This window comes from Notolepis coatsorum (assembly GCF_963971535.1).
Source record: "Notolepis coatsorum genome assembly, chromosome: 6".
Taxonomy (NCBI): Eukaryota; Metazoa; Chordata; class Actinopteri; order Aulopiformes; family Paralepididae; genus Notolepis; species Notolepis coatsorum.
In genome coordinates this window covers 64305130-64427025 of record NC_140170.1, presented here as the reverse complement: position 1 = coordinate 64427025, position 121896 = coordinate 64305130, and the positions used below count along the sequence as shown (strand labels likewise).

Here is a 121896-nt window from a genome sequence, read left to right as displayed (position 1 = left end):
TCACCTCAAGCCTGCACTGTGCAGTGGGATGAAATATAGGATAATGTTAACAGTATACTCTAATTATCTCCACCAAGCGGAAGCTTCACTCAGGTATAAATAAAAACAGTGGGGCACGTCTTACATAAAATAGAAGCAAGAAGCAGCTAGAGATTGTAATCTGTTCATAAATCTCAAGTATCCTAGACGGTGACTCACACCCCGTTCCTCCAGTTTGAGACGTTGACCTCTGGGAGGTGCTATAAGATGCCAAAGGCTACAAACGATGTCTGTAAGAATGACTAATGTGATTTAACAATCGTTGATTAACGACAGGGACAGAGCAGGGCAAGAGAGCAGGGCAAAAAAACGTCAAAAAAGAAACGTTGTTCATTTCAAAATTGGTGTAGACTATAGGCAACTGGCAAGTCTAAACGCACCTCATCAACAGAAGTGTGGGGCTTGTTTGTCATTGCTCTTGCTTGATTGATTGATTGAAAACTTTATTAACAGATTGCAGAATGGGTACAATACAGTACAGCTCAATACACAGGGGATGCAGACCAGAGAAAGACTTTCGTCTTGTTTACATCGAGGGGCCCCCATTTTCAATTCATCATGACATTTATGACATACACGACAAACAGATATACAGAACTGTGTAGTAAAAAGAGATCATAAAAAAGATATACATCCGAAGGGGAAGAAACTACATGGGGGGGGGGGGGGGGGGATTTGGACATTTACAGGGGCCAGTTTTAATTGCGGTTTTGAAGGAGGGTAGGGATTCACATTCCTTCACGGTTTTGGGTAGGGCGTTCCACATTATTGTTCCACATTACTACTTTGCTGTCAAGTTCATGGAATGTACTCCCTGTGAATCTTGTGGAAACGTTTAGATATTTTATTAGATATGTTACAGGCTACTATATATTTTCGAGCATGATACTTTAAGATATATGGGCTGCAATGCAATGCAACGTGTTGGATATCAGTCATTCTAGGGCTAGTTTTGATAGAGGCTGTTGGAAAATAATTCTACCTGGGGGAGCATGCCTGCAGACCACCCAACCCTCCCAAACCAAACGTACACCAATGACTACAGGCTACACAAAAATGACACAACTGTGCATGTGTCTGCATTTGTAAGATTGAGATGGGGGGCCAGGGGGGGGAAACATTCTGTGGGTCCACAAAATCAGTCTCTGCTTCATTTGTCAATGGAGCAGCTCCAGACTAAACCCCGATGACATCAAACGTTTGAATCGTAGGCCTACTTTGGTTTCTGGCTTTGGGGGAGAGCAGCTCATGTTCACAAATATTGATTGAACTTTCCTGGCCTTTTTCCCTTTTTATCTTTTTACATTTTCTTTTTTTTTTACTTTTATTTGTATATGTATGTGGGGACGAGTAGGGATGGATATTGGATGTATACTATGGATGGATGGATAGGTTTACCAGTCCAGGATCAGTAACATCTATACTATACTCACCCTTTTGTCTATGTGTTTTTGTTTTTGTTTTTGTATGGGTGATGGGTAAAAAAAAAAATGTCAAGATTTACAATATATACGTATGTACATTTGTGTGTGTGTATGTACAGGTATGTATGCATACTGTGACTATGTATATGTATGTGTACTCTAAATGTAGAGTGATTTATTGACACAATAAAGTATAAAAAAAAAACTTTCCTGGGCCATGGAAATAACCTAGTTCAAGTTCTTTAATAGTTGTCATACAGAAGTACAGAATACTTTCATACAAAATGCTTCTTACTGTTACGCTCCAGAGACTGTGCTAGACAAGATAGTATCAAATAACATAATAACATAATATAGCATGAATTTAGAAGAAGAAAATGAGGTCACAGTTGTTCGGTATAGACATATGTACAATGTTCTGAGTTACCATATAATATACAATACACAATACTATGCAGTGTACTAATGTACAGTACTATCTAGTGCAAAGCAGAAATGGGATGAGGTACAATTTTAGGTACAATTTACAGTAAGGTGTACGAGTTGTAGTGCAATCCTTCATCCATAAATATAAAGTGTGGGGAGTGGGTGCTACAGTGTGTTTGTTTAAAGTGGGTGTGTGCTATAAAGTGTGTGTAGTGGGTGCTACAGTGTGTTTGTTTAAAGTGAGTGTGTGCGTGTGGATGTGTGTGCTATGTGTGTTTGGTGGTTGTTGTTGTGTAGTGTTCATTCATTGTTCGTTTAGCAGCCTGATGGCCTGGGGATAGAAGCTACTTCTGAGTCTTTCTGTGCTCGCCTTGAGACTCCTGTATCGCTTGCCTGACGGCAGCAGTCAGGCAAACCTATTGGACTTTGTACTTTAGGTTGTACTTTAGTTTGACAGTTTGTATATTGTATATATTGGATAGTGTTTGGCCTTGTTCTTTTGACTTTTTACTGTATGGAGCACAATCTCAGGGAGCTCATACAGAACCAAGCATTTCACTGTAATGTACTACATGCACCTTATGTGACAAATAAAACAAAACTTGACAACTTGAACTTGAAACTTGGAATCCCCACCAAAAGAGAGTGATTTGTCTCAAGTTGAATGAATGAATGAATGAATGAATGAATGAATGAATGAATGAATGAATGAATGAATGAATGAATGAATGAAAACTTTATTAACAGATTGCAGAATGGGTACAATACAGTACGGCTCAATACACACAATTGTTAAGGGGATGCAGACCAGAGAAAGACGTTTGTCTTGTTTACATCAGGGTCCCCTATTTCCAATTCATAGTGACATTTATGACATACACAACATACATGACATCATGACATTTATAGCATAGGGACATACAGGTATATAGTACTGTTACATCTGTGACATATATGATAAATTGATGTAAACAAGTTCCCCTTTAACCCTTTCACTGCCGCACGACCAAAACGGTTAACCCTTTCAGTCTTTCACACTGCCACACGACAGCCGGTTAACCCTTTCACACTGCCACACGACTACAGAAGGTTAACCCTTTACTATCACACAACCGGCAGTGAAAGGGTTAAAGATCAGCAACTCCTCTCCCATGTTTCAACCCCAACACCGTACGATCTGATTGGTCAAAACGGGGCAGGAGGACTTCCGGGTTCGCATCTTAGCTAGTGGTGCCACAACAACAAGGCAAAGCCACTGATGCTAGTAGAAGAAATCAAAGGCAGACAGCAGCTCCAGCTCGGCAACAACGTCCTAGAGAGGTTTTTGTAAAAAGAAGGGACGAATGTGGCACCGAGAAGAAGCATTTAGTAGTGTGTGGGTAACTAACGTCGCGGCTGTCGTCTGTGTTTATTATTATTGTTGGTCATGGAGTCATAATAATAATAATAATAATAATAATAATAATAATAATAATAATAAGCGCCAGCGAGATAGTAGTAATTATTGTGTAACGTTATGGCTAGTCAGTTGAGCTAGCTAAGGATATACTGTTTGTGTTAATCATGTTGGAAATGTGATGACACGTTTCGCGAGTTCCTAGAACTGGTAATAAATGACCAACTGATCTTATTCAGGTCAGTCGGGAAAGTTAGCAGCGAGATCCGAAGGAGCAACTATAATAATAACTGCTTGTTGTTGCATGTGTTAACGTTATTGGTATCTTTTTTGTTGTAATTAAGTCGTGCATAGATACAGAGTATGTTGACACTTATGATGAATTGAAAATGGGCGACCCTGATGTAAACAAGACGAAAGTCTTTCTCTGGTCTGCATCCCCTTAACAATTGTGTGTATTGAGCTGTACTGTACTGTACCCATTCTGCAATCTGTTAATAACGTTTTCAATCAATCAATCAAAACGACAGTTGTCACGTCACATTCAAAGCATACATCGAAACGTTTAAAGGCATCAGACGAATCTGTAGTGCCGTCAAACAGCGACCTCTAGGCGAGAGAGCCCTGCGTTGTTTACGTTTTGTTGTTTCTGTCTGGCAGGGACGTGCACAGGACTTTAGAGGGGCAGGTGCTCAAAGGCTGAAATGGGCACTATTGATTGATTGATTGAAAAGTTTATTAACAGATTGCAGAATGGGTACAGTACAGTACAGCTCAATACATACAATTGTTAAGAGGATGCAGACCTGAGAAAGACTTTCATCTTGTTTCCATCAGGGTCCCCCATTTTCGATTAATCATATGACACACACGACATACAGATAGACAGTACTGCTACATCTATACATTTGTGACGTACCGTACTATACCTGTGTGAGTTTTAACCGAGCGCGCGTAGAGCGTGAACCCGATTTTTAAGGGCCCTTTTTGGGTCGGGGGGCCCCCTTTTTATGCTTTTTGGGGGGTTTTGGTGATCAAATATTGAATATTGAACTATAATAATCAGTGCAGGAGCTCACTTATCCTTGAAAGACACTTTTATCACTGACTTAAAAGGCCCATACATCTCCATAAATGTTCAGGGGGGAGGGAATATAAGTGCTTACCCTACAGACCCCAAGAAGTGCTGTATATTCTGTATTGTTTAATATAAATGCATTTTTTATTCCAATCCCAATTTTTATTTGAGATTTCCAAATCCCATCGGACTTGACTTCTTCATGTCCCTCAGTGAGTGTAATACCAGCATTCAACTGTATGCGCCACAGTGGTTTCTATCATCATCATCACCACCCACGCTATGCATAAAATATATAGGTCCGCGGAGAGGCACGCTGAGGAGGCCGTGCAAACTGCAATGGAATACGGGGCATCTCTCTCTCTTTACCTAATATTTTGATTCTATCCTGACATTTTCCAGTTTTTTTTTTAAAGGGCACTTTTTTTATGAGGCTCAAAAAGGCAGGTGCTCAAGCACCCCTTGGGCTCTATGTGTGCACATGTCTGGTGTGTGGGTTGGAGGCTCTGCCAAGAGAGGTGTAGAGAAATCCACAATATAATTGATTGGTTGATTGATTGAAAATGTTATTAACAGATTGCAGAATGGGTACAGTACAGCACAGCTCAATACACACAATTGTTAAGGGGATGCAGACCAGAGAAAGACTTTCGTCTTGTTTACATCAGGGTCCCCCATTTTCAATTCATCATAACATATATGACATACATGACATACGGACAGTACTGCTACATCTATACATTTATGACATACCAGATTTACAAATACAGTACTGTTTGTGATACAAAAAGAGTAAAAAAAAAAAAAAAATAGTATATACATTTGACGAAGAAACTGTACATTGGAGGAGGTGGTTTGTAGCCTATGCACAAAGGTTTTAGCCAGGGTTCACAAACATTAACAAATGTGTTAATAACACTTTACAGCCTCAAAATGCATTACAAACTCAGATTGAGTTGGTGCACAGTGTCTCCTTACGTGCCAAGAGCTTGTCCCGATCTGAGTGAATGGGTGAATGTCGGGGGTAACTGTTTCCAATGTCTCTGTCTCTTAGATTGTAACAACAGGAGGAGATGGACGACATCAACCTTCACTATCGCTTCTTGAACTGGAGGAGGCGGATACGAGACATCCGCGAGGTGCGAGCCGCCCGGCAGCGGGAGCGCTTCAAAAGAGTGTTGAGGGACGGAGACGTGCTCAGGTAAAAAAAAATACTGAATAAACCACTGTCTCGGTTTCTCTGACGGTGACACTGCGGTGGATAGACATGCGTGTGTTTATTACTTGTGTGTGCAGTAGGGTTGCCACAGTGATGTGACGTTTCCCCATGGCTTATAAATACTGGTATTACCGGTGACACCCGACATTTCACAAAATCAATATCTGTTGAGTGCTTACTTTGATCTTTAACGTTATGTGGCTACATTGATCCACTGTGTCTGTCCGTCTAAGTCTGTTTTTAATTCATTTTCAATGACTAGTATCCATCTGTTGGACAGACAGAGTTGATGTTGTGTTCTAATTTAAAATAGACCAACGGACAGTAATACCCTCCGGTGTGCTAAATAAGGCTGCATCGTCATTGATTGGTCATTGATTGGTCATTGATTCCTAAATGAACAGATAGAAAATTGGCGGAAGGTATTACTGTCTGTTGGTTTATTTTTTAAATTAGAATGTGATGCCAACTCTGTCTGTTCAGCAAATGGATACTAGTAATTGAAAATGAATTAAAAACAGACGTAGATGGATCAAAATGAGTGCTCTACAGAAAATAAATAAAATATTTAAGCATAATTTAGTAAAATGTCCGGTGTCACCAGTAATGCATCACCACGCCAACCCTATTGTGAAAGAGACTCATGGAACATGATGCCAGTTGAAATTAGTACCCTTGCTAGGAAACGTTGAATATTGATTGATTTGTTAAAAGTATTTAGCTATATCAGATAATAATTTTTTTTAATTTTAAAGTTTTGTAAGGAAGACATACATCTAATTTTAAAGTAAAATATTCTTCAAAATAAAGTTGCCTATCTGGCCATTTAGTCAAAATTTCACATCTCATCTCACATTTTGGCATTAAGCTATTGCAATTATTATTTTGAGTGCATAGAAATGTATTTGTTAATATTTATTTTGTAGGTATCAAGGGAACTCTGATGAAGTCGGCTGCTACGTGGCCCCCAGTCCATTATCAAAAGAAAACAACTATTTTGAGGTAAGGGTTTGTTATGATGTCATCAAATTTTTTGGGTCTGCCAATAGAGTGTAGTTTTCTTTCTTCCAACATGGCTGCCTGAACCATTGGTAACCACTTTGGAAAGAAAACGTGTAACTTCCGTGCAGCTGTAGAGTAGCATGCTATTACTGTTCTACTGTGACTCGTACACAGGAGTTATGAGACACCAATGTTGGAAATAAGTAATTTCATGCTTTTTCCAAAGTTTCACCTACTCTACCACTGCACAGACATTCGTTTTTTTATTTAAAAGGTGGTTACCAATGGTTACAGGCAGCCATGTTGGAAAAAAGTTAACGACATAAACATTCTATGATGGGCTTCTATTCACAGAAGGGTAGACAACCAGATGACAAACGTACCTGGCCAGGGAAGACTCATAATTGACATAATTGTTTCTCCATGGATCTTTATTTCTATCTGATTTTTAAATGTGGTGGCCTGTGGGCTCGGCAGGTGACCATCCTTGACACAGGAGTAAGGGGGATGGTTGCTGTTGGCTTGGTACCTTGGTTCTACAAGCTGGACCATCAGCCAGGCTGGCTTCCACATTCTGTGGCTTATCATGCCGATGATGGCAAGTATGTGACATGTCTTGAAATACTCTTATTTTCTATTTTTCTCATATTCTTTAATTCTTCAAAATCCATCCATACCTTTTATGATATCTGTTGTGCTTGCTACCAGAGTTACCCAATGATACTAGATATGTTGTGCTTGCTACCAGAGTTACCCAATGATACTAGATATGTTGTGCTAGCTACCAGGGTTACCCAATGATACCAGATATTAGGGCTGGGCGATAAAACGATAACGATAATTATCGCGATATATTTTAATACTCGATATCGATCGATAATAAAACAAAAAAGGAATTATAATAGACAGTGGACAGACTTGTCTTTCTTGCCTGCAACTTAAAGGGGACATGCATTATAAATGGCTTTTTTTCTGTGTTTAGCATGGTTTTATAGTAATAGGGGTTAGTATCAATGGGTCTGTGTCTCTAATTACCATATTGACTCATCAGTTTAGTCTCGAGTTCACGAGATCTTCCCTCACTCAACTAAGCTGTTCTGATTTGACTGTTTTGCTGACGTTAATATAGCACTGATTTGCATAACTAACGCCCCCTCTATGGTTGACCGCGACAGCAGAGCGAGTGGAAAATCTTCACTTCCTCAAACAGAGCGAGGCAGATAGTGTAACCCGATACTTCCTCAAACGAGAAAGTGCTCGACTGCGACTCTGCGAGGGAGAGATAGAGAGGGAGAGATAGAGAGGGGGACCCGTCTTCTCTCACACACGCAGCATTTACACAGTGCTCCGTGTGTCCCTCTCTCTCTCCCTCTCCCTCTCTCTCTCTCTCTCTCTATCTCCCTCGCAGTCGAGCACCAGCATATCACTGTAATATCTTTGCGCATGCTCCCACACGCACGCCCGTATTCCGATCCGTACAATAATAATCACAGGGGTATATATTGTCATTTGAAACAAGTTACCAATGCATTGTCCCGTGGGATTATGCCCCCCTGCGGCTAAATTAATTGGTATCCCCCTCAGTCTCTCTCTCTATCTCTCTCTGTGCCAGTCGCAGACTGTGTGGATGACTGTCACTCAAAGTGCTTATGGGCGGAGCCAGGCCAACACAGCCTGAAATCCAAAGTGAGAAAAATGTGGCTTTTGAGTACTTGATTAGAAATATAAAACAATGAATTTCTTTGAATAAAAGCTTACAGATGTGTTCAATAGACTCACAGGAATTGTGTAAAGTTGCCCAAATAGTGCTAGGAATAGCAATGCATGTCCCCTTTAAAGTAATGGCTTTGCTTGTCCAAATGACAATACTGACCAAATTGAGATTTCTTTTTCTCTTGTATATATTTTTTTGCTTTCTAATTTAAAATACAGTTTGAAACCCTCTGTACACGTAGGCTATGTGTGCTAGCAGAGCTAGTCCAGTCGCGAGTAGGGTTGGGCACCGAAAACCGGTTCTAATAGGAACCGGTTCCTAACTTCCGGTTCTGGAAATAAAAAAAAAAATAAAAAATCTCCTTCGAAATAAGCTGTGACCTGTTTTGACCTGCACCTCAAAGAATCGGAATCGAGAATCGTTTAGAACAGGAATCGATATGGAGAATCGGAATCGGAACCGGAATCGTTCAAATCCAAACGATGCCCAACCCGCGAGTCACGGTGCACATGTGCGGTGGTTTGTCCACCAAAAAAGCGCCAAAAGATAGAAAAGAGTAGCGCCGGGTAGCGCAGCGGACTAAGCGTCTGCCTACCACCACAGAGACAGTGGGATCGAATCCAGCTGTGGTGCCGCTTGGTCGACCGTCCATACTAACACAATTGGCAGTGTTAGTGGGTGGGAAACCCGGCGAGGGTGGGTCCTGGTCGTTGTAAACAGCGACTCCTACAGTTCGGTCGGGGCACCTGCACAGCGAGGGAAGGATCTAGGAGAGTTAGTGTGACCTTCCACACGTTACACTCTCCCAGTGAGAGTCCGCGCTGCCAGGTGAAAAGAAGCGGTGGGCTGGCTACACATATGTCGGAGGAAGCATGTGATAGTCTCCGCCCTCCCGGACAGACAGTAGGGGGTAGAGTGCGCAACGACCAGGAAGGGGGATTGGGAATTGGCATAACGACTAACATTTGGATAAAAAAATTAAAAATAAAAATAAAAAGATAGAGAATAAACTAGCAGAGCCAGAACTATTCAACTCCCCTGGAGCCACAGCCAGCAGATAAGCCTGTTTACTTTCGCTTTCAAACCAGCTGCAGCCGGAGTGTGAGGGGCTGTAACACTAAAGATGGCGGCAACAACAAAGAATTGCTGCAAAATAAACATACATCTGTTGTTTTAAAAAAAAATTTAAATAATTTTTTTTTATACTTAACATTATCATATCGTTATCGTGATATCATTTTTGGCCATTTCGCCCAGCCCTACCAGATATGTTGTGCTAGCTACCAGGGTTACCCAATGATACCAGATATGTTGTGCTTGCTACTACCAGGGTTACCCAATGATACCAGATATGTTGTGCTTGCTACCAGGGTTACCCAATGAGGCTTGTCGCTAACAAACATTATATGCTTAGTGGGCTAGTACAGAGAAACTAGTATTATTCCTATACTTTCATGTGATGACATGTCCGGGAATTCATTGCCTGATGAGACCTCAATACACACAGAATCAAATCCTTCCAGATATCAGGTCCCACCCGTCTATCCTGTTTCACGTCACGTTAAGCAAACGTTGATGCCATTTAATTGTCACTAAGTAGCAACTGCCAACAACACCATTCCTTATAGCAATGATTTGACAGCTCAGCAGGTGATTAACAACATCCAACAAGGGTTCAATGCAAGGTCATGCACTGTCGACGCAAACAAAATATTTGCACTGAACGTCAATAATCTGTCTTTCATCAGGCTGTACAATGGCAATATGGTTGGACAGCAGTTTGGGCCTAAATGTAATCGAGGTGACAGAATTGGCTGTGGGATATACCTCGACTCTTTTGATGAAGAACAGATCACGGTGTTTTTTACCAAGAACGGCAAGGAAGTGAGTCCTCCTTTCACCTCTTCTTATTATTCTACAGCTAGTCCTTCATTACAAGTGAATTCATTCATTGAAAGCTAGCTAATAATATGGAATCATGCATTTGAATTTATGTCCAGGTGGGAAACATCGCTCTCCCAGGATCCCCTCCTCTCTACCCTGCTGTGGGGATGCACTCTTTGGGGGAGGAAGTGCAGCTGGACCTGCAGGCAGACTGGGGGATGGAGGAGGACGATGGACTGATGATAGTGGACAGCCACGAAGACGACTGGGGCCGCCTCCATGACGTGAAGGTGACTGGCATGGTAAGACGACTGGGGCTGCCTCCATGACGTGAAGGTGACTGGCATGGTAAGACGACTGGGGCCGCCTCCATGACGTGACGGTGACTGGCATGGTAAGACGACTGGGGCCGCCTCCATGACGTGAAGGTGACTGGCATGGTAAGACGACTGGGGCCGCCTCCATGACGTGAAGGTGACTGGCATGGTAAGACGACTGGGGCCGCCTCCATGACGTGAAGGTGACTGGCATGGTAAGGCCTACAGGATATATGGAAAGTCTACACGAATGGACATGCAATTGACCTATCTCAGACTCGAACCCTGCCCTCTTTTCTTGATCCTCCAATCACAACGGTTGTGTCCGAGGGAAGAAAAGAGGTCGGGCTTTGAGATCAATTGATTTCCCCCTTGATTCTACTATTAAAGACACACTAGAATTGGGATTTAGGTCATAAATATCCTGTGAAGATAATACATTAAAAAGGTGGTGCACTACCTTCAGTCGCCATCCTGCTTGCTCCAGCTAGACTGCTATGCTTTTTATATACATAGTTATTATACTCGTACTTGGGAGGCATGGTGGCGCAGTCATTTGCACTGTTGCCTCACAGCAAGAAGGTCCTGGGTTCAAACCCCAGCAGGGGGCCTTTCTGTGTTCATGTTCTCCCCGTGTTTGCGTGGGTTTCCTCCAGGTACACCAAAAGACATGTTAGGTTTTCTGCCTTTGCCCTTGATCAAGGTACTGGCATTACAACTCCAGTTGGTCCCCGGCGCTGCACTGTGTGTGGCTGGCCACTGCTCTTAACACATTGAGCGCCACAAGCTTCCCCCATCCTTCACTGTCTAGAGCCAGCTTTTCATGACCATTTACACGATATTTTACGATCTTTGCGGAGCTATTGTATATTCTATATTATAGCTATGGAGACAATAGTATGGCTCATTTGACACACTATTTCTAGTCCAACATGTAAAAAATAGTTTGTTTCTACACACTGTAGTTTGTAGTTTATTACACGCTAAACATCGCCCATTTCCAAGATAATCCAGTCTTTTTCCATAGATCGCGAGGTAAAACACGTTATATGCAATAAGCTCAAACCGTTCTGGTTGATCCCCTGAAACCCCAAATACTCCCAAATAAAAGGTATATACCATGTACACATGTGCCTTTGCCTTCACAAAATTATTTAAAAAAGGAGGGGGGGGGGGGGGTAGTCTTACCCCGAAAATGCGATCGTTACAAAACGCTTGGTTTATGTCCGGTAAAGTAAGCCACTGTGATTGTTACAGAAACATGTTTCAGGTTTGGTAAAATAGACATAGGGGGTCCTTACCTTAGCCAGAAGGTAATCCAAAAAGAATAATTCCAATGATCCCATCGGCGATCGCGATTACTCGTTTATATGTAATTACACGTGTTTACGGGACACTATAGGTTTTGAGGCGAGCAGATCTGCTAGTGATTGCTTTGCAGGAGCTCCTCCCCCTCAGAGCGAGTCTTGATAGTCCAGTTCATTCATTGTCTCTCCTGATCCCTTTCTATCAGAGTTCAAAAGGTAGGCGATACTGCCACCTGGTGAGATTCGATCGGCATTGCAATTCCAACGTAGGCAAACGAGCCAGGGACGGCTAGAGTGATCCGGATGATCGTTTAGAACGGGGATCAAAGGAAAAAGATCAAAGGGTCTAAAAATGTATTATTACATGTTTGGCGCTCAAGTGTTGGCGGTGAAGCACGTAATATTACGTGTTTGGCCCCCAATGAGTTAAATAGTTAGGATGGCCCCCATGGGGATTAATAATTGTTCAATTCAACAACTTAACTTAACTTTTACATGCACCACTCTGGCATATGACCGCCAAACACACTAAACGTACAGTTTTTCTGACCTTTCCGACCATCTCAAGGACACACACTGATTCTCCGGATTGACGACATCAATAACGATAACCATAACAATAGTCCTCCCTCAAGGCACAAGAAGCAGAGAAAGAAACACAGCGGTATACGGAACGGGCTGAGGCCCAGAGCATGCTGTCCATCTCCTCCCAGTATCCTGCTAACCGACGTGGACTTGGAGAACAAGTTGGACCACAACAGGGTCAGGATTAAGTGTCAATGGGATGTCTTGTAGATGTTGTTGTCTACACGAGACATGGCTGAATGTCTCTGTACCGGACCAAGCAATCTAATCAACAGAGTCTTTCTCCATTCACCTGGCAACCGTTCTTTCGGTTAATCTCGGTCGTCATCACTGTCATCACCCCCCGTAGCGGACGCCAACAGTGCTCTCTCTGAAGAGATACAGACCACACACCTGGACGCTGCTGCCCACATCATTGCCAGGGACCTTTAACAGGGTGAACCTCAAAAAGGTAATGCCCAACTTCTATCAACACACCATGTGCCTTACCATAGGAGAAAGGACACTGGTTCGATGTTACTCCCAATTTTAAGGACTCGCAATTGGGGGGCGACAGTGGCTCAGGAGGTAGAGTGGTCGTCTAGTAATCGTGAAGGTTCCCAGTTCGATTCCAGCTCCTTCCAGCAGCGTGTTGAAGTGTCCTTGAGCAAGACACTTAACCCCTGAATGCTCCCGATGAGCATGTTGGCACCTTGCACGGTTGCCTCCGGCGTCGATGTGTGAATGGATGAATGTGAGGCATAAGTAGCGCTATATAAGTCACAAGCTCAATTCCCCCCCCCCCCCTTTGTCAAATCAGACCATTCATGCCATATATTTCTTGTTGTGCATATAATATAAACAGAGACTCGAAACGGGAAACTCCGGTGAGGATGAGGGAGATCACACGCCGGTCTGCCCAATCGGAAGCGACGCAACAAGATGCGCTATAAAAAAAAAGCGACGGACTGACGACATCAATGTGTTCATGGAAGCAGTGTTGTGTCTCATTGCAGTTCTGGTGGAGGAGATTGTCCCGAATGAGACCATCAGGTCTCAAAACGTCATGCCTCTATGGAGAGCAGTGGAGGAGGCCAAGAGGAGGTAGTGCAAGGTCACAGTAGAATCTCAATTCCAACAGTCTGACACCAGATGCAAGTGGCCAGGACTGAGGATTATAACAGACTATAAACCTCCTACCACAATGAGGCCTGATGCCTCTCTGGCGAGGAACTGAACTGACTCTTAATTACTAAACACTGCACAGACTCTGGGTCAGTGTGCTACTACAATATATACCATGTGTATACTATTATTATTATTATTATTATTGATAGAATATACTACTGCCATTATTTCTATGATCCTTTTCCCTGCCTGTACCTCCCCTCCCCCATGCTGCTATGACACCTGCATTTCCCCAAGGGGATCATTAAAGGAACACTTGACGTGACTTGACTTGACTTTAAGGCTAACGCTGCTAGCTTTGGCCTGCGGGCTAATGCATCTGAGGTGAGGGCCCCACATCAGAGAGGAGTGGGTGTTCAGGATGACAGAAAGCGGCAGGACCGGACGGCATTCCCTGGGCGACATCCCCGGGGCGTCGCCATAAAACCTGCATGAGCAGCTAGCGCCAGAGTTTACAACAATATGAAATCTATCCCTGCCCCAGTTTGTCATACTAACACATTAAGGAGTCTGCTATTGTCCCTGTGCCCAGGAGAACAAAAGCACCCTGCCTGAATGACTACCGCCCCCGTAGCACCCACCTCCTGTCGCTAAGGCGTGTTTTTAGAGGCTCGTCTCTAGGACTATAATATCCCTCTCACTTCCCAGAACCATAGATCAACTGCGGTTTACCTATCGCCCCAATAGATCATGGGATGATGCCATAGCTTATGCTCCGCACACAGCGCCTTGTCCTATCCGGAGGATTTATCTCAGAATGCTGTTCATTGACTACAGCTCAGTGTTCAGTACCATAAACCCCCTCCGTTCTTGTCGCCAGGCTTTAGTGGGCTGAAATCCACCCTCTCGTCGGTGGGTCCTCGACTCGGCTGACGGGCAGACCACAGGTGGCGAGGGTGGGCAACTGCATCTCTTCGACCGTTCACCCCCAACGCGGGGATTCACTGGGATTACGTTCTGAGCCCCCGCTGCTGTGCTTCTTGTACACACTATACACACATGACTGCGTGGCCCAAGCACGGCTCCCACACCCCCATGTACTGAGGAACTGTAACGCCATAGAGTCTTCTGGCCGCCTCAGACCTACTCCTATCCGAGCTCCGGGAGGGTCATCAAAGAGAAGTCACCTTTTCTCAGTCCTTGCCCCACAATGGTGGAATGAACTACCCACCCCAGTTAGGACAGTCGAAACCCGTCCAATCTTTTGCCGTCGACTAAAGACGCACTTCTTCAACCATTACCTGAATTAAAAAAGAAAAGAAAAAAATATATCTAACCCTAACTAACCTTACTGTCATGCACTTGTGCCTAATAAACTAACCTACACTGTAGCACTCGACACTTTGATGAACATTGTTACTCAGATGATAGAGTTGTGCCCTTCCTGATGACTTGTCGTACTTGTCTGGAAGTATCGCTGGCCGGTAGGGGATCAGCACCACACTGCAGGACTGCAAGGCGCCGTAGAGACTAGAGTGATAATGGTTTGCCGAACTCCCCAACCTGTAGGACATGTATACCATCTAGGCCATCAGGACAATGGACTCTTCTCTCTGCGGAGGCCGGCTCAGACCCACTCCTATCCGAGCTTCGGGTGGGTCATCAAAGCGAAGCAGGCTGTTCACAATGGTGGAACGAACTTCCCATCACAGTCTATTTACGTTTTTTACTATTATGCACTTTGCTACCAAGGAATCTACCTTGCCTCTAATATACTACCTACTATGTCATTACTACTATGCACTCAAGACTGTAGCACTTGGGCGCCCCAGTAGCGAACCACATAACGCGCTGAGTCGTGGCACGGCCGACCTGGGTTCGATTCCCGGACCCGTCGTTATTTGCCGAATGTCTTCCCCCCACTCTGTCTCCCGTTCCTCCTCTCTCTCTCTCTACTGGACTGCCCAGTAGTAAAAAGCGATAAACGCTAAAAAAATAAATCTTTAAAAAAAGACTGTAGTGCTCAAGTTCAACACTGTTTGACGAACAATGTTACTCACCCTTAGCTGCCAGAGTTGTACCCTTCCTGCTGACTTGTTGTACAGAACTTGTAAGTTGCTTTGGATACAACTAAAGCGTTAGCTAAATGACTAAATGTAAATGTCTACGGAGGTCGGATGAACACTACCCACAAGCCACCCAGATCCTAAATAAGGACTCTGTCTAATAGCTGCACACTACTCATCGACTGCATCATATACACCATATTCCTTTGCAAAATCAACTCATCTGCACATATCTATTTCATTGTAAATTGCATTACTGTTCTTGGTTTTAGATTATGTTACTTAAAACATGTACTGCCCCCCACACTACACACACATGCACACGCACACACCCTCCCTTTGTACTTCTGACGGTCTCTGATGGAGATTTATGACGACCGGGACGGGGGACGGGGGGGCTCTCTTGTTTGGCAATATCCATTTCAGCGCTGTGAGGCATGTGTCTGACTCAGGAGGCAGAGGGGGTGGGTACTGCAGCTGTGTGGCCTGGGGGCAGCCACAGCTCATGCATGCTTATCCCCTGCTCCTTTACTGTAATTAGCCGCACGGAGTGGCCCCTCGTCTCGAGTTATTGCAGCCCCCAAAGAAGACCCCTTCAGCCCTGAATCCCAGTGCCTTCGCCGTCCGCTCAGACACGTGGGCGTGGCCTTCGACGCCGTACGGAACTTGTCGAGACATCGTCCTCGGGGGGCCAACGATAACATTCGAATTTCAGGCTTTCGCTCGATGCGGATTCTTTTCGTCATATCAAAATATCCCATTACGGGTGCTTTAAGTGGTGTTAGCGTCTTGGCTAACTGCCTGTCAAAAACTAGGCATTGCCGAGTTAAGATCCAGCGATTGCGTATCCTGTTTGTCAGAAACATATTTTTAGCGAACCGTTTAGGTAGAAAAAGAGAGTTTATGGGCACAAGTGAAGTCGCCCTGTACCACGCTGCAGTTGGTGCACCTGGCTCACTAAATTCAGATCAAACTGTCAAACTAGGGAGGCGCAGCTCAAATATGAATTGAGATCCAGCAATTGCATATCCTATTTCTTGCCTAAAATGTTGTCAGAAACGTTTTAGAGTTTACGAGCAAGCAGTCATGTTGAGTTCTCTCTCCTGATAAGATAAAAAACCTTTATTTTGTGTTTACTGCAGAGCGGAGGGACTGGGAGACCCATGTTACTAACCAAACACTATATCAGTGATATAGCTGTCAGAATGTAGAGTTTGATTGTCTTACACTTAGGAGTGCCTGACTAGAGTTTGTACTGAACTTGATCCAGTGATTGTCTTACAGTTAGAGTGCCTACAGTTAGAGTGCCTAGAGTTTGTACTGAACTTGATCCAGTGATTCTCTTACAGTTAGAGTGCCTACAGTTAGAGTGCCTAGAGTTTGTACTGAACTTGATCCAGTGATTCTCTTACAGTTAGAGTGCCTACAGTTAGAGTGCCTACAGTTAGTACTGAACTTGGTAGATCTGCTTTTGGCTTCTCTGCCTCTACCTCATGGAATACCCTGCAGGAAACTCTAAAACTAGACACTCTAGTCTAGTGCAATGCTTCCCAATCCTCTCCTCGAAGCACCCCAGCAGTTCCATGTATTTGTTAAATTCCACCACCAGCACACCTGATTCAACTTAACAAGCCCTTTATTAGTTGAATCAGGTGTGCTGGTGGTGGAATTTAACAAATACATGGAACGGAGGGCGGCTACGTGGCGTAGTGGGCAAGGCGCTCACCATGAAATCTGGAGACGCTGGGCTTGCCTGTTCGAGCCCAGCGCTCCACATTTGCTTTCAGTTTAGCTGGTCGTCCGTACTAATACACATTGGCCGTATTAGGGGGTGGGAAACTGATGGGTGGGGATCGGGCGTTGTGGACAGCGACTCCTACAGGTCGGTTGGTGCGCCTGCGCAGTGGAATCAGGAAGTGTCGGGGGCAGCGTGAGCCTCCCACGCGTTACTCCTCGCCACTGAGAGATCGAGCTGCGCAGGTGAAAAGATGCGACTGCTGTTTCCTCATGTACCGGAGGGGACTTGTGCTATGTATGACTTAGTCCACATTGCAGCCGGCTTGTGGGAGGCAAGAAACAGCGTTCGTGACAGGGGAGGGTTGAATTGGATGATACGAAATTGGGATGGGAGAAAATATAGAAAATGGGAGAAAAAGTGGATAAAAATAAAACCAAAAAAAAAATCAAAATACATGGAACGGCTGGGGTGCCTCGAGGAGAGGTTTGGGAACCACTGCTCTAGTGTCTATGGGTCGGTCTAGAACCTCAATGACCAATCAGGTCACTGCAGTATGTAATTGTTTTTAAATTGGTACCTCTGTTTTATTTTTAATTTTAATTTTTTTTGCTCTTAATTGTTCCGATTGTCTGACATTTCACTTTATGACACTTGTGAATGGAACATCTCGACGACACTAGATTATTTAACCACTCGAGTATAAATAGAGATTGAATGAAAGTCGAGCAGTGACACAATTTTCTGTTGTTTGTCGTCCCTTGCCTGGGGTGGGGAAGGGGGTGGAGCGGTTGCCTGGTAATCGGAAGGTTCCCGGTTAGATTCCTGCTCCAGTGTGTGGAAGTGTCCTTGAGCAAGACACTTAACCCCTAATTGCTCCAGATGAGCAGGTCGGCCCATTGCATGGTCACCTCCGCCGTCTGTGTGTGAATGAATGGGTGAATGTGAGGAACAAAGATTGTAAAGTGCTTTGGATCAGTGTTACATCTACTGTATGGCTGCTTGTTTCTTTTCCCTCATTATATACTGTTAATATGTTATTCTCCTCTCCTTTGCCCTCTTGTACAAAAAAATTAAATAAAATGTTTTCTTGTTGTTATTGATTCGTGTCAATCTTCCATGTTTTCGCTATAGTGTCTGCCTTATGTCTCTGATCCTGTTTTGTAGTTTATTTTCTAGACCATGTTTACATTATTTTGTTCATATTGTTTATGGACAATGAGATGGGAGGGGTCCTACTAATCACCACAAAGTACCAGAAAATACCCCAAAGTATACCCCAAAGTACCCCAAAATACCCAAAGGTACCACAAAATACCACAAAGTATCAATAAATACCCCCAAAGAACCTCAAAGTTCCCCAAAGTATACCAATACCTCAATGTACCACAAAATACTGGCTCAGAGGTAGAGCAGGTCAACTAATGATCATATGGTCAATGGTTTGGTCAGTGGTTTGAATCCCAGCTCCTTCTGTTCACATGCCGAAGTGTCCTTGGGCAAGACACTGAACCCCAAATTGCTCCCAATTAAGTCTGGCTGCCATTGCTCTGTGAGTGCATGTGTGAATTGGTGAAGGAGAGGCAATTATAAAGCTCTTTGTGCAGTTAGGAAAGCGCTATATACGTGCAGTCCATTTCCCATTCCCAAAGTACCACATCTTTTAAAAAACAAATGTTTATTTTAATATATTATAATCTCCAAATGTACTAACATCTGTATTGAACACTGAACAAACGGTATACAAAACAACAATAATAACAGAACAGTATAATTTTTTTTAACAAATTCCAGTAATGACGGAAGAAAAGAGACAACAGTACATGACAACATAACAGGACATTCTAACTGTGTCATTACATTACATTCTGTCATCTTAAAAAAAAATTAAACATAGAAAAAACTAAATCAAATCTCTTATGAGCATGCATGAACATACCTTCACTATTCAGTGAAGAAGACTTTCCAAGGCTTCCAACCAGAAAACGTGCAAACACTGAAGACAACCATGACCCAACTAAGACTAAGAATTAAAGTCAATGACAAAAGGAAGTGTGACCCTGACCTCCAAGACAACATGGTTAACGTAAACAATTTCAGACAAGATGATGACAACAACTATGATTCACTATTCTCTGAAGACTTTCCCAGGCTTCCAAATGGAAATTATTGTTGAAAATTGAAAATAAAAAAGATTTGTTCGGTGTTCAATACAGATGTTATTACATTTGGAGATTATAATATATTAAAATAAACATTTGTTTTGAAAAGATGTGGTACTTTGGGAATGGGAAATGGACTGCACGTATATAGCACTTTCCTACCTGCACAAAGAGCTTTATAATTGCCTCTCCTTCACCAATTCACACATGCACTCACAGAGCAATGGCAGCCAGACTCATTGGGAGCAATTTGGGGTTCAATGTCTTGACCAAGGACACTTCGGCATGTGAACAGAAGTTTCAAGTTTTCAAGTTTCTTTAATAGTTGTCATACAAAAGTACAGAATACTTTTGTACAAAATGCTTCTTACTGTTACGCTCCAGAGACTGTGCAAGACAAGATAAGTATGGAATAAAATAACATAGTATAGCATGTAAATTAGAAGTAAAAAATGAGGTCACAGTGTTCAGTATAGACATATGTTCAATGTTCGATGCAGAATAGACGTAACTGAGTTACCATATAATATACAATACTATGCAGTGTACTAATATACAATACTATATAGTGCAAGGCAGAAATGGGATGAGGTGCAATTTAGGTACAATTTACAGTAGGTGTACGAGTTGTAGTGCAAATCCTTTATCAATAAATATAAAGTGTGTTTGTGTGATCTAAAGTGTGGAGAGTGGGTGCTGCAGTGTGTTGTTTGTTTAAGTGAGTGTGTGCGTGTGTGTGCTGTGTGCATTTGATGGTTGTTGCATAGTGATTATTGTTCGTTTAGCAGCCTGATGGCCTGGGGATAGAAGCTTCTTCTGAGTCTTTCTGTGCTCGCCTTAAGACTCTGGTATCGCTTGCCTGACCGCAGCAGTTCAAAGAGGCAGTTGTTCGGGTGGCTCGAGTCCTTAATAATTCTCTTAGCCTTCCCCCTGCACCGCTTGTTGTAAATGTTCTGGAGGGTGGGAAGCCCCCCTCCAATTGTGCGTTCGGCTGAACGTGTCACTCTTTGTAGTCTGCTACGGTCTTGTGCAGTGCTATTCCCAAACCAGGAGGTGATGTTGCCAGTCAGGATGCTCTCTATTGTACATGAGTAGAAGTTCCTAAGGATCTTCTGACTGACTTGGAACTTCCTTAGGCGCCTGAGGAAGTAGAGGCGTTGTCGTGCCTTCTTCACAACACTGTCAATGTGTGTGGTCCATGTCAAATCCTCGGATATGTGGGCTCCGAGGTACTTGAAACTGTTCACTCTCTCAACCGGTGCCCCGTCGATGCTGAGGGGGCTGTAGTCCTTGACCCCCGACCTCCTGAAGTCCACAATCATCTCTTTTGTTTTGCTGACGTTCAGGGAGAGGCAGTTCTCCTGACACCACTGTGACAGATTCTCTACCTCTTCCAGGTAGGCCCTCTCGTCGTTGGCAGAGATCAGGCCCACCACTACTGTGTCATCAGCAAATTTGATGATTGTGTTGTTCCGCTGTGCTACGTCATGGATGTACAGGGAGTAGAGGAGGGGGCTCAGAACACAGCCCTGGGGGGCCCCTATGTTGAGCGTGATGGATGAGGAGGTGCAGTTGCCTGCTCTTACCACCTGGGGTCTGCCCGTCAGGAAGTCCAAGACCCACTGGAAGGAGCTGGGCTTCAAACCACTGACCAAACCATTGACCATATGATCATTAGTTGACCTGCTCTACCTCTGAGCCAGTATTTTGTGGTACATTGAGGTATACTTTGGGGAACTTTGAGGTTCTTTGGGGTATTTCGTGATACTTTGTGGTATTTTAAGGTATACTTTGGCGTATTTTGGGGTATACTTTGGCGTATTTTTGGGTACTTTGGGGTATTTTCTGGTACTTTGTGGTGATTAGTAGGACCCGATGGGAGTGGAACTTTGTACAAGCCCTTTGGGCTTCGTTCCCTCCTTGCACTGTTCCTTTAATTTAAATTTAAATTTTTTTTAATAATGTGCTAAATAAATAAACTAAACTAACTATAAAAGCTGCTATATAAATACAGTCCATTTACCATTGTTTTACCATTTCCCCCCAGTTGCTGGAGTACGTGGGCAAAGGGAAGAGCATCGTGGACGTGGGCTTGGCTCAGGCCCGCAGGCCCCTCAGCACCCGCTGCCACTACTACGAGCTGGAGATCACGGACGCAGGAGAGAAGTGTTACATCGCCCTGGGCTTGGCTCGCAGGGTGAGTCCAAAGTCTGTCCGGGAGAGTCCTTGGACTCGGCTGTCATACTGATAACGCCTGTTTGAATGGGGAGATATCTGTACTTAAAGGGATAGTTAAAGCTGCTATAAGTGTTATTTTGTTGTTGAAATAAGTGGTTTACATGTTAAAATGATAGCTCTACATTCTGACGGCCATCACTGATACGGAGTGTTATGGTCAGTAACATTGGTCTCTCAGTCCCAAGTATTTCATACAACTGAATGTCATACAACTTGATGTAAGTGGTATTCTTTTGTTAAAGTAAGTCTTAGATAGCTCTACATTCCTGACAGCCATCACTGATACAGAGTGTTTTGGTCAGTAACATGGGTCTCTCAGTCCCTCCGCTTTGCTGTAAACAGAAAAAATTAATCTGGAATCCAGTTCCCACTTGATCCAATCAGGAGAGAGAACTCCACAAAAAATGGTCTTGACAAAAATAAGAAATGCAAACTAGTTTTAAGCAAATGTTGTCCTTGAAACAAGTCAAATAATAATAACAGTGCAGTAAGCAAATCTGGCTTGGCAAGATTTCTTGAAATATGTAAAAATATCTAGGATTCTCTCTCCTGATTGGATCAAGTGGGAACGGGATACCAGAACATTTATTTTATGTTTACTGCAGAGCGGAGGGACTGGGAGACCCATGTTACTGACCAAACACTGTGTATCAGTGATGGCTGTCAGAATGTAGAGCTACTTAACACTTATTCTAACAAAAGAATACCACTTACAGCACCTTTAAATTGTATGACATTAAGTTGTATGAAATACTTGCCAGTAGTGTAGTCAATGCAAAGTTATTGGCCTACTTACAGAGTCCCAAACTATCCCTTTAATGTTCTGTCATACTATGGCCATTTAGTTCCACATTTCCTCATCCAAAAAACAGGTATTTCCATCCTAAAGAAATGATAAATCAGATTCAGATTATTTTATTGTCACAGCTTTTTTAAATTGACATACATTCAGAAAAACGTGAGATGCTTGTTTTTCCCCGGCTCCTCAACCGTAGTAGATTTGTAAACACAATACACAACTATCTATACAAACTATACAATACTATTTACTACAATTTACTACTACAATTTAAACTATACTACACAATTCCTGAATGAACCTCTAAATCGTCGCTCATTGATTCCACCTTTCATATGTAAGATCGCTGAATTACAGAATATACAATACAAAGAGGTTTATTTCGTATTGTATTCTGATGGAATACTTGGTACAGCTTCTATGCTTGTAACCTTCAGTGCTTTTTCTCTATTGCGACATGGTGGTTTACGACCCACACTCACTCACGACGCTCTTCTCCCCTGCATACGTGAGATGCTGTAAAAGAACAGACCTTTCAAGCTCTGGTTTGGCAGAGATGTGCCTATAAAGAAGAGTTGGGTGGTTCGTTTGAACTGAGAGCATGTCTCATGATGCCGTCGGTCGCGCCATCTGTAGTGCGTTAGGGATTCTTCCATTTCAAAACCATATGACCGCCAGGTGAACCGTCTCCTTCATGATATCAGCTCTGAAGAGTCTCCTCGTCACTGTTTACTATCGTCCTCTTAACACCAGGTTGTCATCAATATCTTTATCATTCTCCATCATATGCTTTACTCTCTGTGGTCACCTGTCTGGAGATGGAAGTCCTATTCTCCTAGTCTGCACTCGCATCTCCTTAAACTCCCTCCCTGCCACCAGTGTGTCCTACACATAAACGTGACTTGGGCAGCCAGGTACATTTTCACCCACACAGGTACATTTTCACCCACACAGGTACATTTTCACCCACACAGGTAGATATTCACTCACACGGGTAGATATTCACCCACACAGGTAGATATTCACCCACACGGGGGGGCAGGTGGCGCACAGAGATTACGTTCGTCACCAACACCGGGAGACACTAGGATTCGCCTGTTCGAATCCAGCTCCCGGCGTTGCTATCAGCTTGGCTGGCCCCTCGCACTGATACAATTGGCCGTATCAGAGGGTGGGAAAGCTGAAGGGTGGGTCCTGGGCATTGTGGACAGCGACCCCTACAGTTCGGTCGGGGCGCCTGCTCAGCGAGGGTTGGATCTGAGGAGAGATAGTGTGGCCTCCCACACGCTACACTCTCCCCGGTGAGAACCTGCGCGGCCAGGTTGGCCTGCCCCAGGCTGCACATGCGTCGGAGGAAAGCATGTGACAGTCTCCGGTCTCCCGGACCAACAGTAGGGGAAAGTACGCAACAACCAGGAAGGGTGGGATGGGAGAAAAATCGGGAAAAAGGAGGGGAAGAAAGATAATAAAAAAAAAAAAAAAGATATTCACCCACACAGGTAAAAGAAAATGTTCAGACTGGACTTGTAATCTCTACAGAAATACTGACACTACTCTGTCACCTCGCCTGCTTGATTCCCTCATTACTTATCCACATACAGACAGCAGTAGTCCACACACAGACAGCAGTAGTCCACACACAGACAGGAGTAGTCCACACACAGACAGCAGTAGTCCACACACAGACGGCAGTAGTCCACACACAGACAGCAGTAGTCCACACACAGACAGGAGTAGTCCACACACAGACAGGAGTAGTCCACACACAGACAGCAGTGTCCACACACAGACAGGAGTAGTCCACACACAGACAGGAGTAGTCCACACACAGACAGCAGTAGTCCACACACAGACAGCAGTAGTCGGCAGTAGTCCACACACAGACAGCAGTAGTCCACACACAGACAGCAGTAGTCCACACTAGTGTTGTCACGATACTGGAATTTCGACTTCGATACGATACCTTGAAAAGTATCGATACGTCGATACCATTTCGATACCAAAAAAAAATATATATATATATATATTTTTTAAACAAATTTAGCTTTTGTTGCTGGTTGATTCTCCTCAGCTTCTCTCTGGTACTATAAGAGAAGATAAATATAACACTTTTAAAACCCTTTGTTTATCTTTAGATCACACATTTAAAAATAACTGTTCATCTCACTTCAATCATTTTTATTGCAAATGCAGAACATGGTATTTTCTCAAGCAGACAGATGTAAACACTGTAATCTGTGTTGCATGTACCTGACAAACTGAACTGTTTGTATTACAGTTAGTAACAGTTTCGATTTTTATTTAGAGAGAGAGAGAGAGAGAGAGAGAGAGAGAGAGAGAGAGAGAGAGAGAGAGAGAGAGAGAGAGAGAGAGAGAGAGAGAGCATTTTAGTAACGTTACATTTTCAACAAGATTGCTGCTATTTAAACACTTCATGGAAACGGGGTAACGTTAACCTTATGTCGACTGTAGTATTGTATGACCTCGACATAACGTTTAAACGTTAACGTTACTCCGTTTCCATGCAGTAATTATAAATGTGGCCAGCTAAGCTAAGCTAACGGAGCTAACGGCTAGCAGTAGCTAACGTTAGCTGATAGCTGTAGCTGTAACGTTACAACGAATCAGCTGTTGATATTATGCGCCATCAGTAGACAACGTATCATGTATTAAACTAGAGTTAATGGTTTAATGCTTCAGTCACAGTGACGTTGAAAGAGCAGCTGTCACGAACCTCTTTCATTTCTTTATGGAGATCCGCGCTGGCACTGCTCTGTAACACCGCTTGCAAATAGCATTGGGGCATTTTTAGCTTGTCCTTCGTTGTTTACTTCAAACCCGAAGTACCTCCAAACAGCACTTCTGCTGTTTTCTTTATCCACAAGCACAAGTTGCGGAGGCTCTGCATTTGCCATCTTCAGCTAAAATGTCTGAAGACGGCTCTGTGAGGGGGAGGGCTGGACTCGGAGGAGGCGGAGGGGCAAGCATGCTCTGAACAGCGTGTCAACAACTTGCTGTAGAACACTCGCCAGCTGGTACCGATACTGCAGAAAGTATCGGTATTTCGGGAAATTAGTATCGAAGCCGTTTTAAATATTCAGTATCGATATGTATCGATACTTCGATATTTTTGACAACACTAGTCCACACACAGACAGCAGTAGTCCACACACAGACAGCAGTAGTCGGCAGTAGTCCACACACAGACAGCAGTAGTCCACACACAGACAGCAGTAGTCCACAGACAGCAGTAGTCCACACACAGACAGCAGTAGTCGGCAGTAGTCCACACACAGACAGCAGTAGTCCACACACAGACAGCAGTAGTCCACACACAGATGGCAGTAGTCCACACACAGACAGCAGTAGTCCACACACAGACAGCAGTAGTCCACACACAGACAGCAGTAGTCGGCAGTAGTCCACACACAGACAGCAGTAGTCGGCAGTAGTCCACACACAGACAGCAGTAGTCCACACACAGACAGCAGTAGTCCACTCACAGGCAGCAGTAGTCCACACACAGACAGCAGTAGTCCACACACAGACAGCTGTAGTCCACACACAGACAGCAGTAGTCGGCAGTAGTCCACACACAGACAGCAGTAGTCCACACACAGACAGCAGTAGTCCACTCACAGGCAGCAGTAGTCCACACACAGACAGCAGTAGTCCACACACAGACAGCAGTAGTCCACACACAGACGGCAGTAGTCCACACACAGACGGCAGTAGTCCCACTCCTGCTCCTGGCCCTGGGACCCCCATCCCCCAAACCCCCACGTCCAGTGGTGACTAGGGCTGTCAGAATTTCACCATAGGTTTCAACATAACCGCGGTTAGAAAATGTCATGGTTTCACCATAACCACGGTTAGAAAACGTCACGGTTTCACCATAACCACGGTTAGAAAACGTCACGGTTTCACCATAACCATGGTTAGAAAACGTCACGGTTTCACCATAACCACGGTTAGAAAATGTCACGGTTTCACCATAACCACGGTTAGAAAATGTCACAGTTTCCAAATACCACTTTTTCCAAACTACAAGTATTTTCAGAAGCTACAATATCTAGCTACGGTATTCAGCCCTGTATTTTGCCCCTTGAAAACTCTTGCGCAAGTCACTTTTTCTGTGGGGGTTGGTGAAAACAAACCAGCAGTAACCCGTTGTTGGTGTTGGAGTCTGAGTGAGTTCCAGTGCTGCTGACGAGACTTGCTGTGGCAGAGGGACCTTAACCCTTTCACTACCACACTACGGAAGGTTAACCTTTCACTGCCACACTACATAAGGTTAACCTTTCACTGCCACACTACATAACGTTAACCTTTCACTACCACACTACATAAGGTTAACCTTTCACTACCACACTACAGAAGGTTAACCTTTCACTACCACACTACAGAAGGTTAACCTTTCACTGCCGGGGGCGGCTAGGTGGTGTAGTGGGCAAGGCGCTCGCCATCAACGGTGGAGACGCTGGGTTCGAATCCAGCTCTCGGCGTTGCTATCAGCTTGGCTGGTCGTTCATACTAACACAATTGGCAGTGTTAGGGGTGGGAAAGCTGATGGGTGGGTCCTGGGCGTTGTGGACAGCGACCCCTACAGTTCGGTCGGGGCGCCTGTACAGCGAGGGTAGGATCTGGAGGGAGGTAGTGTGACCTTCCAGGCTGGCTGCTGGCTGGCTGCACATGTGTCGGAGGAAAGCATGTGACAGTCTCCGGCCTCCCGGACCAACAGTAGGGGGGAGTGCGCAACAACCAGGAAGGGGGTTGGGAATTGGCATAACGACTAACAGTGGGATGGGAGAAAAATCGGAAAAAGGAGGGGGAAAAAAGATTTTTATTTGTTAAAACTTTCACTGCCACACTACAGAAGCTTAACCTTTCACTACCACACTACGGAAGGTTAACCTTTCACTGCCACACTACAGAAGGCTAATCTTTCACTGCCACACTACAGAAGGTTAACCTTTCACTACCACACTACAGAAGGTTAACCCTGTTCTGTAGTGTGGTTGTGAAAGGGCTAACCTTCTGTATTGTCGCAGTGAAAGGGTTAGCCATTTGGTAGTGTGGTAGTGAAAGGGTTAAATTGTCAGTGTGGGAGCATTCTGTATAACTATAAAAGATTAATGACCAGGGGGTTGTTGAAGACTGATATCCAAAACATGCAACGAAAAGTAACTGCCAAAGGGTTAAGGTTGCCGCGGTGATGTGGAATTTCCCACGACTAATTAACTAATCAACTAAGGTGACACCAGACATTTGACAAAATGACACTCAATATCTGTTGAGTGCTTACTTTGATCGTTAGCGTTATGCGGCTACATTGATCCACTGTGTCTGTCCGTCTACGTCAGTTTTTAATACATTTTCCAATAACTAGTATCCATTAGTTGGACAGACAGAGTGGGCAAGTAATGTACTCTGGATGCCTGAACACTGAGTAAAACAGGTCTCACCGGCTGCCGTGGCAAGACGACTACAAGGGGTCCAACAAGTTTCAAGTTTCTTTAATAGTTGTCATACAGAAGTACAGAATACTTTTATACAAAATGCTTCTTACTGTTACGCTCCAGAGACTGTGCTAGACAAGATAAGTATGAAATAAAATAAGAAATGAAATAAAATAGTATAGCATGTAATAGAAGTAAAAATAGAAGTCACAGTGTTCAGTATAGACATATGTACAATGTACATGTCTAACGTTGTGCATCTTTGAGATCATTATCCATCCCGTTTGCACAACTCAACGTACAAAGATCGTAACCCGGCGCTAACGTACTAAGCTGACCCTCTCTCTCTCTCTCTCTCTCTCTCTCTCTCTCTCTCTCTCTCTCTCTCTCTCTCTCTCTCTCTCTCTCTCTCTCTCTCTCTCTCTCTCTCTCTCTCTCTCTCTCTCTCTCTCTCTCTCTCTCTCTCTCTCTCTGTATATTCCCATTTGACCATTTTCAGTAGCTAAACGTAGTACACTATAAAAACTAACTGGATAGTTGATGATGATAATAAATAGTTTAGTTCATTAGCTATATTGGAAATATTCGAAAATCATTAAGTCTGCTAATAGGCCACTGCCACTCTCTGTGTAATTCTGCTATAGGCTACTCTTTTTGACATCATATTTTACAATCCTAATGCAGAAAAAGAGGTCCTGCAGCCTGTGACCTTACATTTTTATATACCGGTACATAAATCTTAATTTAGATTGCACAGTTGTACAGCCCTGGCCTATTTTTTTTAATAAAATGTTTACTTATAATTATAATTATACTATATTCTATTGTGCTTCTATTTCATTTAGTTTATATCCCATTTTATTTTATTACACCTTTTTATTTTACGGTTGTACAGCCCTGGCCTCTTTTTATTTCATAATTCTATTCTATTCTATTCTATTTTTCCTTTATTCCACCTTTTTATTTTATTGTCTGTCCGTTAATGTCGCACAGAAAATGACCAAATAAAAATTCCTTGTATGTGAAAACTACTTGGCAATAAAGACCTTTCTGATTCAGATTCTGATACAAAAACAATAGTATAAAACTTTTTTGAAAAGGAAAAAAGATATTATAATATTAACAATAAAAAAATCTATAATAAAGACTACATAAGTCGAAATATATATAAATAAATCTTTAAAAAAGAAAAGGATAGGGGCGCCTGAGTGGCGAACCACGTAACACGCTGCGTCGCGGCACGGCCGACCCGGCTTCGATTCCCGGACCCGGCGTTCTTTGCCAAATGTCTTCCCCTGCACTGTCTCCCATTCTTCCTCTCTCTTTCTCTCTCTACCGGACTGCCGGTAGTAAAAACCAATAAAAAATCTACCAAAAAAATATAAAAAATTAAATAAAAGGATAATAATCATAGGAGTGGCTGGGTGGCATAGCGGAGATTGCGCTTGTCACCAATGCAAGAGACTCCGGTCTCGACTCCCTGAGTCGGCGTTGCCTGCGGCTTGGGCCAGTCGTCATACTATCTCAATTGGCAGAGGTAGCGGGTGGAAAGTCCATGGGTAGGGATTGGACGCTGAGAGTCCGCGCTGTCTGGTGAAAAGATCTGACAGGCTGCCTCCTCGTGTACCGGAGGGGACACGTGATGCAAGGCTTCTATCCTCCCTACAGCCGACCAGTGGGAGGCACAGTCTAGCAACGTTCAAGACAGGGGATAAGGGGCGGTCAGGTGGCGTAGCGGAGATTGCGTTCGTCACCAACCCCGGAGACGCTGGATTCGCCTGTTCGAATCCAGCTCACAGCTCCGGGGTTGTCACCAGCTTGGCTGGCCGTTCACACTAATACAATTGGCAGTATTAGAGGGTGGGAGAAGCTGGCGGGGTGGGTCCGGGTCGTTGTAAACAGCGACTCCTACAGTTCGGTCGGGGCGCCTGCTAAGCGCGGATAGGATCTAAGTGGGATAGTGTGATCCTTCCACACGCTACGCCCTCTCAGTGAGAGTCCACGCTGCCAGGTGAAAAGAAGCGGTTGATTGGCTAGACGTGTGTCGGAGGAAGCACGTGATAGCCTCCACTCTCCCAGACCGACTGTGGGGGGTAAGTGCGCAGCGACCAGGAAGGGGATTGGGAATTGGCATAACGACTAACATTGGGATGGGAGAAAGGAGGGGGGAAAAGATATATATTAAAAAAAAAAAAAAAAAAAAAAAAAAAAAAAAGACAAGGGAGGGGAGAATTGAAGGTGAGAATTGGCGATACGAAATTGGGATGGGAGAAAAATAGAAAAAATAAGGAGAAAAAGTGGATAAAAAAATTTAAAAGGATAATAATCATGAAAACCGTGAAACAGTGATATTTCCTCAGACAGAAATCGTACCATCCAAAATCTCAACATTGTGACGTCTCAACCGGCACCCTGAGGGGAACCACTGCAGTCACCCACCAACTCCCCCACTGTTTCCACCTGGTGACCCGAATGACCCAAGAGGGAAGAAAAAGAGCCCAAGACAGAGACAGAACCATGAGGAGAGACCAGAGGGAGGGGGGAGATCAGAGGGAGGGGGGAGACCGGAGGGAGGGGGGAGACCAGAGGGAGAGGGAGACCGGAGGGAGAGGGAGACCGGAGGGAGAGGGAGACCAGAGGGAGGGTGGAGATCAGAGGGAGGGGGAGACCAGAGGGAGAGGGAGACCGGAGGGAGAGGGAGACCAGAGGGAGAGGGAGACCAGAGGGAGGGGGGAGACCAGGGGGAGACCAGAGGGAGGGGGGAGACCGGAGGGAGGGTGGAGACCGGAGGGAGAGGGAGACCAGATGGAGGGGGGATATCAGAGTGAGTGGGAGACGGGGCATTATAGTACTGGAGCTGGACGTCACAACCGTGACAAACCACTTGTCGGGACGTTTCCACAACAGTTCAGTGAACTGTAGTTTGCGTCAGAGATTTAATCAACGGTTGATTGATTGTCCCGTTTAATGATGATGACAGATAATTTTCTTAAGAAAGCTCCTCCCACGCACCTCTAGATCTACACTGCACGTCACGCCCTCAGGCTGGAGGGCAGTGAAGAATGAAGTCCTTTCATTTCCCCAATTTGTGTTCCGGGAATTATTTCCTATAGTGTTGTCTGTGGTTTTGGTGAGGAATGATACAAATCCGTCACCCCCCCCCCCCCCCCCCCATTCCTGAGGTTTCAGTCCAACTTACCTCCTACCAGGAAACAATGAAGCATCCTTCCTTCAACCTTACCTAGGATAACAATCGCCAAAAGCCCACTTGTGTTGAGAGCGATCTCAAGTTAACTGTGGATAATGGAGCGGTTGAGTGCATTCCTTTGCCACCCTGTATTCCCAAACTTCACGCTTTATCTCTACTCGTCTCTTAAAATAACTTTACGCGCCGATTATTGTTTACAACTTAACCATCTTCCCTCTTTGACTGTTTTCCATCTCCTTTCTGGAATGAATTCTGTACGACCTAATGAAGAAAAGAAAACAAGCAAACAAGAGTTCCTCATAAAACAGTTAGATTAGATTAGATTAAAATGTAGTGTCATTATTAAGCACAAGTACAGTACAATGAAAAGACGTTTGGCATCCAACCAGAGTGCAAATGTAACAGTAAAGTGCTATAGTAATATACAATGTACAGGTCATTAAACTGGGTATAAAATATATAGATTAGTACTACTGCGTAATAGTGATAATCAGATATATGTACAGAGTTGTAGTATTAATATGTACAGTGATGCAGGTATAAATACACTATGGTAGTAAGTCATACTGGTCAGCAGTGTAATTAGTAAGAGTAGGTAAGGGATATGTAATAGATATCTATAGATATGTAAAAATTATTATATGCAGGTATGTACACACGGATGTGGATATATATATTCTTAGTCTTACCATATACATATATTCTTACATATACTGTATCCACATATTATAATATATATGGTATATACAGCATTACTGTACATGCTATCATACAGTTAGTTATGAGTTATATGGGTTATATGCAGGTGTATAGTAGGTATATAAAATAATTATATGCATTATGCACATACTGTATATTCAGACAGATATAGATATATATATATATGCTGTAAATATAATTGTATATATATACAGTATATACAGCACTATTGTACATGCTATCATACAGAGATATATGAGTAGACTATAGTTTGAGGTAGGTAATTATGATTACAGTGTAGGGCAGTTGTAGACAGTTAAAGTAGTAGGTAGGTAATAAATTGAGCATAGGCAACAGAGTTCAAAGTTCGTACAGTATGGGTAACATAGCCTAGGGTCTAGGCAATGGAGTCAAGAGTTCAGAGATTATATGGTGGGTGGGGGGGGGGGAATTGGCATAACGACTAACATTGGGATGGGAGAAAGGAGGGGGGAAAAGATATATATTAAAAAAAAAAAAAAAAAAAAAAAAAAAAAAAAAAAAAAAAGACAAGGGAGGGGAGAATTGAAGGTGAGAATTGGCGATACGAAATTGGGATGGGAGAAAAATAGAAAAAATAAGGAGAAAAAGTGGATAAAAAAATTTAAAAGGATAATAATCATGAAAACCGTGAAACAGTGATATTTCCTCAGACAGAAATCGTACCATCCAAAATCTCAACATTGTGACGTCTCAACCGGCACCCTGAGGGGAACCACTGCAGTCACCCACCAACTCCCCCACTGTTTCCACCTGGTGACCCGAATGACCCAAGAGGGAAGAAAAAGAGCCCAAGACAGAGACAGAACCATGAGGAGAGACCAGAGGGAGGGGGGAGATCAGAGGGAGGGGGGAGACCGGAGGGAGGGGGGAGACCAGAGGGAGAGGGAGACCGGAGGGAGAGGGAGACCGGAGGGAGAGGGAGACCAGAGGGAGGGTGGAGATCAGAGGGAGGGGGAGACCAGAGGGAGAGGGAGACCGGAGGGAGAGGGAGACCAGAGGGAGAGGGAGACCAGAGGGAGGGGGGAGACCAGGGGGAGACCAGAGGGAGGGGGGAGACCGGAGGGAGGGTGGAGACCGGAGGGAGAGGGAGACCAGATGGAGGGGGGATATCAGAGTGAGTGGGAGACGGGGCATTATAGTACTGGAGCTGGACGTCACAACCGTGACAAACCACTTGTCGGGACGTTTCCACAACAGTTCAGTGAACTGTAGTTTGCGTCAGAGATTTAATCAACGGTTGATTGATTGTCCCGTTTAATGATGATGACAGATAATTTTCTTAAGAAAGCTCCTCCCACGCACCTCTAGATCTACACTGCACGTCACGCCCTCAGGCTGGAGGGCAGTGAAGAGTCCTTTCATTTCCCCAATTTGTGTTCCGGGAATTATTTCCTATAGTGTTGTCTGTGGTTTTGGTGAGGAATGATACAAATCCGTCACCCCCCCCCCCCCCCCCCCCCCATTCCTGAGGTTTCAGTCCAACTTACCTCCTACCAGGAAACAATGAAGCATCCTTCCTTCAACCTTACCTAGGATAACAATCGCCAAAAGCCCACTTGTGTTGAGAGCGATCTCAAGTTAACTGTGGATAATGGAGCGGTTGAGTGCATTCCTTTGCCACCCTGTATTCCCAAACTTCACGCTTTATCTCTACTCGTCTCTTAAAATAACTTTACGCGCCGATTATTGTTTACAACTTAACCATCTTCCCTCTTTGACTGTTTTCCATCTCCTTTCTGGAATGAATTCTGTACGACCTAATGAAGAAAAGAAAACAAGCAAACAAGAGTTCCTCATAAAACAGTTAGATTAGATTAGATTAAAATGTAGTGTCATTATTAAGCACAAGTACAGTACAATGAAAAGACGTTTGGCATCCAACCAGAGTGCAAATGTAACAGTAAAGTGCTATAGTAATATACAATGTACAGGTCATTAAACTGGGTATAAAATATATAGATTAGTACTACTGCGTAATAGTGATAATCAGATATATGTACAGAGTTGTAGTATTAATATGTACAGTGATGCAGGTATAAATACACTATGGTAGTAAGTCATACTGGTCAGCAGTGTAATTAGTAAGAGTAGGTAAGGGATATGTAATAGATATCTATAGATATGTAAAAATTATTATATGCAGGTATGTACACACGGATGTGGATATATATATTCTTAGTCTTACCATATACATATATTCTTACATATACTGTATCCACATATTATAATATATATGGTATATACAGCATTACTGTACATGCTATCATACAGTTAGTTATGAGTTATATGGGTTATATGCAGGTGTATAGTAGGTATATAAAATAATTATATGCATTATGCACATACTGTATATTCAGACAGATATAGATATATATATATATGCTGTAAATATAATTGTATATATATACAGTATATACAGCACTATTGTACATGCTATCATACAGAGATATATGAGTAGACTATAGTTTGAGGTAGGTAATTATGATTACAGTGTAGGGCAGTTGTAGACAGTTAAAGTAGTAGGTAGGTAATAAATTGAGCATAGGCAACAGAGTTCAAAGTTCGTACAGTATGGGTAACATAGCCTAGGGTCTAGGCAATGGAGTCAAGAGTTCAGAGATTATATGGTGGGTGGGGGGGGGGGCTGTCATTGTGGCTCAGAGTTAATTGAGTCAATGAAAGTACAAGAACACTATAATTTGACGTTTGGCTCATTGCCATCAGATCACCCAAGCAGAAGGTGAATCTCTCGTGCAGATGACCAAGTGTGTCCGTGCTGGTAGCCACATATTCCACTAGTGAGTCAACACTATATTGACTTCTCCATTCTACTCTAAAAACAACTTGCACAGACACACTTCAAGTTCGAGTGGCAAAATCCATCGTTGCAAAGGAAGAGAGCATATAATAACAGTATATCCAAATATTACTTTATAATCCCAGATGGATAACGAAATTAATCTACCGTACTTTTCGCACTATAAGCCGCACCTGACTATAAGCCGCAGCAGCTAAATTGAATGATGTGTACATATATAAGCCGCATGTGTTTTAATGTTTAATTACCATATGTAAGGAGTGGAGCCTGCGGCTTAATTTGACTCAACACGGGAAACCTCACCCGGCCCGGACACGGAAAGGATTGACAGATTGATTGCTCTTTCTCGATTCTGTGGGTGGTGGTGCATGGCCGTTCCTATATTGAGCTTTAAGTTCCCACCTCTACAGAGAATGACTCCCATTGGGACACGATACTGTCGGACAAATAACAAGAATTAACTCATTTACAAGTTGTATTAAGTAAATAAGGGAACAGATAAATAACATTTCAATGCAGTAAAAAAAGCAATATTTTGATTTTCGGGTTTTGTCCACATATAAGCCGCACCGTTATATAAGCCACAGGGTCGAAAAATGGGGGGAAAAGCCGCGGCTTATAGTCCGAAAAGTACGGGTAATTAAAAGTACTCTCGTTTTCTAGTAGGATCACTAGCTTATGTCAGCACATCAAAAGCAGTTTGCTCTTTAGGTTTCAGTTGTCCTACTCTCTCTCAGCCACAATAAACAAGTAAATAACCATGCCTTGCAAAAACAATTATCCCCACTTTATAATGCTAATGTTAGTTTTTACATTCATTTCATTCATTCCTTTTCCAGCAGTTGGTATTAGTGGGATTTGATGATGGCAATGAGCCAAAAGTAAAAGTGTACAGGTGTTAATTGTGTTACTAACGTATAATATTATACAATATCAAGCTAGGTCTAAATATTTCTCTTCTCGCAAAGGAGTAAAGATGTACTGATGTAGATCTAGGCAACACGTCTACTGTTATTCATCCTCAGTGTTGTAGTCGAGTCACTAAATCTCGGTCAAGTCTCGAGTCCCCAGTGTTCGAGTCCAAGTCCGAGTCACCAAAGAAGAGTCAACTCCAAGTCGAGTCCCCATTACCCTAGTCCGAGTCCAAGTCATCACTCCACTCTGGCAGTCAAAGAGTTGACATACAAATAAAAAAAGGTCTACATTAAACATAAATGACACAGCAGTCACCATTTCAAAGGGAGTTTATTTACTTTGTGACACAATAGCCAAACAAATGCACTAGCCATCAATATCTTATGCCAAATGATAAATAACTATCAATTAACAAGTCTGAGTCCTCGTCTGCACCTTCCGAGTCCGAATGCAGTCAATGCTCGAGTCCAAGTCCCAAGTCTGAGTCATCAGTGCTCCTTAAAATCAGGACCTGGACCTGGACTCTAGTACTACAACACTGCAACCTCTGAGGGCAACCTTTCCAAGAACCAGTCAGGTTTCAGAAAGAAGCACAGCATGTTCACTGCTACTCTTAAAGTAGTCAATGATGTCATTGAATCACTGGATTCCAATAAATACTGTGCAGCTCTGTTCCTAGACTTATCCAAAGCCTTTGATACGGTAGACCATGCCATTTTATCGAAGTGTCTACATAAAACTGGTTTATCTAGACAGGCTGTAGACCTTCAAATGACCTGACAGGTAGATCGCAGTGTGTACAGTCTGCTGGTTTATCATCCTCTTTCCTCCCTGTACTTAAGGGTGTACCACAAGGTTCCGTACTGGGACCTCTACTGTTCTCTGTATATGTTAATGATCTTTGTATCAACCTGTCTAATGCTGCTTACCATTTCTATGCTGGTGATGACACGGTAATTTATTGCTCATCTCCCAGTGTTGTGCAAACGATGGAGTTCTTGCAATCTGCCTTTGACAGTGGGTCTCATTCTCCAAAATTGTTCAAAGAGTTCTCTTGGAAGACTTATCTTGGAACCGACTGAGACAGAATCAATGACAAGTTCACTCTGAGTCCAGAACGTGCTGGTAATATGTCTTAAGTGGCTCAAACGGTCGCACCTGTGATATGTAAGGGGTAATGTATAGCTACGAGGTCATTGGAAGCCGAGGTCATTGGAAGCCGCTGCATGTCTATAAATCACATCTCCGTAATCCAAAACAGATAGGAACACTGCTTCAACAACTCTCTTTCTACTAATCATAGGGAAGTTGGCTCTATTTCTATACAAAAAGAATTTAAGCCATTTTAAAATCCTACGAATTCAGTTCCCTCGGACAGTGCAACTGTGTTTGATAACTTGCCTGTTTGATAACTTGCCTGAAATTGGAGCTTGCTGTCAATGTTTTATCTGTATTTTATTGTGATGTTCTTTTTTTTTCTTTCTGCTGCCTTGCTTGGCCAGATCGCGCTTGAAAAAGAGATTTTAATCTCAATGATGCTTATCTGGTTAAATAAAGGATTTGATTGATTGATCGAGGGCAAACCTTCCTGATAGTACTGATGTTTTACCTGAGATCCTGCTCACAGCGTGGGTGATGACAGATCATTCTCCTAAGCTCCTCCCACACACACACCTCCAGCTCCGCACAGGGTGCACGTCACGCCCTCAGGCTGAAGGGCAGTAGACTGAGTAGAGAATGAAGTCCTTTCATTTAGCTGATTGTTTTCCGGGAATTATTTCCTAGTGCTGTCTGTGGTTTCGGTGAGGAATGATATAAATCCATCACCCCCCCCCCCCCATTCCTGAGGTTTCAGTCCAACTTACCTCCTATCAGGAAACAATGAACTATCCTTCCTTCAACCTGCCGATGGGAGCCATTACCTCTTGATGGGGAAAGAAATGAACACAAAGGTGTTTGTTACCTACGATAACAATCGTCAAAGGCCCACTTGTGTTGAGAGCGATCTCAAGTTAACTGTGACTCTTCTCTTATTGGATAACGGAGCGGTTGAGTGCATTCCTTTGCCACCCTGTATTCCCAAACTTTACGCTTTATCTCTCTACTCGTCTCTCTTAAAACATTTTTACGCGACCGATTATTGTTTACAACTTAACCGTCTTCCCTCTATGACCTCGTTTTCCATCTCCTTCGCGGAATGGATTCTGTACGACCTAACGACTCCAGCCGTCGTCGGCTCAGAGCGTAGTCTGTGAACTCCTTCTCGCCTCGCGCGCATCATCTCTTCTGCGGAATTCTAGTAGTTAATTGTATTTCAGTTCTTTATAGTTTTGTAGTCGTATCTGACCGTCTCTGAAACACCGAGTTTTTCATCAGAAGTAAGTAAGTACATTTTTTTTTTTTTTTTTTTTAATCAAATTTAGTTTATTTTATTTCTAAAGCACATTTAAAACCACTGTAGTTGCACCAAAGTGCTGTACATATAAATGGCACTATAATAAAAACAGAAGAAAGATTAAAAAAATAAGAAATAGAAAAATACACAACATAAAACAAGGTAGGTGTGAGATCAGACAATCCAGGCAAAAGCTAAAAGTCCTGGATAAACAGGTAGGTTTTTAACCTGGATTTAAAGAAGTCTCCGTCCCGCAGATCACCTTTCCACTGTCCTCTCACTTGTCCCTGTATCCAATGTCCACACAGTCAATGAGCCCGACACGTCCAACCCATGAAAGGCTACTAAGCTAGCTCTCCTTTTGCTCTGAACGTGGAAACACTCAGAAAGGGAACAAATGGCCTCCTGGTGAAACTTGTTTGTTTACAAAAAGTCACTTTGACTTATCGCAGGTGGTGCGTTGGGGTCTTGTCTCTGGGAGCGTGTCTACTGTATGTTCCCACAGCCCTATGTTCCCAGCCCTATGTTCTCCCAGCCCTATGTTCCTACAGCCCTATGTCCCCACAGCCCTATGTCCCCACAGCCCTATGTCCCCACAGCCCTATGTTCCTACAGCCCTATGTCCCCACAGCCCTATGTCCCCACAGCCCTATGTTCCCACAGCCATATGTTCCCCAACCCCCATGTTCCCCCAGCCCTATGTTCCCACAGTTATGTTCCTACAGCCCTATGTTCCCCCATCCCTATGTACTCACAGCCCTATGTTCCCACAGCCCTATGTACTCACAGCCCTATGTTCCCCCATCCCTATGTACTCACAGCCCTATGTTCCCACAGCCCTATGTACTCACAGCCCTATGTTCCCCCATCCCTATGTACTCACAGCCCTATGTTCCCCCATCCCTATGTACTCACAGCCCTATGTTCCCCCATCCCTATGTACTCACAGCCCTATGTTCCCACAGCCCTATGTTCCCACAGCCCTATGTACTCACAGCCCTATGTTCCCACAGCCCTATGTTCTCCCAGCCCTATGTTCCCCCAGCCCTATGTTCTCCCAGTTATATGTTCCCACAGCCCTATGTTCCTACAGCCCTATGTTCCCACAGCCCTATGTTCCCACAGCCCTATGTTCCCTCAGCCCTATGTTCCCACAGCCCTATGTTCTCCCAGCCCTATGTCCCCTCAGCCCTATGTTCCCACAGCCCTATGTTCCCTCAGCCCTATGTTCTCCCAGCCCTATGTCCCCTCAGCCCTATGTTCCAACAGCCCTATGTCCCCTCAGCCCTATGTTCCCACAGCCATATGTCCCCTCAGCCCTATGTTCCCACAGCCCTATGTTCCCACAGCCCTATGTTCCCACAGCCCTATGTTCCCACAGCCCTATGTTCCCACAGCCCTATGTTCCCCCAGTAATGTTCCCACAGCTTTATGTTCCCACAGCCCTATGTTCCCCCAGTTATATGTTCCCCCAGCCCGGCTATGTTCCCACAGCCCTATGTTCCCCCAGCCCTATGTCCCCACAGTCCTATGTTCTCCCAGTTATATGTTCCCACAGCCCTATGTTCCCTCAGCCCTATGTACCCACAGCCCTATGTTCCCACAGCCATATGTTTCCTCAGTTTAAAATGGCTGCTATTCATAATAATAATAATAATAATAGATCAAATTTATATAGCGCCTTTCATAAACCCAAGGTCGCTTCACAATCAGGACAAAAAATAGGGCTAGGGAAATAGGGGGAAAAAGGGGATGAGGGAAGGAAGGGATAATGGATAATGGACCTAATCTAATCTAAACTAACTGATGGGGAAAAGCCTTGGTGAAAAGGTGTGTTTTTAGAGCAGTTTTGAAGGTGTCCAAGGTTGGGGCGTTGCGGATTTCGGGGGGGAGAGAGTTCCAGAGGGAAGGGGACGCCACGCTGAAGGCTCTGTCCCCGAAAGTCCGTAACCTGGTGCGAGGGATGGAGAGGAGACCTAGATCAGAGGATCGTAGGTTCCGGGATGGAGTGTGCTGGTGGAGGAGATCAGACAGGTATCGGGGGGCGAGGTCATGGAGGGACTTGTAGGTGAGGAGCAGGAGTTTGAATGTGATGCGGAACTTGACTGAGAGCCACGACTAAAAGAATAATTTTTATTTTATTTATTATTATAATTTTTTGTATTATATTTTCCCCCCTTCTTTTTCCGTTTTTCTCCCCTCCCAATGTTAGTCGTTATGCCAACTCCCAATCCCCTTCCTGGTCGTTGCGCACTCTACCCCCTACCGTCGGTCTGGGAGGGCGGAGACTATCACATGCTTCCTCCGACACATGTGTAGCCAGCCCACCACTTCTTTTCACCTGGCAGCGCGGACTCTCACTGGGAGAGTGTAACGTGTGGAAGGTCACACTACCTCTCCCAGATCCTTCCCTCGCTGTGCAGGCGCTAGGGATGGGACAGAATATATATATATATTTTTTTTTAAGCAAACCATTCTTATTTCATTCCTTTTTATATTTAGAGGCAGCCTAATTTTCATAGCCTAATTGATCTAAAAGATGCACATGCTACTGTTTCTGTTTGTTTATTAAAACCGGTTGATAGAAGTGCCTATTTATGTGCAATGCCCTTTGATTTTAATTATCCATTCTATTAAAAAGAATAACTGAATTTAACTGAAACTGAACATTTTAACTGAATTCAAACTGAAACAAAAAATAACAATATATTTGTAATAAAAAAAATATATATATCGAATATTCGATATTATGAAAAACGAATATTCGAATAGCACTTTTGCTAGAAAGTCCCATCCCTAGCAGGCGCCCCGACCGAACTGTAGGAGTCGCTGTTTACAACGACCCGGACCCACCCACTGGCTTCCCTCCCGCTGACTCTGCCAATCGAGCCAGTATGACGGCCGGCCAAGCCGGAGGCAATGCTGACAGCCGGATTCGATACCAGTGTCTCTCGCGTTGGTGACGAGCGCTTAGTCCGCTGCGCCACCCAGCCGCCCTTGGGGGGAACATTTCTTAGAAATGGGGGAACATAGGTCTAGGGGGAACATAGGTCTAGGGGGAACATGGGGCCTAATTTTGATGGGGGGGGGGACATAGGGCTGTGGGAACATAGGGATGACCCCCTTGTCTCTCACCCCGCAATCAACTCCTGGCAATGTGATCTCATTAAAAGTACAGAAAAAAGGCTGTTTCTCTGTGTGAGCCAAGGGCTCTCCCCACCGTAAACAAGCCTCGCCCACGCGGAGCTGCACTTTTATAGAAAAGCCCCTGTATGCACATCCACGGCCGTTGCTTTGGTAACACACAGAAAAATGGAGAAACCCCCCCCCATACTTTGATGCCATAACATCGCCGGGAATGAATTGCAGGACGGGAGACGAGACCTGAATACACCGCCGCGGTAAGTCAGATTGACTATTCCAACACGGCGTTCGCCAGGAGGCTCTTTGCTTATTTATCAGTGTGCCACCCGGGGGAGAGAGAGAGAGAGAGAGCCGGCCGCGTCGGGGGCTAGCGGTCAATATGGTCCATCACAGCAATGCTACCAATTAAATGGAAAATCCACCCTAAAGTAGGATTCGCCAGTGTTATTTCTGTAATTACGGCTGCAGAACTCGAGAACTATTAGGAATGTCTGACCACTGAGTGTGTCTGACTCTTAACCACCGAAACCTGCAGGGACTATAACGTATGACGTATATAATCATGCCAGTTAGGGTACAGACCCTCAGCTGCACGGTGTGGATACTGTTTATTTCTCTCGTATTTTTATATTCAGAGTTAATTATATTGTTTATAAATACAGTTTATTTTTCTCATATATTCATATTTTATTTGATTGACTATATTTACATCTTTCTTCTATTACCCTGCCCATACCTGTACCTCCCCTCCCCCCTGCTGCTATGAGACACCCAAGGGGATCAATTAAGGAATATCGTATCTTATCTTAATGCTGTACAGCACCGTCTACATTTGTGAGATATGAACACATCTCTCCTTAATCAAGCTGAATACCAAAGAGACCTCACTCTAGTGATGATGTCATCGAGAGACGAATCCTGGGGCTGCTCCATAGACGGTGAATAATGGAACAGCTCCCTGGACACCGACGGTAACCATGGTGATTTTACTGGGATATGGGTACATTTGACACTACATGTGAATAAAACTCATTTGTATGTAATAGTTCAAACAAAGAATGCACGTTAACAGATTTTGACTGAGCCATCCCAAGATCATTGGATTTGCACCATGTAAATAAAAATGTTAGGGTCGCTTTTAAGTGCTCCGGTTAGGTTAGTCGGTTTAGCTTGTCCTTGCCTGCCTGCGTGTGTATGTTTGTGTGTACTCGCATACGTGCATTTGCCCAATTGCTTCCTGGGTCACACAGCTTGCCAAGCGGCAATGCCAAATTTGTCATCCATACACAAACACCTCACACCCTTCCAAGCAACTGTACACTTGTTTAGTGTGTTAGTGCGGTTGCCCCTGGCAACCTCTGACAAAACACACTACTATTATCTCACATGTGCCTATGCAACCACGCCACTGTAATAAGTGTGGTTGCATACTTTGCTATAATCCCCAATTATTTTGTGCGCAACTTGTTCTTTGTTCTTTTGGCACACTACTCCTCCCAGGGCTTTTGCACCACACACACATGCACGCGCACAGACACACACACACACGCACGCCACACACACGCACGCCACGCACACACACAGACACACACGCGCACAGACACACGCATACACACACACACACGCACGTGTAAGGTGTCAAAGAGACCAGCTGGGTCCAACTCGGGTTGCTATTACTTTGTGGATGCAAGTTTCGGTGTGGGGGGGAAATGTTGCCCCATAGGAATGAATGGTGGAATTTATTTTTATTTTTGCTAAACATTTTCTAAATCACGACAGCGGCCTCAGTTTTGCACATACAAAAAACAATACATGAAAACATTGCCCTGGTTGTGGTAAATAGCTGCCGACCTTTGTGTTTTGGTTACAGTGGTACAACTGTACAGCTGTACAGTTGCATTGGCTCCAACTGTACTTTCACCTTGTAGGGCTGGGTGATAGGGGGAGAAAATAAACATCATGATATTCAGAAATAAATATAAATGGTGCATTTATATAGCAGCTTTTATCCAAAGCGCTTTACAATTTGTTCCTCACATTCACTCACACATTCACACACAGACAGCGGCGGCAACCATGCAAGGTGCCAACTTGCTCATCGGGAGCAATTAGGGGTTAAGTGTCTTGCTCAACGACACTTCGACACGCTGCCCAGGAGAAGCGGGAATCGAACCGGGAACCTCCAGATTACCAGACAACTGCTCTACCTCACTGTCGCCCCCGATATCACGATATTCAGAAATAAATATCACTATTATTCAGAAATAAATATCACCATATTCAGATGGGCTTTTATTTATTTTATAACTAATCACTTTGGCATCTGCTTAGGTGTGGAAAATGACACGTTAATGTCATTAACATCAATATTAAATGGTAATTCTATATTAAAAAAAGGTGTCGAAATGACCGGCTGGCTCCAGCTCAGGGTAGTTTCGGCACACTGTGTGGGGGAAATGTTGCCCCATAGGAATGAATGGCAGAATGTTCAAAACCTACTGTAGCAAGCGGCTGGCTAGCACTGGTATCGAATCCAGCTGTCAGCGGTACCTCCGGCTTGGTGGGTCGTCCATACTAACCAATTGGCAGTGTTAGCGGGTGGGAAGCCGGCGGGTGTGTATCCTGGTCGTTGTAAACAGCGACTCCTACAGGTCGGTCGGGGCGCCTGTTCAGCGAGGAAGGGAACTGGGGGAAGTAGTGTGATCCTCCCACGCATTACGCTCCCCCAGTGAGAGTCCTCGCTGTCGGGTGAAAAGAAACGGCTGGCTGACTCCGCATGTATCGAAGGGGACATGTGATAGTATCTATCAACCCTCCCTAGACCGGCAAGTGGGGGGCAAATGCGCGCAACGACCAGGAAGGGAGGGAAGGGAATTGGCATAACGACTAAAATTGGGATGGGAGAAAAATACAGAAAAAGGGGGAGAAAAAAGTAGATAAAAACCTAGTGTAGCAGATGAAATGTTTTAGTTTTTGCTAAACATTTTTAGCACATACAAAACAAATACATGAAAACATTGCCCTGGTTGTCGTAAGCTGTCCACGTGTTTTGGTACAGCTGTACAGTTGCGTTGGCTCCAACCAACCACACTCTCACAATGTTCCCGGAATTGTCTCGGAAGTCTCTCTGCTCATTGGAATGTGGAATCAGCCGTGACCTGGTGGTTCCGGTGTTAGACCTCCGTTGTTACAGTAAATCCCAGCAAATAATACCTGCATACAGCCTAGTGCTGGTAATTTAGATGATGTCATGCTGCTCAGGTGATGTCATGCGGTAGATTAGCATCGGAGATGGATCGTCGCTTTTAGTAAGATCATGTGTAATCTGCACAAGGAGATGCAGGTACCTCTATGGTGAGTCAGTCAAGCGTACTTCAGCTCAAATGTATTCTCCTAGAAAAAGAGATGCCCTTGTTTGCCCTGCAGCCTTCTCAACTGACAACGTGTTCCCAGAGATGGTATCCATTGCAGGTCGACACCAGCGCTGTGATGCTATGGGTCGGACTTTTAATCCTCACCAGTTTGTAGGGCTATATCATGGTATTCGGAAATAGATATTGCCATGTTCAGATGGATTTTCATTATAACTTTCACCTCTGCTTAGGTATGGAAAATAATATTGACATGTTAATTCTATTAACATATCAAAATGAAACGGTAATTTTCTATTAACACATTCGGGGCCATTGGGATCCGTCTAATCTCACTCTATACGGCCAGCATATCAAAACAAACTTTCATTGTGCGTGAGGCTGTTTGTAGAGCTAAATCTATACTTTATATTATTGCTATCTGTCCATTCTCATTGTCAATTGACACTCTAAACCGTCCCTTCAATATGCCTTAAATAAATAATTTTTTCATCAATACGTTCTATAGCGTTGTGAATATGAACGTTATAGCAGAATGTTCTGGGGTATTTCCTGGAACGTGAGATAAAGGGTGCTAAGCTAATCACGTTAAATCGAATGGCGTTTCGGCTATAGAGAAGCTAGAGCTAAAACTCAAAATGCATATTGTCGGTATCATGGTCCACCATGAATGCATGAAAGGGGGGGGGGGGGGGGCGGGGCACCTCGTTTCTGATTATTGATTACCAATAACGGCATTAGCCTCAGTAGCCTTATTCGCTGATCGGCTGGTTGAGTATGATAACAAGGCCTGATCAGCATGTCATTTACGTGAAAAAGCTCTTTATCTGTGGTCGGTTGGATCCCAAAAAGGATTTCCCAGTTATCGATCGCCATCTGGTAGATCCATATGTCCATTGGCTGATGATATATTCCTTTACTGCATACTGAATTCAGCGTCCCAAAAACTATTCCAGGCCATCGGCTACACGCATAGCTTTAGGCTAACAGAAAATTCCATTCATAAAAAAAATAAAAAAAAACACCGGTCTGTAACAGGGAACACTGCATTATCGAGACAGCGCCCCTACGAGGATCTGGCCGGTAATGCACTTTTCCGAATTCCAAGAGTAGCGTAAATCTGCAGTGCCGCAGGGTGACATTGAGTAGGATATTACAATGGAATAAAAGCCAAAACAACCTTACCACGTATATATATACGTGGTTGGCCGTCAAGCGTTGGATCCGAAACACGTATATATACGTGGTTGGCCCCGAATGTGTTAAAAGAAAATCGCAAATATTTCAGTGATCATTTTGTGATAAATCTGACTTAATATGTAGTACTCAGTATCATTGATTTATAGATATTGTGTATCCCGATTCACAATATATAGAAAATGCCACAATGCAACAACACAGATAGACGATAAACAATAATTATCTGTATATTGCTCGGCCATAACGGCTATAGACACGTGCCTGGTGAGAGGACAAAGGGGACTCTCGAAGGGTAAAACACACATCAAACAAACAACCAAATAAAATAAAGTGACAAGGTATGTAATACATGAAGCAGAACAGCCTACAGTTAAAAGGCTGGGTGACAGTTGCAGGTGTGTGTAAACAACTCTGTGATAGAGTCCTTAAAAGTAGTGAGGGGGATCAATTAGTCAAGGTCTTTTGCTGCTCGTTCCAACTGCTGGGAGCAGCTAATTGCAAGGAGGACTGATCAAAGGAAATGTTAACACATCAACACAACCCTATTTTGAAAACACATTCAAATGCATTCATGATGGTAACTTCCTCATGATTTTACTCTACTCTATGATCTCTTGTCACTATGGTAGTAGTAGCCCTGTTAGCTAAATCACGGTGGTGTAGTGGTTAACACTGTCACCTCACAGCTAGAAGGGCCGCGTCAACACTTTAGGCAACCAACTTGCGCCTAGCCACGCCCCCGCGGCGACGCGGCAGAGCGGAGCAGCAGCTGCGCTCTGCCGCAGAGCTCTGCCGCGGCATTATGCAGCCGTAATCCCCCCTGTTTTCACATAGACGGTTAGCTCAACTCGTTCGCCGCCTTGCTGTGGAGCCTGCGGTGCGTTGGTGACAAGTTTGAATCACTTACATTTTTTTTTATTTTTTTTTTACGTTTAATTCATTTATCGCCTCTATATAAATGTGCATTATTTCGCCGGTTAAGTTTAGGCATTCTTTCGGAGTTGGTTAAGGTTAGAGTTTGTCTTAGAGCATGGCAATATTTCTTTCGCCGGTTAAGTTTAGGCATTCTTTCGGAGTTGGTTAAGGTTAGGGTTAAGTTTAGGCATTCTTTCGGAGTTGGTTATGGTTAGGGTTAAGTTTAGGCATTCTTTCGGAGTTGGTTAAGGTTAGGGTTAAGTTTAGGCATTCTTTCGGAGTTGGTTAAGGTTAGAGTTTGTCGCAGAGCATGGCAATAGAATGCAGCCTATTTCCGCACTGCCGCTCTCTCGCGCTGCCGCGGTCACATGGCAATCAGAGAAACGCTGAACGCAAGTTGGTTGCCTAAAGTGTTGACGCAGAAGGGCCTGGGTTCGATTCCCGCTTGGGGACAAGGTTGCCGTGTTGCCGGTTACCCAGGTGGGGTATCTCCCGAGCCTTTCTGTGTGGAGTTTGCATGTTCTCCCCCCGTGCTCACAAGGGTTTCCCCTCCCCATAAGAAGTGTGTGTAAATGTGTGTGAGCGCCATCGCTCTCCCTCGTCAGGGACACACACACACAAACTTGACTGTGTGTGTGTCGGGGACGTAGGCATATTGTAGACACTTCCTCAAACAGGGTTTGACAGGCAGAGAACGAGCGAGGAGAGAGAGGGAGAGAGAGAGGGACGGCGGGAGGGACTGCAGAAGTGTGTGTAAATGTGTGTGCGCCATCTCTCTCCCTCGTCAGGGACACACACATACAAACTTGACTGCGTGTGTGTCGGGGACGCATCTCTCCTCTCTCTCTCTCTCTCTCTCTCTCTCTCTCTCTCTCTCTCTCTCTCTCGCTTGTTCTCTCTCTCGCTCTCTCGTATGTATCACGCTGTGTGGGTGACTGTCACTGAAAGCGCTTATGGGCGGAGCCCATCCAATAACAGCCTGAAATCCTGCGGCTGGAAAATTATGCTTTTGAGTACTCCATTAGAAATATAAAACAATGATTATTTTTTTTAATAAACCTTACAGATGTGTTCAATAGACTCACAGGAATTGTGTAAAGTTGCCCAAATAGTGCAAGGAATAGCAATGCATGTCCCCTTTAATGAATGTGTGAGTGAATGGGTAAAATGTGAGGAACAAATTGTAAAGCACTTTGGATAAAAGCGCTATATAAATGCAGCCATTTACCATTTTACACACAAATAAGATATTCATGAAGATATTAAGAAGATATTAATTTATTCTTCCCCCTTGGGGAAATTCAGGTGGCATAGCAGCATGGGGGTTGGGGAAGGGAGGTCCAGGTATGATCAGGGTAATGGTATGATATGGTTTATTTCTTAATCCCCGAGGGGAAACATGGTTTGCCACCAGAGCGAATACACATATACAAACATGAAAGACAGTTACATGATACAATACACTACAGGATACACAACACAATAGGAGAGCCTCTTAACACAGGGCTATCGGTGTTCGTATTTTCTTTTTACCGCAGCAGGTACAAAGGACCTTCTCAATCGCTCAGTAGAGCATTGAGGCATCAACAATCTGTTACTAAATGAGCTTCGCAGAGCATCGAAAATACTAAACAGTGGGTGGCCTACAAAAGATAAAATGGTATTCAGTTTAGTCCTGGTTCGCTTGGCTATGGTGATCTCCAGGGAATCAGGAGGAAGGCCAATCACTGAGCCAGCCTTTTCGATGATTTTATTTATACGTTTTTGTCCAAAACAGGGATGCTGCCCCCCCAGCAGAGAACAGCATTGAACAGGACACTAGCCAGGATACCTTGGTAAAATACATAGAGAAGTGACCTGCTGATGTCAAAAGAACGAAGTTTTCTCAGATGAAAGAGCCGAGACTGGGCTTTTTTAAACACAGAATCTGTGTTCTGCCTCCAGTCCAGCTTACCGTCTATAGGACTGGACTATTTCAACCTCCTGCCCCCTAATGATGACAGGAGAGACATTCACCTTCTTCCTACTGAAGTTGATGACCAACTCCTTGGTTTTTTCGATGTTTAATTCCAAGAAGTTGGAATCGCACCAGTGGACAAATGAGTCAATCTCCTTTTTATAGGCTTGGTCATCGCCTTTGTTGATTAGACCGATCAGCGCTGTATCGTCAGAATATTTTTGCATATGGCACATGGCCTCGCTATGTCTGCAGTCCGCAGTATAAAGAACAAAGAGGAAGGGCGCCAAAACTGTTCCCTGGGGGGCTTTAGTTTTTGTCCAGATGACATCTATGTCACTATGACACTACTATGTCATCCAGCCTGACAAACTGAGGTTGAGGAACAAGATATTTCGTGCACCATGGGAGGAATCTTTTTTATCAAATGTTATTTAAGCACAGTGTAGATGGTGTTCTATTGATTTTTAAATTCATTCTAATTTCATTCACAGGACTACCCCAAAAATAGACACCCAGGTTGGAGTAGGGGCTCCATCGCATACCATGCTGGTGAGTATTTAAGGATGACCTGCTCCATCAATCACACGTGTGTGTGTGTGTGTGTGTGTGTGTGTGTGTGTGTGTGTGTGTGTGTGTGTGTGTGTGTGTGTGTGTGTGTGTGTGTGTGTGTGTGTGTGTGTGTGTGTGTGTGTGTGTGTGTGTGTGTGTGTGTGTGTGTGTGTGTGTGTGTGTGTGTGTGTGTGTGTGTGTGTGTGTGTGTGTGTGTGTGTGTGTGTGTGTGTTTTTTTCTTCATTTACATAACCCTTACCTTTCATACCAATGCTATTCTTATGGACAGCCTAGTTACTATTAGTATATGAATAGGAACAAGAACGCCAAGACTCTAATCTGGTGTAGGACATATGATATGATATATGATATTAGTAAGGGATAATGTATAGCTACGAGGTCATTGTCGCAAAATAATTGACCGACACGGAGTTTAAAATACCGAGGCGCCTCGCCGAGGTGTTTTAAACGTAGTGAAGGTCAATTATTTTGCGACAATGACAGAGTATAGCTATACATTATCCCGCTTATTACATGGCTAACTTACTAACAATATACCTAATTCATTTTACACCATCGACAAGACAAGATCAAATGCAGACGCAGTTGTTCTGTGGCTCCGTCCACTGTCAGCCCAAATAAAGTTATTATTTTCGCTGGCAGGTGTGTGGACTGATTGCACTGCTGCAGTGTGTGTCAGTGGGATTGATTGCGAACAGCTGCGAACAGCGGCCATTATTGCTCGGCATAGGTCCGTTATCGAGTAATAACGGACCTCTGACGAGCGCTATTGACCAATCACAATCAAGCATTTCGGCGAATGTTAAAACGCCATGTAATAAGCATTTATAATGCGCCCCCCCAGCCAATTTTTACATCGGTCCGGGGCGCAGCCTGGGGAAAAGAAATAATACGAATAAATGGACAGGACAAAGAAACAGGGAACCAGGCAGACAGACAGACAGAGAACATAAGAACACCTCAGACACACAACACAACAGCAAAGTAACTAGTGATCATCCAGAGCGAAAAGGTGGGTTTTAAGCAAGGCCTTGAATGTCTGTACGGTATTGGCAGACTTGATCTTGAGGGGGAGCTTATACCACAGTGTCTGCGCCATCACTGCAAAGGCCCATGAATTTACACTGGGCATATTATCTGAGACCTTCTCTTGTAGAGTGTACTCTTTAGAGGGGTGGGTTACATATTACATATATATTTACATTATAAGACAATGGAGTTCATTGACTAAAATTAATGATATGATGATGGATTAGAAATTCCGTCATCATGATCAATTGTGGTGGGTTGCAGTAACTATAAGTACGTTTGTTCATAGATTAGGTGGCTACTCGTTGGCTTGTAGCTAGTTAGTTGTTGTTGTTGTTGTTGTGTGTTATGTTAGCCGACAATTAACACTTTGATCGCCGGGGTTAAATTCATAATTTACCATCCCTCGCCAGCCCTATTTAACATGGAGAAGTTCCCCTTCTTTGCAGGGCTATAACTTTTTAAATCGTATTGCTCAATTGACATTACTATGGCCCATTCAACGTCCTATATCTATTGTTCAGGGTGTAGCAACGTTATACTTTTTCATTCACATATTCATACTAAAATACGGTCTAAAGTATAAGTATGTTTTTATCGTTTTCTGCAGCTTTCTCCAGAACTTGATTTATAGCCCTAAATGCATTATATTGATGATCAAATACAGTTTGGTAGGAATCTGTGCGAGATAAAAAATTTCAACTGGACGTGGTTCTAGGAGTTACTACGTATGATCTGATGTTGACCGGATGGGCGGGGGTCGTTTATAATTCCGTGGGCAACGTTATATCATTCATCTAGTGTGGGTGATATGATCATCAGAGCAGTTAGTATCGAAGACATTAACAAATAACGCTGAAACTCACCGTAGCTTCCTCTCGCCGTTGGGAGATGAGCGTGGAACAGAATTTTTTCTATTATGGGATGTCGAAATATCCGATCCATTTCCAGGTTGTATTTAAGCATTACATCACGCGCAGGAGTGGTTTGTGAACAATAAACCATGCCTAGGGGTGGTCGTTAGACCCCCCTAGGCATGGTTTATTGTTCACAAATCACGACTGCAAGTGGTGTAATGCTTTTATACAACTGCCACATTCATCCAACCTTATTGCTATACAATAAACACACATTAATCGAAGATTTATTGAAAAAAACATCCGCCAGAAAAAGTAGTTCCCACAACAGCAAAAAAGAGAAATTGCCTCCATGTGGAAGCAGCTCGGAAGTGCATCCAACCAACTAACACATCCAACTGTGTGTTATTGGAATCCAACTGCCTTTCAACTAAGACATCCAACCAACTAACACATCCAACTGTCTTTCAACTAAGACATCCAACAAACTAACACATCCAACTGTCTTTCAACTAAGACATCCAACCAACTAACACATCCAACTGCCTTTCAACTAAGACATCCAACCAACTAACACATCCAACTTTTCTTTAGTTTTTAATTATGAAGTTAGTGGTTGTTATTGGAATGATTGATTGAAAATTGTATTACCAGATGCAGAATGGGTACAATACAGTACGGCTCAATACACACAATTGTTAAGGGGATGCAGACCTACTTTCTATAGAACTGCATTCTTAGATGCTTCTATAGAAAGTAGGTAAAACAAATTAAAAAGTTTTCTTTGCCCTATAGGAAAAAAAAGTTTTCTTCGCCCTATTTTTTTATTAATTTTTTTAAACCTACTGTAGAGGGCCTAAACTTAACCAGTTGGAAACCAAGCGTACAGTAATAAAATTAGCAATCAATCAATCAATCAACTCAATAGGCCATGCTCACTTAGAACAAACAGCGCAGCACCCAGCTCTCTCTCAGTCTGACTATCCCCCGCGTTGCAGACAGGAGTGTGTGTGTGTGTGTGTGTGTGGGTGTGTGGGTGGGTGGGTGGGTGGGTGGAGACTGAGCCAGCGTCGGACAGTGTGAGAGTGAGGGCTGCAGTCAGAGAGAAGGAAAAAAAAATTGAAAAAAAAATTAAAAATTAATTGAAAATTAATCAATCAATCAATCCGCGATTTTTCTTTTGTTACACAATGATTCAAGACCCATCAATTACATCATCCAACATTGTTTAAAGGACTAAGACATTCGCTGTGACAGAATCGCTTGATATTTAGTCGTTAGCAACATATCCATTTGTTAAAGATTATTGTCCGCCATCTTGTGATCCGGCGGAGTGATGTGATGTGATTCGGTTGTGGGCGGGTCCTGGGCCAGCAGCGTGGAATTGTGAAGAATAAACACGTGTAAAATGACTGTTTCAGCCAATCAGAATCGAGAAATTTGCATGCCGTTGTATAAAATAGTATATACGTCCAAATCATGTTGTTTATCGAGTTATTGGTAACGGATCACTATCCGTTGTGATCAGCTCGAGTCCTGGGACTATTAGCGAGTGATCGGACCGAATTGAAATGAGCACCAGCTTCCACTTCCTGTTTCTCCCCTGGGCGATCCGCCGATCGGCCACCAGATGGCGCTCTTGAACCGTTGTAGAGTTGAGAGGGACTCAACAGTACATCTCATGTCTCCGGGGGAGAAATATGATTTCGATCACAGATTTTTGAAATATTGATATCAAAGACGCTGTCCAGCGTCTTCGGCAGAATGAGCATGGCGGGGAAAGACGTGTTTCAGCGTCAACGGCGATTAAAGTGTTAATATTCAACAATTGCAATTTCTCCATCCCGATGACTTCTCCGTTGGAAGGATTGAGCGCGTTATGCGCGATGTCGTAATTTTTCTGATGTTTGTTTTCCCTGCAACGTTTTGTAAACGTAAACAGGCGTTGCTTCGTACACCAGGTTCTCGGTGCCAGCTGGCTGCCATGAGCTGGTATTTCCTCCTCTCTCTGGCCTAAATGCTTTTATTGTGTGTGGAAAACCTGCAGAGAGAGTGACGTAAGGAAGTAAAAGCTGTGTCAGACACATGTGAACATGACATGTGTCCCATGTAAAGCGCCTCCCCTACACACACACAGGTGGGGATGATGTCATGCAGTATAAAAATAGAGGCTGGTACCGTCGTGTTTGTTTACGACGCTCTGATGAAGGCACGATGCGAAACGCGTTTATAGCCAAATATATGTATATATATATAGCCTGATATAGCCACATTTTTTAAGAATTTGAACCTGAGCCAAAAGTCTTGCATGTCTATATTATTATTATTTTCTTGAGTGCCGCTATTACCACTCAGCTGGTGGTTTTTCTTCTACGAAGTCCGGACTGTAGCTGAGACCCCAATTAGAGGAAGTGCACCTGCTCTGCGTCTCGTATGTGGATTGTGGACACAGTTGTGGCTTAACCCACATACAGGGTAAGAAAGCAAGGCAAAGAGGGAAGGTGTCCAAGCTGGAGTCGTATGGTGACTCTGTCAGAGAGGACCAACCAACCTTCTCATGAAGGACACAGTTAGGGGTGGGGGGGGGGGGGGGGGGGGGAATCGATACATAGTATTTTTATAATTTTTTTTTGTATAAGGAAGTTGCATTGTTCATTTCAATACCTGTAATAGTACAGTAGTCCACACACACGCGCACACATGTGCATTACATTAAATTGGAATATGACTGTAATAACAAACAGTTCAGTTTGTCAGGTACATGCAACACAGATGACAGTGTATTGACATCTGTCTGCTTGAGAAAATACCATGTTCTGCAATAAAAATGATTGAAGTGAGATGAACAGACTGAACTTTATTTTATTAGATAAAACATGTTGACAAAGTTTTACTTTGCAGTTGAAAAAAGGTAATAAATCGCAATATTAATATCGCAATACTCGGCATATCGCAATATATTTAGTATCGCAATACTATCGTATCGTGACTCAAGTATCGTGATAGTATCGTATCGTGAGGTCTCTGGTGATTCCCACCCCATATTACTATCCATCATTAGTGATGGAGTCGTATGGTGACTAACCCCCACTCGCACAATGTTAGTCCCAGCCCAGGACTGTCCCTGGTGAAAGAAAGTCATAGTCCACGAATAGTCATAGGATTTCGTGGACTATTGATTTAATCAATATTGTATAAGATATTCCTTTATTGATCCCCATGGGAAAATCCGGGCATCATAGCAGCATGGGGGAGCGGAGGTACAGGTATGGGGCAGGGTAATAGTAGAAAGACATGAATATAGGCAATGGAATTAGATCTGAATGTAAAAATATGAGAAAAATTAACAGTGTAATAGGATTCATTTGGAATAAACGGTGTAAACAAAGGTGCAGATGAGGGTCTTTATGCCCTATCGGTTATATTACATGTTACAATAAATATAGGCAATAAAAAGAAATGAATCTGAATATATATATACTATGAGTAAAAGTAAACAGTAGACACAAGGTGCAGTTTCCCACATGCAATAGGACCTGTTTAAAATGTAGTGCCTCTCAGAGAGGAAATAATAAGCTGTGAAAATGACTAGACCAACAAAGTCTTAGTCAACTATGACCACAATTTAAGACTATGTGTTTTTAATAGCAAAAGGCCAACTACACTGTCAGGGTGAGTAACAGTACAGTATATAGCTAGTTGTTTCATAGTCAATTAGTCAATAAATTGGTTTGGTTTGTTTTGGTTAGTCGATTGGCACATAGTTATGCTTTTATCCAAGCTGAGTAGGTTGTATCCGGAAGAAATAATAAGCACAGCTCTCGTCGTAAGCACTACAATTTTAAAAAGTTACATTTGACAGATACTGCGATGAAATGAACTAATCAATTAGTAGATAAATCCCGTTGGTTGTCTAAGAATTCCTTTAATCGAGGGCAAGGCCCTACAGATGTTCTGTGTTGATGATAATGTCTTACTTTCTCGTACACCGACACTCTGATATGATTCTGTATGTTGGTAGATGATGGGAAGATGTTCCAGGGCAGTGGTGTGGGAGACCCGTTTGGACCGCGCTGCTTCGAGGGAGACATCATGGGCTGTGGCATCATGTTCCCACGGGACTACATGCTGGAGGGGGGAGGTGAGTGCGTCTGGGAACATCCTGCTGATGACTCGGCTGGCGTCCGCACGCTCTGGACGGGAACAGAAGATTAGTTACTTTTAGGGATGTCCGATATTATCGGCCTACCGATGTGATATCAGAAAATATCGGTAGCGATTTAAAAAAAAAAAATGTACATTTCTATAACCTTTATTTACCCAGGCAAGCAAGTAAGAACAAATTCTGATTTTATTTATTGTCAAAAGTATGCATAATGTTATGTTAATTCCACAACAAGACATATGTAATGTTAATTACCTGAAATTATTACATGGCGTTTTCACATTCGCCGAAATGCTTGCTTGTGATTGGTCAATAGCGCGCGTCAGAGGTCCGTTATCACACATTATTACATACGTTTTCACATTCGCCGAAATGCTTGCTTGTGATTGGTCAATAGCCCCCGACAGCGGTGAATTATTTTTCGATAACCACCGGTGATTATTGTTTTTCGCAGCTGGAGTAATCAAGCCCCACTGACACACACTGTTTCAGTGCAATCAGACACACCTGCCGGGCTGCCCGCGATAATAATAATCACTTTATTTGGGCTGACAGAGCCACAGAACTGCGATTTGTCAAATGAATTAGGTATATTGTTAGTAAGTTAGCCATGTAATAAGCGGAATAATGTATAGCTAGCTATACTCGGTCATCATCGCAAAATAATTGACCTTCACTGACGTTTAAAACACCTCTCCGAGGCGGCTCGGTATTTTAAACTCAGTGTCGGTCAATTATTTTGGGACAATGACCTCGTAGCTATACATTATCCCTTACTTATTCCGTTTTTCAGGGGGAAACCCTGCATATATCGGTATCGGTTGATATCGGTATCTGAAATTAAGAGTTGGACAATATCGGTATCGGTAAAAAAGCCAATATCGAGCATCCCTAGAACTTACTTTATAAAGATTACTTTATTGTCAATGTACACAAGGCAATTTAAATTTGTCTTTTCACATATCCCTCCTAGTTACACACACAGTTCTCATATCCCTCCTAGTTACACACACACGCACACACACACAGTTCTCATATCCCTCCTAGTTACACACACACACACACACACACACACACACACACACACACACACACACACACACACACACACACACAGTCCTCATATCCCTCCTAGTTAAACACACACACAGTCCTCATATCCCTCCTAGTTACACATACACACAGTCCTCATATCCCTCCTAGTTACACATAGTATTCATATCCCTCCTAGTTACACATACACACAGTCCTCATATCCCCCCTAGTTACACATACACACAGTCCTCATATCCCCCCTAGTTACACATACATACAGTCATCATATCCCTCCTAGTTACACATACATACAGTCCTCATATCCCTCCTAGTTACACACACAGTCCTAATTTCCCTCCTATTTAGACATACACTCAGTCCTCATATCCCTTCTAGTTAGTAGTTACACATACATACAGTCCTCATATCCATCCTAGTTACACATACACTCAGTCCTCATATCCATCCTAGTTACACATACACTCAGTCCTCATATCCATCCTAGTTACACATAGTCTTCATATCCCTCCTAGTTACACATAGTCATCATTATCCCTCCTAATTACACCTACACACAGTCCCCCACACATTTACATTTAGTAATTTAGCTGACACTTTTATCCAAAGTGACTTACAAGTTCTGTACAACAGGTCAGCAGGAAGAGTACAACTCTTTCAGCTAAGAAACAATGATTGTCACACAGTGTTGAACTTGGGTGCTACAGTCTTGAGAGCATAGTAGTATAGACATGGTAGCATAGTAGGTAGTAATATAGGCAAGGAAGATTATTTAGTAGCAAGGTGCATGATAGTAAAAGACAGTATGAAGGTTAGTTTATATAGTTTACTATACTAACTATATAACTCAAATAAAACTATAAAGATTCTATGATGTAATAATGAAATATATATATATTTTTTATCATCAATCAGCTCGCTGCCTTTTTATCTGTCATGAAACGTCACAACTCTGTAAACCGGGGTACCTTTGTTATTTCCCAATCCCCCGCTCATAATTAGGACTCCAGGGGCCAATTATGTGCTGGTAAAGTATACAGCAGGTCTGTTGAAGTTGGCAGTGCTGTTCGGGAGCCATTATGGGCCACGTAATACCGTGGGTAGTGTGTAGTTCCATAGTAAGTATATATAGGCATGTTGGACTTTCTTTTGACAATGGTAGTGGGTTTCTTCAGTGAGCGCTTATCCTCGTCATTAGGGCACAAGTGTCTTGTGTTTTATTATGAAAAAGAAAAAAGTGGGCGGCTACGTGGCGTAGTGGGCAAGGCGCTCACCATGAAATCTGGAGACGCTGGGCTTGCCTGTTCGAGCCCAGCGCTCCACATTTGCTTTCAGTTTAGCTGGTCGTCCGTACTAATACACATTGGCCGTATTAGGGGGTGGGAAACTGAAGGGTTGGGATCGGGCGCTGTGGACAGCGACTCCTACAGGTCGGTTGGTGCGCCTGCGCAGTAGAATCAGGAAGTGTCGGGGGCAGCGTGAGCCTCCCACGCGTTACTCCTCGCCACTGAGAGATCGAGCTGCGCAGGTGAAAAGATGCAACTGCTGTTACCTCAAGTACCGGAGGGGACTTGTGCTATGTATGACTTAGTCCACATTGCAACCGGCTTGTGGGAGGCAAGAAACAGCGTTCGTGACAGGGGAGGGTTGAATTGGATGATACGAAATTGGGATGGGAGAAAATATAGAAAATGGGAGAAAAAGTGGATAAAAAAAAGAAAAAGAAAAAAGTAAATGCAATGTTTCTGACGTGCACTTGAAGGCACGGTATCTGCATACCTACTGTGTTTCAAAATGATTACACAGTTGCTGGTCCCTGGAAACCTCTGGAATTGGTACAGCTTTAGACCCTGGTGACTGGGTGAGAGTAATGATGAAATGAGTGCTATATAGACTGGTGTCTGGGTGAGAGTAATGATGACATGAGGTCTACAGACTGGTGTCTGGGTGAGAGTAATGATGACATGAGGTCTACAAACTGGTGTCTGGGTGAGAGTAATGATGACATGAGGTCTACAGACTGGTGTCTGGGTGAGTTTAAGTCTTTCATTTGCCCAGGCATTAAATTGTTGGGGGGGCAGCCCGGCTGTCACAAGATTAAATAATATATAAAATATATTCAATGTTTTTGTATTCAAGTTTTTGTGCGGCTACCAGGAGCTTGGTGCATCTGATGAGAGCTTGTATGGAACGCGCAAGAATTAAAATGGGTGCAGCCGCCAGTTGGTGTAAAATGTTGCTCTAAGTGGTATTAAATAGGTCTTAAAAAGTATTAAATGTAACTTGTTGAAACCTGCAGATACCCTGTAAATGTTGCAGACCGGATATTCAACTGTTAGACTTTCAACAATCATGTCTTTTGCTACTAACTGAAAACACTGTTGAAACGGTCTGTTGTGTGCAATTCTGTAAAATCATGTGTGGAATTCCAGTGCAATTATATACACCGTCTGTCTGTCCTCACACCCGTCTGTCTGTCCTCCTCCTCCTCACACCTGTCTGTCCTCCTCCTCCTCACACCTGTCTGTCCTCCTCCTCCTCACACCTGTCTGTCCTCCTCCTCACACCCGTCTGTCTGTCCTCCTCCTCCTCACACCCGTCTGTCTGTCCTCCTCCTCCTCACACCTGTCTGTCTGTCCTCCTCCTCCTCACACCTGTCTGTCTGTCCTCCTCCTCCTCACACCTGTCTGTCTGTCCTCCTCCTCCTCACACCTGTCTGTCTGTCCTCCTCCTCACACCTGTCTGTCTGTCCTCCTCCTCACACCTGTCTGTCTGTCCTCCTCCTCACACCTGTCTGTCTGTCCTCCTCCTCCTCAAACCTGTCTGTCTGTCCTCCTCCTCCTCACACCTGTCTGTCCTCCTCACACCCGTCTGTCCTCCTCCTCACACCTGTCTGTCCTCCTCCTCACACCTGTCTGTCCTCCTCACACCTGTCTGTCCTCCTCCTCACACCTGTCTGTCCTCCTCCTCCTCACACCTGTCTGTCTGTCCTCCTCACACCTGTCTGTCCTCCTCACACCTGTCTGTCTGTCCTCCTCCTCACACCTGTCTGTCCTCCTCCTCCTCACACCTGTCTGTCCTCCTCCTCACACCTGTCTGTCCTCCTCCTCATCACACCTGTCTGTCCTCCTCCTCCTCACACCTGTCTGTCTGTCCTCCTCCTCCTCACACCCGTCTGTCTGTCCTCCTCCTCCTCACACCCGTCTGTCTGTCCTCCTCCTCCTCACACCTGTCTGTCTGTCCTCCTCCTCCTCACACCTGTCTGTCTGTCCTCCTCCTCCTCACACCTGTCTGTCTGTCCTCCTCCTCCTCACACCTGTCTGTCTGTCCTCCTCCTCACACCTGTCTGTCTGTCCTCCTCCTCACACCTGTCTGTCTGTCCTCCTCCTCACACCTGTCTGTCCTCCTCCTCCTCAAACCTGTCTGTCTGTCCTCCTCCTCCTCACACCTGTCTGTCCTCCTCACACCCGTCTGTCCTCCTCCTCACACCTGTCTGTCCTCCTCCTCACACCTGTCTGTCCTCCTCACACCTGTCTGTCCTCCTCCTCACACCTGTCTGTCCTCCTCCTCCTCACACCTGTCTGTCTGTCCTCCTCCTCACACCTGTCTGTCCTCCTCACACCTGTCTGTCTGTCCTCCTCCTCACACCTGTCTGTCCTCCTCCTCCTCACACCTGTCTGTCCTCCTCCTCACACCTGTCTGTCCTCCTCCTCACACCTGTCTGTCCTCCTCCTCATCACACCTGTCTGTCCTCCTCCTCCTCACACCTGTCTGTCTGTCCTCCTCCTCCTCACACCGGTCTGTCTGTCCTCCTCCTCCTCACACCTGTCTGTCTGTTCTCCTCCTCACACCTGTCTGTCCTCCTCCTCCTCACACCTGTCTGTCTGTCCTCCTCCTCCTCACACCTGTCTGTCTGTCCTCCTCCTCACACCTGTCTGTCCTCCTCCTCCTCACACCTGTCTGTCTGTCCTCCTCCTCCTCACACCTGTCTGTCTGTTCTCCTCCTCACACCTGTCTGTCCTCCTCCTCACACATGTCTGTCTGTCCTCCTCCTCACACCTGTCTGTCTGTCCTCCTCCTCCTCACACCTGTCTGTCTGTCCTCCTCCTCCTCACACCTGTCTGTCTGTTCTCCTCCTCACACCTGTCTGTCCTCCTCCTCCTCACACCTGTCTGTCTGTTCTCCTCCTCACACCTGTCTGTCCTCCTCCTCACACCTGTCTGTCTGTCCTCCTCCTCACACCTGTCTGTCCTCCTCCTCCTCAAACCTGTCTGTCTGTCCTCCTCCTCCTCACACCTGTCTGTCCTCCTCCGCACACCTGTCTGTCCTCCTCACACCTGTCTGTCTGTCCTCCTCCTCACACCTGTCTGTCCTCCTCCTCCTCAAACCTGTCTGTCTGTCCTCCTCCTCCTCACACCTGTCTGTCTGTTCTCCTCCTCACACCTGTCTGTCCTCCTCCTCCTCACACCTGTCTGTCCTCCTCCTCCTCACACCTGTCTGTCCTCCTCCTCCTCACACCTGTCTGTCCTCCTCCTCCTCCTCACACCTGTCGGTCTGTCCTCCTCCTCCTCACACCTGTCTGTCTGTCCTCCTCCTCCTCACACCTGTCTGTCTGTCCTCCTCCTTCTCACACCTGTCTGTCCTCCTCCTCCTCACACCTGTCTGTCTGTCCTCCTCCTCCTCACACCTGTCGGTCTGTCCTCCTCCTCCTCACACCTGTCTGTCTGTCCTCCTCCTCCTCACACCTGTCTGTCTGTCCTCCTCCTCACACCTGTCTGTCTGTCCTCCTCCTCACACCTGTCTGTCCTCCTCCTCCTCACACCTGTCTGTCTGTCCTCCTCCTCCTCACACCTGTCTGTCTGTCCTCCTCCTCACACCTGTCTGTCCTCCTCCTCCTCACACCTGTCTGTCCTCCTCCTCCTCACACCTGTCTGTCTGTCCTCCTCCTCCTCACACCTGTCTGTCTGTCTGTCTGTCCTCCTCCTCCTCACACCTGTCTGTCTGTCTGTCCTCCTCCTCCTCACACCTGTCTGTCCTCCTCACACCTGTCTGTCTCTCGTCAAACAGACGACGCAGACGACGTGGACATCATGGATGTTCGGCCCAAGCAGGGTCAGGTGCAGAACGACCTCTACATGAACTATGAAGATGACGAAGAGGAGGGAGAGGATGCGGAGGGGAGGAAGGTCATGGTGAGTCATTTTTACATTCATCGTTTATTAAATTAAAACAACCCCCAAAAAATTTGAATTATTACAGAACTGCTGTGTTTTATCAACTACTACGAGGTGTGTGTGTGTGGGGGGGGGGGGGGGGTAGATTAGATTAGATTAATTCATTGTCATTGCACGTACAAGTACCAGAAATGCACCGATCCACTTTTTTCAGTTCCGATGCCTAAAGAAATGCATTACATTTAAATGTATTCCAATGTATTTGAACTGTAGGTTTAGTAGCTTCAAATTCAAACAGGTAGTAATAGGCCCCATAGTGCTCAGTAACACTGGATTAGCCTACTTATTTTTGGAAACCTTAAATCAGTATAAAAACAAAAGTCTTTACCCACTTTTATACTTTTTTGTTCACAATATACTTTGACTTGAGGACCCTTATTTTTAATAATGTTTGACTGGAAGCCCAATGATTCTGCTGCTTAACGCTCCCCAGCTGAGCCACGAGGCATTCTGAGAAGTTTGCCTTTTTCTCTGCATCGCCTACTAATTAGTCTCCATTGTCTAATTAATTTTGGGACTACCGTCTATACCGTCTGAGCTCAGAATTTAAACAAGAACACAGACACACACACATCTCTCGTTCCCAAATGAGAAGTGTGTGATATACAGCATGATTTAAAAAAACAAACAGGGTAAAGTTGTACTACTAGTTTGAGCCCTGCTATGGGATCTGGATCAGGTACGTGGATCGGTGAAGTCAGGCCAATATCCGATACGTGAATTACGTCACATCGGAACCCGATATGACTGAACCCGATACCGATCTTGGATCGGTCCCAACTCTTAACAAGTACAGAGCACTACCAAATGAACCACACAATGTTACACAACAATGGCTTCAATGTACCATTGTGTACACTAGATTGTGTAACTATCAGTGTGCTATCAGTGTGCTGTTGTATGTTGTGTACACAATAGAGTGTGCCATTTATTATGGCACATATGAAACATTTTATAAAATAGAAAGTTACATACAAAAAATAATAATAATAAAATAACAAATGGAAGATGGATATCTGTAATTAGTAATGGGGGGGAAGGGGTGCAGTGGTGACCCCTTTAAATCTCCGGTTTGTTAAATTAATGTATTTTTGTATCTCTCTGCTGCCCCCTTGTGTTTCAATAGGTGTTCTTCACTCGCAATGGCAAAGTGGTGGGCAAGAGAGAAGTGGCCTTACCCCTTGGGGGCTTCTACCCAACCCTCGGCATGATGAGCACCGGGGAGAAGGTTAGAGTGGACCTGCGGCCCCTCAGTGGCTGACCAGGGTAGTGCACCTCCACCCTCTCAGTGGCTGACCAGGGTAGTGGACCTGCGGCCCCTCAGTGGCTGACCAGGGTAGTGCACCTCCACCCTCTCAGTGGCTGACCAGGGTAGTGCACCTCCACCCTCTCAGTGGCTGACCAGGGTAGTGCACCTCCACCCTCTCAGTGGCTGACCAGGGTAGTGGACCTGCTCCCCTCAGTGGCTGACCAGGGTAGTGCACCTCCACCCTCTCAGTGGCTGACCAGGGTAGTGCACCTCCACCCTCTCAGTGGCTGACCAGGGTAGAGGACGTTTATAGAAAGAGCACTAGAATAATAAGACCAGGATGGCTCATTATCGTCATAAAGCCGATAACCACTGGGAGACAGACGGGCCGTTCTGTCAGAAATGTCTCCCCGGTGCTGAAGTTCCTCCTCTGTGAGAACGCTGCTTCCCGTTCTCGTCATGTCATTCTAGGTGGAGGCGGCGTCGACGAAGAGAATGCCGGACAGAGTTGGCTCTATGTGGAGCTTGTTTCTTAGTAAAACTGTGATTTAGTGGAAGACACTGCTAGGGATGCACTGATACCACGTCACTGATGCGGCGACATATTAAAGGGTAATTCCGCTATTTTTAAACATGGACCCCATTCCTCCATCATTTGGGGTCTAAATGACGAATAGGGACAACAGATTTGGTCCAGTGTTGAGAGAGATCCCTTCACCCAGGAGCTGTGAAAGAGGCTGCCATGTAACAATTTGGGGCATTTGCGCACGTCAAAGTACGTCCACTAAAGGTGCTTCTTTTTGCCACTGAGAGACTCTTACGTGTCTTCTATGTCTTACCTAAGTGTCCCACAGACGGAGGTGTCACTCTGAAATCCCACAAGGTTTGAGTTGTTGCAGGAGGACTGCTGGAAACGAGAGTTGGAGAGGAGGAGTTTGTTGTGTTGGAGGAGGGAAAGCGTAGCGATATCTAAAAGATGTAAGACAGTGGTTTGTGTTTGTGCGTATCCGAATTGTACCAACAGAATCTGTGTCGCACCACACTTAGCATAGTTTTCACGCTACCTTTGTTGGATAGGGACACGCTGAAGTTGTGGCTAGTTGTGCTACAAATGGATGAAAACACGCCCGTCCGTACACTGCGCCTTGCAGAACACCGGGTCTGTAGTGACCATTTTGACCGGAGGAGAAGAATAAGTTCTATGCCAAAGTACCTTTTTCCTAAAGAAAGATGCTGTTCCAAGAGTGGAGAGACCTGCTGCAGACAGAGTGGAGGTAAAGTTATTAGCTTGTTATTGTTGGCCTTGGATGTTAGAACAGAGACCGGAGGAAGGGAAATGTAAACACAAATGTCTCTCTCTCTGTAGGGGTCCTTTACACAATGTTGCCAGACACATATAATAACAGTCTGAGTCTGTCAGTGGCAAAAACAAGCACTTTTAGTGGACGTATTCTGTCATTCACAAATTCCTCGAATTGTTTCATTGCAGCCTGTGTTGCGGCCCTATTAGTAATTTAGTTCCCAAATGTTGGAAAAATAGGTCCAGGTTTAAAAATACCGGAATGACTCTTTTTAAGTATAGGCTGATGCAGAGCACCAATACAATACATCCCTTTTACTGAACGATAGAGTTCTCGGTTTTCAGCCCAAACCGACAGGACCAGAGAGGCAAGAATGTCTGTACGTGTGTTTACGGGCAATCGGTACCATGGACAGTCTCGTGGTCTTCTTGGGCCGGTCCCAGGCTCAGTGTTGTATTATATATTATTATATTATATATTATATATCAGTGTGTATATACTCACTCGGGTCGGTTTGAGTTTGAATCGCCGCCGGGCCTGTTGAGAACTCTTAATGAACAGCGCAGACTCCATTCTTCTCCACAAGAGAGAGATCTAACATCTTTCTCTGTGCCAGAAATGGAGAAAATTGTATTGCTTTGCCTTGATTCACGATACGTTATATAAAACGTTCTTGGTGACATTTTCCAGTAACGATACCTCGTCTTAGCCTGGTATCAGGCCTGATATCAGTAACGATACCTGGTCTCAGCCTGGTCTCAGCCTGATATCAGTAACGATACCTGGTCTCAGCCTGGTCTCAGCCTGGTCTCAGCCTGATATCAGTAACGATACCTGGTCTCAGCCTGGTCTCAGCCTGATATCAGTAACGATACCTGGTCTCAGCCTGGTATCAGGCCTGATATCAGTAACGATACCTCGTCTTAGCCTGGTCTCAGCCTGGTATCAGTAACCATACCTCGTCTCAGCCTGGTATCAGTAACCATACCTCGTCTCAGCCTGGTCTCAGGCCTGATAACCGGTATCAGTGTCGGTCTCAGTGCATCCCTAGTCCTGGCGCTAAATGATACCTCTCTACACTCGTGGACAGTCACCTCAGCTTCGTTTTTAAATGGCTTAATCACATCCAAAGAATGAGCATGATCAGACAAAACATGTTTTTATTGCATGAGTGCCTCAAGAAAATGGTGATTTTTTTTTTCTCTCACAGGACCAGTTAGAGATCTTAAAGGGCAATACCGCTATTTTTAATGTGGATCCTACAGTGAATGATGAAAATAAACACGTCGACCATGAACGCCCTCCACAGTGGAGCGCTCGTAAAGTATAACAGTTTAATGACAGCGATTTCTATCTATAGCGAGTTGGACAAAATTCAAGTGCTGTCATTTTTCAAAGACACGTCTGCCGTTTACTTGCAGTAATGAATTAAGTCCATTGTAGTTATGAGATATATTTTGGCATGAATGGTGCAATATTTTGTGGGAACTGTGCAATAATGTTAATGGGGCTCTTTATCTATAAGCCACAGAAAGCCAAAGCTCACAATTACCAATTGAACGCTGATTTAACAAAGCATGTAACGCTGTATGGCTTTTATAAGCATACATACTGTAGCATATGTTACATTACATATGTTGGTGAAAGGTGCTCACAAAGGAACTCAACCTCAACCTAAGCAGCCCATTCCAGAAATTGTCAAATATAAAAGTTAGCTTTTGATTTCCCTGGTAAAGCCATCGGTTTCTAACTATAGCCTGTCGATGTTTATCACATTCAATATACTGTGTTATATTTGCTAATATTAGAGCTAAGACCGGGTTGATGATGATGGGGTGGGTTGGGTTGGAAACCAGAGCGTGGATGGGGTGGGTTGGGTTGGAAACCACAGTGTGGATGGGGTGGGTTGGGTTGGAAACCACAGTGTGGATGGGGTGGGTTGGGTTGGAAACCACAGGGTGGATGGGGTGGGTTGGGTTGGAAACCACAGCCCCCAGAGGCTCGGGACAGCCCTGCATTATGATGGGATGGTATGATTCTAATTGGGCTTTTAACGCCATACTTCACAAATAAAACTAGGCAAGCTTAGTTCACCTGGACGAGTGTGAGACTCGCGCATGAGCGTTTCAACAATCAGTCACTTAGTAACCAACATTGGCTGGTATTGAGCCAATCCTCGTGGTCCGGACAAAAAAAGAAGCAAAAACTGATGATTTATTTTGTTTGATTTTGTAAAAAAATACATTTATTAGATTTATTTGAGTCTAATTACATTTTTATTTCAGAATTTGTCCTAATGTGATGTCGTCTGAGGACGCTGAATCATTGTGTCGTGTTAATTACAGCTGTAAATGAAAAATAGCATCCAGAGACATGAGACATGAGTAAAATGTAGTTTTTAAGATTGTAAATTGTTTTATATACTTCGTGCAGTGGGGGGAGGGGGGGAGGGGATTCAAAGCAAAGCATTGCAACCAAACATTTAGAGACCTAAAGACTATAGTGTTGATCCATCTATATAACTAAAGACTATAGTGATGATCCATATATATAACTAAAGACTATAGTGACAATCCATCTAGAGAACTAAAGAATATAGTATTGATCCAATTTTGGAAAATCCACTACACTAATGACTGGGATAAAATGGATGTAGTATAGGTGAAATATTCAATCTCCTTTCCTGTTCTTGTGGTGAAGGTGAAGGACCCATGGCCACTCTGTAGTGTTTAGCACCTTGGGTCCCAGAGATTAGAGGAACTTGCCCACCATTACTGATCGATAGGGCTGGGCGATGTGGAAGAAATTGATATCACGATAATCACAAGGACTTTTTCTTGATATTGATACATATCATGATATCCGCTCACGTGTGTGAAATCACAGGTTATGTAATCCAGTCGATGTTAATCTCACATTACACTGCGCGGTGACATAAAGTGACATAAATCCAAAACTGGAACTTTCAAATGACATTCCCTCAAATACTCAAGATAAAGTTTTGTGAGAAATGTGTCTTAATAGGTTTTTAACAGAATTGTGTACCGCAATATCATGATTTCATCACAATACGATCCCACTGGATCAGACCTACTGAACCACCATCGTTCTGCTGCCGGTTACTGTATTTTCACCATCCACTGTCCTGGTACATGATATTTTCTCAACGTTTTATACATAAAAAATGGTTTTACATGTTTTTTTCCATTGTTGATATATTTGGTATCCATTATTTTCTATATCATTCCCGTAGGCTTTTTGGTTAATCTAAAACTTTAGCCAACTCCGACCTTAAGACACCTGAAAGCCTTGTAGAATCATCTGTAATGGTGAGGAGTTACATGAGTTACGGCACAATATAATTATTTTCAAAGACCATTGTATTCAATCTCCTCCAGATGTATTTTAAACACTTTAAGGTTTTTATAATTTGTATAAATGTGTTTTTTTCCACCACATTCTTCAGTAAACTACTGAAAATGGCTTAGCAACATGAGCATCTTAGCTTAGAAGCTTTTACCTTCATTGACAATTCAAGGACTATATGGAGGTGTAGTCTGACGTCACTTTGGTCCGCCCGCGAGGTCCACCCGTATAGGGATTTATCATTGGGAAAATGGATTATCGGCTATTGTAACAATTCTGCCTCATGAACATTGGCAAGCTTTCCATTTTTGTTTCCATGATGGTGGAACGGCCGGAAACAGCAATGACATTATTGCTGTTTCCGGCCGGTCCACCATCTTGAAAACGCAATGTAATTCCGATTCCCCATTGACCATTTCTAAATTGTCTCGTTTAAACATATCAATACATACATACATATCAATACCTAGTTACCTAACTAGAAACTGTGATCGTTACCAAAAGCATGTTTTACATCCGATAAAATACGACACTGTGATCGGTACAGAAGCATGTTTTACGTTAAAAAAATACCAGCAGGTTACCTAAGATAGACCTTACCTCAGTCAGAAAGTACTCCAAAATGAATAAATCCCAGTCGATCCCATGGCAATCGCAATTACTCGTGTATATTGGGCATGGCTACCATACGGGAAAGAATAGCTCTGAGGCACCAAATCTTCCACCGATTGCTATGTTGTGATCCACTCCTAGGCGAAAAAGATCAAAGGATCCAAAAACGCATTGGCGACGAAACACGAGTATAGTAGTTTTTGGCGCAGAAAGAGTTAACGCCCCCAAAAGTAGCCATTTTAGTTTTCTTTTTGGAGGACTGCATACTTTTTTTGCAAACCAAAATACTATACTTTATACTTATAGCACATGCATGAGCCTGGTCTCTTTTGAAAGATAACATTCTGAAGTGTCTGATACAATAAAGATAAATAAATTCACTTTTAGTGCTAATGAAATAGACTCAGAGTAACATAGGTCTGAACTTGAGTTCAGTTACTCTAAGTAGTATATCCAAAAAAATTGTAGGAGCTGGAAAACACCCTGGGTCCATAGCCTTAAGTCTTATATAGTACATGTCCAAATTTTATAGAAATCCGCAATGAGTGATTAGGAGCGATTTTGGTAAACTGGGAGGGGAAAAAAAGCTCTGCAGGTTTCAGTTTTCTCATTGACTCCAATGCATTCCGCGTTTTTTTCTCTTCCTGTTTTCGCTCGTGACTTTTCACCTAGATCCCTGATTCACTCATCCCCGCCTGGAGTAACATTGGAAAGTCACACTCATTGGTTACAACCCTGTCCAATAATTTTCTAGATCGCCAAATGATTTACGGAGCTAGAGCCTCGGGAGTTGGGGGTGGTATTAAAAGGGGGGTGAAAAGTCTGCCGTGTACTTTGGCGCACGCCTCACATATCGGCATGTAACTCGAGAACCGCTGAACGGATTTTGTCACCTGAAACGGCAATCGACAGGCAACAAATAGGGCTTATTATATATATATATATATATTGTATTAAAAAAAGATGCACACCCGAGCCGCTAGAGGTCGACAGTCGCGCATCGCGCCGGTGGGCAAATCGTCGTCAGGAGGGGCCGGGCCGTTGCACGTTAAGAGGTTTTAACCAATTAGTGACATCATACATGCAACGCAGATTTCGGGGAAGTACAAAGAAGCTCTCCCTCTCCAGGGGAAGAATGTGAAAAAGGTGCTCTGGTGACAAGTTCTGCACCAATAACAATCTGTGTAGTCATGCCTCCAAGAGGAGTTAACCATACAAATAAAAATACATATGAGCGGAGGGGACCTTTTTAAGGTGTGAATACAATGGAAACGGAAATTGGATACCAAATATCTCAGTAACAGAAGAACATGAAGTCTGATAATTAATTAAGGATGATACAACAACATGTCAAAAACAGTGATATTGCCCTTTAAGCAGCTACTTTTATCAGGTAGTCTTACTAACAAAAGTTTGATCCAACATTCAAATGCTGAAAGAGAAATGCTGATTTGCGGCTCTCAGGTATACGCCAAAATCAAAGTTGCTCTAACGATATTGTTTCATTTTAGTGTTTTCTAAAACGATGATGATGCCACATGCTTTTATCACAAGCACTTTATATATACAGAGTACAGTAAAATCTTGTTTATGTGAACCTCAGTCTACTAAACGGGAATAATATGTAGGAAGATTAGCCTTTTCCAGAAAGGTATCGCTGAATGTGCTCATTTTTTTGGAATTAAATTGTTCATGCATGCAAGTTAAAGCATTAACGCTGCGATTTTAAATAGTAAAATCATTTCAGAATGGATGTGCATGCACAGTTCTTTGAGTCTTTGAAGCCTTAGTCAGAACTATTGATTGTATTTCAGTATCCCTGAACATTTGGACCTCCCCAAACGTTCTCTTATTTCTGAAGGTTTCCGGATAAACAAGATTTTACTGCTCTGTGTTATTATGGCCCCACTACAGCTATTGGAGAGGCTTCTTTCTGTTTTTTTTAGCATGTCTATGTATCTTATTCGATTTTTATTTTGAAGAATCAAGGTGAGTCTCAGAAGTGAAAGAAGGCTGGTATATTATTTTATGGAGGCTCGGTCTCGGGACAAAACGAAGGCTTTGTTTTTAGTTTCCAATCTGGTCGGAAGCAAAAACCAATCCATATTTTCTTAGGAATTGACACAATCAAACCTGGCGATTGAACATGACGATTGGCAGGCATTCACCTCACATGGCCATGGCCAATATTCTTAGCTAATACGGTTGTTTAGTTGCAAGAAATAATGTATCTTTGTTTGTTTACAGGTGCACATTTTTCAGACCATTTTAGTTTTACTGTGGGGAATTCTGACTACATAAGTGATAATCACCAATGCATGATTTTATTTTGTAAACTTATTTTTGACTTGTTTTGATGTTTTTTCTCGTGCATGACGATATACTTGCCTTGACAGTTACACATTACACCACTGAAGGGGGTTATGTTTTGTTTTGTATGTACATACTGTACACAAAGTGCGATGCAGTGCAACGGAATATATATATAAAGAAGAGCGAAAACAAAGCCTCAATTGTACTGTAGTTTGCAACATTTCCAAAGGGAAATATTTGTTTCGTCTGTCTCAAAACAGCTGTTGCTTTTCAGAGAACCATTTGATTTGATATCATAATTTGGGCTCATCAATATTAAGGGTAAGCAATATGAATGTACAGTATATTTCCTCTCTAAATCATACACATGTATGCAATGTTTAACTGCTTAAATAAACACAAGAATTTATTTCTTTACAAAAGCATGCTTTTTGTTTACATTATTGACGACCACGGCAGACTGTCGGGTTGATGGACGACAGTGGCTCAGGAGGTTAGAGCGGTCATCTGGTAATCGGAAGGTTCCCGGTTAGATTCCGGCTCCTCCCGGGGCAGCGTGCATCGAAGTTTCCTTGAGCAAAACTGCTCCCAATGAGCAGGTCGGCACCTCGCATGGTCGCCTCCACCATCGGTGTGTGAGTGAACCGGTGAATGTGAGGCATAAGTTGTAAAGCGCTTTGGATAAAAGCTGCTACAGTATATAAATGCAGTCCATTTGGGCGGCTACGTGGCGTAGTGGGCAAGGCGCTCGCCACAAAATCTGGAGACGCTGGGCTTGCCTGTTCAAGCCCAGCGCTCCACATTTGCTTTCAGTTTAGCTGGTCGTCCGTACTAATACACATTGGCCGTATTAGGGGGAGGGAAACTGATGGGTGGGGATCGGGCGTTGTGGACAGCGACTCCTACAGGTCGGTTGGTACGCCTGCGCAGTAGAATCAGGAAGTGTCGGGGGCAGCGTGAGCCTCCCACGCGTTACTCCTCGCCACTGAGAGATCGAGCTGCGCAGGTGAAAAGATGCGACTGCTGTTACTTCAAGTACCGGAGGGGACTTGTGCTATGTATGACTTAGTCCACATTGCAGCCGGCTTGTGAGAGGCAAGAAACAGCGTTCGTGACAGGGGAGGGTTGAATTGGATGATACGAAATTGGGATGGGAGAAAATATAGAAAATGGGAGAAAAAGTGTATAAAAAAAATAATAATGCAGTCCATTTAAGATTTACCACTTAGGCAAATTTGGAAATGAAATCGGATGCCCCGTTTATACTGTATATAAAAAGGAGCACTTTCTTTATAGTTTCCATTAGGGATGCTCGATATTGGCTTTTTTACCGATACCGATATACCGATATTGTCCAACTCTTAATTTCCAATACCGATATCAACCGATACCAATATATGCAGGGTTTTCCCTCCAAAAAACTGAATAATTTCAGGTAATTAACATTACATATCTCTTGTTGTGGAATTAACACAACATTATGCATACTTTTGACAATAAATTAAATCAGAATTTGTTCTTACTTGCTTGCCTGGGTAAATAAAGGTTATAGAAATGTAAAAAAAAAAAAATATATATATATATATATATATATATTGAAAACCGATACCGATATTTTCCGACATTTTAATGCCGATATCGGCCGATAATATCGGACACCCCTAGTTTCCATGCAACTGAGTATAGAAATGACCGAGGTACAGTATTTACCGATTTTTTAAAGTCAAAATATGACACGGAGGAATATAAAAGTGTTAAGTTGTCAGCCACAAACTTTGCTCTGGCTAGAAGACCAGGTTGTGGTCCGAGGAGAAGAGTCCTTTTGTTTGTGCTTGTTTTCTGGCATAGAGTCGAGCTTCATAAACATTGAAGAAGTGTTCTTCTGCTGCATCATCTTCCAGTCTGTCGGAGTCCCAGAGAGCGCTCGGAGCGCTACAGGCTGATGCTCTGAATACACAAGCAGGAAATATGACAGCACTCAGAATCTACAAGCAGTCCGGCGCCGTACAGGAGCTCACGCCCCCGGTGCTCAGGACGCTGCTCACAGATGCACCCCACATTCAGATGCTTTGCACCGAGCTAGACGATGGGAAACAACAAATGAAGACAAAACTAGGAAGCCGTCAACTATTAACTTGTTGGTCTGTTAAGTCTGTGAAGTGAGACAATGTTACAGATGAATCGTCATTGTTGGTATTTATTTATTGCAGTGATACTTTCCATTGTGGTTACCTGAAGACATACAGTACAGTAATTTGAACATGGCATTTTCTTTTTTAAATGTATTCTTTAACCATGCTTGGTTACCTGACGACATATAGTAGCACAGGGTTTCAGAACATCATATTTTATGCAACCACTTTTTCATTTTGGTTACCCGATGACAATTATTGCAATTGAACATTATGCAACATTTTGGTCCTCAACAAAGATATATACCATATATATGTTTAAAACATGAGCGCACTGCTAGGGAACAACTTGGGACTGCAGTTACTCTCCTGTCGCAGTGTTTTAGTTATATCAACACATGGCAGGAAGTCAAATGTAGTTAATTTAGAATGTTTATGTTGTCGAGATTAAACCATCTATATCCAGTCGGCTTCAGAAGAACCACATGTATCCGAATCTCAGACATCCAAACTGTCAGATTAACCAAATTAGTATAAGTTAAGATGCAATGAGGAATTATATATTCTAATAACTGCAAATGGGATTTTCCTTATTGAGCTGCCCCCCCTCACTGTCGATTTTGGCCGACCTAAGACTGTTAGTCGATTAGTCGCTTTTTTCCACGCTGAATGAGTTATGTCCTGAAAGATACTAAGCACATATGTGGTAAGTACTAGATTTAAAGAGGTCGTTCTGCATTATTGCATGTGGAAAACTCGAGACCTTGCAGATTAGTCGACTAAGAACTTCTTTAGTCGAGGACGGCCCTAATACATCCAATGACACGCATTTCAATTTGCATATTAAACTGTATAGAGGACTTTTGGAGTGTGTGTAAATGATTCATATTTGGGAAATGTTTCTGCTATAGTCTCTGTTCCCATTTCATTTTTAAAACATTACAAAACGTTTTTTTTATACAATTTTAAACTGGCACCTTTTCAACAAATTAAATACAAAGCCAGTACATTAAATATTGAGATATTACACATAAAAGATTGCTATCCGCAAAGAGATGTTGATAAGTCCAATATCTAACCCCACAGTTTTGTTTAAAAATCAATGGAAACAACTATTTGTATAGAAACCCGGTTTCTATTATCTACATGACGCAAAGGTGGTCCAAATATTGGAAATTCTATTGTCTAAACATGACCAGGGCCCGGTTTCCGACACTGATGGAGTTCCCGCGCACCTACACAGTGTTTAAGGCAGTCTTAGTAATGCACGTTTCTTAAACAAGTAAACAAGCTGTACACACTAACTGAACATGAGCAGTGGCTGTGTGGTCGCTGTCCGTGGTTCTGAAATGAGCCAGGTCCACAGGATACAGTGGGCTATAATTTAGATATCAACTCTCGGTTGTTTGTGAATGTGGTTTGCAGAAGGGGTTGTGAGCTGCTCACGGCTGGCTCCTTGACGTGGACCAGCACCTCCACACTGCTGGTTGAAGCCAGGACTCTGGTGCCTCTACAGGTCATATGCTGCAGCTCAGCCCATGCGAATGCTGTGGTGGTGACGTGTCGTGCTTCATAGTATCACGGTAAGAGGCGGTGCAGCCTTCCCTGAGAAGGGTGGACATGGACTAGATGAGGATGATGAGGATAGTGGTGATAACTACATCCCTAAGCCTAGATGGGGCCCCATACTGTAGCCTAGATGGGGCCTCATACTGTAGCCTAGATGGGGCCTCATACTGTAGCCTAGATGGGGCCTCATACTGTAGCCTAGACGGGGCCTCATACTGTAGCCTAGACGGGGCCTCATACTGTAGCCTAGATGGGGCCTCATACTGTAGCCTAGATGGGGCCTCATACTGTAGCCTAGATGGGGCCTCATACTGTAGCCTAGACGGGGCCTCATACTGTAGCCTAGACGGGGCCTCATACTGTAGCCTAGATGGGGCCTCATACTGTAGCCTAGATGGGGCCTCATACTGTAGCCTAGATGGGGCCTCATACTGTAGCCTAGACGGGGCCTCATACTGTAGCCTAGACGGGGCCTCATACTGTAGCCTAGATGGGGCCTCATACTGTAGCCTAGACGGGGCCTCATACTGTAGCCTAGATGGGGCCTCATACTGTAGCCTAGATGGGGCCTCATACTGTAGCCTAGACGGGGCCTCATACTGTAGCCTAGACGGGGCCTCATACTGTAGCCTAGATGGGGCCTCATACTGTAGCCTAGATGGGGCCTCATACTGTAGCCTAGATGGGGCCTCATACTGTAGCCTAGACGGGGCCTCATACTGTAGCCTAGACGGGGCCTCATACTGTAGCCTAGATGGGGCCTCATACTATAGCCTAGACGGGGCCTCATACTGTAGCCTAGATGGGGCCTCATACTGTAGCCTAGACGGGGCCTCATACTGTAGCCTAGATGGGGCCTCATACTGTAGCCTAGATGGGGCCTCATACTGTAGCCTAGACGGGGCCTCATACTGTAGCCTAGATGGGGCCCCACATTAGTCTCGGGGGTGCAGTATGAGGCCCTGTCTGCAGCCTATAGATGGGACCTCATACTGCAGAGTGTGAGGCTCACCATGCAGAACACAGTTGATGAAGAGGGTGCTTTTACCCAGTTTTAAACCGAAGCATTAATTCACGAGGATAAGGAGTTCCAATAAATTCCTGTTGGAAACGCAGCATGTGTTCTCCTCTTGGCAGCCTGCTATGGCCAAAGTTATTTAGCCTTTTTATTACTGAGCCCACATTAGAATCTAAAGCAAGCCAAGGGGTTATAATGTCTAATCTTTATGTTGGAGCATGATTCAACAGAGAGGAGGTAGTAGAGTGGACATCCACCTAATGATTGATCGCTGCTGTTTCATGCATGGTCAGAACGTTGTGTATCTTAAAGCGACAATGTGTAATAGTGGCACCTGCTGGCTGTTGAGCGGTACTGTCTGTGTTGTCAGTACATTGCCCCATGAGTGTCTTTGCTCCTTCACATTATGTGTGCTTTCCTTTTCTTTGTTTCTGCTGGCAGACGTTCTGCAGAGTGACTTCTTGGTGCTCGAGGTGGCTGTGTATTTGTTTTCCCGCGTATTTAATCTATTAATCTATAATCTATTACGTCTCGTTCATTCTAGGCATGCGTCTGGTGTCATGAGAGGGTTGACCGAGCTGGTCGCACCAGACCACTCGTGGCTATAGCAGCAAATGTGAGCGGTGTGTCGGAGCATCGGTGGGCTCAGTTTATTCTGTACAGGCTCCAGAACCGTGTTGGTTAATAGAAAGATTACACATTGTTGCTTTTAAGTATCTTTTAAGTGTTTGTAAATGGCTGTAAAATGTAATTATGCCCTAACGTGCCACAAAAGCGTTGGAAAACGTGGTCCAGAAAGGCGTTGATAGCATAGGTCCACAAAATGTAATCGTTTGTCATATAAAAACAGTATGAGAGATCTATACAGTATGCATTTGCAGATTAAAAAACAATCCTTTACAGCAGTTAAAAAAAGATAATAGCACTTTTTTCCCCCTATATCTGAGCACAACTATGATGTATCTCTACAAGGTCCCCCACAATACTATAAACTCACTGGAATCTAGCCAATATGCTCTTTAAATCACAAACTCAGGAATGATCACACATTGCGTTGCACTAAACTAGACATATGGAATAGTGGCTACCCTCTGACATAGGCTGCGTTCACACTGCAAGCCTTACTGCTCAATTCTGATTTATTGCTCAGATCCGATTTCTTTAGTTTGGCTGTTCACATTGTTTTTCTAAATGTGGCCAATATCAGATTTCCGTGTGAACTGCTCACGCTCCTGAACTGTACCCTGCATGCATCAACATGACTGTTCAGACTAAGGTCGCATTGCAAAAAACCTGACTTATATCTGATTTAGGACCACATATGAAAAATCGCCCAAATCAGAATTGAAAAGATCAGATTCCATGTGATTTGTGCTGTTTCACACTGTCGTGAAAAACCCCCAGATCTGAGTCACATATGAGCAAAATAAAAACTGATTTGGGCCACCGTTTGCCTGCAGTGTGAACGTAGCCGTAGTTAAGATGCGTAAGACAGGATGTGGCGAGATGAGAAGGAGGTCACGCTGAGGTTCTGCTGGGAGTCAGACGTCATCTTCCTCCTCCTCCTCCTCCTCATAGTAGCGGTTCCTCTTGATCATCTCCTCTACGGACAGCTGCTCCTCGGCCTCGCCTCCCTCCTGCTCCTCCTCCCAAAAGCCTACATCCTGGGAGGTGCGGTTATCTTTGGGTTGCAGGGGTGGAGAAGGGGACGGCGAGATTTCCGAGGAGGCGCTGGGGCTTTTCAGAGAGGCCTCTTCCACCGCCGCCGCCGCGTTCCCGCTCTCCCCTTCCTCCTCCGAGCCGCTCTCGCCGGCTTCCTCGCTTGGCGGGGTGGTCGTCCTCTCCTCTCTCCTCTCTCCCTGCGTCTCCTGCGTTGGTTCGTCTTCCTTGGGTGTGTTGTGCAGCTCCTCCAGCGACACCCTCCTCTCCAGCAGGGGCCTGAGGGGGCGGCCGCGCTCCCGGGGCCCCAGGCTGACCGCGGGGCTGGGGCTGGTGATGGCCACCGTGAAGGGGCGACATCGCTCCCTCAGGGAGGAGCTCCTCCTCAGGCCCTTCAGCTCGGTCCGCTCGGAGCTCCCGGTGGGGGGGGGCAGCTCTCCCTCCTCCGGTGGCCACTTGGCCTTCCACGGTCGCCCCAGCTCGGTCCGCTCGGAGCTCCCGGTGGGGGGGGGCAGCTCTCCCTCCTCCGGGGGCCACTTGGCCTTCCACGGTCGCCCCAGCTCGGTCCGCTCGGAGCTCCCGGTGGGGGGGGGCAGCTCTCCCTCCTCCGGGGGCCACTTGGCCTTCCACGGTCGCCCCGAGCCGACTCCCTCCAGGGCCGGACTGGACGGTTGCTGCGCCCCAGTCGCCCCGGGCAGACCCTCGCCGGCAGGAGGGGGCCAGGCGATCCTCAGCCTGCGGGCCTCGGGCAGCTTCTCCGCGGATCCCGCTTTCTCGCCGCAGTCCTCGGCCGCCTGGGCGTGCGCCTCCAGAGGGGCGGGCGGTTTCGCCACCGGGGACCTCTCTGCGGGCGGGTGGAGTTGTCTGACCGAGGTGCTTTCGGCCGCACTGTGTTCCGCCGCAGGGACCTTCGTCTCCTTCACCTCCTTCACCTCCTTCACCTCCTTCGCCTCCTTCGTCTCCTTCACCTCCTTCACCTCCTTCGTCTCCTTCGCCTCCTCCTCGCCTTCCTCCCCGTCGGCCCGAGGGCTCCACCGCTCCTTGTGAGGCCTGTGGCCGAAGCCCTCGTCGTAGTTGCCCTTGGCCTTAAACAGCTGACTGAAGTGGGGCTTGCAGTAGACGTTGCCGTGCAGAGAGGCGTAGTTTCCTAGGCTAATAAGCAGAGGGTAGTAAAGGGTTATGTTTCTAACACACAATGGCATAATATCCATACTGTTAATGAGTTTAGAAATTGAATTGCCACTTATACCACGTCACCAGCTAGTCGAAAGAACTGACTGACCCTGAACAACAAGGGGGGAAATGCAGGTCTCTAATGCAAAGTGACTGCTATCAGATATTCTCTTGACGTCCAGAGACCAACCTGAGCTTGGTGTTGCAGTGAATACAGACCAACCTGAGCTTGGTGTTGCAGTGAATACAGACCAACCTGAGCTTGGTGTTGCAGTGAATACAGACCAACCTGAGCTTGGTGTTGCAGTGAATACAGACCAACCTGAGCTTGGTGTTGCAGTGAATACAGACCAACCTGAGCTTGGTGTTGCAGTGAATACAGCGGAAACAGGCCGTGTGGTAGATGTGCTGATTGGCCATCAGTCTCTCCAGTGGGTACACCGTCTTCAGGCAAGCGATGCACGTCTCCCTCGCTGGCAAGCAGAACTTCTAAACACGCAATGACATAGATATCCATACTTTTAATAAGGATTGAAAGGGAATTGCCACTTTATACCGCGTCGTCAGCTAGTAGAAAGAACCGACTGACCCTGGGCGTCTTGGGTGCGTCGCTGCGGGTTGGGGACAGAGGAGAGCCCTTGGAACCGGTTGCGTCTGTGGCGTCCCCTGAGGCAAAACAAACACACCGTAACCCTTTAGTCATCGGGACTCAGGCGCCTGTCTGCGGCACAGAGGAACAGGGTAATCCAACCAAATAGGTGTCTTGTTACTTCGCTCCATGAGATGAACAGAGCAGTAGTTGTCCAGTTAATGCTTGGTAGCAAACGGACTATGGAGTTCTTCACAGCATTGTAAAAGTTGGATAGAAAATTATCTGCATTTTATTAAAAAAAGATTTATTCAAAAGTGACACAAAACAGCTGTCTGTCTATGAATGTACTGTATGTTCACACTGTAAGCCTTAGTGCTCAGATCAGATTTATTTTGTTTGGCTGCTCACATTATTTTTTCAATGTGGCCAATATCAGATTCCAGTGTGAATTGGTCACGCTCCTGAACTGACCCGAAGATGGACGTAAAAAAAATCGTGGCAAATGTCAATCTAGAGTGATGTAAAAGGTGTCTGTTCAGACTGAGGTCGTGTTGCAAAGAAAATCAGACCTGTGTCTGATTTAGGACCACATATGACTCAGAATTGAAAAGATCAGATTCAATGGGATTTGCGCTGTCGTGAAGAAAACATTTATCTGAGTCACAAAATAAGAATCTGATTTAGGCCACTTCTTTTGTCTGCAGTGTGAGACTCACCATTGCACTCCGGTACAGGCGTGCGTTTCTCAGGGAGAGGTGCAGACACTTTTCTGATGTTAGACTCAGTAGCCAGACCCTGGAGGAGAAAGCAAGAGAAAGTAGTCTAGTGTCACTTGCCAGTTTAATAGACTTATATTAGGATCAATATATGATTGATTTTATTCGCGTGTCATGCACACAAAGTGCCGAACCCTCATGGGTTTATAAGACACCAAAAATACTGTGTTCCATTATTACATCACACATTACATGTCATTATCTAAATACAGATCACATAAATACAGATTACAGTTTGGTCTTAAACAAAGTATCCTGTCTTCTTTCCCAAGCCAGACAGATAAAATCTGCTACAAAAAAGGTTCCCTTCCTGAAGCACAACTCAAGGTGTTCATATTCATCCAGCTCAAGAAAATCAACATAAATGGAGGACATTTTACTAGAAAGTACTTCCCTTGCATTCTCGTAAACATATAAGTCCTTTTCATAATAATAATACACAAGTGAATCCTTAACAGATTAACATTTTATTTTTACTGTGCAACTATAACGTAGAACAAACTTTGGACAATATTCAACCTTAACTTACATTTACTGTAATAAAAATAAAAAGCAGCTGTTAAGTATCTTTGCCAGTTCAGAGGATGTAGTCTAAGATAAAACATCTCGGAGTATGATGTGGTTCTGAGGAGAAACAAATTGACCATCTGTACAGTATTTCACGGCTCCTAAGAGTGAATGAGTCACCATTGCGAGCGGATCAACTTATCATACTGATCGTTTGCCTTTCGAATGGATTTTCTGGTGTATAAATTCACTTGAGTTAAGAATAGTGGAATAATAGTATCTATATTTATTTATGCCAATTGGCAACGACATGTCGGGCTGCATGATTGTCAGTATGTTTCATACAACAGCGTCAAGTGTCAGTTTTCACACTAGAGAATTGCTAACTATTCATAACATGTTGCCATCAATCCCAGAGGTTAATATTTAAATAAACACGATTCATCTGACCTAGTTTTAAGAGTGAGGTCTTCCAGCGTCCCGTGAAGCACCGCTCTGAGCGTTTTTGCTGTTCTTCAATTCGAACTTAAACTTGTTAGTCTCGCCCATTAATACAATATTCAAACAATGCAACCAGGTCATATTTGACAGAAAGGTTGATTTATTGAATTGTGGCCAAAAGCCTTCAAGCGGGTGTTAGATGAATGCACGGTTATGTTATGGTTCCTTGTGTCTCTGGCCAGCTGCCACATGGCATACGCTGTCAGGAGGTACCCAGTTGGCAGGCTGTTATATAAATCCAACTAAGTAGGACTCGGAGGAGCCAATCAGCGTTTGCTCCGTTTCTAAGCTCAGAGGTGCGCTGAATGGGTGGTTATTATGGTATATACGTTGTCAACAGTACAGTCTAAGGAATCATGATATATCAGCCAAACATCAAAGTCAACAGCTAGAAAACAAAGGAGCGCCTGTTGTCTTTGTGCTAACAGCCAGACATATCTACTAACTGCAATTAGTTTGGTAGGAGTATTGTAACATGGTCCACTCTGATGTCATTAATAGGGATGCACCATATGTCAGCAGACAATCGGATATGGTCTTTAAAAAGCACAATCAGTATTGGGCCAATTTTATTCTTATAGCCGATACTTGGCCCGTTGTAGAATTGGTGTTTTTGGGACTTTTATACGGGTTGAGTTTGGCTGAATGCACTTGCCGAGTGAATATCACTGACAAGGACTTTTGTTTAAAGAACTAGATTTTTGTTAATCTCTCTTTTAATTTACGGGTTTGTGTCTTGTATGTGTTATAAGGAGTATTAAACGCTCACGACACCACTTTGTCATACGAAGATGGATATTTGTTCAAAAAACGTTCGGTTCCGGTCGTTATGGGGAGGGATATCTGTATCGGGACTCAAAAACAACCATATCGGTGCATCCCTAGTAATTCATTAATTCATTCAAACCTTTATTTAAACTCGAAAGGCAACTGAGGTGTCCCTCATTTACAGTCATGTCGAGGGTACATACAGAAATAAGCCAAAAGAAAATCTACTAAAACACAAACAACTTGATTGATAAAGGTTGGAGATCAAGGTTTAAACTCAGCAACAGAGGGGAGAATCTCAAGCGGACCGTTGGGAGTTCATTCTATGAGCTAGAGGGGCACCATAGCAAAATGCAGATTTACCCTGTTCAGAGCAAACTCAGGGGACCAGCCAGTCACTAGGTTCCAAAATTCCATTCCAATAATGATGTAGTATAAGGAGGTAGCTTATCAATAATGATGTAGTATAAGGAGGTAGCTCACCAATAATGATGTAGTATAAGGAGGTAGCTTATCAATAATGATGTAGTATAAGGAGGTAGCTCACCAATAATGATGTAGTATAAGGAGGTAGCTTATCAATAATGATGTAGTATAAGGAGGTAGCTCAACAATAATGATGTAGTATAAGGAGGTAGCTTACCAATAATGATGTAGTATAAGGAGGTAGCTTACCAATAATGATGTAGTATAAGGAGGTAGCTTACCAATAATGATGTAGTATAAGGAGGTAGCTTATCAATAATGATGTAGTATAAGGAGGTAGCTTACCAATAATGATGTAGTATAATGAGGTAGCTTATCAATAATGATGTAGTATAAGGAGGTAGCTTACCAATAATGATGTAGTATAAGGAGGTAGCTTACCAATAATGATGTAGTATAAGGAGGTAGCTTACCAATAATGATGTAGTATAAGGAGGTAGCTTATCAATAATGATGTAGTATAAGGAGGTAGCTTACCAATAATGATGTAGTATAAGGAGGTAGCTTACCAATAATGATGTAGTATAAGGAGGTAGCTCACCAATAATGATGTAGTATAAGGAGGTAGCTTATCAATAATGATGTAGTATAAGGAGGTAGCTCACCAATAATGATGTAGTATAAGGAGGTAGCTTACCAATAATGATGTAGTATAAGGAGGTAGCTTACCAATAATAATGTAGTATAAGGAAGTAGCTTACCAATAATGATGTAGTATAAGGAGGTAGCTTACCAATAATGATGTAGTATAAGGAGGTAGCTTACCAATAATGATGTAGTATAAGGAGGTAGCTTACCAATAATGATGTAGTATAAGGAGGTAGCTTACCAATAATGATGTAGTATAAGGAGGTAGCTTACCAATAAGGGCCATAATAAGTCAATAAGTCATGCAACACACAGAACGTAGAGGATACTAACCACAGCCACAGCACTCGGGGGGACGTTCTCCTTGTACTCTCTTGTTTTGAAGACGTCTGTCTCTGACTTGCCAGCCTGCAGAGGAACGCGGAAGTAATCTGAGTAATCTGCTCATGGCTTTGTTGTTACGCTACCATGACTAAACATCCACTTCATGGTGTGTTGTGTGCATGTGTTGTCAAAGAGGGACTTTCCTCACCCTGTTCGCCACTGGTGGCGTGGCGGCGTGGTTCTGCAGGAAGTACCAGTAACAAAAGAAATGTATTTCCTTCATCTCTAGTTGAGGTTAACGTATAATATAACCGATAGGGCATACAGACCCTCATCTGCACCGTTGTTTACACTGTTTATTCTTCTCATATTTGTATATTCCGATCTAATTGTATAGCCTATATTTATGTCTTTCTACTATTACCCTGCCCATACCTGTACCTCCCCTCCCCCTCCCCCATGCTGCTATGACACCCACATTTCCCCCAAGGGGATCAATAAAGGAATATGTTATCTTATGCTATCTTATAGATTAGGGTCAGACGTGAGGTTAGGGTTAGGTTTACAAACAATGGCCCCTGAGGCAAAATGGCTTGAGAATAGGGAGTTTCCTGTGTCAGAGGGTTCTAATAATAATTAATGTGTTTGCGTGTGTGTGTGTGAAGAACTTCTTGATTATATGTTTCGTCAAGAGAAGCAGAGAAACTGGTCCAGCTGGAATCTTGGCCTATATATACCATTACAACACTGCCCTCCGCAGGAACTTGCAGGGTATTGTGATGTGACTCATTTGACTCGTCAGCGACTGGGTTCAGTGAGGGGGGGGCTCGCTCGCAGAGGGAGACTGTGTGTGGTGTTTTGATTGATTGATTGAAAATTGTATTAACAGATTGCAGAATGGGTACAATACAGTACAGCTCAATACACACAAGTGTTAAGGGGATGCAGACCAGAGAAAGACTTTCGTCTTGTTTACATCAGGGTCCCCCATTTTCAATTCATCATAACATATATGACATACAGATAGACAGTACTGCTACATCTATACATTTATGACATACCAGATTTACAAATACAGTACTGTTTGTTTGTGATACAAAAAGAGTGTCTCTGCTGAGCTCGTGCCGACAGGAAGGATCTGTTCTACAATCTATGAGCCGTCAGTTGATCGGTTTGCATTATGAGTGTCGTTCGGGAGGAGAAGAAGGACACTCTTTGTTTGCCCGGTGCGTTCACATATTATACCAGGAATGTAAATTAATCAACCCAGCATAATATTCTGGAGCTGTGGGCAGACACAGTGCAGTTCAGTTGAAATCGGTATTATCCCATTTTAGTCCCATGTGTTATTTGTTCAAATATTCAGGTGAATCTTAAAGGCAAGCTTAAAGGAACACGCCAACATTATGGGGAAATGCGCTTACCATCTTCCCCAGAGTCAGACAAGAAGATAGATACCAATTTCCCCTCTGTGCTTTCAGTAGAAGGCTATCTGGCTGCAAGCTAGCCTAGCTTAGCACCAATGGAAGCAGATACGGACCGCTAGCCTAGCTTAAAAAACAGGCTAGATCATGGTCCGTATCAAGTTCCATTAATTTGTGCTAAGCTAATGTGGTATCTATCTTCATGTCTGACTCAGGAGAAGACGGTAAGCGGATTTCCCATCATGTTAGCATGTTCCTTTAACGAAATTCATATGTACATTACAGATAATAAAAAACTAGATTTACTACATGAACACCAGTCTTGGAGGAGGGGGAGTGATGTACTCACCAGGCGTGGGGGTTTGGAAATGGCAGCCTGGTACTTGGCCATTCTATCCCTCAGGGACGATGTGGTCTCCAGCACCCTGTCAGACACGGAGGGAACTAGTCCTAGCAGAGACACAGAGACAATGGTCCAACTATGGTTCTGCAACAGATCATTCAGTTGCAAAATTGTAGATTTTATGGTGGTTTTTCTTGTGGATCTATTGTGATGTTTCTTCTTGATCTGTGAAGCCCATGGGGGGCAATTTTTTTTTTTTCCGGCTATACAAAATAATTGTGATTTTATTTTATTTGATTCAGTAGAAGTTCTGCAAGAGTTTTTGTGCATGTGTGTGTGTGTGTTCCTGACTTAAACTTATTACATTGGGGATTCACACTACAGACCAGTTGATTAGGGGCAGCTTTTTCAACAGGGTGAGGTGGAGATTCAGGCTCTGAATGAGTGTAAGTCATTGCAGTGTTCCCAATGTTGGCTTTAACCCTTTCACTACCACACTACAGAAGGTTAACCTTTCACTACCACACTACAGACGGTGAACCTTTCACTACCACACTACAGAAGGTTAACCTTTCACTAACACACTACAGATGGTTAACCTTTCACTACCACACTACAGACGGTGAACCTTTCACTAACACACTACAGATGGTTTAACCGTCTGTAGTGTGGTAGTGAAGGGGTTAGTTACCGTAATTCCTCTAATAGTAACCGGGTCTCAAATACAAGCCGGGTCTCTATTAATGGCCGGGTGCGCTCTTGAGCTAAGCAATTATAAGCCGGCCTCCTAATACAAGCCGGGTTACTAATATACTGAGCTGCATACTGAGCTAGTTACTTGATTTCACTTTGAAAACGTTGAAATGACCAGTGACCACCTGTAATTGCACTGTTTACTATTTCATACAGTACTTGGTTTCAATAAATGAACCCAGTACATTTTACTGGGTTCAAACTGACACAAAATGTTGATTTATTCATTATGATCCGTTTGAAAATTTGAAATATAGGCCTCCCTCTTATACAGGCCTCCTCCTAATACAAGCCTGGTACCCGCTACAGTTGAAACAAATACAAGCCGGGGTTACTATTAGAGGAATTACGGTAACCGTCTAGTGTGGTAGTGAAACGGTTAACCTTCTGTAGCGTGGTTGTGAAAGGGTTAACACTGTGTCGTGTGGCAGTGAAAGGGTTAACCTTCTGTATTGTCGCAGTGAAAGGGTTAACCATTTGGTAGTGTGGCAGTGAAAGGGGTAAGTGTGTGTGTCTGCGTTTGCCTGCGTGCGTGCGTGCGTGCGTGTTTACCTTCCAGTTGTTCTATGTCATCTGAGGAGGAGGTGCTGCGGAGGCCTATCCTGCCTCCCTGGACGGTGAAGACGAGAAGCGCGGGAGAGAAAGGGTTCAGTGGGTTAGTTTACTGTGGATGAAAACACCTGGATGATGATGGGCCTCGTCTCTGCTGGCTCCCCGTGTGATGAAGAGCACCGCCGGTCTGCTTTAATGTGACGCTGGGGTCCGAGGGTCAGACTATAAGGTAGTTAGACTAAAGACGTTTAGACTAAAGACAGATAGATGCTTTATTGTCCTCGCGGGGAGACAGGCAGCACAGCAGGTAACAGATGTTGGTCTGGGTTCCACGCTTGGACAGTCGGAAGAAGCCCTGCTATCTCTATGGCATGCCACAGTGTTCCTTAATGCCACCGCGTGATTGGCCACAGCTGACCACCCCCCACAAATCTGTTTTCCCTCCCCCCCCCCCCTCCCCCCTTTCAGGACAGTATCCCTGAGGCCACTTTAAGAGAACTATTAGGAATGTCTACAGTCTGGCCACTCAGTATGTCTGACTCTTAACCACCAAAACCTGCACAGACTACGACGTATGACGTATATCATGCCAGTTAGGGCACCTTGTTTGCTTTTACTCAGATGATATAGATAATATATACATACAGACCCTCATCTGCACCTTAGTTTACACCGTTTTTTTCCATCATATATTTTATATTCAGATCTATTTCTATTGCCTATTATTTACGTCTTTCTACTATTACCCTGCCCATACCTGTACCCCCTCCCCCCACGCTGCTTATCTGATCTTACACGCTCATCAACACTTGAGGACTTTGACAACACAATGTGAATCCTACAGAAAAGAAAACAAAAGGAGATGAGAAAAGAAAATTCCTTTAAACCAACGAAGAGCTAAATACAAATAGACTTCACTTCACCCCCCCCCCCCCCCCCCCCCCCCTCTGTGGGGAGCAGAATATTCTGTAATGAGCTGAGGACCCAGCGCCATGTTAAGACATGCCTGCTGTCGTTCCCTCTGCCGTACCCCACCCATCATGACCCCCCCCCCTTCCTCCCCTTCTGAGCTGGGAGAATTTAAAGAGATTGGAAACCAGTGGTGGAGTGCCAGTATGTATGACGGACGGCTCTGTGTGACATGAGATCCTCCAATGAGCGCAGAGAATCAATTAAAGGGAAAGTTCAGAATTCTGGACCCTTAGCCCCATTTCACTATTTAGAATGTTTTTTTTTGTGATCAACTTTTTTTATTTACGATAAACAATAATATTAACTTTTTTAGAAAAGGAAAACGATGGGCGGGGAAATTAATATATTATATATATATATATATATATAAAAGATTACAGCGGCTGGGTGGCGCAGCAGACATTGTGCTCGTCACCAACGCAAGAGACACCGGGTTCGAATCCGGCTGTCGGCGTTGCCTCCGGCTTGGGCCGGCCGTCATACTAACTCGATTGGCAGAGTTAGCGGGTGGGAAGTCGAAGGGTGGTAGTCTGGTCGTTGTGAACAGCGACTCCTACAGGTCGGTTGGGGCGCCTGCACAGCAAAGTCAGGAAAAATGGCGGGGGCAGTGTGAGCCTCCTACACGTTACTCCTTGCCAAAATGAGAGTCTGCGCTGGCAGGTGAAAAGATGCGATAGGCTGCCTCCACATGTATCAGAGGGGACATGTGATGCAAGGCTTCTATCCTCCCTACAACCGGCCAGTGGGGGGCATATGCGAGCAACGATCAGGACAGGACAGGGAGAATTGGCACGAGAGGTAAATTGGGATGGGGAGAAAAATCACAGAAAAAGGAGGAGAAAAAGTAGATAAAAAAAGATTACATGAGTAGAAAGAAGAAAAGGGGGGGGGGGCTGCTGAGAACCCCCCCCCACCTGAGGTCCAAGCCTCCACCATTATCTTCATCTAAATGTATAATGGATTTCAACTGCACTGCCAGACCAACTCCACATTGTAATAGTTGCCTCCTTCGCTCCAGCTGTCACAAGCTCTAAATACACAATGTCCAAATACATCAAAGTCCGTGCTCTGAGAGCGGGCTAATTTATTTGGAATGTTAAACGTATCAATATGCAGAGTCCTTTCTCAGCATAATCCACGTTGTTGTGGTCATCGTTCTTCATACTCGACATACGCCAGAAAGTTGGCCACAAGACTAACGTACATTAACTGTCTTTACGAGCCCTGGGACTAAGAGCTGAGATCTAATCCACAGTGTACCCAAAGCAAAGCAGTTGCCAGTTTCCTGCGGATTATTATTAAATTGTTATTTTTTTTACAGTGGCCCCATTAATTTTGACGTTAGTTTTGTGGCTAACTGTGAGGAGGAGCTGGGTATCCAGTCTGAGGCACAGCGTGGATTGTGCTGAGAGAGAACTCTAGCCTTTGATAATGTAATCATTTAGTAGGAAATGGGACTAAGGGTCCACAATTCTGAACATTACCTTAAAGGTGCTATAGACAAAACATTTTACGTAGAGTAATCTTTCATGTATGTTTATTTATTTATTTATTTAAATAATACATCCACAGAGCTTTTAGGAAGGTACGGAATAAAAGTATTGCTTTTCCCCCGGGGAAAAAGAAAGCACTTGAGAGGTCATCTTGAAGAGACAAGAGAGACGGCAACAGCCGCTGATCACATCCCAGCAGAAGGCTGCAAACTAGAGGGCGATGCACTCGAGAGAAAACCTCACGCGGGTCTGTTCACCTCTGTCGGGAGAAAAGGGTGCAGTTCCCCCCAAAATCTAAGACATCTGTTTCACGTCAAGGACCCCCCAGATTGATACTTAATAGTTCAGGGACAAGTACAGTACAACGAAAAAGAGGTTTGGCATCCAACCAGAGTGCAAATGTAACAGTAAGAAGTGCAACGGCAATATAAAATGTACAGGTGATTAAACTGGGTATAAAATATATAAATGAGTCCTACTGAGTATAGTGCTAGTGTACAGAGTTGTAGTATTATTATGTACAGTGATACAGGTATAAAGACACCATGGTAGTAGTAATACTAGCTGGCAGCGTAACTAGTAAGAGTAGTTAAGGGATATGTACAGATCTAGATATAGTATCTACAACTATGTAAAAAGGATTATATGCAGGTATGTACAGACAGATGTGGATATATATATACGGTAAGAATAAATATATATATATACAGTATATACAGCATTATTGTACATGCTCTCATACAGAGTTAGCGACCCCCATTTGAGAAGATATATGTTGTCTCTGACTCCTCCCATGTCTTACATGCCGAGTATGAGCTACTCAGTTCCACGCTCTAGACTAGATAGGTTTAAAAACTCCTTTATTCCGATTTCAGTTAAACTTTTAAATAGTGCCAGATAAAGGGCAACTATCGAATAACTGATATTTGGTTGTTATATTATCGATATTCGATAACCGATATTTGGGTTTTTTGGGTATACTATTCTAATGTGGTGTTGCCAGACATCCTGTGGTGCAGGTACTTTACTGTATCTTTTATATTGTGTATCTCCTCTGTTTGGAGTCAGTTGTGTTGTGTCATGTCTGTATGTCTGTGTCTGTAGTGGGGGTGTAAGCCCAAGACAAATTTCCCAGCTGATGGGACAATAAAGTGACTCTTGACCCTTGTCAGGTGTGATTCAGTCCAGAACTCCATAGATGTCTGTACTGTACGTGGGGAGATCACAGCGGACCTATGCTGAGTCATTCTTATACATTCTCTCTTTTTAGTTGTGATGTAATAGTGAAATTAAACTATTCATCTTTTTTCTGGGGACCTTCTTAAACCCCCTGATGCAGCATGGTTCTCAAAGTGGGGTCCGAGGACCCCCAGGGGTCCCTGAGAGAGTTCCAGGGGTTCCCCAGAAAATGGGGAATAGTTTAATTTCATTAAAATAATATTCAATTAGAGAATGCACAAGAATATCACTACTCTGATCACAACTACTTGTTTCACTCTCTCCTCCTGTTCTCGCTAATTACAGTATAGACATATTTGGAATTCTGGAATAATTCATATCTAACAGATGGGGGTCCCTGGAACAGAATCTCATCAAATGGGGGTCCCTGACCTACTACGTATCTATTTGGGGGTCCTTGACACAAAAACATTTGAGAACCACTGCGGGGAACGAATTCCTTCTTCGAGCCAGTGCCACATACACGCATATACTAGGACCTAGGTCATAACAATTCAAATCTAGAACATAAATCTATCGTGGGCATCAAAAACTGGTTGGACAATTCTTAAAGGTGCCGTAATTGGTATTTTCTTTGTTAAAATAAGTGGTAAAATACAGCCGTCACTGATATACTGTAGAGTGTTTTGGTCAGTAACATGGGTCTCCCAGTCCTTCCCTGCAGTACACAGAAAATACATTTCCTGGTGTCCCATTCCCACTTTAACCAACCAGGAGAGATAACTCCACTCTGCAAAAAGTATCTGACATAAATAAAAGAAATAAAAACAAATATGTGCTTGAAACAAGTAAAATATATCTAGGGTTCTCTCTTAGTCTCCTGATTTTGACTTCTATTTTGACTTGCTATACTTATTTTATTTTATACTTATCTATTTTCTCTCTGGAGCGTAATAGAAAGAAGCATTTTGTATAAAAGTATTCTGTACTTCTGTATGACAACTAATAAAGAAACTTGAAACTTGATTGGATAAAGTGGGAACAGGATACCAGGAAATGTATGTTCTGTTTACTGCAGAGCGCAGGGCCTGGGAGACCCATGTTACTGACCACACTCTACATCAGTGATGGCTGTCGGAATGTAGAGCTATTTAACACTTGTTTTAACAAAAATAAATACCACTTACAGCACCTTGAAGTTGTGCCTGAAGGAGTTAAATAGCTGATAGAACGTGACGGAAAGGGTGAGGAGTATAGCCAGAGGTGCAGTAAGTCTTTGATGAGCGACACGAAGGAATGCAGGGACATTCCAGAGTTGGGCCTATTATGGAGTGGAGTCGGGTGGAGTTTGTTTGGCCGGGAAGCACGGGAGATATGGCTGGAGGGAACAAGACAGGTACAACAGGTCTGAACACCACGTTCATGTGCTTTTCATCCGACCTGCTAGTGTTCGTGGATCAAAAGTTGGATGAAACATTGTACGAATAATGAAGTAAATATTTAAAACACAGAAACTACTTTAACTTTTTGCCACTACTGTTTGACACGTTCATGTTTGGTACTGGATTTTGACCAAAAATGGTACGACTTTGTCTGTTTTGGTTTTGATTTGGGTTTTGAACTAGCCAATGGCTTCTCCACAAGGAAGCATCGCAGGACACCTATATATTAATGCCAGCCCAAGAGTGGCTTCCGCGTTTCTCTGATTGGCCGCGACGCCCCACGTGACAACGCCTAGCACCGCCCCGCGGCAGAGGCGCATAGGTTGCCGCGGCATTATGCATTCCTAATCCCCCCTGTTTTAACATCGACGGTTAGCTCAACTCGTTCCTCAGCTTGCTGTGGAGCCTGCGGTCAGTTGGTGACAAGTTCGAATCACTTCAATTTTTTTTTACGTTTAATTAATTTATCACCTCTCTATATAAACGTAACTAGCGTCTGTCTTTCTTTCGCCGGTTAAGTTTAGGCATTCTTTCGGAGTTGGTTATGGTTAGAGTTTTTTTTAGAGCATGGCAATAGAATGCCTGTCTTTCTTTCGCCGGTTAAGTTTAGGCATTCTTTCGGAGTTGGTTAAGGTTAGAGTTTGTCGCAGAGCATGGCAATAGAATGCCTGTCTTTCTTTCGCCGGAGCAGCAGCCTATTTCCGCTCTGCCGCGCGCCGCGGTCACATGGCCAATCAGAGAAACGCGAAGCACTCTTGGGCTGGCATTAATATAGACGCTACTAGGACCGTTACTGTTCCTAATTTATGCAAATGACATGTCGTCAGCTTGTGACTGCAACTTGTTCCTGTTTGCGGACGACTCAGCCCTGCTGGTCTCTGACAAGAACAAGTTACAGGTTGAAAAAACCCTCAGCTCGGAACTAGGCAAAATCTGCATATGGCTCGCTGATAACAAACTATTATTACACATGGGCAGTCCATTCTCTTCGGTTCAAATAACAAACTCAGCAAGACCGACGGCTTCTCAGTTACAGTGGGTGACAATATTGTCACAAGGAAAGAAGAAATTACCTACCTGGGTTCCATCCTAGAGGCAAATCTTTCCTGTGACAAAATGGCATCCAATGTAATAAAAAAAAGTCAACCAACGAACTCGATTCTTGTACCGGATCTCCTCACTGGTAAACAAGAATACCCTGAAGACTCTGGCAGGAGCACTCATTCAAGGGTACTACGACTATGCTTGCACCTCATGGTACCAAAGCACCTCAAAGGCGCTAAAAACTAAATTACAAACATCTCAAAACAAACTGGTCAGTCTACTGCTTGACCTTACTCCTAGAACCCACCTCACCCCTGCCCACTTTGACAACCTAGGATGGCTTAGAGTAGACGACAGAGTACAGCAACTTGCAATGGGCCTGGTCTACAAGATACACTACACGACCAAGGTACCGATGTACATGTCAAAATACTTCCCAAAGGTCAGTGAATACCACGATCACAACACCAGAGGGAGCTCCACTAATCATGTTAAACCCAGATTCGGCTCAAACAAGGGACTAAACACGTTTTGCAATTATGCCACATCAATGTGGAACGCCCTACCCAAAGCTGTAAAGGAATGTGAATCACTACCCACTTTCAAAAACACTCTCAAAGAACACCTACGGGAGACTGCAATTCGAAACTGGCCCCTGTAAATGTCCTAACCCAACCCCTTCCAATGTACAGTAAATGACCAAGTATGGTTTTGTCAATATTCCAATGTACAGTTTTGCTTGTACAGTTGTACAGTGTTTCAAACTAGTTCCTATTTCTTCTTATCTTTGGATTGTGGAGTTCTCTCTCCTGATTGGATAAAGTGTATTTTCTGTGTACCGCAGAGCGGAGGGACTGATGTTAGTGACCAAACACACTATATCAGTGATGGCTGTCAGAATGCAGAGCTATTATTATAACACGTGGACCACTTATTTTCACAACAAAATACCGCTTACAGCACCTTTAATGCTGCCGGGGTCAAAGGGCACGACGTCTCACCAGTTGCCAGTGTTTTCTCAGACTTTTGTTCATCCGGCTCGGTGTGAGATATTCACGGGGATATTCCTGGGTTGGAAACGTTGTTTCATCCGATCTACCTGATACCTCCTGAACGCAGCGGCAGTGAGGACCACCAGGGGCGTGTGTGTGAGTGCGTGTGTGTGTGTGTGTGCGTGTGTGTGTGTGTGTGCGTGCGTGTGTGTGTGTGTGAGTGCGTGTGTGTGAGTGCGTGCGCGAGTGTGTGTGTGTGTGAGTGCGTGTGTGTGTGAGTGCGTGTGTGTGAGTGCATGCGTGTGCGTGTGTGTGTGTGTGTGTGTGTGAGTGTGTGTGTGTGAGTGCGTGAGTGCGTGTGAGTGCGTGTGTGTGTGTGTGTGTGTGAGTGTGAGTGCGTGCGTGTTCACCTTGCTCTTGGCGTCCTCTCCCCTCTCGAACCTCATCTTCAGGCTGGTGAGCGGCACGCTGGGCCTCTCGATGGCCGTGGTGGGGCTGAGCGGGCCGTGCTCCTCGCCCCCCCGGTCCAGACTCTGACTCTGCATCAGCCGGCTCCGCTCCATCACTCTCTTCTCTCCTCCCTCCGGGGCTCTGGCAGCAGCCGCTGGGTACTGGAAGTGGCCGGTCACGCCGGGGCCTCCCTGAGCGCTCAGCGGTCCGGGGGACTTGTTGGACGGAGGAGGAGGAGGAGGGGGGCAGTGCTCGCTGATGGGCTCGGGCCTGGGCACGGCGGGAGGCGTGAGCCGGGACCGGGGTCGGCTGGCGAGCGGGACGACGTAGGAGGGCTTGTCCGGCTGAGGCTGCTGCTCCCAGCGCTTCTTCAGAACGCTCAGGCTGCCGGAACGCAGGGTCACGCTCTCCACCGCCTGCGGGGGGGGGGGGGGGGTCACAGGTGTTAGACACAGCTGGACCTACGGCGCGGTCGGTGTCAATGGCCGCCTGCGACGATACAAGCAAGTACAGGGAATATATCAATATGAAAAGCGTCAATTTGCGGGTACACGACTGCTCTATTCGGAGTGCAAATGTCTCCGGTTGACAACGATAAGACCTTTAAATGTCGTGCTCCGCAACTTTGAGAACCCGAGCTGCGATGCAATGGAAACTAGCAAACGCTGGAAAGCGCTAATAGCCCTGCAGTGGTAGATTAGGTGACCAGCTGTTCTCCGGGCTCGGCCCAGGAAAGAGTAGCTGTTGTTCTACGGCTGGCAGAGTCAGCTGCACTGTGGCCACTGCTTCTTCCACTGCATTCCATTCCATAAGGCAAAGTCACCTCTCCCCAAAAGAGAGAGAGAGAGAGGGTTTTCTATCCGCCAACTCGACCGTCCACGAGGAACCAACATCTCGACGGGGCAAAACGCGCGTGACGGAACAACAGGACGTGTGCGTTCTCCTCCGCGAGATAGGGGAAATGAGTAACTGAATTGAACCACGCCTCATGGAGGAAGGTCTGGAAGATATGTGGGAACAATATGAGCCTTTGAGCAGGGCAATTAGCAGACGAATCGAGCCGGTAAAGCTGAAAGACATGGTGGACCAAGGGGTCTGTTCAGGAGACCTTCACCGCGAGAAGACAAGAGTTCAAGTCGACATTGAGACATTTTCACAACGTTTTCACGAGGAAACAACGTGTTGTCAATACACTACCAACCGACTAAAACCCCTAAACAAAGAGACAAAACCGGACTTTTCCCCTCCCGACATGTAGAGATATTATCCATTATAAGCAGAAGAGGAAACCTCAGCAGATCTGGGAACTTCCTCAATCTCTCTTGTGCTTCACACAGTCAGCGGTCCTTTGAGAACGCACCACAATGACAAGAGACACACAGGTACCGTAGAAACAAACAAACCTGCAATCACAGGACAAAAAAAAACCTTGATTAAGGAGACGGGAGAATGAATGAAGAGAGGAGCGGACCAGAGGAGCAACGGGAATCCAAGGCGGACAGAGAACAGATGCACAATCACTGTCTTTGTGAGACAAGCTAGGGTAAAGGAAGGACAATGAACAGATTGTTCCTTTTTCTATATAAGAAACGAGGAGAAACCTCTGTGAAGAGGAGAAGCAACGCAAGGTGTTAACAGGAGCGACGGCAAGGAGAGAGAGAGAGAGAGAGAGACCTTTGGTTGGAGTCCTTCTCCACAGGTATGTCTGCTGCTGAGAGAAAGATTGAGAGATAGAACTCTCCCAGATGTTAGCAGTAGAAAAACTCTGGCTTGTAGGAACCAGCCAATCCCCGTCCAGACCGGGAGAGAGAGGGAGAAAGAGAGAGAGAGAGAGAGGGAGAGAGATTGAGAATACCCAGGAAACCAGAGAGCAGGAAATGATACATGTGGGGAAAGTTAACTCTTTGCTAACTGTGTTGCTTTATGTGTCATGTGTGTATTTCCCATTCAAAAAGCATTCATTGCTGCCTGAGGAGGAGTTGATGCTGGAAACATGTTGCATGTACAGTATGTCCAGTCTGTGTGTGTGTGTGTGTGTGTGTGTGTGTGTGTGTGTGTGTGTGTGTGTGTGTGTGTGTGTGTGTGTGTGTGTGTGTGTGTGTGTGTGTGTGTGTGTGTGTGTGTGTGTGTGTGTGTGTGTGTGTGTGTGTGTGTGTGTGTGTGTGTGTGTGTGTGTGTGTGTGTGTGTGTGTGTGTGTGTGTGTGTGTGTGTGTGTGTGTGTGTGTGTGTGTGTGTGTGTGTGTGTGTGTGTGTGTGTGTGAACTTGAAACTTGAAACTTGTTTGAAAGCCTACTGTATAAACTGCTGTATTTGAAGGCATTAACCCTTGCACTGCCAAAGGGTTAACCCTTTCACTGTGACAATACAGAAGGTTAACCCTTTCACCGCCACGCGACAAATGTTAACCCTTTCACTACCACACTACAGAAGGTTAACCCTTTCACTACCACACTACAGGCGGCTAAAGGGTTAACCTTCTGTAGTGTGGTAGTGAAAGGGTTAAATAATAGTTTTTTTCCCATTGTACAGTGGCTTCCCTCTTAATTTTTTTACCATTCAAAAAGCATATAATTTAAATCCTAACTTTTTCTTTTGTGTCATTAAATTCACTTTAATCATAATTTTTCTCTTTGAATTTCATTTTTTTTTTCCTGCATTGAGCCGTAAAACAAACCAACTATAAAACAAAACTGAAACAACTACAACTTGAGCAGCAATCCAACCCTGGGAGTGAGGAGAACCAGCTCATGTTGATGTTGTTATAACCACATGGTGAAACAAAGACTTTGAAAGAGCTTACATGTCTTTAAGCCTTTAGCTCACACACGTCTCTGGAAAACACTGGCCACATAAGAGGCATCAGCGATGGTATTACCAAAGAGGGTCCCCTGGGTTTTCTCAGAACAGGGTAAATCTGCATTTAGCTATGATGCCCCTCTAGCTCATGGAATGAACTCTGAGCTTGAGATTCTCCCCTCTGTTGCAGAGTTTAAAACCGGTATCTTCCAACTTTGTCAATCAAGTTGTAAGTAGTCTTGTTGTCTTATTGTTATGATTTTATATGCTGTGTGATTTTATATGCTTTTCTTTGCTAATGTCTGTATGTACTGTACACACTCGACGTGACTGTAAATGAGGGAAACCCTCGGTTGCCCTTCGGGTTTAAATAAAGGTTTGAAATGAAATAAGATGATTGGTATTACCTTAAACTTCTGCATGGCATCAGCCGGTAGCTTATTCAGTTATCCAGTTTTGTTTTAAACTGACAAAGACTTACAACTGGAACTGCAGACAGCATTGCCAGAGGATTACACGCCGGGGGGATTATGGGCTTGACTGCCTTCCCACCACAACAAGTGGCCAATAAGAGGTCAGCCAGGACAAGACATTAGCATGGCAGCATGGAGTGCGCAGGTGTGTGTATATGTATGTATGTATATGTGTATGTATATGTATATGTATATGTATATGTATATGTATATGAAAAAGTGTGTGATTGTGTATTCTTCTCAACATGCCAACAGTTCACCAGTGTTGGAGGGTGACCCCTCAGCAAATCCACTAAGCATACCAATTACTTTATCAGGATCATTTAGTTCATTAGGAGAGATCCAATAATAAAACAATTACCAAAAAAATAAATACATTAAAGGAAGCATCTCCATAAGCCAGTCTGGAATGAGTCCTAATAACTTGTCTAAATATGAATATATGTCATTGTTTTTTTTTATGGTGCATCTAATTATGATCACATCTTATTTCCCCCTTAACAGAGCCTGGTATCAGAGCGGTATTACAATAATCTTGTATTTTGTTCTCTTGTTTTTATATTCAGATCTAATTGTATTGCCTATACAGTATCTATGTCTTTCTACTATTACCCTGCCCATACCTGTACCTCCCCTCCCCCATGATGCTATGATTCCGGAACTTCCCCAAGGTAAATATATAGGAATATCTTATCTTATCTTAATATAGGAGTAGTAACACGCCCACTCCTGATCACCACTAAATAGAGATGTAGGCAGAGGAGATACCCGTGTTTCCAGGGTGTAAAGTCTTTGGTTGACCGGTTTAAAAGAGAGTAATGGAGATTCCTACCGCTTTCTTCTTCTCTCCATTGGACTCCTCTGCAGCTCTCTGGTACCTAAGGAGAGACCATCGTGTAGTTCAGTATGGGGGAGAGGGAGGGCCGGAAGCAACACTGACCTCTAGTGATATAAAAACAAAAGTATGCGAGGGCTTTGCTGACAGGGTCATCGTCACGTCACTCCTCGTTCTTTGCCAGAGGACTCTCAGGAATCTGGGGCCCAAGTTGGATAAAAAAAGGCTGTAAAAGATAAGCAACTCGACTAAAGAATATATGGGGGGAATATCTGTGAGTGTATGTTCAGTCAATTTATTAAAGTTATTTTAGTTTACCTTATATTAGTTTACTGCCATATCTATCATCTCACTGCCATTATTGTATTTTACTGCCATTATCTATTATTTATACTTACTATGTACCACTGCTGCTAAAATATTTGCACTAAGTTATCTTTTACCTCTATATTTATTTCACTCATACATAAATTTTTTTTAGCTACTGTTTATATTGTATATAGTCCTGTATATTGTGTGTACATCGTGTCCCATATGTTACTTTATGTTTATAGTGTCCTATATGTTACTTTATGTTTATATTAGATCTTTTTTATATACACCGTGGGAAGGGGGAAATGCAATTTAATTTCTCTGTATGTCTGGCACATTACGAGACGTGACAATAAAGCTGACTTTGACTTAAATGTAACAGTAGCCCTAATATTTTTTGCAATACTGAAATCGCTATAAAATTACATTTTAAGTTTATATAAATACACGTTTATTTGCCGCATACACATTATACAAGTACAATAGCAGTGAAACGTGAGCCCCCCTTTGACTGTGTGTATACATTTTCTTTTTATTATACTTTGTTTTTAAGAACAATAGAACATGGAAAGTAGTATAGTGCAAATGCACAGATGTTCAAATGAGTAGATGTGGAAATAAATGTTGTGCAAATGAATATGGAGGTCAGTGTTGTAATCTACAGGTTATTAGAGTCTTCATCTAGGATCTGGATGGCTTGGGGGGTAGTAGCTTCTCTTCATCCTCTCTGTGGTGGCCTTAAAGGAACGCACCAACATTATGCGGAATGCTCTTACTGGCTTCTCCAGAGTCAGACAAGAAGATGGATATTTCCTCTCTGTGCGTTCAGTAGAAAGCTATCCGGCTGCGAGCTGATTGATTGATTGATTGATTGATTGATTGATTGATTGATTGATTGATTGAAAACTTTATTAACAGATTGCAGAATGGGTACAATACAGTACAGCTCAATATACTAACAACTGCTAAGAGGATGAAGACCAGAAAAATACTTTCGTCTTGTTTACATAAGGGTCCTCCATTTTCAATTCATCAAGACATTTATGACATACAAGACATACAAATATACGGTATGCTAGCCTAGCTTAGCTTAGCACAAATGAATGGAGGCGGATGCGGATACTAGCTTAGAACTCTGGGCTTCTACCTACCACGTGTGCTAAGCTAGGCTTGCTTGCGGCCGGATAGCATCTACTGAACACACAAAGAGAAAACTGGTATCTATCTTCTTGTCTGACTCTGGAGAGGACGGTAAGCACATTTCCCACAATGTTGACATGTTCCTTTTTAAGGCTCGCCTGACCTCGGCACAGAGAAGAGTCCATTGTTCAGACGGCTTTGTGATTCTCGTGGCCTTAGTCCTGCCCCGCCTGCTACAGATGTCCTGCAGGTTGGGGAGGTCACCTCTGGTGGGTCTCGGGCCGACCGCACTGCTCTGCAGGGCCTCGGGGCCACTGTGACGCTTCCTGACAGGATGCTCTTTATGGTGTACATGTGTAAAAGTTCTTTAGTGCCTGAAACGACTACAGCGCTAAGAGATTCCTTTCCTTTCCTATTGACCCCCTCGGGGAAATGTGTCATAGCAGCATGGGGGGAGGGGAGGTACAGGTATGGGCAGGGTAATAGTAGAAAGACATAAATATAGGCAATAAAATACACAGAATACACAAAGTGCAGGTGAAGGTCTGTACCCTGTGGCCTAACTGGCATGATATACGTCGTACATTGCATTGCTTCAGCTCAAATGTATCCCCTTGGCGTGTAGCTTTATGCCAAGCAAGCAGTGCAAAAATTTAACGTAGTGGCATGCAGTAATGCGCCTTTCATTTTCCGCCGCCCAGCGCCCAGGTCGCGCGGAAATAGGCTGTCTATTGCCATTCTCTTTGACAAACTCTAACCTTAACCAGCTCCTTAACAACGCCTAAACTTAACCGTTCTAACCTTAACCAACTCCGAAACCATGCCTAACCTTAACCATAGAAATTATATTGCCATTCTCTTTGACAAACTCTAACCTTAACCAGCTCCTTAACAGCGCCTAAACTTAACCGTTCTAACCTTAACCAACTCCGAAACAATGCCTAACCTTAACCTTAACCTTAACCATGCCTAACCTTAACCGGCGAAATAACCTTAACCGGCGAAATAATACACGTTAAAAAAAAATCACGTTAAAAAATATTTTCGATGGGATTCGAACTCGCCAGCAAACAAGCCATAGGATCCACAGCCATGTGTCCTTGCCAATTGAGCTATTGGTAGATACTGAATAAGGGGCGGTGACTTATATATATTGAGCTCCGCTCAAGGCGGGATCTCATGCGCATGCGCGGGCACCTCGCGCGAGCACGCCGGCGCACGCACGCACCTGAGCGAGCACGCCGCCGCCGGTGCACGCACGGTAGCATTTGTCTGAAAAGAAGGGCGCTTTACCGCACTAGCGTGCGGTGACGAATGCGGAAGCATTTTTGCACTGCTTGCTTGGCATTAACGTACAGGCATCCCCTTGCCCCACTTTGCCTTTTGTGTCTCTGTCTGTGTTTGCGTATTGTATGTTTGTTTTAGTTTTGCTGCCATTTTGGCCAGGTCTTGCTCGAAAAAGAGATCATTGATCTCAAGTGACTACCTGGTAAAATAAAGGTTAAATACACATTTTAAATACATTTGAGTCCAAGCAGGTTTTAGTGGGCCAACAGCCACAAATTCAGGTCACTCACTCACTCAGGGATGGTAGGTGGATGTTGTGTTCTTGGTGCGTTCCTAGCCCCCTAACGACAATGGCAGCCGTTGCTTTTTGCGCCTTAAGGCTTTCACTACCACACTACAGAAGGTTAACCCTTTACTATCACACTACAGACGGTTAACCCTTTACTATCACACTACAGACGGTTAACCTTTAGTTTGGTCCATCCATTAGTTTCATTCCTAAAATATACATGTAGGCCTACGATAGCCACTGGATGGGTGCACTCTAAAATACCACTAAGAATACCTACAAAACTACTTTTTGGTCATTGTTGAGCCAGATACTGGTGTATAAGTAACAATCAGTGCAAGGCATAATTTTTTTATTCATTCAAATGCACAACTAGGAGTTGCTAAACCTCGAAAAAGAATGAATGCATGTCTGTAGCACTTTTCTGGTACTAGGCCACAGCGCGCTTCACAAGGACATGACATACATACAGTACGTTTTCTACTAAAGAATCGAACCCCTAACCCTGCCAATGTTAGTGCCTTGCTCAGAGCAAGCACTCTACAAGTTGAGCCACACAGGAATCCCCAAGTACCACGAGCTCTGAGGCAATCTGATGTAACTAATTACTTTAATAAAAAGTAATTTAGATTACTTTTTAAAGGAGTAATAAGTAACTAATTACACTTCCTGAGTGACTTGCCCCAACACTGCTCACACTGTAGTCCTTGTTCGAGAGCTGAGTGCAGCGTGTGGGCGTGACTCACTTCGAGAAGCGTTCGGCGATGGCGTTGTTCTTCCCTCTGAGTGACAGCTCTCTTGCAGTGACACGTAAAGACTGCGACGCCCAGGACTTCCGGTTGAATGGACCGCCCTCCATCTCTGGCAGCTGCTAGACCCGATCAGCTGGTGTACACACACACACACACACACACACACATGCACACACACACCCACAGACACCTGTAGGGGTGGAAGAGGGACCCAAAGCCATTACTTAAATGTCAAGTAAACCTATAAAAGAAGGAAGGGCCATCACGTCACTGTGTGTAGCGTGTGAACGCACGATGGTGCCAAGTGTGGAAAGGTTCAGTTTGGCCGACATTGAGTTGAATGGGATCAGCCGTCTCCTATTGTAATAATTACAATGTCGTTTAAACAGGTTATTATTACCTAGGGTGTCAGAATCATCAGCAACTTATTACATTGTTAACTAGTATATTGGTTGATGTATATTTCCTCAGATAGCTTGTATATTTAGAATCTTAATACAGGCTTCAATAGAACCAAAGTCTGGCACCAAGTAGAGCATAGAGCGCTGTTATTGTGACGTGACGACCCTTCCTTCTTTTATAGTTTCCTTGTTAAATATACAGTAGGCTACAATGAAAACCGTTTTTTCAATCTCATTGCATTTTCTTTTTACAGAAGGCATTGATGTAACTTTACCAAACATTTTAGAATTTCAGATATCCAATCTGCTTCCTCTGAAATATTGTGTAATACACACAGGTTACTCTGATCTAGGCCGGTAAAGATATGGCTCCTAAAATGTCTAAACGGAAGTACAGGAAGTACCGGTTACAGGCTTTCCGGTTTCGACAAAACAATTATAGAAAACGTGTGCAGTGGCTCGTTTAAGCCACTGCAACGGCTTTGCCTGAAGAATTTACTACATGACCGGGACGTTCTAGCTTGTTTGCCGACAGGATTCGGGAAAAGTTTGGTCCGTTCGGAGGCAGCTTCCAGGGGAAGTACATGCAGCGGAAATTCTACCCCATACACACTTTCGGCCGTAGTGCTTTACCAGGCTTTATCTCACGGAGATAAAACTTGAAACGAGGTTACTCTGATTGGCCCCTCAGTCACATCTAGCTGCTCTGATTGGCCCCTCAGTCACATCTAGCTGCTCTGATTGGCCCCTCTGTCACATCTAGCTGCTCTGATTGGCCCATCTGTCACATCTAGCTGCTCTGATTGGCCCATCAGTCACATCTAGCTGAGTGAGAGGACATCTAGCAAAGAGGTTAACCCTTTCACTGCCGCACCACCAAACGGTTAACCCTTTCACTGCGACAATACACAGACGGTTAACCCTTTCACTGCCACACGACCCGTCGGTTGTGCGATAGTAAAGGGTTAACCTTCTGTCGTGTGGCAGTGAAAGGGTTAACATATAGGAAGAGGGATATCAGCTGTGAAAATGAATAAGAGGTGACGTCCTCCTCACTGACAACTCAACACATGTCATTAGTGAAGCTGACATATGCAATAAATATCAACTGCTTAAATATCATGAATGTCATTATTTTCTCAATTTGATCTAGCCAAATCATTAGCCTAGCTTACCCTTGTTAATACCCCAGTCAAAAAAGGTGAAATAACATCATCAGTATGCACCCAAAATATATACCCCTTACATATCCCTTACCTACTCTTACTAGTTACGCTGCTGGCCAGTACGACTTACGATTGTCGTTATACCTGTATTATCACTGTACATAATAATACTACAACTCTGTACATACATCTGATTAGCACTACAGTCAGTAGTACTATTTTATATATTGTATACCCAGTTTAATCACCTGTACATTGTACATTACTAATGCACTTTACTGTTACATTTGCACTCTGGTTGGATGCCAAATCTTTCGTTGTACTGTACTTGTGCTGTAGAATGACAATACATTTGAATGTAATCTAATCTATCTAAGCATTGTATTATTATGTGACGAGTGAAAGAGGGGTCACCAACTTGAAATCTTCCACCCCTAGTTTTTCAGCCACCTTGAACACATAACACACTGCTGCGTTGCGAAATTGGAGATAGATTAGCTGAATGTTGTCATCACAAAAGCTCTTTGTTTGTGCGGTTAACCAAGACTGTTTAGTCTTGAGAAAGGTGGCATGTGCCATTTATCAATGTGCAGCCTCTTCATTATTCAGTTAAAGGTGCACTATGCAGTTTCGGAGGAGGGGGGTTGGTTTGCAGAGATGTACTGTAATTCTTCAAATGATTCTATATATATTTTTAAGCCCCTCCCGTCTTGAACGTTGCTCGCATATGCCCCCCACTGGCCGGTTGTAGGGAGGATAGAAGCCTTGCATCCCCTCCGATACACGAGGAGGCAGTCTGTCATATCTTTTCAACTGCCAGCGCAACTCTCATTGGCGAGGTGTAACGTGTGGGAGACTCACACTACCCTCGCCATTTCCTGTCTCTGCTGTGCAGGCGTCCCAAACCGACCTGTAGGAGTCGCTGTCCACAACGTCCAGATTACCACCCATCGACTTCCACCCGCTAACTCTGCCAATTGAGTTAGTATGACGGCTGGCCCAAGCCGGAGGCAATGCCGACAGCCGGAGTCGAACCCGGTGTCTCTTGCGTTGGTGACGAGCGCAATGTCCGCTGCGCCACCCAGCCGCCTCAAATGATTCTATCTTGTGTTATCATAAATTCAAAATATATGTTTAGGCACTGGGAACCAAACGTAGGCCTAGAATATGTTTGTTAACAAAATTGCGGGCCCTGCCTTTGTAAACAACAACAGTGAAATAGTAACTTTTCAAGTAGCTTTCTAGCTTCAAACAGAGTTCCAGGGATCCAATCTTCCTCTGAGACAGTTTGTTTATTCAGTTATTGTATTTTATTTTTTTATTATTTTTTAAACAAACATATAAACAAACATGACAACACACGATAAGATATACAAGCATTAATTGTCAGGGCACATCCAATGAGATCACCTTTTAGTTAGTTGTTTTATATAAGATATACCCATAATACCTGTTATCTAAAAAAAAAAACCTACACACATATGCTCAGCTCGAACCCCCCCCTCCCGGACCCCACCTTGAGAAGTACCTCCACTATCCCTCGCACCTAACCAGACACTACCATTATAAGCTAGCTTTTATTCTCTCCACCACTTCTAACCACATTGACATTTTGGATTCATTGAGACCCAGAATTCTTGCTGTAGATATTTCATGGTAAATTACATAGAGATATGTAAGAAACCAAACTTTACGGCACATTTTTTCCGGTTGAAACCAGCGTGATGCGATCAGCTTTTTGGCTACTGTGATACCCGATAAAACCAATCTCTTTAGCTGTGGATTCACTGCAAACTCAAAAACATCATTCAACAGCAATACCGAGGGGTGTACAGGTATATTCCAAGATACGAGTTTTGATATTTGTTGGGTCACATCTTTCCAGAATGCCTTAACTGGTGAGCAGTCCCAATACATGTGCATAAATGTCCCTTCGTCCCCATTTGTACATTGGGTGCATTTGGAATCTTGTTTGAGCCCCATTCGGCACAGTCTTATAGGAGTCAAGTATGTCCTGTGAATATAGTTAAGATTGATTTGTTGATGATCCGGGTTCCTTGATGTAAGTCGGACATTTGCCCAGGCTCCTTGCCAATCAAAGTCATTTTCCAGGTCTGGTATATCCCTCCTCCAGACAGAGTCAAGTTGGAGGGTTTCATACGAGGACGTTAGTAATTGATGATAAAATTCTGAAACAAAACCTCTCGATGACTCTCTTGAGTAGAAGAATTTGTGGTATCTGTGGTGTTCAATTGGTCTGTCTAATGGAACACCGTGAGACTTCAAACATAGCTCTAACTGTTTGTGAAAAAGCCATGTGGACTTGGTGAGATTAAATTTTTTGCGTATTTCTTTATCACTACAAAAACCCTGTTTGTTAAAAACATCCCCTAATGAGTGTATGCCTTGCTCTTCCCATATAGGGAACCCCCCCCCCCACCTCCAATGTACAGCCCTCACCCAACCCCACCCCACCAACCTCCTCCAATGTACAGTTTCTACGCCAAATGTATATACACTCCTTTTCTGGACACTTTTGTATCACAAACAGTACTGTTTTTGCAAATCTGATATGTCATAAATGTATAGATGTAGCAGTACTGTCTATCTGTATGTCATGTATGTCATATATGTTATGATGAATTGAAAATGGGGGACCCTGGTGTAAACAAGACGAAAGTCTTTCTCTGGTCTGCATCCCCTTAACAATTGTATGTATTGAGATGTACTGTACTGTACCCATTCTGCAATCTGTTAATAAACTTTTCAATCAATCAATCAATGTTAACTGTTTATTCAGTTATGAAAATAATATACATCAGAAAATATCCACTTCTCTGGCTCTCAGAACGAGACAGTGCACCTTTAACCCTTTCACTACCACACTACAGAAGGTTAACCCTTTCACTACCACACTACAGAAGGTTAACCTTTCACTACCACACTACATAAGGTTAACCTTTCACTACCACACTACATAAGGTTAACCCTTTCACACTACAGAAGGTTAACCCTTTCACTACCACACTACAGAATGTTAACCCTTTCACTACCACACTACAGAAGGTTAACCCTTTCACTACCACGCTACAGAAGGTTAACCGTCTGTAGTGTGGCAGCGAAAGGGTTAACTGTTAACAGAATTCAGCTATAAGGCGACAATAATGTGGTCAAGAGGCATGGTTTCTATCTTGAGCCTTAACTGGCGTGGTTTATTATTCACATGGCAGAGCAGTAACACTACAGGTCTTCTCTCACTGAGAGACTGGGGGAAAGAGAAAGAAGTGGGAGGAGACACCTCTATTTATACTCGCCACCTGGTGGTGTTCCTGAATGTCTCCGCCTAGAGCCCCCTCTAGTGGAAACAGTTATATATGCAGTTAGACAGTTACTAACAATCATACACAGAACCTCTGCCTTCAACACTCCCACTTAGGGTTTAGCTTAGCATACTGGATAACTTCTTGGAAAAACATTTTTACAAAGGAAATAATATAATCCAAAAACATCAACAGGGTATGACAGTCAATACTTTCACATTAAACATGACCCTTGCAAATCCCTTCAATTTTAATTTGGAACAGGTTTCCTCATAGTGTCTGCTACTCTGTCGTCCGTTGGACAGTAAACCGGTGTCATTCTTTCTTCTCTGATGACAGATCTGATGAGATGATATTTTCTATATTGGCATGTTTACATCTATGTCGACACACTGGGTTCCTAGCAATCACAATGGTTCCCTGGTTGCCCTCATAAACAACAGTGTCCATAATTTTTAACTGATGTTGACAAAATGCCCCTCATCTTCAAAAACCACCTTATCTGGTATAGAGAATACATTCCAATTACCTATTACATATTAAACAATATACTCGTAATCTTATCTCCATCACTTCTAACAGTTGTTCTGGATAAATACACTCTTGTATGGTCATAGCTATAGAGCCGTATATTCGGCTTCACTAGTTGATAGTCCCATTGTGGGCTGCTTCTTTGTTTTCCCACAAAACCAGTGAGTTGTCTGTATTCAAACTCACACAATATCCTGTACCTTTAAGATAACAAAAAAAACATGTTTGGCTGTAATCCAAATGCTCCTCTATGGGGTCAGCCAAATGCTGTGACAATTCACTCTCTACAAACCATTGGTCAGGGCGGGTACACATTGTTAAATAAATGAGGCTACCCACAGCATCTCTGTACATTTTTCAGTTTCTGAGCATCCTCCTAATAGTCTAGTCTTTGATCACATGGTGTTTCCCTTGATCTACATTCTTACATGTCTAAACGTTTCAGGGTCTTTCCCACATAGTTACATCATTGAGAACATGGTAAGTCATCCACCTTTGTATTTAAACATGGGATCCATTTTTGTATTTAAACATGGTAAATCATCCACCTCTGTACTTAAACATGGAATACCCTCCTTCAGCATTTTAAGCAATTAGTCATGAACCGTACATTTGTATATGTCGTGGCCTTCAATTCCTCCTCCTGCATTTAAGCAGTTTGCTACGAACCATACATTTGTATATGTCGTGGTCTTCAATACCCTCCTGGATTGAATGCACCCATTTTCCTCCCACTGTCTGTCTGCCCTCTGGTAACTTGGTTGAATACACCCATTTCCCTCCCACTGTCTGTCTGCCCTCTGGTAACTTGGCTGGAGCAAAGGTGTGTTTGTCCTCTAGGGACCTCATCTCCTCATCCCTTGCTCTCTCCCATTTACTTGATTCGGGGGACAATGTGACCTCTTTAAAGGTCGGGGGTACCCCACTGACTACCCTGTAGCAGTAATCAACGGTGGTAAGTGTACTGTCATCCTTGTCACTCCCTCTCCGGGCATAGTCTGTCAGATACTTTGGGGGTTTGTGTTCCCTTGAGGGATACCTCCCACTGCTTGGGGCACTTGACGTCACCCTCGGGTGCTCCTTGTCATCGCCCTCTGGGGGTAGCTGACTGTCTGCCTGCATGGCCGTACTAAGTACACTGGGCTGATGTGTCTCTGTTTCTACACACCTTGCTCTGGAGTCCAGCTCTGGCTCCTCTGTCTGTGTCTCGCTCTCACATGTTGTCTTTGTTTCTACACACCTTACTCTGGAGTCCAGCTCTGGCTCCTCTGTCTGTGTCTCGCTCTCACATGTTGTCTTTGTGACAAACTTGACTCGCATGTGTTTCTGCACTCTCCCTCTACCGGGATGATAAACTAGGAAAGCGGGGATTCCCTTGTCGTACCCTACAAAGAGTCCTTTTACACATCTGGACTCGGGCTTTCCCCTGTCATGCAGGTACGCATAACACACTGATCCAAATCGGTGCATTCTGGCTAGATTACACTTCTTTCCTGTCAGTGCTGTATACGGGGTGGTGCCCGAGTGCTTATTAAAGCACCCGTTTCTGGTGTAAGCGGCTTCTTGCACCGCATAATGCCATAGGCTCTTGGGTAAGTTACTATCTACTAGCTTACACCTAGCCATTTCGAAAAGGGTCCGCCATTCCCTCTCTGCCACTCCGTTCTGGTGTGGGGGATATGGACGTGACGTCTCGTGTCTTATCTTGTACCTTCTCAACAGTGATTTGAACTCTCTGTTTGTGAACTCGGTTTCGTTGTCTGATCTCAAGCATCCTACGTTACCATAAGGGGCTACGTCTGCCAGGAATATCTTTGTGGCCTGGAGTGTGTCACTCTTTGCTTTGAGAAAGTAAACAAACACTGCTCCTGTGCACACATCTGTAAAAGACTGTACATATCTAAAGCCTCCTATGGACTTGTTGCTTACTGGACCGGCTAGATCCGTGTTAACTAATGCAAGTGGTACCTTTTTCTGTGGGATTTCTGTTTCTCAGTTGAGGAAACTTCCCCGTTTTGCACACTACACATTCTTTATCAAGTCTACGCTTTTCAGCTTCAATGTGCATGCCTTCTGTCACTGCTTGCAGTTTCAGTAAATCCTCGTAATTACAATGACCCATAATCTCATGCCATGTCTGAATATCGTGGCTGACAGTTACTTTACACATATCATTGTCACCATTACACTTGTCATTGTCATTACACTCTGTTTGCAGGTAATACACTCTCTTGTACATCTTTATGTCAAACCGTGTACCGTCAGGTTCTACAAGAAAATGTTTACCGTACTTTTCGCAATGTTTAATTACCATAATGTAAGGGTTCGTGCACAGAGGGGATTGTCGGGAAAGAGATGGCTGTTTGAGGAATCTCCCATTTATTAACATTTTTGTTTAAACAGTAACGGTAGCTAGGTACTAACGATAGCTACTTAGCCAACACTAGGTAGCTACTAACGTTAGCTCACGGAACGATAGCTACTTAACCAACACTAGGTAGCTACTAACGTTAGCTCACGGAACGATAGAGCCAACACTAGGTAGCTACTAACGTTAGCTCACGGAACGATAGAGCCAACACTAGGTAGCTACTAACGTTAGCTCACGGAACGATAGAGCCAACACTAGGTAGCTACTAACGTTAGCTCACGGAACAATAGAGCCAACACTAGGTAGCTACTAACGTTAGCTCACGGAACGATAGAGCCAACACTAGGTAGCTACTAACGTTAGCTCACGGAACAATAGAGCCAACACTAGGTAGCTACTAACGTTAGCTCACGGAACGATAGCTACTTAGCCAACACTAGCCAACTACTGCGAAATCGAATGCCAAACTGATGATATCAGACGTTGATATCAGGAGCTATCAGTAGCTAGCCAGCTAGATAACATTAGACAATGCCTCATGTATTAAACTAAAGTGAATAGTCGACTGGGTCATTTTGTTTAATGCTTCAGTTATGTTGAAAGAGGAGCTGCTCATGCACTCGACTGTGAGGGGGAGGAGGAGGGCTCGACTGTGAGGGGGAGGAGGAGGGGCAAGGCGTGCACTGCTGCAGCAGATTTACGAGTCTGATCTGACGGTCACAGAGCTGAGGGAGCGAGCCCAGTTAGCTGTAAAAATCCATAGATTAGCCGCACCGTTATATAAGCCGCAGGGTCGAAAAATGGGGGGAAAAGCCGCGGCTTATAGTCCGAAAAGTACGGTACCTTTATCGAAGAATACCTCGGCACCGCTTGCAGTAGCAGCTCTTACAGAGAATAGTCCTTGTGGGAACGATGGTACGTAGAGAGCGTTCTTTAACGTCACCGTATACTGGTGCCCCCCACTGTCCGTGAGGCATACCTGTGCGTCTCCTCTCTCTTGCGCCAACCCGTAGGTGCGCTTCCCGTCTGCCCGCTTCATGCTGAGCCTCTCCGGGTGGAAAGTGTTGTCAAAATTCTTGAACCGACTCCTGTCGTTGATGACATGGGACGACGCACATGTGTCCACGATCAGTCCCCTCCTCTGGGCCCGCTGCAGCTGTGCCGGCCCGGCGATGCACGCTGTCCGCGCCCCAAAAGCGTAGTCTTCTTGTCCCGTTATTCTCCGGGCGTCGTCTCGATCCGTCTCACGTCGACCGTCGCTGCCATCGTGTCCGCTACTGTCATCTCGTTCACAGCCGCTATCTTGTCCGTAGCCGCCGTCTTGTCCGCAGCCACCATCTTATCCGGAGCCGCCATTTTGTCCGTGGCCGCCGTCTCGTCCATGACCGCCGTCTTGCCCATGCGCGTATTGCGCGCTCTGGTCGTGTTTCTTCATGCACGCTGTCTGTGTGCCCCGTGGATTTGCAGAAGCTACACCAGACAGTCTTTGTGCAGTCGCTTCTCCGATGGCCTTTCTCTCCGCATCGCCAACACGCCAGTTCCGTCGTGGTCCTGGTCCTCTCCCTTGGCGTCGCCTCCGCGGCGGCTGGGTGGGTATCTTCTGAGGCCTCGAAGTTCCTTAACTTAGCCTTGAACTGTCCCAATGTCATGTCCGTTGAACCGTGTGTTACCAGGAGTGTGAACAGTTTGTACAGCTCCGGTAGTCCTCTCATCATCATCGCCATCATTAGCCCATCGCTTGGTGCTTCTCCAGCACTCCTCAATGGCGTCGTGATCTGCTCCGCTCTGTTGACGTTTTCGGTCACAGTCTCGGTGGGCCCCTTCCTCAGGGCCGTTAGTGCTCTGTAGAGGGCCACGACTCTGGGTCTTCCTCGCCCAATGTAATGCTCTCTCAACACCTCCAGGCTTTCTCGGCCTCGGTTTTTAGTGTCGCGGAATATCAGCCCCAGGCTGGTGTCGTTGAGCAGCGGCGCTAACTCACAGTACGCGTCTGCGTTACACTGGTCGTCCAGGGCTTGCTTTTCCGCCGTCAGTTCTCCCGTGGGGGCTGCCAGGATCGTCTCCTTCAGCCCTGCACCGTGCATGCAGCATAGCATGCGCTCTTCCCAGAGCTCATAGTCCTCTGCTTTTCCATTGAATGATGGCAATTTATCTCTTCTCTTGTTTTCCATCCTCTTCGTTAGTGGTATGCTTAGCTTTAGCTCTTGTTGGCCTAGCGTCTAGCCACGCGGTGCTCCCGGCGCTAACCTAGCCTATACTTTAGCTATGCTTGCTACAGTACCCTTATTATTTCGCCCCGGCGTTATCTGGGCCCATAACCTGTTAACAGAATTCGGCTATAGGGCGACAATAATGTGGTCAAGAGGCATGGTTTCTATCTTGAGCCTTAACTGGCGTGGTTTATTATTCACATGGCAGAGCAGTAACACTACAGGTCTTCTCTCATCGAGAGACTGGGGGAAAGAGAAAGAAGTGGGAGGAGACACCTCTATTTATACTCGCCACCTGGTGGTGTTCCTGAGTGTCTCCGCCTAGAGCGCCCTCTAGTGGAAACAGTTATATATGCAGTTAGACAGTTACTAACAATCCTACACAGAACCTCTGCCTTCAACAACCTTCTGTAGTGTGGTTGTGAAAGGGTTAACCCGTTGTCGTGTGGCAGTGAAAGGGTTAAACTGCTCTTGCGTTGCACGGACACTTCCCAAATAGACGGGGCGGTGGGAGACTGATGTCGGGAGTTGAGCTTGGTGCCAAATATTGTCTTGTGTATGTACACAAAGAGAGCCTGTCTGCCTTCTGCTATGAGGTCACCGATCTCCCAGCCAATCACCTGCTCAGTGCAAAAGTCACGCACAGTCACACACACACACACACACACACACACACACAGACACAAACACAACACATACCCGAGCCTGTTGATCGGCTGGGCAAGTTCAAACTCACAGCGCCTGTCCACGAGATGACAACATATGATGATGAGCGGCTAAATTGTAGTGATGGTGAATTATGTCTCTTTGAAGGGAGCTGGATCTTTTGGCTCTGTTCCCTTCCAAGAACCGTTCAAAATAACGGCTCATCGTTAAAGTATTTTTTTATTAGGATAATGATTTGGATCAGATTCAAACTAGTAGATAGTTAAAGCCCCTGGACACAAAGCCTCAAACCGTTAAAATGAATATGATATCCAACAGAGTGTGATATTAAGCGTCCACCAAAGATTGAATGATATATATATATAATAAGATATATAAAATAAGGTGACAAGATTAAGATTAAGGTGACGTCAGACTCGGGGACAGTCCCTTAATCAAGTCATCTGTCCTCGACCATATCCTGTCCCCCAAAACATCACAAATTCGTTTTAAAATGTTGCACTTGAAATGAGAGAGAGAATGATACAATGTTGCAGTTTTGGTAATTCCATCCTGAAATGTGTTACGGCTGACACCAAGTATGACCTTTGTTCGTACCAAAGAACCGTTCAAAAGAACCGAATCATTTGCAAATGTCACATCACTACTAAAGTCGTGGTTAATCGGAGCGCATCATCATTCTGGCTGCCGGTGGATAAGTGGCGATGGGCGATATTTTACACAAGACCAGACCGGAGAGTGGCACAGAGCCATGGCGACGGATCTTAACCCTTCTGTAGTGTGATTGTGAAAGGGTTAACCCTTTGTCGTGTGGCAGTGAGTGAAGGGGTTGATTGATTGATTGATTGAAAAGTTTATTAACAGATTGCAGAATGGGTACAGTACAGTACATCTCAATACATACAATTGTTAAGGGGATGCAGACCAGAGAAAGACTTTCGTCTTGTTTCCACCAGGGTCCCCCATTTTCAATTCATCATAACATATATGACATACATGACATACAGATAGACAGTACTGCTACATCTATACATTTATGACATATCAGATTTGCAAATACAGTACTGTTTGTGATACAAAAGTGTCCAGAAAAGGAGTGTATATACATTTGGCGTAGAAACTGTACATTGGAGGAGGTTGGTGGGGTGGGGTTGGGTGGGTTGGGTGAGGGCTGTACATTGGAGGTGGGGGGGGGGGGGGGGGGTTGGGTAGGGGACACACACACATTTTACACTGTACATTGGAATATTGACAAAGCCTTACTTGGTCATTTACTGTACAACTAGGTTAGGACATTTGTAGGGGCCAGTTTCGAATTGCAGTCTCACGTAGGTGTTTTTTGAGAGTGTTTTAGAAGGTGGGTAGTGATTCACATTCCTTTACAGCTTTAGGCAGGGCGTTCCACATTGATGTGGCATAATTGCGAAACGTGTTTAGTCCCTTGTTTGAGCCGAATCTGGGTTTTACATGATTTGTGGAGCTCCCTCTGGTGTTGTGATCGTGGTATTCACTGACCTTTGGGAAGTATTTTGACATGTACATGGGTACCTTGGTCGCGTAGTGTATCTTGTAGACCAGGCCCATTGCAAGTTGCTGTACTCTGTCGTCTACTCTAAGCCATCCTAGGTTGTCAAAGTGGGCAGGGGTGAGGTGGGTTCTAGGAGTCAGGTCAAGTAGTAGTCTGACTAGCTTGTTTTGAGATGTTTGTAATTTGTTTTTTAGTGCCTTTGAGGTGCTTTGGTACCATGAGGTGCAAGCATAGTCGTAGTACCCTTGAATGAGTGCTCCTGCTAGAGTCTTCAGGGTATTCTTGTTCACCAGAGAGGAGATCCGGTACAAGAATCGCGTTCGTTGGTTGACTTTTTTTTATTACATTGGATGCCATTTTGTCACAGGAAAGATTAGCCTCTAGGATGGAACCCAGGTAGGTAATTTCATCTTTCCTTGTGATAATATTGTCACCCACTGTAACCGAGAAGCCGTCGGTCTTGCTGAGTTTGTTATTTGAGCCGAAGAGAATGGACTCTGTTTTGCCCATGTGTAATGATAGTTTGTTGTCGGCGAGCCATATGCAGATTTTGCCTAGTTCCGAGCTGAGGGCTTTTTCAACCTGTAACTTGTTCTTGTCAGAGACCAGCAGGGCTGAGTCGTCCGCAAACAGGAACAAGTTGCAGTCACAAGCTGACGACATGTCATTTGCATAAATTAGGAATAGTAGCGGTCCTAGTATGCTTCCTTGTGGAACACCACAGCTCACTGTGAGGGGGGGGGATAGGGTACCGTTTACTTCCACCATCTGTTCCCTCCCCTCCAGGTAGGATTGTATCCAGCTCACTGATAAACTATCAAAACCAATTGCTTTTAGCTTGTCAATCAGAATGGTGTGATTGACAGTGTCGAAGGCCTTTTGTAGGTCCAGCATGACCATGCCGCAGTATTTGCCCGCGTCCACCTCTTGTTTGATGTGGTCGTTCAAGTAGAGAAGGCATGTGTCAGTGGAGTGGGATGTTCTGAAGCCAGATTGGAATTCGTAGATTAGATTTTTTTCCGCGAGGTACTTTTCGATCTGTTCGTATACTATTTTTTCCATGACTTTCGAGATGGATGTAAGGATAGAAACAGGGCGGTAGTTACCCGGGTCTAATTTGCTGCCCTTTTTGTGCAGGGGTGTTACTCTCGCAATTTTGAAGTCCTTGGGGACGTGTCCCTGTTTTATGGAGAGGTTTATTATGTGTGTGATGACTGGGGTGATGGCTGCTGCTGAGTCTCTGAGGAATTTGGAGGGGATGTTGTCATGGCCAGTGGCCTTGTTTGGTTGGTTAACCTTCTGTATTGTCTCAGTGAAAGGGTTAACCATTTGGTAGTGTGGCAGTGAAAGGGTTAATACACAAAAACACTCACACACCAGAAATCATTGCCGTCTGAGTATGATAGACTCATACCTAAACGAGCACTTGAGACAAAATGATAAGCCTCCCAGTCTCTCGCACACCGGGACCTTCTGAGGTGTGCGTGACGCCGTTTGACAGGGCTGCGAGGCCCTCCATGTGTACACATTACGTTACCTTATAGCCATCAATTATTTGACGATGAATCAGAATTACCGTGCTTTAATGATATGTAGTTCCACGTAACTGGAAGGTTCGTTCAACAGTGATTTGTTTGGAAATGTAGTCATTGAGGTGCAGGCATTACATCATCCCAGGTAAGATAATAGCCTACCGGCGCGGACTTTGGACAGGACTGAATGTCAACACGGCCCTGCTCCACTATTGACTGAGAGTTTAGTAGGAATAACTCATACATGCATGAATGAATGAATGCAAGTTTCCTTTTGTGAGAGACACCACATTGATTTATCATGTAGATCGTATTTGACGTGTTTCTGCCCTTAACACTGATTTCACATTTATTTACTTAGCATGTATTATTTAACCAGGTAGGCCAGATAAGAACACACTGTTTACAGGCTGGCTAGAGGCAACATGGCCTCTTGGTGGGTAGGGGGTGGGATTAAAATGAATCTTTTCACTATAAAGTGAAGTTTATATCGCAGTATGATAGCCAATTACTATAATAATAATAATATATTAATATATATATACTGTATATATACTATATATTGATTTTTCGCTCTTTTATTTTTATTAAATCAATCTCCTTTCAAATAGGCCAAGTTTTTGTCATTAATGATAATTGCAATACTGAGACAATAAGAAAGAGAAAAAAGATAATTATACCATTATCATTATATTAAGAAAATTGAAGGCTGGCATCTGTAAATGCAGATATAAGTACTTCATTCTTATTTTATTATCATTATTATTGTTATTATCATTATTTTCTTTCCAATTAAATGAAAATCAGAAAATAAGTGGTATTTGATGGAAAATATGAAAGTCAATGCTTGAAGGAAAATGGACTTCGGAAATCAGTTTTTTATTTACTGTTCTGTAAAAGTCTTGTCGAATGTAATGTTTTATGTTTTGTGTGGACCCCAGGAAGACTAGTTGTTGTCATGCAACAGCTAATGGGGATCCTAATAAACTCAAACTCTAATGGGCTTCGATCTACCAGGTAGCTTAGCTAGTCAAACACACAAACACTGGTTGATGTTACTAGCTAGCTACAGTAGCAAACGTCAGCTAACCGCTAGCTAACATAAAGAGTGGCCTGTAATTCAAAGCAGCGGAAATGAAGAGAAGGTGATGATTATAAATGTGTTTTATTGTATTGAGTGGTAGAAGTAAAGACATGTCTAGTACTGTATTGTACCCATTCTGCAATCTGTTAATAACATTTTCAATCAATCAATCAATCAATCAATCAATCTAACATATCCTTTGTTTGAACAACTTACTGGAAAGGTCTGCCACCAATGACAGACTCGGTAGCGCTGATATTTACACACTCACTCAGCCTACCTGCATCATGCGCCACTGACTGCTGGGGGTGGGAGGCAGTTGATCAAACCATTGTGAGGGAAATGCGGGGGGGGGGGGGGGGGGGGGGTCACAATCTTTGGAAACTTAAAAACTCGCTATTAAGTGTCTATAATCAGCACAAGTTCTTTCATTGCGTATTATTAATTTGATTGAAATTACATAGTTATGTTTACAGTGATATATTGGGGGGGACATGTCATATTTTTCATATGATCAAAAAGTGGGGGGTGCAAAACCACACGTTTGCTCCCCCAAGTTCAATTGTGGGGATGCACCTGCTCCGTTTGCTCCATTGCTCAGCGCCCGTACAAGTATAGTAGCATAATAGTAAAAGACAGTATTTAAATATAAAATATGCCCTGACATGGTTAGGGCAGGGTTACGTTTTGGTTGACCGATTAGCAAGTAACGTTTCACTTTTCCACTGCTTGTTTAGCTAATGTTAGGGGTTGGTTGTTGTGTAATTATCAAAAGGATGGGCTTTGGGGTGGGGTGGGGGGGATACACTATACTTACTATTCAATTACTTAAATCATAGCCTGTAAAATGTAGGAAGCATCGACCACTTTCCTCAGGAAATAGTGCAGTCATTAGCATCACAGGGACTAGAAGCACAGGACGTTTTGATCACCGGTCCATATTGTTACAAATATATGAATCAGGCGTGAGCAGTGATACAGAAAAAACTATATATTCAAAACCGACAAATTACAACAACTGGCTCAATGAATACATACATGGGGGGCAACTAGTATAACTATATGACATTGACAACGGCAGTAGCAGTGGCAACAACGACACGTTTTTATTTGTGTACTGTAGCAGTTTCTTAAACTCAAAGCACTTAAAATATGGTATGTGATGAATTGAAAATGGGGGACCCTGGTGTAAACAAGATGAAAGTCTTTCTCTGGTCTGCATCCCCTTAACAATTGTGTGTATTGAGCTGTACTGTATTGTACCCATTCTGCAATCTGTTAATAAAGTTTTCAATCAATCAATCAATCAATCAATCAATCAAAATATAGTATTTGTTAATTGTAAAGAGAAAACCCACCCACACCAAATCAGCAAGAGCAAAATGGAGGAAATAAAGACGGTACAGTGGGATACTGTACATTTAAAGCATATCTGAACAGTTTTTATTAAGTGCTGTTTTAACCTTAACAGTGTGGGCATAACAGCAGGAAGCCATTATCTCCAAGGGTGCAGAGTTTACTGTTAAGAGCAATAAATAAAGGGACACCTCACTCAGGAAACGGGCGGGGCAGCAGGGTGGGGTCCAGCGTGGGCAAAGCCAGAGGAGACTCCGGAGAGGGGAAACTACTTTGAAGTCAATCCTCTGGTGGTTTTGGAGTATGCGGTGATGTGAGCAGCAGACCTGCTGCAGGTTTGTATACACTGCAGCCTACCGAGTCTGTTTCACAAAATATACCCAGAGAAATCGAGCACAAAGATAATTCCATTTAAATCTAAAAATCACTGAGTGACCATTTGTCTCGGCAGAGTATGAATTTCATAGGGGCAATGCTTATCATGCTCCCACACACAACAGAAACAGTATGCACCCAACAGAAACTGTGTTCGACATGAAGCAGGCTGACCTTTCACCTTCACTCTCAGCCAAGCTCTCCATAACAACGCGTAACCACAACAAACCCACATATGGTGCATAAAAAAAGGGAGGTTGTGTAACGCATGGCTGACTGTGGGGTAAGGGCGTACGAGCCCTGTCTTAATGAAAGCAAGACGTCCAGAAAGTCAACTGCTTATGATCATTCTTTTGGTGTCTTCTGTTTACTTTTATTCATATTTTATATTCATATTCAGTTTCTTTATTGCCTATATTTATTGTCTTCCTATTACCCCGCCCATACCTGTACCCCCTCCGGTGTGCCTCCATGACACCTGCATTTCCCCAAGGGGATCAATAAAGGAATATCTTCAGGGTATAAACAACTGAAAAACCATCTCAAAACACTCTTCAGTGCAAGTAGCCGTATATTATTTTCATGACCTGTGACTCGGCAGCAGATGACACAGACTTGGAGAGACTTGTGAGTTAACTTATCACTGAAGAAGCTGTTGCACACTACCTTTTATCTCACCAAGCATCCTCACTCACTCACTCACTCACTCACTCACTCACTCACTCACTCACTCACTCACTCACTCACTCACTCACACTGAACATTCTATTGATGATGTCACAATAGACTTGCAGAAGAGAAAGAAGTGAACAGGTTAAACCCAGAATGTACAGTATGTGCCAGCTCTTCTCTAATAGGCCACTTGTCCTCAATATTGATCCATTTCAATTGTCACTAAGTGCAGTCGGCGCTCAAAACTCTAAAGCCAAATATCTAAACATCCGTTCCAACAACTCGATTATGTGTCGGTCTTCACACGTTCGAAAACCTGGAAGGAAGGAAACCTAAATGTCTCAGCCTACTCATGATGTCACATTGAAACAATACACTGTCTTCACAAAGTGACATACTGTACATAGTTACCCGGTAGTCGTCGTCCCCCATAATAGAACTCATACTAGACTACTCCACCGTGCCATACAGGTATGACTGAACAGACGAGACCCGAGGCTGTGATCCTTGTATGTATGCATACAGTGTTGTCCCCCCCACACACACACCCAGATTGTCTGATAAAACTCCGAGCCCTTGGGGGTAAAAAGAACATATAGTGACTACAAAGACATCAATCTTTAACTTTGTAATAGCCTACCCAGCCATGTGGCCAAAGTTCTATTTAGTTTAGCGTATTTGGCAACTGTACAGGTGCACTACTGAACTAATGAAAGAGTCATATTACCAGGGAAAAAGGTATGGGTTCTTCTAGTCCTATACTCCAGACAAAGATGGTGAGTTGAACAGTAGGCGTGAGAGCAATGCTCTCGCATGGAGAGGCAATTCAACCCCCCAACCTATGCACACCTTTTAAAAAATGACTCGGTTTTTTTAGAGAGTCTCCCCACAATGAATAGTTTTGTTACATTCGGTTGAATCCCCCCCCCCTGCCCATTTAGGTCTGTTCTCTTACCTTTGAGCCCTTCCGATGATGAGTCACTCCTCTTGTGAAACCTGGAGACACCTGACACTTATTGCAAGTGAGACCCTGTCCTATGGAGTGAGAGAGGTGGAGTGAGCAGAAAGGTGTCATGGGAGTGGAAGAGGCGGGTCATGTGACTTTCTGCACCAATGACCTTAAAGTATTACGTTTCCCTTACCTGGTGCATTGTGTGTGTGTGTGTGTGCGTGTGTGTGTGTGTGTGTGTGTGTGTGTGTGTGTGTGTATACAAATGTGAAAGTGTGTGTGTGTGTGCATGTGTTGTATGCATGTTTTCCCCACCAAATTGTTCTCTAAACTACTGGAAATGTCAACAAACGACAACAAGCACCCACTGATATTTATCAGGGATTCCAAGGTGGCCACTTATATATATATATATTTCAATACCTACTCAGAAGAAAAGAGGTGAGGAGGGGCATCCTGGTAGCTCACCACGATAGGGCGCATGCCATGTAATCGCAACGTCCTCGGTTCGAATCCGGCCGAAGACCCTTGTTGTGTGTCGTTCCCCCGTCTCTCCATCCTCGATTTCCTGTCACTCGCTTCCTGTCTAATGAAGCAGAAATGCCTTTAAAAAAAAAAGAGAAGCAGAGGAACGGGACAGAGGGAGAGAGGGAGAAATAGACATGTGAGAGGCTTGTGGGGGGCGGGACCCGCGGCACTGAGACGTCCCCGGGGATTGGCGGTGCATCAGGTAAGCTGCGCTCTCAGTGGCAGAGAGAAATGTCTGTCAACGACGGCAGTGAATTGAAAACAATGAGGGGAATGTTGGTTTATGGTAGAAAGGAAACCTGCCCCTCCTCACACCCGACCTGCCCCTCCTCACACCCCACCTGCCCCTCCTCACACCCCACCTGCCCAGGGCTGACCTTCGAATTTTCTTTTTTGGAATTCGAAGCTTCAAAGCGTTGAGATAAAAAAAAAAAAAACATTTAAATTTTTTAATTTTCTTTTTATAATATTATAATTATAAAATTTATTTTTATGTTGTGGGACTTGTACAGCACTTTGTTCAACTTTGTCAGTGCTGTAAAGTTTAAACCTTTTTAAATCTTAGACAAACGAAACACTTTGCTTTCATGAAATATTGTAAGCCGTCATTTGAGGCTTTATAAAAGCAGCACAATGAACACAAATCTGTCAGTGCCGAGTCCGACCTCATCTCAAATAACAAACAGCATTGCTTGTTGTAGTTAACAAAGAGAGGCAGAGTTGATTTTGCACCAAAAAAATTTAATTATAAAAATGTATTCATTTAAAGAAAAATGTGTGCCGGTTTAGACGTGCCTTTCCTGTTCTCCTGCACCTGGTGTCTCTCCTGCACCTGCCGGTGTCTCTCCTCCACCTGCCGGTGTCTCTCCTGTACCTGCCGGTGTCTCTCCTGCACCTGGTGTCTCTCCTGCACCTGCCGGTGTCTCTCCTCCACCTGCCGGTGTCTCTCCTCCACCTGCCGGTGTCTCTCCTGTACCTGCCGGTGTCTCTCCTGCACCTGGTGTCTCTCCTCCACCTGCCGGTGTCTCTCCTGTACCTGCCGGTGTCTCTCCTCCACCTGCCGGTGTCTCTCCTGCACCTGGTGTCTCTCCTCCACCTGCCGGTGTCTCTCCTGCACCTGGTGTCTCTCCTGCACCTGCCGGTGTCTCTCCTCCACCTGCCGGTGTCTCTCCTCCACCTGCCGGTGTCTCTCCTGTACCTGCCGGTGTCTCTCCTGCACCTGGTGTCTCTCCTCCACCTGCCGGTGTCTCTCCTGTACCTGCCGGTGTCTCTCCTCCACCTGCCGGTGTCTCTCCTGCACCTGGTGTCTCTCCTCCACCTGCCGGTGTCTCTCCTGCACCTGGTGTCTCTCCTGCACCTGCCGGTGTCTCTCCTCCACCTGCCGGTGTCTCTCCTGCACCTGGTGTCTCTCCTGCACCTGCCGGTGTCTCTCCTCCACCTGCCGGTGTCTCTCCTGCACCTGGTGTCTCTCCTCCACCTGCCGGTGTCTCTCCTGCACCTGGTGTCTCTCCTCCACCTGCCGGTGTCTCTCCTGTACCTGCCGGTGTCTCTCCTGTACCTGCCGGTGTCTCTCCTGCACCTGCCGGTGTCTCTCCTGCACCTGCCGGTGTCTCTCCTGTACCTGCCGGTGTCTCTCCTCCACCTGCCGGTGTCTCTCCTGCACCTGCCGGTGTCTCTCCTCCACCTGCCGGTGTCTCTCCTGCACCTGCCGGTGTCTCTCCTCCACCTGCCGGTGTCTCTCCTCCACCTGCCGGTGTCTCTCCTGCACCTGCCGGTGTCTCTCCTCCACCTGCCGGTGTCTCTCCTGTACCTGCCGGTGTCTCTCCTGTACCTGCCGGTGTCTCTCCTGCACCTGCCGGTGTCTCTCCTCCACCTGCCGGTGTCTCTCCTGCACCTGCCGGTGTCTCTCCTGTACCTGCCGGTGTCTCTCCTGTACCTGCCGGTGTCTCTCCTCCACCTGCCGGTGTCTCTCCTCCACCTGCCGGTGTCTCTCCTGCACCTGCCGGTGTCTCTCCTCCACCTGCCGGTGTCTCTCCTCCACCTGCCGGTGTCTCTCCTCCACCTGCCGGTGTCTCTCCTCCACCTGCCGGTGTCTCTCCTGTACCTGCCGGTGTCTCTCCTCCACCTGCCGGTGTCTCTCCTCCACCTGCCGGTGTCTCTCCTCCACCTGCCGGTGTCTCTCCTGCACCTGCCGGTGTCTCTCCTGCACCT

General features: G+C 44.3%; 2 protein-coding genes across 4 annotated transcripts; one reads left to right on the top strand and one right to left on the bottom strand.

The window, feature by feature from the left end:
* Window positions 1-3155: 3155 nt before the first annotated feature.
* Window positions 3156-64853, top strand: LOC311230399 (SPRY domain-containing protein 3-like). Of its 2 annotated transcripts, none has more exons than XM_084316667.1 (11): window positions 3156-3264; window positions 5418-5564; window positions 6509-6584; window positions 7062-7186; window positions 10047-10182; window positions 10299-10484; window positions 21509-21658; window positions 49116-49173; window positions 55103-55222; window positions 61367-61491; window positions 62660-64853. In XM_084316667.1, exons 2-11 carry the CDS (start codon window positions 5437-5439, stop codon window positions 62792-62794), a joined length of 1239 nt encoding a protein of 412 aa, XP_084172793.1. In that variant the 5' UTR covers window positions 3156-3264; window positions 5418-5436; the 3' UTR covers window positions 62795-64853. The 2 variants fall into 2 exon arrangements, with proteins under 2 accessions (XP_084172793.1, XP_084172794.1); XM_084316668.1 differs by having other exon boundaries at window positions 3166-3268.
* A 9824-nt stretch (window positions 64854-74677) lies between these two features.
* On the bottom strand, window positions 74678-119631 carry LOC311230106 (LIM domain and actin-binding protein 1-like). 2 transcript variants are annotated; one of them, XM_084316265.1, is made up of 12 exons: window positions 119585-119631; window positions 119164-119243; window positions 100991-101186; window positions 97214-97259; window positions 93072-93527; window positions 85540-85597; window positions 84241-84341; window positions 82477-82551; window positions 79234-79312; window positions 78515-78591; window positions 78281-78414; window positions 74678-77904 (listed from the first exon to the last, which is right to left on the bottom strand). In XM_084316265.1, exons 3-12 carry the CDS (start codon window positions 101101-101103, stop codon window positions 76635-76637), a joined length of 2409 nt encoding a protein of 802 aa, XP_084172391.1. In that variant the 5' UTR covers window positions 101104-101186; window positions 119164-119243; window positions 119585-119631; the 3' UTR covers window positions 74678-76634. The 2 variants fall into 2 exon arrangements, with proteins under 2 accessions (XP_084172391.1, XP_084172392.1); XM_084316266.1 differs by lacking the exons at window positions 119164-119243; window positions 119585-119631 and adding an exon at window positions 118936-118956.
* Between the last annotated feature and the right edge of the window lie 2265 nt (window positions 119632-121896).

Coding starts and splice junctions, on each gene's coding strand:
- LOC311230399 (XM_084316667.1), top strand. CDS start 5,437: ATGGACGACATCAACCTTCACTATCGCTTCTTGAACTGGAGGAGGCGG. Junction 10,485..21,508: donor ACGTGAAGGTGACTGGCATG/GTAAGACGACTG, acceptor ATTTCCCCCCAG/TTGCTGGAGTACGTGGGCAA. Junction 61,492..62,659: donor CGGAGGGGAGGAAGGTCATG/GTGAGTCATTTT, acceptor GTGTTTCAATAG/GTGTTCTTCACTCGCAATGG.
- LOC311230106 (XM_084316265.1), bottom strand. CDS start 101,103: ATGGAGGGCGGTCCATTCAACCGGAAGTCCTGGGCGTCGCAGTCTTTA. Junction 79,313..82,476: donor CCCCGAGTGCTGTGGCTGTG/GTTAGTATCCTC, acceptor TTTCTCCTCCAG/GGTCTGGCTACTGAGTCTAA. Junction 78,415..78,514: donor ACGCACCCAAGACGCCCAGG/GTCAGTCGGTTC, acceptor TTGCGTGTTTAG/AAGTTCTGCTTGCCAGCGAG.